At 45.1% G+C, this 125370-nt stretch overlaps 1 pseudogene; it reads right to left on the bottom strand.

Annotated features, from left to right (window-relative positions):
- Window positions 1-57287: 57287 nt before the first annotated feature.
- LOC144822612 (apolipoprotein L6-like) lies at window positions 57288-121521 on the bottom strand (annotated as a pseudogene).
- Between the last annotated feature and the right edge of the window lie 3849 nt (window positions 121522-125370).

A 125370-nucleotide genomic window follows, 5' to 3' on the forward strand; every position in this document is an offset into this window, starting at 1 on the left:
CTCAGCTGGGGTCCACTGGTTGCCTTTCTTTCCCAAGGTCTGCCCTCTGCAGTCTGCCCTTCCTCCGTACTGGCTATGCACCCTTTTCAAATCTAAGCCGACCCTAGATCATTTCGTAACAATGCGGCCCTAAATATGTGACCTGAGGGGGCCCTACTCGGATGTACGTCAGTACAACGCGATCTTTTAGATCGCGGTACTTTAGAACGCTGCCATTACAACAGAAGTCGTTATAACGACTTGCGTTGGTGTGTGCGGATTGAGGATTATTATAATTTTATATTCCAACACCAGCCCATGTAACAGTAGGGAAGGTGTTGGAATATAAAATTACAATATTCCTTATCCAACAGCGCCATCCAGCGCAAGTCGTAGAAACGACTTGCGTTGTAATGGCATCGTTGTAAAGGTAGTGCGGTGTAAACACTGCGTTGTAAACGATGTTTCCCCCCTACTCTACATATTCTAAACCGAGGCAGTGCTGTAATACCGCAAGACGCTACTACACAATTTAATCACCACCGGGACGGGGAGGGGGGGTCATCTTGGGGGGTGGGTGAGAGGGTGTTCGGAGGACAGGATCTAGATTGAAGAACCTCCTCAGGGCTATGTTCTTTCAAAATCAGTCAATTTGCTAGGGGGTTGTGGTATGACCTGGGGGTGTATGAAGCTGGACCCAAAATAGCTGACTGTTTTGTAACCTTGGAGCCTGCGCGCCCTTGGGTAGAACTATGTCAATGTATTTGTTGTGCTTGATGCTTAATAAAAAGAATTTTTGAAAAAAAAATAATAATAAAAAATATAATTCTTTGAGAATTTCTCTCAATTCATTCATGATGCTCTCCGAACTCTGTACAAAACCCAAAGTCACGTGACATCCGTTGAGATCCTGCTGTAACCTTAGCTTCGAAAGAGACATATTTTAGTACTTGGTGAAATGAACCATTTTTGCAGGCAGCAGGCCATCTTCAGTCTGTCATTCTGTCCTGTTGGATGGATTGAATCTGAAAGCATACGTTGCTTTTTAACCCTGCGTGGTACAAAAGCGATACAACCCTTGATAAATATGGCGCTCAGTATGTACAAGGAGCTGGCATTGATGGGGCATAGGCGGATGCCTCTCTTGTCCACGATCTCAACACAGGACAATTTTTGTTAAATGTCCGTAGAATACCCTACACAGCACCTGGTGCTTTGAACAATGCGCTGTCAAAATAATCGATGCGCTGTCCAGTTTATCAAGGCCCGGCCTGATGTGAATTGTAGGGGGGTCGATTGGATCTTGGCTAGCAAGGCTTGTGTAAATTGCTGGTCTTTCATGAGATCCAACCATGATCTGTGGCTTTATTCAATATTCTATTCAATATCTTTTAAAATGATAGCGTTAAATCTCTCCCACAACGGATATATGGGTGTTATTATCCTGAACATGTTCATCAACTTTCGATCTGTAATAGTCTGTGTCCTTAACAGAGTGACCTCAACACTTCTTTGCATGAATCTGCAGCCGCCTGTAATCTTATATTCAAACGTCATATCCTCTCCTGCAATGCAGTCCCTCTTAGCACTGGACTGGCCTGACAGACTCACTGGCCACGCCTGTGCTGTAAACTCACTGTATCTGTAGAGGGGACCACTGTCTGGCCAGATTCACAGTGTTGTGGGGTTGTATAATGAGGGGATGTCCTGTCTGTTGCCTGGTTCTGTCTCATGTGATGCCTGGTCAGACCAGACTGGCCTGAAAACATTCGTAGGCAAACGAGCACATGTAGACATATGCAGGACTGCCACGCCATGTTGCATGAACTGGGATGAATATTACATGGGGCCCTGGGAACCACTGTCTGCAGAGGAATGGGTGGGTGCCCCTCTAGGCATTCTTCAGGCCAGAAGTACTAACACGGCTAGGCACACGCGTCTAGGCACACGTGTCTGGGTGGTGCATATGTCTGGATGGCACACTTGTCTGGGTAGGTAGAATAAGTAGGTGGGAAGATGCACAGCAGTAGATTTGACAGTTTGTTTGATATAAATTTAACTAAGGTAGGTTGCTCTTACAGGTAGCGTGTCCGTCCACAACGCTAACAAGTATAGTATAAATCGTGCATACATACATATGAATGCTTCCCTGTATGAGGCACTCCTTTAGGTTAAAAAAAAGACTCCCACTGAGTATAGGTTAGTATTTCCAAAGTTTATATGTAGAAATCAATTTTGATAAATGTATTCAACATTTCAACTTGTGCGATGTAATCATGATAATCTCATTGATCGTTAAGTTGGTTATATGAACTCCAACTCCAATGCATTTCGGGCGGGTTGGCCCTTTTTCAAGGAGTACTGTGAAGGATGAAGAAGATATAGTGAATAATGCGGAATGTGGTACTAAATTAGTGAGTTACATGCAGGTGATGTGATTAAAAACATGCACCGGCGTGGTATGTCAATGGCTGGTTTGTGCAGAGGTCTCGTGCTAACAGGTACGTGAGGTTAACGGTTGTCGGTAAAGGTGTGATGTGCTTAAAGGTCAACAAAGACTCTGTGTTCAAAAAGTGAAGGAAACACTGTGAAGTGAGATAGACTAACACCGGTTAAAACCCACGTTACACCGCGTATTCTGTTAGGGTGACTAGCAAAAACCGCTTGTGTTCCTCGCAAGGAAAAACACAACGGGCAAAGGTAGAGAGACCACTTACGGTCATTTCAGTAATGAAAATCGGCATCACTGCGGGAAAAAGATAGTGTGACATCAGGTTTCCTACGAGCATAAACAGTACCTCTAATCGGGTTACGCGTTAAAGTGATGTGACTTACATTGGAAGTTTAGTCGAAGTTTACATGCTGGGGATCCGCAAGGAACGGCAACAGGCGTCCGACCTGAACGCGGAAGAGAAACAATGTGTGGTTTAAGTGATAGGTGGAGTTAGTCATGTGACGGTGAATGAGATAAATGACGGACTGATATAGCGGCCATCTTAGATGAGACAAAACAAATGTATTAAAAGTCATAACAAGTCATGGAAAAAGTATATTGGCATTGGGAGAATAAACGCATATAAACACAATAAATCAAAAAGTTACTAGGGACAAAAAATGTGTACATTCAAATAGTGAGGTAACATAGCAAAGTAGATGGATAACAAGCCACTACAAAGTATCAGTATCAGAGAGCCACGAAACGTGGTTAGAAGATAGAAAGGTACTGTTGTAGGTTATAAGTAACAACTGAATTCAGTTCTGTCATTTAATCCAAAGGGCTTCATAGATTGTAAACGATAAATCCATGTCATTTCGCGTTGCAGTAGGAATTTACGATAGTCTCTGCCATCAATTTTGCTGATGGTTTCAAGGACCATGAATTTTACTTGGGTAACTGTGTGTTTGTGTTCATTGAAGTGAACAGCCACTGCAGATTTTTCATTCTTGGTTCTTATATTAGATTTGTGCTCGTTTATCCGCACCTTTGTTTTTCTCTCAGTTTTCCCCACATAGATTTTGCCACATGGACATTTTAATGAATAGATGAGGTTCGAGGAGTCGCAGGTAGCATTTACATAAAGTTTGATATTGTTTCCTTTCATCGGGTGAGTTATGGTATTCCCTCTGATGATATTATTGCAATTGCTGCAGTTCATACAAGGACGTGTGCCTTTGTTTTCTATGTGGGTCACAGGAGGTTTTTCAAGAATTTCTTTGATGTTGTTACTTCTTGAATACGCGAATATAGGTGGTTTTTTAAACATATCTTTGAAGTCGGGTTCAAGTTCCAAGATCGGCCAATGTTTAAGGATGATTTTCTTGTAGATTGGGCTCATAGTCGAAAATTTTGATACAAGAACCATTCTGTTGTCTTGTGGTTTAGTAGATGTCTTTAAGGCTTCTTGTCTACTGGTAGATAGAGCCCGTGTTTTCGCGTTTTCTAGTATGGTTTTGGGGTATCCTCTTTCTGTGAACCGCTTGCTTATTTCGTTAATGCGTTGTTCAGCGAGTTGATCGTCAGATGTGATGCGTCTGACGCGCAGCATTTGCGAGAATGGTAAGTGTTTTTTGAGTGCTCCCTGGTGAAAACTGGAGTAATGGAGAGTGTTATTACGATCTGTGGGTTTACGATACAAGTCAGTTGTAAATCCATTCGGTGTTCTGGTGATAGCCACATCCAGGAAGTGGATGGTTTCATTACTCATTTGCCATGTGAATTGGATTCTTTCGTTTTTGGTGTTCAAATCTGTCAATGCTCGTTGTAGATTAGCTTCAGAGTCTTTCCATAGGATGAACAAATCATCAATGTAACGTATAAATAACTTGATGTTGTCGTTAAGGTTATCGTTTCCATAAATATGTAGCTCCTCGAACTCTTTCATGTATATATTTGCGTATGTGGGAGCCGCACAGTTTCCCATGGACATTCCAGACATTTGGAGGCACCAGTTTTCATCATATTCAAAATAACTGTGGTATAGAGTGAAAACCATGAGTTGCATCAGAAACTCTTGCATAGGTGAATCAATGTTACTGTTTAGAATGTTTTTTTCAATAGCTTCTATACCGCCATCATGGGGGATGGAGGTATATAATGCACTGGCATCAGCAGTGCATAGTATTAAATGTTCATCAGGTAGAACAGAGACTTCCGAAAGTTTTTGTAAAAATTCAGTGGTATCCCTCACGTAACTTTTCATTTTGGTGAATGAAGGTTGAAGGTATTTGTCTAAGAATTTCCCCACGGGTTCATGTAGGGATCCTTTGGTGGAAACAATTAGCCTGAAGGGTGGGTCTACAATGTTCTTGTGAATTTTGGGTGTCATGTGTATTGACGGGCTTCTTGGATATTCTTGAATCAAAAACTTTCTTGTGCGGTCGTCAATGATTTCTGATTCATGTGCTTTGGTGACGATAGTTTGAAGGAATTCGGGACCGCCCGCCATAAGGGCGGGGGTCCCGTGGGGGGTATTATGATGCGCCCGCCACAGTGGCGGGCGCATCCTGCATTTATAACAATGTGGCGGGCGGTGCTCTCTGCACCACCCGCCACAATGCTATAAATGCATGTATGCATTTGCATACACAAAGCGTCAGGCACCGCGCGGTGCCTACCGCATTGAATATGCAAATGTACGGGGCCCCCAAAGTGAAGAGCGCATGCCTTTCCGTGTCGGCATCGCCGCCACGGAAAGGCATCTGTCCTGGCCCATCGTAATATGGCTGTTGGTGTTTAATAGACACCGCCACCATATTAAACCTTTTCCGCCCGGCCGCAAGGCCATACTAATATGGCGGGGGGGATTTAGGAGAGGATGGCGGGCAGATTGCCCCCACCAGGCTGGCGGTGGCTACTGCCAGCCTGGCGGGGGCATCCGCCCGCCATCCTAATGGGCCCCTAAGTCTCCTCCCACCGGTTAACAATAACTATCCGCCAGCACAGCCCGAAATATATATAATCTTTATTGCTTGATTACTTAAAATCATTGCAATCACAGCATCATAATTCACCAAGAAAAACACAGTTACATTTTAAAACAAAAGATCTTCTCTTCACGTGATACACAAAACAATCCCATATATACAGTTTAAAACTTTGTTAATAAGCCCAAATCTAGCCACCTTACATCTTGAGTTACATAATACAGATTAAAGTGACGATGTGCTTTACATACTTTTCCATAGATATCACAAGGAAATATTATCGACCAATAAACATTCATTTCCCATCCTTTCGAATGATCTAATGTGCAAAAAGTGCATCAGTTTGCTGCGAAGGTAACCCCGCTGATATTACATTTCAAATTAATACTATTGTAACAAAAAAAATATTCATTTAATCAAAATTATACATCATTAAGATCAATAGCACCAAAGTCATAAAATTAGAGGGGATCTACCCTATATTAAACATTTATCTACTGCCAATAACATTTTTACCAATTGACATAGTAGTGGAACCGATTCACCAGACAATGACATGATTAATGCCTTACGAGCAGATCTCACACCACTCATCAGAAAATATGGTCTCAGAAAAAAACGTCTAAGATTAGTCAACCTCGGGCATACATACTATATGTACAAGAGTTTCCTGCGGCCAACCGCAGAATCTACAATTAGAGTCTGACCACTGTTTAATCCAAGAACGAGTGCCCTCCTTTGTTGGGTTTATACCCATACGTAGCCTTAGAAATATTTTTTTAAACTTTACAGAAAAGAAGACATTTAAACACGGCTGAACACGAGGGGATTGGTATGAATTGGTCACGTACCATACATAGTTTTTTTCAGCTAGAGCAATTTTGTCCAATTTAAACGATTCCGCTTTGATATGCTTTTTTAAAATTAATTTATAGTTAGGCATTTTTAAAGCTGACAGTTCAATTTCCAGGCCGATATCTTGTAGGGAAGTTAAAATATAAGCTCTCCATTTTGCAGTGTAAGCAGATTTATCAATTTCTTGCTAGCAAATATTCCCTAAAGATGCCGGGGCTGATGTTGATAAAACAGCCATACATTTTAGGAAGGATCCTTTTGATACCAGGCACTGTCTTTGGAGACCGAATTCCAATCTGATTGCTGCTTGACACACTGACCTGTCCATTCCAAAGGTTGCTTTAAAATCCTTAACAATCAGTAAGTCAAGCAACTTCACATCTTTTCCTCTAGTAATCGGAGAACCATGAATGAGGCTAGGTTGTAACTTGGTTGTAATCACTTTTAGAATAAACTCATATGATTGACAGTTCAGTGATTTCTTTAAACATTTAAAAGCAACGGATCAATGTCACAGTCTTGGCCCTTAAATCTTGAAGATGAAATGTAAAAGACATATGATTATCAAATATTACCACTAGGTATCTATATGTCTTAACCATATCAATTGTGCCTTCTGTAACTTTCCAGGAATTAAACTTCTGTTTAACTACATAGATTTTCATCACTTTCGTTATTTTGACGTTCAGTTCAAGGCCATTCTGCTGTACATAATTATCAAAGGCAGTAATAAGTCTTTGTAGGCCGATGTGGGCATGGCTCACAAGAATTGCATCATCAGCATACTGGAGGTAGCCAATTTGCACTCCCCCAATCCTAGGAGCATGCCCATTGACAACATCCATGTGCTGTGGAAGGTCTGCTAAAAATAAATTACATAAGCAGGGGGCAAGAACACAGCCCTGCTTTAGGCCATTATATGTTATGATCCTCCTTGATAGGCAGTTACCCTCCCTAATCTTAACTTGAACCCAAGTGCTAGCATACAGAAGCATAATAGCTTTCAACAATTTCATTGGAATTCCCAGATCTGACATTTTTTTCCCTAACAATAATTTCGAGGCAAGAATCGAAGGCTGCCTTCAGAGCAATAAAAGCAATATATCGATTTTGCTTATTCAAGACAGCCTTCTCCGCAAGCAATGTTAGGGCCAACAAATTGGTGATAGGGGATTGACCTTTCTGAAAACCAGTCTGATTGAATGGAATAATACTCACCTTCGTAGTCCAGTCTTCCAGGTCTATTAGAACACAGGAAGCAAACACTTTTGCATCGACATCAGTCAATGAGATTAAACGATAATTAGCGGGGTTTGAAACTGTACCACTTTTATAAATTGGTTGCACTATGCTACCTTGCCACGACTCTGGAGCAACCCCCAATTTCAGAACATCCCTAAATAGATTATGCAAAAAGCCTACCCACAGATTACTAAACAGAAACAGGGCATTCGGTAACCCATTAGGTCCTGGGGCACCATTTGCTCGCAGCCCTCGTAACAGGGTCAATACTTGAGTATAGCTCGGAATTTCTAAATCAGGTTTTAGATCAGGGCTAGAATCAATAGCATGATCATTAGGGTTCAGATCGGGGCACTCTTCATTGCCCACATAAATTGATGATATATTATTTACCTCACCTGAAACTAACCTATCTGAGTGTTTTCCCACCCCAGCTGATACACCATACAAATTGGATATAAACATTACCCAACTCGGTTCGGGTATATTTACAGAAAAAGCCCCACTACCACCCATTTCGAGGTTATTAATAACCCCCCAACATTTTTTTGCGTTATTTTGCTTAGTGGCAGAAAATAAGCTATTCCAGATCCCTGTTTGATATTTAAGTTTTACGTTCCATATTTCTTGTTTATAGGTCTTCTTAAGTTCCTTCAGGTTTTCTATAAAAAAACGGTGTAGGTCTGAAGAAATCTATGGGCGTATGCCTTACGAACAGCCCTATTGAGTACTTTCTTTAACCGTAATAATTTGGGGGAAAAACATTTTTTATGTATATTCAGATTGGTATTATTTTTCCTGGTCTTACCAGAAGAAAATGTCCCCACGATAGACTCTGTGATAAAATTCCATTTAATAATCATATTCATATCACCATGGGAGCCCTGATCAGTTTCCTTAATCAATGCCTCAGCGGTTTGCATAATATCCTCCTTTTTGGCTAGATTCCAAACCAGCCTCCTCAGGTTGTATGCCGAACATGCCGAATTGAGAAGATCCTTAGATTTTAAAAGACTTTCTACCAAAAAATATAATTTCACAACCTGGGGGTTATGGTCACTTTCTGGCCGGCCGATTACCTTATATTCAGACACATGAAGTCTCATATTGTCCGTAATAAATGTATAATTGATGATTGAACCTTGCTTAGAGTTCTTAAATGTGGAAATGGTCCAGATTTTTCTTTTAACTGGCTGGTTCCAGCCTCTAACATAATATCACAACAATCCTTAGCTAAACTTCCAGACTTAAAGTTATTTTCTGAGAACCGAAATAGTTGCAAATTAAAACCACCCGATACTATTAGATCAGCATTCGGGTATTGAAGTACTAAAACACTCAGTATATTCCGAAGGATATGCAACTGAGCAGACTTATCTTTACTTGCACTCAGATATATGTTAAGAAAAACTAACCTTAAATCCCAGGTATTTACCACAAGGCATTGCAACGAACCTATATTAAAGTCTACTTCTACAGTTAGGTTTAAATTAGCCGCGATATAACATGACAATCCACATTTTGCTCGGCCAAATTTATTGGATTTTACTGCCGGAATACTATATTCACTGAATCCGGACAAAGGGGTCATTTGTTCACACAATGTTTCTTGGAATAATAAAAATTGAAATGAGTTAAAAAAAGATATTGTATCTGGATCAGAAAATAAATGATGCAAACCGTGAACATTCCAGGATCATAGACCAATTTCATTTATTTTATCTTCGATAACACCGGTTGCTCAATTCCTATCTATTTGGGGCACCTTTGCCGGTGATGCTGGCAACCAAGACCAATCCTCCATTCTCATATTGTTTTTGGGTAACCACTCGCAAAGACGACCCCCTAACTGAGGATTGGTAATCAACAAACCAGAACTGCAAGATTGAATATCTGTTGAGCCTACTGCACCTCTAAGCACCGGATTTGACTTAGTACCTTCATTAATTTTACAGCCCATATCCTTCTTAAGGGCCAATACCTTCAAGATCGGGCGATATTGTACACAGTTCCAAATCTCGACCTTGATTCCACAATCCATAAAATTCAACCTGGATCCCAAAATCTTAGTAACAATATCACTTGTTGACCAAGTGGTAATAGTAGACTCACGAGGAGTATTGGGCTCTTTACGCACTAAAGCTCCCTACCCACATACACTGGTTCAATTACGTTAGCGCCAGGACACCTCCGGGTAACAGTGCGCTCTAGAAATGTGAAAAATAAATAAATAAAATAAATAAATAAATAAAATAACCTGTCTAAATTGGACTGACACCAAATCAGAAGATTTAATAAATGCTAAATCAGGCATGGTTGAAATAATTTTCATTAGTAAACCTCGGTTAAGGCTGTCATGGGTTCCCTGAGATTCATACAGCAGGTGCATTACTAGTTTGGTATCCCCATTATTACTACTATGCTTCTGTCTGACACATAAGGGGCTTAGTAAATCTGAGTTAATTTCTTTAGATACGATAGATTCAGGAAACAATTGTGCTGGGGGTTGACACTGGCCAATGATAGGTTCTAGCATTTCTACCTTACTTAACCGATTCCGAATATCCACAGCATCCTCTTTAAGCAAAGGACCTAACCCCTGGGGTTCATTAACCAGTTTTGTCACACATTCTCTACTTTCCAAATCTCTTTTTATTATATCATTTGGTTTAAGAGCATCAATGTTTTTACCATTCATTGGTTCCTGGTCGCAGACCCTTATAGGAAATGGCAGAGCAACTGAAGGATCTCCGTCTACTACTACTATGACCTGTGGTGGGCATTTCTTACCCGCCGGTTTAAATATGGGATAATAATCCCTGGACTTTACTGCAATAGCTGCTAGCGCAACTGCACTTCTGGCCTTATCTCGCTCTTTCCGCAGGCTTTTCCTTGACCGTTTAGATAGCGGAGGACAATTGTTTAAACCATGGCTTATACTCGGGGTTTAGCTACATTTACATCTAGACACTTACTGACCAAGGCCTCCCCATCAACCTCCTTCTTCTTACCCAAATTGTCACACCCCACGTTCACCTCAACATCTTGAGACTTCTTGCTTTCAAAATATAGGCTATTATCCCCTTCCTTTGCACAGACCAGATTTGTATCCAGAACTGATTTCCCTGCTGTTTTTTTAACCTCTTTCATTAGAGTAACTAAGATTTCTGGGAGCTCAGCCATTTTGTCCAACATGTGAGAACATGTACATCTTATCAATTGATCATTAACCTCAGCCTGGGCTTTAACCGCCAAACCTGTCAGGTTTTGTAATTTCGAGTCAATACCGGCCACATAGACTGCTAAAGTGTTTAATAGATCAACCTGAATTTCAAGTTTATTTGAATGAAAGTAAAGTGCACCTGTTATAACATTCATGGTATTGAGCAAACTTTTCCATACACACATGTCAGCAGTATTTTTGTTATTTGTAACAGAACCATCAGCATTAGTTGAGACGTCATATTTATCAAAAAACGAAAGATCCGCAGGGCTCAGTGAGTATTCAAGCTGACTGGGAATAGGATTTACAATATTCAATAAAAAAAAAAACAGCTCGATCTTAGATCTGAATGCCCTGAGGGTTGATCTTGTTATCCATTTTTACCGGAGTTAAAATTGCCCGGTCATCCAATAACTGGACCGGTACCGGATCATCGCCACAATTCTCTTCACCAAATAAACTTAACATATTCTTATCATTTGTTATCCCTAAAATCGGCATTCCTAAGGAATCACCCTTATTATCAGCCCCAAAACACTGGCATCCCAATTGTCAAAAGGTCTTGGCAATCTTTGTTAACCTGCACATCCCCCATATAGATCACAGATGCATCACTAGCATTCAGGGGCATAGTACAGCTTAATACATCCAAAGAAGTAACCGCTGATTGATAAGCCACGTCTTAAAATGAAACTCCTCCTTTATGAACACGTTGGTTGGAACAGCATGGACTTGGGCATTAACTACCATTTTATGCATTTTTTTTGCCACAGATGCATCTTAGCATACTTGAACTTGTTGTGTTGATTGAATAGGGCTAAGTTCTTGGTGCCCACTAACACTCAGCTCCACCAACGGTATATTGCCCTTGAATTCTACTTAGGCTTTATTCACAGTTTCCGGTACGCAGGGTAGATTGAGAGATAAGTTGTGATCACAATTATTCTCATGCTTGGCGAACCTTTCTGCCTAAAGAAATCTTTAATGCTAAGCTGAGAATAGTTAGGCCCTCCTCCTATAGAGGGTGGGGTACTGTTTAGCCCCAGACCCTTCACAGGGACCCCCGGGCTTAAGTTTGCGCTCAGCACTGTTCTTTCTGGAACACTCTCATCTCCTATATTAATCATCTCTTGGGGATTACTTTTTATAGAATGGGTTAGTTTTTTCCTAACCGCTCTTCGCCTTTTTTGTAGCTGTTCTTGAAGGGACGATTGCACTTGACCTCTCACACGCCCAGATCTCGTATTACAATTTCGAAAAGAAAAAAAAAGAACTCACGACTGCTCTGATGCTCCGACCACGTTGAGTGGCAACGCGTGGCTCCAGCCGCAAAGAGAAATGTTTTAGCGGCTCAGGCGCATTGTATGGCAGCGCACGGCTTCAGCTGCTAGGAGAGATATTTGGCGGCTCCGGCCGCGAGAAGAAATGTTTGGAGGCTTTGGCCGCGTTGAGAAACTACTTTGGCGGCTCCGACCGCAAGGAGATATGTTAAGCGGCTCCGGCCGCGTTGTAAAATGTTTAGTGGCTCCGGCTGCAAGAAGAGATGTTTAGCGGCTCCGGCCACGAGGGAAATGTTTGGTGGCCCTGGCCGTGTTGTAAAATGTTTACAGCCCAAAATAGATTCTCAGGACATCCGCCCTAAGCTCGAATCCTTTGCCCTACTCACTGAGGAACTCCTTCCTCCTATCCTCAGTAGGATCAAAAGTGGCTCCCCTGCTGGATCCAGTCCCTTTTAACATCCTAAAAGCCGCCCTGCCTGTCATTATTTCCCCCATTGTCAATCTTGTTTATTCATCCCTAGAATCTGGAAAGGTTCCCCAGGATTGGAAGTTTGCCTTGGTGAAAGCATTACTGAAAAGTCCCATTTGGACCCCGGAGAGCTATCCAACTACCGCCCAATATCTCTTCTTCCAGGTATCAGTAAGGTTGCAGAAAGATATGTGAACCGTCAACTCTCTGCATATCTTGAAACTTCCAAACTGTTTTCATCACTCCCAGACAGGCTTTCGCCCGGGACAGGGCACCGGACTGCACTAGTGGCACTGGTGGAGGAGTCCAGAAAGATCTTGGACTCCGGAGGATCTGTAGCCATCATCCTCCTAGACCTCAGTGCAGCCTTCGACACGGTGAATCACTATACCCTCTTACATCGTCTCAAAATACTGGGAGTGACAGGTAGGGCCCTCTCCTGGTTGGAATCATTCCTTCAAGAAAGATACTTCCAGGTGTTCGAGGCCCATTCACAACCCCTACCTCTACAGTGTGGGGTCCCCCAAGGTTCCTCCCTTAGCCCCACACTTTTCAACGTGTATATGTCCCCACTGGCTGAGATAGTTGCACCATTTGGAATTCAACTGATCAGCTACGCGGACGATACTCAGCTTGTTGTGGCATTCAATCAGGTAGAGCAGGCCCCCACAAACCTGAGCTCCTGTCTTAAAGAAGTCGCCAGCTGGATGAGTCAGTACCATCTCAAACTTAATCGCGACATGACGGAGCTCATGCTGCTAGGTAACCATGCAACCTTCAACCCACATACTCTATGGCCATCATGCATGGGATCCGCCCCAATCCCTAAAAAGGAAATAAAGAGTCTGGGATTCTGGCTTGACTATTAGCTCACTTTTAGAGCCCAACCCAGGAAAACAGCGGCCATCTGTTTTGGTTTGCTTAGATCAATACGGAAAATAATGCCTCTGCTACCTGAGAACTCCAAGAAAACTCTATTCCAAGCCCTCATACTATCGAGGCTGGACTATGGTAACACCCTCTACTTAGGAGCCCCAGTCTCTGTGATCCACAAACTCCAGATGGTCTAGAACTCAGCAGCACAACTCCTCACAGGCACCAACATTCGCTCCTCAGCTAAACCAGCCTTAAAGGCACTCCACTGGCTCCCCATTCAGGAGCGCATACAGTTCAAGGCTCTTTGCGTGGCCCACAAAAATCTACAGGGCCTAGGTCCCCCTATTCTGACCAACCTTATTAAGCCCCACAAAGCAACTAGAAGCCTCGGTTCAAATGCCCTCCTTCTAGATGAAGTTCAGAGAATCAGGAAATCCCGCACAGGAGGCCGCCTCTTCTCCTATAATGCATCCAGGCTGTGGAACTCCCTACCTTTCCATATCCCTCAGGAGACCAATCACCTCGCCTTCCGCTAACAATTGAAGTTTTGGCTTTTCCCATAAACACCAACTGCTCCCTAACGCACGTTCGCAGCGCTGGGATGCTTTCGGGTAGCCATGCGCTATATAAGAGCCTATTCTATTCTATTCTACTCTATTCCTGCGCATGAGCAATCACTGATGGCGATTTGCTACTTCTATGTGTGCTGCAGCATGCAGCACACATTAAAAAAACAAAAACAAGGAGAAATTCAAGTATATCTACTTGTTAACAAATCTAACTCCTGCTTTGCATGGCGTTCGTTTTTGGCGCTGCCTCATATTTACAGATCTTTGTAAATATGGATCAGCGTATAAAAACAATGGTTGTTGTGGGTGAACGCCCATAGCAACACCTATTACACGCCCCTTTCAGGCAGATATCTGTGTGAAAGGGTACCTGTAGGAAGGTTGGATTCTTCTGCATGGTTACCCCCACTTTTTGCCTGGTACTAAGGTGTTTCTGACTAGTCGGGCTGGGATCCTGCTAATCAGGACCCCAGTCTATCTGCTTTCTCCCCTAAATTGGTTATGGTAAGTACTTGAATACACTCCAGATTAGATACTGGTGTACCCTTATAAGTCCCTAGTATATGGTACTCAGGTACCTAGGGCGTAGGTACACCAGGGGTCCCCCATGGGCTGAAGAATGTATTATGCCACCCATGAGAGACCACTCAAACTGTAACTACAGGCCTGCCATTGGAGCCTGTGTAAGCTGGTTCTAGCACCGCTTACGAAAGATGTGGGGCATATTACCAATTTATCGCTAACTAGGCTTAGCAACAAATTTTTTATGGCTAAGCATCGCCGGAAATTATCGCTGAGATAACGTGCTATTAGCAACGTTTATCTCCAAAGTGATACATTTTCCAGCGATAGCGTGAATATCGCTGAGAATACAGCGATATTCCCGCATTAGCGACAAAATGCTCTTAGCCATGTTATCCACCTCCCATTGGATAACATGGCTAAGAACTGATCAGAGCAGGCGTTAGTTTTTGGCGATAGTGGGAATATTTCCATCGCTACGCCTGCCTTGCTAATAGGCGAATGCGACGTTAGCGATTGCTTTCAGTCGCTAACAGGTTGGGTACGCCCACTTTGCATGTCATTAGCGATAAATATCGCTGACATGCAAAGCGGGACCCAAACCTCTCGCTATCGCCTAAAGCTGTCGCTAACTGCTGTTAGCGACAGCTTGCTAATAGAGCGATAGAATTATCGCCGCTTAACGGAAGAAAACGGCCGCTAAAGCGGCGATAATTGCCTATCGCCCTGCTTGGTAATATGCCCCATAGTTTTCCCTATATATGAGGTCACTGAATTTAAAACCTATAAGTCACCACTAAAGCCAGCCTTTCAAACATGAAGGCAGAGTGCTGAGGTTCTAAGTGAGAGGGTGGACCTGAATGAGCCTATGGAGGCCATTCTCCCGGGTTGTAAGTGCATCAGCTATTATGATACATAGAGTGGCCATGCGACATTACGCGATGACCATCTCTAAACTGGCTTTAATTAACCCTGTCATGTTGGCATCAAACATGGTGTAAAGCTCCTCCGGGAGGCCCTCAGTGCTCCCGGTACTAGTCTTGTAGACCCAGACAGCACAACATGGCTGCTGCTGACCAGAGACACTATTTCGCCCTCCAGGTGCTGAGCCAAACTTGAGCAGAGGAAGGCAGAACAATAGGTATCCCGTCACAGGGAGGAGTGACCACCTCCCAGACAGGGTTTAGTGTATTGGGGCTGGGTGGTAGCAATTGCCAGCGCCACTCAGTCTGCTTGAAGGGCACATTTGGTGCCCTCCTTGCATAGTTCAGTTCAAACCAGCTCAGGTAGCTATTGGCGCAAAACTGGAAAAAGGACATAGGAGTATCCTCCGCACTTTCCAACCTCTCCCCGGGAGGAAACCCTGAATCCCTTTCCTTAGGGTACTTAAGGGCTTACCTGTAAGTGGGTCCCTAGATTCGTCGTGGCTAAAGATTCATATCAAGACACCACTTCGTCTACGACTGTCTGGTCACTCTGGACTTCGCTGGACATCGCTCTGGGCAGCAAGACTGCTACTGGGAAGACTTCTGCTGCTCCTGGTCTCATCGCTCTGCTCATCTGCTGCAATCTCCATGCCTGTGCTCCATACAGGAACCTTCCAAGGTCTGTAAACAACCAAGACACCTGAAGGAATCTCCCTTGAAGAGAAGGAGTCACTTTCTTGCATCTTGCAGGCACTGCAATGAAGCGGTAGGAAAACCAGGGTGTTCGTATATCTGGGATTCATGCTATCCTTGTTGTAACCCAATATGAAAATGGTACGTACCTCACAAATGGCTACACTCAAGAGCCATGGTAAAAAGTGAGTTTTAGGTAGAGGGTGGATGTTTGTACCTCTTAGTTCTGAAATAATTGAAAGGTAAGATCCTTATTGTTTAGTTTCTTGCTTTTATTTTTCTTTGTTACACCTTGTAACATTGGGAAAAGGAACGGAAAAGACAGCTAACACGTGTTTCGCCCGGTGGTCAATTGACCAAGGGCTTTTTCTAGGAAAGAGCAGTAGAGGAAGACAGTTGAAGCTGCAACAAGCGATCTGTTTAGATGTGCAACAAGGTCTCTGCCGTCCTGAGAAATCAAGTACTTTTGCCTTGAAAAAGCCGCCTGCCAATTGGCCTCTGGGTAAATCACCTGTTGGCTGTCTTTTCCGTTCCTTTTCCCAATGTAACAAGGTGTAACTAAGAAAAATAAAAGCAACAAACTAAACAATAAGGATCTTACCTTTCAATTATTTCAGAACTAAGGGGTACAAACCTCCACCCTCTACCTAAAACCACAATGAAACTGCCTGGTCTGCTGATCCCGAGCTTCCACGAACTCAGAAAGGCTCAGCAACACAGGTGGTGGTTCTTCACATCCCTCGATCACTCACCAAGTATGAGGCCAGTATTTCTTGTCGGAGCCGCAGGAACCGAACCCCGGTGCACCATATCAACTTCCTGTTGCAAAAGCTTGTTGGCTTCCTTCCTTCAAGATCTTTGGGCTGCAAGTAACCCCTACCTAAAGCATCTCCAGTGACCAAGATCTTTGTCCTCAACGCAACTCTTTAATTGTGTATTTGCATCTTTGGTGAGCTGCTCAAGGTCCTCTCACGACTCCAGTACCTCTGACCTGTGGGTTCTATTGGGGGTCACCTTTGCTTCTCTTGAGCTCCCCTGATTGCTTGGGGCCTTCCTTGACTCCCCTGCTTGTGGTGAGTCACCTGGACCTTACTGGTCCCGACATTGTACCTTCTTCACTTTCCACTTAGGCTGCAGTTGCACAGGCTTGTTGTTGATCTCGATGGACGCCGACCCCTCAATTATCGACAACCGGCATGGGACAGCTTATGCCCAGCTCCTGGTCTTCCACAGCATCGCCTGGTCCGCAGAGCTGCTGTTCCAGGGTCACTGTCAGCTCTCCTGCAATACAACATCAGTGGGCATTTGTCCTTCGTGCCTCCTGGTCACCTCCGAGTGGCCTTGACTCTGTCCCCTCTGCTTGCAGGTACTTCTCATCTTCAACCCACCTTTGGGTTCGACCGGATACTTTTACCTTCTACAGCAGCGGTATCTTCCTGATGTCCTACATTGGGTTCAATGGGGGTTGCCGATGCCACTTCACACCTATGCACCCGGCTCCCTGGGGCAGGTATCCTGGTTCCTAGGGTATGAATGGGTGGGGTGGCCCTCCAACCTTCTGTCTTCCACTGGGTTTCTTCAGAGTCCACTAGGAAGGGAACTTCTTCTTTAAAATTGTCACAGCGACTTACCCATTGACTTGTATTGAGCACACAGTTGTGTTTCCAGCCTCTGTGGGGTTCCTGGTTACTTATCATGGGTGGTTCCTTGGGTACCCATCACTTCTACGTCTCCTGGGTATAGTCTTGACTTGAGTTGTGGTTCACATACAACTATTTTACTATATGGTTTGGTCTCACCCCTGAGATCACTGTGCCTCATCTGCTACTTACCTGTTTTTTATTGCAAAGTATTGTGTGCATTTCGTATATATGTCCGGGTAGGAGATATCTGTATTGTATTGTATTGTAATTTCATTTATATAGAGCTAAGCACCCCTGACAAGGCGTCAAAGCGCTATTTCGGCAAGTAGCATGCTACTCCGGAACCCATAAAAGATCAGTGTTGAATTAGTATAGTGAACTATGACGGTAATTTGAGACGTAGATATTAGTCATCTATTTGGATTGAGAAAGATAGCAGAGTGATAGAAGAGGGAAAACAGGTTTGCATTTATATAGCACTTGTTACCCCTAACGGGGTGTTGAAGCACTTTCTTGGGGAGTAGCATGCTACTCCGGAAATCATAAGGATTAGTGGTGAATTAGTATAGTGAAATATGAAAGTAATTTGAGTGGTGGAAATGTTAGTCAGTTATTTGGATTGAGAAGGATAACGGAGGTGTAGAATAGGGAAAAAAGGTTTGCATTTATATAGTGCTTGTTACCCGTGATGGGGTATTGAATCACTTTTGCAGCAAGTAGCACACTAGTCCGAAACCCATTAAGGATTAGTGGTGAATTAGTATAGTCAAATATGAAAGTAATATGAGTGGTGGATATTAGTCAGTTATTTATATTGAGAAGGATAACTGATGGAAAGAAGAGTGGAAAAGCGGTTTGCATTTATCTAGAGCTTGTTACCTCTGATGGGGTGTTGAAGCGCTTTTTTGGTGAGTAGCACGCTACTCTGTAACCTATTAAAGGATTAGTGTTGAATTAGTATAGTATAGTATAGTATTAGTATAGTGAAATACGAAAGTAATTTGAGTGGTGGATATTAGTTATTTAGATTGAATAGGATAGCGGAGAGATAGAAGAGGGAAACAGATTTTGCATTTATTTGGTGCTTTCTACCTCTAATGAGGTGTTGAAGAGCTTTTTTTGGTGAGTAGCATGCTACTCTGGAACCCATAAAGGATTAGTGGGGAATTCGTATAGTGAAATATGAAAATTGAGCATTAGACATGTTAGTCTGTTATTTTGATTGAAAAGGATAGCGGAAGGAAAGAAGAGTGAAGGGTTTAGACTTTATTTATTTGGAGATCATAACAGTAGGAGGAGGCTTTTGGATGAGTAAAAAGGGATGTGGAGGGGAAGAGTCAGAGGGAAGAGTTTAGAAAGGTTTATATTAGTGAGTGTTTTATAATGAATACATATTTTTTATAAATACACTGTGTGGTTCATTTTCACTTAATTTATACTCATAAGGTTATGGTCTGGTAGAACCAGCTGCTTTATACTCCTTCCGGACTAAGCCAGAAGGCTGCTCTCCACAGCTACCACTTAGAGGACTTTCTCAGGTTGTCTAAGACCTCTTTAATCACCATAAGGGTTGTCTGGATTGGTGCAGGGTGCTACACTTACATAGGTGTGCACCATATACCAAGCCAGCTTCCCACAGTACCATAGTTACAAAGCTGTGTTAAGCCACGCAAAGTGGCTTACCTGCACTTTGTAAATGTGGTGCAGGGGTTTGTGCCACCATAACATCATATAAAGAGACGTTACCGGTTTTTCAGTCTGCTTGTAAAGATATCCCACTGCGATTGGATTTAATGGAAACATTGAGCTGTGCTTACTCTTTCCCTCAAATGTTAGATGCACTATAATAGTGCACACTGCACTAAACACAAGGATAAAGTGCCTTGTTAAGTGTCTCACATGCCCTCCAGGAACACTGTCTGCACAGTGATTTAGAAATCACCAAGCCCTACCCACATGCTTAGTAAAATCGGTGCTTTGATGCCCTTGTGCTGGTGTTGAGAGAGACCCAAAATCCGACAGACACAGCAAAACAGCCCAGAGGTTGAGAGAAATAATGAATAGTTATTGAAAAAGAAAATAAGATGACATGGTACAAAGAAGGGAGTTAGGAGCAGGAAAGCAATGGACAATGTGAACGGAGGAAGGAAGGAAATAAAAACACATTTCTTAGGAAGCAATGGAAAAACAGAACCCATGTGTTTCTGTAAGGAGTAGAAAGGAATAAACACTGATAACCAGTGATTTTTACCTTTTTATGAAAACATTGGAAACCACTGAAAAAAACTCTACCAGATTTCACGTGAAATAAAAACTGAAAACACGAAAGCGTAAACATATTGAACATTTTCAATATTAAATAATTAAAATTGTCCTTTTTTCCAAAAAGTTTATTCTCAATTATTCCTTCAAAGGTTATTAACAAATGAATGCGAAGGAAGATACCTTCTTTTTAGGTTGAGTCTTAGCCAGCGCGCAAGCGCTGCTCTGGTGAAGATCTGTTGTAGTACAGTATGGGAGAGAAGCCCCGCCCACTCCCTGCCCTTATTTTTCATTGGCTGGTGTGTTTGTCCTTTGTAAATGCTGTCTTCTGATTCATTATGAGGCTTGTTAGTCCCTCCTTAGTACAGCCATGTCATCATTTGCATACTCCTATGGCTACTGGTCCCTTTACCGGTTGTTACACTGTACGTGTTCTATTTTCGCAGCAGCCGGGCCAGTGGCAGCCATTTGTTTCCTTTGCCATAGGTCTCCCATTTGAATGCGAGACCTATAGCATTGCAAATATATTTTTTTTTAATGTTTGCTTTTCGACATCGCCGCAGCTCGTTGTTTATTTTTTGGAACAAATATCTACTGCCAGACCCAGTCCTGAACAACAACCAAAACAGGCTAGTTAAGTAAAACGTTGGATCGAGAAACTCCTGTTCACTGCTCATCGCCTGCACTGGGCATGCTCAGATCACTGATGCTGGGCTGTGATGAGGTAAGGTGCCAGTGATTACAGAGCCGAATGCTTAAAACAATTAAATGTCTCAACATCTTACGTACCGCTGTCAGTAGACCCGACCGTGAGGTTGTCTACAGAAATCAAAATTCTGGTAGAGGAAGCTTTGAGTGAAGGCTGGATCACTAGTCAGGAAGCAGGCTTTCTGGTGACTTCCAACCCTACCATACCGTATTTTTACACCTTACCTAAGGTGCACAAACCCCAGAGACCACCTCCTGGGAGACCGATTATATCAGGTCTAGGCTCACTCTTGGAGCCATTGTCCGCTTTTGTGGATCATTTCTTGAAGCCCTTGGTCCAAACTATGCCCACCTACTTGAAAGATACCACTGACGTGCTACGAGCCATACCTGAGATTGACTATAATATTGAAACAGACTTCCTCGTTTCTTTTGACGTAGAGTCTTTATATACGTCAATACCTCAGGATGAGACTCTAGACACTGTTTGTGGTATCCTAAGCCACACCGAGCTGAATTCCATCACACCGGTCTCCTTTATCATGGCCCTGGCCAAGTTGGCCATGAAAGACAACTTTTTCAAATACGAGGACACGGTCTACCTTCAAACGTCAGGGACCAGCATGGGCAGCATTTTCGCCCCGAGCCTGGCGAATTTGTATGTCCATGCTTTTGAGCAACAACATGTCCTGACACCTACCAACCCCTTCCACCCCTACATCAAGTGGTGGAGGAGGTATATAGATGACATCTTGGTAGTGTGGCGAGGGGATCGTGACTCGATCCTCCTGTTTCATCAGTGGCTGAACATGCAAAACCAGTTCTTACTTTTCACTGTAGAGATCAACAAAGACAGGATTTCTTTTTTGGATCTCTCTATCTATGCTACTGACTCAGGGCTACAAAGTGAGCTATTTTGAAAGCCGATGGCTAGGAATTCTTTGTTGTCATATCAGAGCCAACACCCCAAAGCACTCAGAGATAACCTGCCCTTCGGGCAGTTTCTCCGTGTGAGACGTAACTGCTCTGAGAAAGATACCTTCTCTAAACATACCACTGAACTCTGTCAGCAGTTATCGGACAGACAATATCCAAGGAGTCTAATCAAACGCTCCCTCAAACGAGCTACCAACAATAACCGTTTGAGTTTATTGGACCCCCCTGTGCCTAAACCTCCGTCCGAACGTATTACTTTTGTAAGTATATTTAGTACTAAGTCCAATGCTATACAACAAATAGTCAGACGACATTGGAAGCTCTTAAATGCTGGCAACAACAGAATAGAAGCTCCTCTAGTTGCCTTTAAGAGGTCAACTAGCCTACGTGACAAATTGATTCACACGCGACCAAGAGATGTGCCGTGTAGACCCATTGGCACACTGTGGGATCTTCCAGCGGTCACAGGGCATCATCCATGTGGCACGTGTTCCGTGTGTCCCCAGACCACTCGTTTCCAAGAGATAGATATAGGTACGAGCCGCTCGTGGGTTCAAAATAATTTCACCAACTGCAACAGCTCAAACCTTATCTATCTACTGACATGTCCTTGTAGAATGAAGTATGTTGGGATGACGACAAGGAAGATACGCACCAGAATATTGGAGCATAATAGTGTGTTCAGGTGCAAGAAAACTGTATCCAAATTGGCTAAACATTTTTTGGACTGTAATCTACTAGAGACAGAATTTCTCTGGACAGTTTTGGAGAAACCGCATATTCCCCAACACGTGGCTGACATCTCTAGGTTTCTCTTCATGAAGGAACAGAGATGGATTTATAAATTGACCACAGCTAGCAGTGGGTTAAACGATGAAATTCCGTGGACTTTGCTCCACTGAGTTTCAGGATACCACAAATCAGTTATACTGCTCGTGCTGTTAGGTCGCCATTGGGGGACTGAACATGGGTGCAGCAACTCAGTATTCATGACAGTACAATTTGTAATGTCTGTCGATATATTATCTAGTTCACTACTTATTCACACTAACATACCTCCTCGACTAGACAGCATATAATATTTCCTGGAGGTAAGAAAGGGCCCATGACATAAGACGTGTATGATTGCCAGTCTGTCAAAGGAACCACGGTGGGTACCTGTGACGATCCATTCTTTGTTCATTTCCTGTCTAACCTCTTACATAACAGTAACCTTCATAATTTTGATAACATTAACATCTTAGGCGGTACCGCTACTTATCTAGTACAATTATGACTTGTTGTGTAGATAGAAACGAGGTTTGTAACAATGCCTGGTACGCATGACCTAATAATAACTAAAGGTGTCCACCTTAAGCATTATTGCCATGACTTGTGCTTTGTGGCTAAGAAAATACTCTTAGAAACGCTCCGAGCTCTGAATAACTAATAACCAGACAACCACTATGTTTTTGATCGTGGATCCGTCCTTGCTTGACATATGCGAACGCAGCATGATGGAACTACATTTTTCGACGCTCTGACGCGATTTTGTAGTTCTTTGGTCTACCGTCAGCTCACGCGATGTCATTACTAGGAACTACACGTTTTGACGCGATGACGCGTCTTTGTAGTTCTTTGTTTACCGTCGCGCTCGATAGAGAGATCATTCAGAACGCGATTGGGACAGAACTGCTCTAACTTTAAAGACGGCACAAGTAAGTCAAACGTGCCTTCTATCCTTTTTTATGTGGGAGAGGTGGTATTGCAAGATTGCGCGGTCTCTGGAAAACAAACACGACAGAGTAAGCCCCGCCCCCCTACATACTTTCATAAGCACCTAGAACACCGCCCTCGTTGCCTCCCTCAGAGCTCAGATGATAGCGGCGGGGCAACGACGGATAGGTGAGCAGAATACCTGTTGAGATCGTGGGTCGAGGTAGCAGCTCTTAAAAGGCTGGCACAGGCCCCATTAACCGTCTGGGTGTGCCATATACTAAAAGATACAAAAAGACCCCTTCACCCTTGATGGATTAACTAACAAAATTTGCCATGCGTGCCCAAAATAATCTATATAGACCTATGAATAAGTAAAATAGTATAGTATACTTCGTTTTCCGAAAATAGTGATGCAGAGCTAGGTATGGTCCCTCGTCTGCCTTGGGAGGGGTCGGGTCACTCCAGCAGATTAGAGATCTGTTTTTAGCGCTAACAGGCTCTGAAATCACAAGGGTGTCAATCAAGGAATTTGGGAGACAGATTAGGCTACTTTAGCCTGTGTCTTCTCCTGTTCACCCCCTTGTTTCCTTGCCTTTTTTAGAGCGGGCCTCAGTTTTTCCTGAGCAACGGACCAGGAGAGGTGAGGATTGCTCCCTGTACGATGCAGGTCAGTACATACATAAAAAATATAGTTACCTAGGCATGGAACTAATGCCAACCACCAGTCTCTGTTTTGGGACTCAAATAATTTTCGTTTAGTAAGTTTTTGTAACTTTTGCTTTTCTTTTTCTTTGCGAATAGACACAACTTGTACTGCTTGTTACAGAGGACTCAGAACAACATGTCTGACACAGTTGTATCCTTTGATTGATCTAGTTTATTCATTCACTCATTTTGCAGTAGCAAACGTTAAAGACTGTGGCCCTGAAGAAAGCCTGGGATTGTTTCCCTGATAGGCTGAAACATGTTGGCCGTACATATGCAGTTATATGGTTAGACTGCATCTTTGCACTGTTCTTGGTTTTAGTAAGGGAGCGATCAAGTGATATTAAAATTGTGTATTGATCTTCTATCCTTTTTTAACTCACCACATTATATATTTTGCACTGCACATGACTCCATCTTGTTCTCAGCTCATACGGTCTTCACTAAATTTTGAGATGTGATCCAGACACTCATATGGGATTGATTAGTCTCAATGATCATGGGACGACACCATTCCAACGTGGATGACCAAATGAGAATATATGATCTACATCTAACATTGATGGACATCCATTTCTTTTCTGTATGGGTCTGTTCGACATTTGTAGTGAATTCCCTTACATAGGCTATTGGTTGGTAATTTACTGGTTAACTACATAGTACATAGCCTTAGAAAAAACCTCCTCATTTAGTTAGTAAGGTTTTTATCGATAATTTAGAGCACACTAGGCTCTGCTATAGACCCCCAGTGTGTGTTTTTGGTAGTGAATTCCTAAAATTCCTGTCAAAAGAGCTATTGATCCATGTACTCCAGTTACCATAAGCCTCTTCTGGATATTTTGAGTCTGGAGGCATAGAGGACTCCAGGTCGCCGATCCATGCCTCCGGAACTGTCATGGGCCATTTTCTTCCTACTATTGTGTTTTCTTTCTCTTGTTGCTCTATCAAAGGTATCAGGCGATGCAGTGGGATCAGGCCATGGTCAGTCCATGGCATCCATATGGGATCTAGTACCCTCAGTCTCGGGTTATTTGAAAAAATAGGTTAAAGAGGTGTCCTTTCTCATGGGTGGCCGCCAATACCAATTGTTCAACCTGTAAAGCTTCCTTGTCAGCAAAACATCTCCTGGCTGTAGGATCATTGAAGTCATCCAGGTGGATATTAAAGTCGCCTAACCCTGTAATGGCACTCTTGACAGCTTCCCACATTTGTGCAAGTCCATGTCTTTATATTCTTCATTTTTCTTTCATAGTAGAGTGGCTACACAACGCACCTGTCGGCAACAAATTGTAATTAATAATTTAAAATATAGATAGATTGCCTTTGGCTTCTCCTAGTGAAGTGCTACTCTTTTATACCTCATGCTATTGGCTATTTAGTGCATCATCCCGCCTTCTGATGAGTACTTCACTGGGATGCACGTGTTTACACCTCAAAAGTACATACAGTCTTCACACCGTTTATGACATTCAGTTATTTTTTTATGAATACGTTATATTCAGACAGCAGTCTTTTTTTTGTACTTTTCCCTCCGTCCATGCCAGAGCCTTTAGTGCAACCTTTACTGTGATGCCCAGCATTTGTAAAGGATTGTGTTAACGTGCGTTGGCATATGGAAGTTAGATTCTGTGGCTTTGAATTTATGTCAGGAACGCCCACTTTGCATCTCATTAGAGATGCAAAGGTAGGCGTAGTGCAAAAGGGTGCTAACATGCGAATATTCAAGTTAGTACCCTCTTGCTGATAGAGTGATGGTTTTACCTCCGCTTTTCTGGCTTTTAAAGCCAAAAAAGCGGAGATAAAGCCCTTGCTGATATTCCCCAAAGGCCTGCGCACCCCACTGTCAGAAGCAGTTCTTGACTGTGCTCCAAGCTCGCACCTCCACAGCATCCCCTCTTGATTGCTACTTCTTCCTTCAATTAGAAGGAGCCGGTGCACGGTGTTGCACATTGGTGGAGTACAGAAGTGCGTTAGAAGCCATGCGCCAGGTAAGTGTGCCAACCCACTGAGGCTCCAGCATGTATTATTTTTAATAATATAGACACTTCGGAGCCAAAGGACCAGCTGCAGCTGTACTGTTCATCTCTGAGTTCAATCAACTGGTGTAACAGAGTTTGGAAGGTTTACAACACATTTGCACATTTTCAAAGCAGCTTTTTGCAGTGGGTCGAAATGTATTTCGTTTATTTTTTACATTAAAAATAAATACCGTTTTTTTTATTTTGCCTGCAATTCAGGTGCCCTGTTAGAGGTTCCTTTTTTTATTTATTTTTTTAGGTATCGCCTAAGGCAGAGCATGCGCTTTTGCTTGCATGATCTTTTGGTTTTCAACTATAGAGTTAGAGGCTGCCCTTGCTCACCGATGGTTGACTTCATCATCACTCTCGTGTGCTCGCTTGTGGTCAGCGGCCATGCCATAGGATTCATTCCCCTTTGTATGTTTGTTGCACCCCTGGAGTATGTATGCGGCACTCGTGTCCTTCCGCTGATCATTTCTAGGTGCTACTTTTTTCACTGTATTAAAGCTCTCGACGAAAAGGCCTGCTTTTCATCTATCGCCCTTGTGTACTTCTCCCTCCTCCTGCTTCCACCCACCTTCTGCTGTCAGTCTGCTCCCCCCAGCCCCTCCCTCCCTTGTTTTTTTGCTTGCCCCTTCCTCCCATCCTTCGTTGTCCACCTGCTTGCTTCCAGCCCCTCCCTTCAAATCTGTTGTTTCATAGAAATAGGTATCGCAATTCCTAGATGTTGAACTGTTGGCATTGTAAATTGAAAATGCCATTTATTTATGTCTTTAAAAAACAAGTGCAAAAATAAAAGGCATTGTCATGTACAATACCAATAGGTCAAATCTTCTAAAATGCGAGACCTATTGCATTGCAAATGCTTGTTTTCTAAAGTAACTGTTCGTTCTCTGCTCACTGCTCGGTCCATCATGCTCAGGTTGGGTCCGCTCCATGTGGTCAGATGCACCGTCACAGGGGGGTTGTGTCCATCCGCGTCATCAAAATCTTTGGCCCTGGGCCCTCTGAGGCTTATTGCCATATTGCATCACGTGCAACTTTTTTTTTTTTTTTTAAACTTCATCAGGTGCATCATCGAAGACCCCGCCCCCAGGGATGCAGGTGTTGGGGGCGTCCTCTCAGTCCTCCAATTGTGTGCTCTGTTACATTGCGGGCGTTGTTCTCTGCCTCTTTGTAGCACGTTGGAGTCTGTTTGAGCAGCATGGATGGGCGTTAATAGCTACATTCTGATTGGATGTCCAGAATCACCAGCAAGATTCCTGAAGATAAGTGAACACCGAGATTTATTTATAGATGACCGGTTTCTGTGAGTGAGTGGTTTGTCAGCACCCCCCATGGAGCTCTGCCTCATGAGGATGAAGTATCCTTATGGGCCGCACTGATGCTGGCAGGAGGCAGGCGTTGTGCAGGTGTCACAGCAACCATAGGGTGACCAACTGGCATTGGTGCAAATTCAGGACAGTGAGTGTCAAAATTCAGGACAAAAATTCAGGACAGGAGGTCAAAATTCAGGACAAAATTTTAGGACAATTGGATACGTTTTACAGACACATCAGAGGTCGCGCAATGGTATATAAGTAAGCCCAGCCATATCCAAACATATTCAACCATTTGCAAACCTATCCGTCATGTATCCTTCCATCTTTCATTTCACTCACCCATCCCTTCATCCATCCTTTCACTCATCCATCCATTATCCATCCATCCACCCTCTTACCCTATCCATCTGTACACTCATCCATCCACCCAGTCACTCATTCTTCCACCCATCCACCCTTTCAGTCATCCATCATCCTCCCTTTCTCTCTCCATCGACCCTTTCACTTAGCAATCCTTCCTTCCATCCATCCACCCACCCATCCATCTACCCAGTCACTCATGAATCCATCCATTGACCTTATCACTCATCCATCCTTTCTTTCATCCATTTATCCTTTCACTCCTTCACTCATCTATTCATCCTTTAGTCCATCTACACTCCCTTTCACTCATCCATCCTTACATCCACCCTTTCACTCATCTGTCCATCCATTCAGTCTTGCACTTATCAATTCATCAATCCATCCATCATTTCACTCATTCATCCACTCACTCATCCACCGTTTTACTCATCCATCCTTTCACTCATCCATCCACCCAGTCACTCATCCACATTTGTACTCATCCATCCTTTCACTCATCCATCCACCCTTTTACCCATCCAGCTACCCTTCCACCCATACATACAGCCATTTACCTTTTCTGTCTTCCATCCTTCCACTCACTCATCAATCCATCCATCCTCTCTCATTATCCATCTATTCAATCTTTCATTCATTCATTCACCCTTGCACTAATTCATCCACCCATCCCTTCACTTACTCACTCGCCCACCTTTTCATATTAATTTTGAGCTGAGCCTTTTTGAGCTGCAGGAGCCATTCCTGGACTGGGACAGAAGCCACCCAGGGCAGAGACTGGATCCACCACAGGTCGAGAGGGAGGGACAGGAGCCATCACTGGGGAGGGGGGGCAGGAGGGGGACCAGGATCCACCAGGGTGGGCACAGGGGTGGGCATGCGGTATTCTAGTATCATCCTGGTCTCTTCCAGGGTGGGGGAGGGCTCCTCACCCCCTCCTGGACAAGACAATTAGAAGTCAGTCTCTCTTTCCAAACTGTTACTTTTGCCCCCCTCCCCCCACACTGATGTACAATACTTAAAGGAGATACTCTGAGAGAACTTAATTAACTGATTGTCCTCCTTACTTTGTCAATCAGTGTGGGTGCGATTGTGCCAATTTCTTTATTTTATTACATTAAAGACTGCATGTTTGAAGAATTGAGGTTTATAATTTAGTGACAGTAATTAAGCTCCGTGCTGTGAAGAGAGCCACGTGCTGCCTCGGTGTAATCCAGACCAGTTGTAGGATGTTTGGGGCCCTGGGCAGAAAGGGAATGTCTCACACCAATTGCAGATAAAAGACGCATTCAGGGATGTTTGCATCTGAACAGATGCCCCTGCTCCTGAAGCTGCAGCTCCCCCCACCCCCACCTCTCAGTCACCTTCAAGCACCTCTTAACAGCTCATCAAGGGCTGGAGGGTGAGGGGTGGGGGCTGCAGCTTCAAGAGCAGGGGCATCTATTCAGATGCAAACAGCCCTGAATGCGTCATGTCAAGTAAAGAAGCGAAGTGGGTGGAAGCTGTGCCGGCGTTAGGGAAATGCGACCGGTGCCCGGTTAAAATTACGGACAAATGGCGTCCGTTAAAGAATCCTTCACGGACAACGGACAGACGGCCGAAATTACGGACTGTCCGTGAAATTTACGGACGGTTGGTCACCCTAAGCAACCAGGCCACTTAGAGGGCGAACATACCAACTGAACTACCTCTTGGATCACTGTTTGCATTCTTGCCAGGGTGGAGGAAGCATGGATGTTTCTAGATTCATGTTTGTAAACTATCACTTTAAAAATACTTCTCTGTGCACGGATATATATTTCTTTTTATAATTCTGTTTATTGAAAATAAGGCATAAGAAAAAAGAAGACAGTACAGAAGAATCGCATCATAATAACATACAACATCTCCGAGAGGAAGGGGGGGGATCAAGGTACATACTAGTCAAAGAATTTACGGGGATGGGGGCACATCAAACATAGAATCTCTGGGTGGTACACATATCTCTCCCCTATATTTATTCCAAAGTCCACAAACTGATGTCCACTTCCGAGGTCGGCCTCTCGCTATATACACAGACTTCTCCCGAAACATACACCAATCCATATCATTTCTCCAACTCTCGAGGGTAGGAGGCCTCTCCGATCCCCATTGCTGAGCAATGTTCCTTTTTGCGATCATAAAACCTAGTGTGGTCCATTGTGTTTGTGCCAAGTTGAGATGAGTAGGTTCCCATATATTAAGGAGACATCTCCTCGCCTCTGGTAACAGGGCAATCCCCAAAACCACCCGCATAGTATCAGGGATCTTACCCCAATATTCGGTGACATATCGATACTCCCAAAATATATGGAGGAATGTACCCAGAAGACCACATTTTCGTCTACACAACCCTACATCCGATAACCCCATCCGGACAAGGCAGGGGCCTGTGACATAAACTCTGTGTAATATTTTAAACTGAACAAGCCGCAATCGCGCTGGGATCGCGACCACTTTTGGAGAGGACACAGCCAATTGCCAATCCAATCCTCATCATCCAATTCTATGCCATCTCGCGCCCATTTATCCCTCAGCTCCCTAAGTAGGTCCGCCCTATGATTAATCAACTTCTTATAGATCAGGGAAATGTTTTTTTCGGGGAGATGACCGTCCAAAATTCTATCCTCGAGAGGTGAGGCCTCAGGGAGATCCCCATCCTCAGGCAGGGCTGCTTGCAACGCATGGCGGATTTGTGCATAGCGAAAGTACTCAGTTCCCAGCAGCTCGAACTCGACCCGCAGTTCTTCGAATGACTTGATCTTCCCCTTGCCCCAGATATCCTTAATAGTCGAAATCCCTATCAGATCCCACTTATCAAATCCTTTCGTGTTCCAAAGCTTCCCTAGACGTTCCGAGTCAAACAGAGGGGTAGCTAGCGTTAGCCAGTCCCTCCATCCCAAAGAACTCCTGGCAATCCGCACTGCGTGTTTAGTTGGCCCTGTCAAGTTCAGCTTCGTTGACTTAGAATACAGTGCCCTATTGTAACTACCTCCAGGGAGGAGCCACCTGTCCATCGCATATCCGGGATCAGTCACTGACCCATATGTTCCCTGGTTGATTGCAGCCAGTTGGGAAGCCCAGTAACATTGTTTGATGTCCGGGAGGGCAACACCTCCATCATACCACGGAAGCGTCAGTTTAGCTAAAGCAATACGGGGTCTGTCCTCCCACAATAAACTACGCTGCAACCCTTCCACCTCACGAAAATAACCAGCCGGCACTACATCCAAGGTATTCTGAAGAGCATAAAGGAAACGAGGAAGAGACATCATTTTAAAAAGACCTGCTCGATCCAACAACGATAGGGGAAGTTTCCTCCAATTTGCAGTGTTGCTCCTAAGCCTCTGCAAAGGGGGAAGAAGGTTCTTGGCATTCCGGATCGCCGGGTCCAAAGAAATAAAAATCCCTAGATACTTGAACCCGCCCGTGTTAATTTGAATAGGACAATTTCGCGGAGGGACCGGTGTCTCCCCCTTAAGAACAAACAAAAGAGATTTCCCCCAGTTGATGAAGAGCCCGGAGTTTCTACCGAAGGAGGCCAAAATGTCGCACACAACTATGAGGGACTTCCTAGGGGAGATCAGATAAAGTAAAATATCATCCGCGTATAAGGAAATCCGGTCCTCCCAATCAGGGGACCACCGAATGCCTCTAATAGAGGGCTCCTAACGAATCAAAGCCACCAGGGTTTCCAGGGCCAGCGAGGAAAGAAGGGGAGAAAGGGGCCAACCCTGCCGAGTGCCCCGACCAAGAAGAAAGGACACAGAGACACGATTATTAACCACTATCTGGGCGAGCGGCTCAGTGTACAATAAACGCACCCAGCGAATAAATTTGGTGCCAAATCCAAATTTAGCTAGGACTGCCCAAAAATAGGGTCATTCTACGGAATCAAACGCCATTGTTGTATCAAGTGAAGCGATTATGGCCGGTTCCTGCAGGGTGTGAGCCCTGGCCAGCACCCCATGCAACCTACGCAGATTCAGAGCCGTGTTTCTGTGAGGAATAAAGCCCGATTGATCTGGATGTATCAGTTCGCTGATCACTTTAACCAGTCTATTAGAAAAAAGCTTGGCAAGTATCTTGGGTTCCGCGTTCAATAAGGAGATAGACCTATAGGAGTCACAATTCGTCTTCGGTTTACCCTCCTTACGTATTACCACCACCGACGCAATTCTCTGATCGTACGGCAGTACCCCCCTCTCCCGAGCCTCAACAAACATATCTTTAAGATGAGGAGCCAGCTTATCTGCCCTGAGCTTATACAATTCAATTGGGAGCCCATTGGGTCCTAGTGCCTTACCCGAGTTCAAGGAGCGAATAGCCTAAGCTATCTCGTCAGTTGTCAGGGCACTATCCATAAAGCCACGGTCTTCATTGGACAAAGACGGGAGCTGTATGTCGCGAAGCAGCAAATGAGAATCCTCTTCTGGCCGTTCCGAGACTGAGGTATAAACAGTCTGAAAATATGTCGCAAAGCTATCGATAATACTCTGGGGATCAGTGAGCACCTCTCCCTCAGCTGTAACAATTTCTGGAACAACACGCCCCGCCCTGTCCTTTCTATCCAACCATACAAGAGGTTTCCCTGCTTTATCCCCTAGATGGTAAAGCCTACCTTGCTGCTCCCTGCCAAGAGCCCTGGCATTGTCAGCGAGCAGAGATTTATAATCATGCTGCTTAAGGTTCAGAATATGCAATTTAGCCCGAGTTACCTCCCGCTCCAGTTGACCTTCCAAATGACCTATCTCGGTCTCCGCTTCAACAATATCCTTATTCCTTTCCTTTTTCGTACCAGCTATCAATTTAAGAGCCTGACCCCTATTGACCGTTTTAAAGGCTTCCCAGATAGACACAGAGGAGGACACGACCCCCTATTCTTCAGAAAATAATGATCTATCGCATTAATAAGGTCCTTACGAAGTTTGGGATTATGCATATACCAGGGGTTGATAGGGGCCACTCTACCCGCCGAACCCAAAGTGACACGAAACCGGAACCAGAGTGGGGAGTGGTCAGAGATACCCCGGGCCAGATGAACCGCTTCAGTTACGTACGAGGCATGGGCCGCAGGCACCAGACAATAATCTAAGTGGGAGAGACTGCCGTTGGCGCCTGAGTGGAAAGTATATTGTCTCTGGTCTGGGTGAAGTAACCTCCAGCTATCCACTAAACCCATTGCATCAAGGAAATGGGCAGCCATCGCTGGGCACACCACATATCTCACTGGGGATGTCTATCCATGTCTCCAGAAACCACTGCGTTCAAGTCTCCCCCCAAGATAAGTAGTCCTATCGGGAGGTCCAACAGGAGCTTTCCCAAAACTACGAAAGTAGTGGTTTGCATACCCGGGGGGACATACGCCGACAAGAGGGCAATAACATGCCCTTCCCATCGACCCACTACCCCAACATGTCTACCCCTGTCGTCCTCTAACGTGGAGTCAATCACCAATGGGAGCGCCTTTCGAATCAGGATACCCACCCCCCTGGACCCAGACGTGAATCCCGCATGAGCCAACAACTTGTACCCCATTCTATGCATGGCCTTACAAGAATTACCCACTAAGTGTGTTTCCTGAAGCAAAACCACATCCGGTGCTTGACGTTTAAGACATTGAAGAACCACAGTACGCTTAATTTTATCCCCCAACCCATTTACATTCCAACTCAAAACCTTCAATTCCCTACCCCCATCATCATACATATAAAAGGAGCGAAATTCCTCTGTCCGTTGCATGCTATTCAAACATATTGTACTGATGCCATCAAAAACTAAAACCAAAAAAGAAAAAGAAAAACAACAACACACAATAACAAAATCAAAAACTCCACACACACTCAACTCCTCTCCCCCCACCCTGCACCTCTGCACTCGGCTTCCGCCTATCCCCAACTCGCAGTGCGCCTGTCGCCCCATAATATAACTAACCGACTATCTAAAGGTAGAAATAAGGAGGAAGGCAGCTCCGATAGAGTCCTACCCAGCCCCGGTAGCATCTATTTCTGCGCCTAATTCGGATCATTGCCCAAAAGGACTCTGCGCCATCCCGCCCACGGACCCCAGTCGGCTCTTACTACTCCTGGTTCTGATCTCCCCCCTCCTCATTTTCAGGCCTCCAGCCCCTGGTTGGGGCTGAGTCTCTAACCAGTCTGAGGCGATGTCCGGATTGTAAAAAAAACAAGTTTTACCGTTGGCCTCAATCCTCAGCCGGGCCGGAAACAACATGGCGTATTTCAGGCCCCTGTCTCTTAGCTTTTTCTTAATCAACAGGATTCCCTGATGCTGCTTCTGGACCGCTTGCGTAAAATCCGGGAAAAAGGAAAGACTAGTATTCTCAAATCTCAGAGGGCCTCCTGACTTGGAGGCTTGCAGGATAGCGTCTCAATCTCTGAAATTGAGCACCTTCGCAATCATCGGTCGGGGGGAGCTCCAGGCCTTGGCCTCCCGCCCGGGTGTGTGCCCGTTCGATAGTAAAGAAATTACTCAAACCTTTGGGCTGAAGATGTTTGAGAACCAGGTCCTCCACAAACTAATCCGGCACTGGGCCCTCTGCCTTCTCCGGTATACCAACAATTCGGACGTTGCATCTGCGGGCCCTCCCTTCATAATCGTCCAGTTTCCGGCTCGTAAGGTCCCCAGCCCGCTGAAGGTCCCGCACCTCCTGCTGTAGCGACGCCACATCGTCTATCAAGCTGGCTGTTTTAATGTCCAGAGACTTGACCTTTTCACTGGTCTTAGTAAGATCGGCACGGAGAAGGTTGACCTCAATGGTCACCGCATCCAGTTTTTGATCAAGCGATTCCATATTCTGCCCTAAAGATGTTTTCACCCCCTCTATGGCCGCCATCACATCCAGCAAGGTAGGCTCAGGCAGAGCGTCAGCTGAATCTTTTTCCGGGTCCTGCACCTTTCTCGAAGGGCTGCGTGTACCGGTGTACCGGTCCAGGTTATTGGCCTGGACATATCGGGATCCTTTAGTAGACCGAGATTGTGGCCTATCACTTACAGGTTTAGTCGCCATCCTTCACCCACACCAGGACTGCACCCGTGTCAGCAAACCCGGTTCCACTGATCCAAACCACAAAAAGGGGGCCGATTCCCAAAGGGAGACAACTTTGTAACCGTCTGTTGCAACATTGCTGGGCCCGAACACTGCTCGATCCCCGCCTAGTCAGGATTCGTTGGCAGGCGCCCCACATGCACGGATATATTAAGGTGAAATGATTCTTCATGTTTAAGGAATGAACGATTTTTTATAGAGCACGTTTGTAGCAAGATGTCTTTAAAAAATGTGTTCCTAAAGTGAAGTGGTACAGGACACCTTTAGTTCTTTTCTTTTACTTTAGTTAATAAGTTTGTTGGAAATAAATGCTTGCCCCTTTAATTAGCATGTGTCCGAATAGTAGAGCTCTTTCGAGTGCACAGCAGCCCAGCGCTGTTCACCGGGGGCCTGACACTGAATTTCTGTCTCCAAATGCTCTTTGGTTAACATGGTCTATGTAAATATTGTGTTTGATAATTGTCTATGTTGGTATTTCGGCTGAAAGAGCCATTTGCTGCTGCATAATAGACAAGCGTAGGAAAAATACTCGTTGATGGTAAAACATTTAATAATTGTTTCGTAATGTAATGCCCGACTTTAGCAGACTGTAAGGACCTAGCAAAGGTGCAAGCTTCTGCACCCTAGAGGTAAGACATCCGTACCATGGCGCTTCCTCTTCTGTCCGGTACAGAATCCCATGACAGGCACATGCGCAGACAGGGGCACAGACACACAGGCGCAGTCACAGACACACAGGCGCAGACACAGGCACAGAAACACATATAGAGGCATAGACACAGACACAGAGGCACAAAGTAAACATAGAGCTTCCTCTTCTGTCAGGTACAGAATCCCATGACAGGCACAGTTGCAGACACAGGGGCAGACCCACAGGCACAGACTGAACAGAGCCCTTCCTCTTCTGTCCGGTACAGAATCCCATGACAGGCACATGCGTAGACACAGGCACAGACATACAGACACAGACTGAACAGAGCCCTTCCTCTTCTGTCCGGTACAGAATCCCTTGACAGGCACATGCGCAGACACAGGCACAGACACACAGGCACAGACACAAACACACAGGCACAGACACAAACACTGACACAGACGCACAGACCTAGAGGCACTGACGCAGACACATACTAAACATGGTACTTCCTCTTTTGTCAGGTACAGAATCCCATGACAGGCACATGCACAGACAGGGGCACAGACACACAGACACATGAGCAGACACAGACACACAGGCGCAGACACAGGCACAGACACACAGGCACAGACACAGACACAGACACTGACACAGACGCACAGACCTAGAGGCACTGACGCAGACACACACTAAACATGGTACTTCCTCTTCTGTCAGGTACAGAATCCCATGACCGGCACAGGCGCAGACACACAGACAGAGGCAAAGACACAGACTAAACATAATCCTTCCTCTTCTGTCCGGTACAGAATCCCATGACAGGCACATGCGCAGACAAGGGCACAGACACACAGGCACAGACACACATGCACAGACACATGCACAGACACAGGCACTGACACAGGCACTGACACAGGCACAGACACACAGGCACAGACACACAGACACAGACACAGGCACAGACACAGGCACTGACACAGGCACAGATTCACAGACCCACAGGCACTGACACAGACACACACTAAACATGGTACTTTCTCTTCTGTCAGGTACAGAATCCCATGACAGGCACATGCGCAGACAGGGGCACAGACACACAGACACAGGAGCAGACACAGTCACACAGGCGCAGACACAGGCACAGACACAGGCACAGACACAGGCACTGACACAGGCACATACACAGGCACAGACACACAGGCACAGACACACAGACACAGGCACAGACACACAGGCACAGACACACAGGCACAGACACACAGACACAGGCACAGACACAGGCACTGACACACAGGCACAGACACACAGGCACAGACACACAGACACAGGCACAGACACAGGCACTGACACAGGCACAGACCCACAGGCACTGACGCAGACACATACTAAACATGGTACTTCCTCTTCTGTCAGGTACAGAACCCCATGGCCGGCACAGGCGCAGACACACAGACAGAGGCAAAGACACAGACTAAACATAACCCTTCCTCTTCTGTCCGGTACAGAATCCCATGACAGGCACATGCGCAGACAGGGGCACAGACACACAGGCACAGACACACAGGCACAGACACACAGGCACAGACACACAGACACAGGCACTGACACAGGCACAGACACAGGCACTGACACAGGCACAGACACACAGTCACAGACACAGGCACAGACACAGGCACTGACACAGGCACAGATGCACAGACCCACAGGCACTGACACAGACACACACTAAACATGGTACTTCCTCTTCTGTCAGGTACAGAATCCCATGACAGGCACATGCGCAGACAGGGGCACAGACACACAGACACAGGAGCAGACACAGACACACAGGCGCAGACACAGACACACATACACAGGCATAGACACAGGCACAGACACCAAGGCACAAACTAAACATAGAGCTTCCTCTTCTGTCAGGTCCAGAATCCCATGACAGGCAAAGGCTCAGGCGCAGACACAGGCACTGACACAGACTAAACACAGCCCTTCCTCTTCTGTCCGGGACAGATGACAGGTACAGGTGCAGACACACAGACACAGACACAGGCAAAGACACAGACTAAACACAGCCCTTCCACTTCTGTCCGGTACAGAATCCCATGACAGGCACATGCGCAGACATAGGCACAGACACATAGACACAGGCACAGAGACACAGGCACAAACTAAACATAGAGCTTCTTCTCCTGTCAGGTACAGTAACAGAATCCCATGACAGGCACAGATGCAGACACAGAGGCAGACCCACAGGCACAGACAGACTAACTATGGTGCTTCCTCTTCTGTCAGGTACAGAATCCCATGACAGGCACAGGCGCAGACACAGGCACAGCCATACAGACACAGACTGAACAGAGCCCTTCCTCTTCTGTGCGGTACAGAATCCCATGACAGGCACATGCACAGACACAGGCACAGACACACAGGCGCAGACACAGGCACAGAAACACATACACAGGCATAGACACAGGCACAGACACAGAGGCACAAAGTAAACATAGAGATTCCTTTTCTGTCTGGTACAGAATCTCATGTCAGGCAAAGGTGCAGACACAGGGGCAGACCCACAGGCACAGACAGAGACTAAAAAATGTGCTTCCTCTTCTGTCAGGTACAGAATACCATGACAGTCCCAGACACATAGGTACAAACCCAGGCGCAGATACTGGCACAGACACAAGCACAGACATAGGCCCAGGCACAGATGCAGACACAGGCACAAACACAAGCGCAGACACGGGCACAGACACAAGCACACACATCCCTGATCTCAGTACATAACAACAAACAAAGGACTTCTATACTCTTTTCTATCTCTCTAACTTGGCGGCCATCTTGGACTAGTCAATCCTCATCACTTTACCATGCCTGAAGAAGCGGCCATCTTAGGCTAGTCAAAATCCCTACTCCTCCATACCCACTTCTTAACTTTACCACCCACACCTTCCTCACACTCACCATAGCTCTCTTCCTACACCTACCCACACATCCCCCCTCACCTACCTCTTCCCCTACTTCCAACATGGAACCCACGGGCAAACACACATATAAAATTAATTACCCCCCCAGAGCTTTCCAAAAAAAACGCAAAACGTTTTAAACACAACTTCTTAAAATCCCACCCTGAAACCCCCTTTGTAGACACCTACTTCTCTCTTAACAATGGAGCCAAGAGCACCGATATCATCCTATACACTATACGCAGAGCACAATGGAGAAAAGCATTCCTCACCCTACTCACCATCTCGACCACCAGGAAAACTGCCCATGGCGTAACACTTTCCACCACACCATCCCAATTATACCCAGCTAGAGCAACCATCACTATCTACAACAACTGTACTATTTTAATTCAATCCACAGACAGAAACCTTGACCTATTTGACAACTTGTTCCCCACTTTCAAAGAATACATCTCCAACCCTCAGATCCCACACCATCCGGCCTCCAATCCCAACGTCCTTGACTCCACAGCACCTCCTAACACTAACACGCACCTCTTCCCTACCCCCAGTACTCTACTCTATCACCCTCCGGCTACAGACTCTTCACACTCCTCAACCCCAGACTCTGATCCCCCCATCTCTATCAACCACCCCATCCCCACCCCCTCCACCCCACCCCCACATAACCCGCCCCTCACACTTCCGATTAGCTTCTCAGAACACCCCACCTCCCCTAACTGCACCCCACGCCACATGACTTTCTCTCATCCCATCTCCCCCCCACACTTTGCACTCCTGCCACTCCTAGCCTTCACTCCTCCCTCAACCTCTCCCCCCCACTCTCAGTCCCCACTATCCTACCCTCACCCCCGCAACCCCAAGCCTCCACAACTCCCCCAATTGCCCTACCCCTCCTATCACTGATTCCCTGCCCAATAACACCAACACCCTCATGAATCCTTTCACTCCCCTCCCCCAACCCCCCTACCCACCCGAACACCAACCCTCTCACTAACACCTCCAACCCCCTCACTAACACCTCCACTCCACTCCCCCCTACTCCAGTAACCTTTACACCTGCTCACCCCCAATGCCCATCCCCAACTCCTTACCCAACCCCATGCTGGACATGATTATGTCCACCCTCCTCCAAGTGAAAGAGGAACTCCACACCCTCAAACAGTTACTCCTCACACACCCCAGACATCCCCTACCCACCACCACTTCTCCACCTAACAACATATCCCCCTCACATCATACGCACCCTACCACACAACACTCCCCACACTGGACCTCTATCCCCTCTCGCAATACCACCAACCGCTCCCGACGCACTACCAATACACTGTCGGACCACGACATACACACCCTCCTCCACACATACATCCCGGTTTCCCAAAACCACTTAGCCACCACACACCTGTCCATCCCAACGATTCTCTCTAACCCCCTCAGGCACCCCACGCAAAACAACAGAGACTCCGTCCCCAATAACCTCACAAAAGTCCCCCTCACTCTAGAACTCTCCTCCACCCTCTGCACCCCCAGACTCAAATGCACACTTCTCAACTGCAGATCGGCCCAAAGACACTCCTCGGAGGTCGCTGATCTTATCATTACTTTGGACCTTGACCTTGAAACATGGTTAACTGAATCCTCTACACCTATCATGGATATCCTAGTCCCCCCCAACTACTGCATCATTAGACTTGACAGGCCCAGCAAGACAGGCGGTGGAATCGCATGTATTTACAGGAGCAACATTTCAGTTAATAAAGTCACCGCCCCCTCTCTTACCTCCTGTGAATACATCTGCCTTGATGTCATCAGCGAAAGCAAACCTGTATGCTCACTACACATCATCTACCACCCACCGGGGGACAACCTCACCTTCTCCCAACAACTCATGGACACAATCTCAACCAATTTCAGGACGGCAAAACACTCAAATTTTCCTTGGCGACTACAATCTCCATTGGAATGATCGCTGTGACACAGTGGTAAATAGCCTCAAAAACTTCCTCAACGCTCTTGACCTCACCCAAATATGCAACAGTCCGACCCATGACAAAGGCTCTATCCTCGACCTTATCATCTCCAAAGAAGACTCTATTCAACTTGAGTCAATCCAACCCTGTGACTGGTCAGATCATCATATTGTCACATTCTTCATCAATGAAAAAGTTAAACTTAACCCGGTTCAATCCTCCAAGCCCAAAGTTTGGAAAAGAGACCTGAAGAAACTCAACCCAAACTCTTTATCCCCTAACAGCTGCAATCTCCTACTGCCCCCTACCGGCGCTACGGACGTTCAATCCTTGACTGACCCCTATCTCAACGCTATGACCTCAATAATTAATGAGGCTGCACCCATGCAACTGAAAAGAGTCTCCACTAAGATCTCCAAACCATGGTACGATGGGAGTCTCAATAAAAATAGACGGCCAATGCGAATGGCAGAGCACACCTGGAGATCAGCTCCCTCAGCACTGCACCTAAAAACTCTGAAGAAAAAGAGAAACGCCTAATTCAGGAAAATAAAACGCTCAAAATCAGATTTCTTCAGCCTCCAGCTCGACCGTCCAAGAAAACAGTTTGAGCTAATCAGAACACAATCCAAGGAACAACCCCAATCACTCAGCACTATGGGCGATACACCTTCCTGTGAAGACTTCTCTGCTTTCTTTAACCAAAAAACTGACAACATAAGGAGCGATCTCCTCATTGACACAAGCCTTTACTCTAAACCCCACCGCATAGCACCCACTGAACCAAAAAACAATGCTACATGGTCCTCCTTTGGCACCTACTCTGAAGAAGAAATTGGCAGACTGCTCAACACCTTGAAACCATCCAATCACCTCACTGACCCCCTTCCTGCTAACGCTGTAAAAGACTTTACCCCCTTGCTCCTCCCACTCTGGATTAAAATTATTAACAGCTCACTTCAACAAGGAACCATCCCTGACTCCCTCAAAGTAGGACAAGTCACACCTCTACTAAAGAAACCAACAGCCGAACCCCACTGATCTAAACAATTACCGTCCTATTACCAATATCCCCACTCTCGCCAAACTGTTAGAAAAATGCGTACAACTGCAATTGACTAAACACATAGATCAGTTTGATCTCCTCAACCCTCATCAATCAGGCTTCCAAGCAGGACACAGTACCGAAACTGCTATGACTCACATAATTGACGACGCCCTCCAAATCTTAAATCAAAACGATACCTGCCTCCTCATCCTTCTTGATCTCTCTTCATCATTCGACACCGTTAAACATGAGAACTTACTCGAACTATTAAACACAAGAATGGGTCTATCTGGGACTGTTCTCAAGTGGTTCACTTCCTTTCTACACAACCGGTCTCAGAAATTCAAGAGCAACAACTTGATGTCCTCTCCAGTACCTGTATCGTTAGGCATCCCCCAAGGATCCTCCCTATCCCCAACATTGTTCAACCTAGTTATGGAACCTCTCACCACCTTGTTACAAGCATCCAATATACACTTTCACATGTACGCCGATGACACCCAACTATATCTCAAAGTACAATCCCCCAAAGACATTCTGCACCTGAACTCGACGATCAGAAGCACCCAATCATGGCTTGCCGATAATCACCTCAAACTCAATGCTCTGAAAATTGAGTTCCTTCTGATCTCACCTCCCGCGAAAATCTCTACCACTCAAACTTGGCTTAAGCACCTAACTGCACTCAATGTCCAACCTACCATCGTGGACTCAGCAAAATCTTTAGGCATAACACTTGACGCCAATCTCAACATGCAGCAGCATATCAGCAAGGCAACTAAGGGAGCGAACTTCCAAATCAATACCTTAAGGAAACTCAAACCCTTCCTCCCAGCCAAAGACTTCCAAACTGCAGTACAAGCACTAGACATCCCTCGCATAGAATACGGCAGCATCGCCCTCTGCGGACTCCCCCTAACTACAACTGCACCCCTAAGAGCTTCTGTAAACGCTGCAGCGAGACTTATCACTAGATCAAAAAAACACACATATTTCCCCTGGCTTTAAATCCCTGAACTGGTAGCCTTTTGAAGCCAGAATTCATCTGAAAATCGCCTGTATGGCGCACAAGGCTGTACACCTGAACTCACCTGGCTACCTCACTCAGAAGCTGACAATTTCTGGCGGCTCTAGAACCACTAGAAGCACAAACAATCTTCTGCTGAAGCCTCGAAGATTCCGGAAGGAAAAAACTTATAAACGCTCCTTCTCAGGAATGGCACCCAGGATCTGTAACTCACTGCCTCCTGAAACCAGGCTCATCTCCTCCACTACACTTTTTAAGAAAGAAGTAAAAGCTATCCTCATGGCTGAATACACTTTAACTACTATTTTTTTTTTTTTTTTTTTGGCTCTGCACCGATCTGTACTACTTAATTGATCCCTTTGCTTACTTGTTTTACTTGTATTATCGACTTACCTGAATGTCTATGCTCCCTCTTATTTGTACTATTTGAATTATTGACTTACCTGTTTGACTATGCTCCCTCATGTACCTACCCTACCTCACTTTTTACCTACAATTACGCTATGCCCAAATGCCTGTTATGCACTCTCCTGTTCTTACCCCCTGTCTTTGTAAAGCGCTCTGATACCTGCAAAGATCTTGTTCGCGCTATATAAAACTTTCAAAATAAATAAAATAAACATAGGTGCAGGCACTGATCTCGGCCTAAACACTATCAAGGAAGAACTGAGAGCCATCCACCTTATGGTGATGCAACAATGACTGCAATTGACTAAACACATAGATCAGTTTGATCTCCTCAACCCTCATCAATCAGGCTTCCAAGCAGGACACAGTACCGAAACTGCTATGACTCACATAATTGACGACGCCCTCCAAATCTTAAATCAAAACGATACCTGCCTCCTCATCCTTCTTGATCTCTCTTCATCATTCGACACCGTTAAACATGAGAACTTACTCGAACTATTAAACACAAGAATGGGTCTATCTGGGACTGTTCTCAAGTGGTTCACTTCCTTTCTACACAACCGGTCTCAGAAATTCAAGAGCAACAACTTGATGTCCTCTCCAGTACCTGTATCGTTAGGCATCCCCCAAGGATCCTCCCTATCCCCAACATTGTTCAACCTAGTTATGGAACCTCTCACCACCTTGTTACAAGCATCCAATATACACTTTCACATGTACGCCGATGACACCCAACTATATCTCAAAGTACAATCCCCCAAAGACATTCTGCACCTGAACTCGACGATCAGAAGCACCCAATCATGGCTTGCCGATAATCACCTCAAACTCAATGCTCTGAAAATTTAGTTCCTTCTGATCTCACCTCCCGCGAAAATCTCTACCACTCAAACTTGGCTTAAGCACCTAACTGCACTCAATGTCCAACCTACCATCGTGGAATCAGCAAAATCTTTAGGCATAACACTTGACGCCAATCTCAACATGCAGCAGCATATCAGCAAGGCAACTAAGGGAGCGAACTTCCAAATCAATACCTTAAGGAAACTCAAACCCTTCCTCCCAGCCAAAGACTTCCAAACTGCAGTACAAGCACTAGACATCCCTCGCATAGAATACGGCAGCATCGCCCTCTGCGGACTCCCCCTAACTACAACTGCACCCCTAAGAGCTTCTGTAAACGCTGCAGCGAGACTTATCACTGGATCAAAAAAACACTCACATATTTCCCCTGGCTTTAAATCCCTGAACTGGTAGCCTTTTGAAGCCAGAATTCATCTGAAAATCGCCTGTATGGCGCACAAGGCTGTACACCTGAACTCACCTGGCTACCTCACTCAGAAGCTGACAATTTCTGGCGGCTCTAGAACCACTAGAAGCACAAACAATCTTCTGCTGAAGCCTCGAAGATTCCGGAAGGAAAAAACTTATAAACGCTCCTTCTCAGGAATGGCACCCAGGATCTGTAACTCACTGCCTCCTGAAACCAGGCTCATCTCCTCCACTACACTTTTTAAGAAAGAAGTAAAAGCTATCCTCATGGCTGAATACACTTTAACTACTATTTTTTTTTTTTTTTTTTGATTTTTATTTTTTTTGGCTCTGCACCGATCTGTACTACTTAATTGATCCCTTTGCTTACTTGTTTTACTTGTATTATCGACTTACCTGAATGTCTATGCTCCCTCTTATTTGTACTATTTGAATTATTGACTTACCTGTTTGACTATGCTCCCTCATGTACCTACCCTACCTCACTTTTTACCTACAATTACGCTATGCCCAAATGCCTGTTATGCACTCTCCTGTTCTTACCCCCTGTCTTTGTAAAGCGCTCTGATACCTGCAAAGATCTTGTTCGCGCTATATAAAACTTTCAAAATAAATAAAATAAACATAGGTGCAGGCACTGATCTCGGCCTAAACACTATCAAGGAAGAACTGAGAGCCATCCACCTTATGGTGATGCAACAATGGTACGTGTTAGACTTTGTAACCGCGGTGGAGGGTGAGGTGTGTGCTAAGATTGGTGCTTCCTTTTGTACCCTGAGCAGCACTGGTTTCATATTCTTTTTTCCTGAAATCCCTTATGGATGTCCATATTACTCACGCTATTACTTCCAATTTTTATTCTTGTACTACTGTTGTGTGTTTCTTACAAATGGGAGAATCCTGCTATAAAAAACGCAGTCCTAAAATTAGATCGTATGCAAATAGCTAGAGAAAGAATAGAAGACACAATAGCAAGACACAGCATATTGAATAATGTGACGGTCATGGCATATGAGGAAAATGATAAAGTTGAAAATTCAACTAGAGGGACAAATGTTAATATCGGTGAATCCGATGTCAAGGTACCTAGTGATATATGCATGCATAACAGCTGCAATACCAGTAAAAGCAATGTCGATGTACGCCATAAACTATGCACGCACAACAATGTCAGCACCAGTAAATACTATTTATAGTTAACAAGGACCCCCTGAGAACATGGATATAGTGATTCCTAGGCCAGGGATAAACAACTCATTAAATGTAACCACCTAGGCAATTCAAAACTTGGTGCTCATGAGAAAAGTGACAAAGGAGCGAAAATTACTATAAGGCATAAAATTAGTGACTAATATTTTATTAACATAAAAAATAAAACACAATTAAAAAATTGATTCTCAAATGTAACAAATCAACTACAGAAATCAATTAAATCAGCATTACATAATATCACAATACAATTTAAAAATTACAAGTAAAAAAGTTTGTCAAGAAAAAGTGGCATAAAGTAATTCTCGACGCGCGTTTCGGCGACCAGCGCCTTCTTCTGGAGTAGCCACGAATTATCTGATAACAAAAAATATTGAAAAACAACATTAGAAACCTACTTTAACAATTCATTGAAAAGTTTATTAACATATTACTGTTTTATTAAAAATCAGTCACTAAATAAAGTCAGCTGTTTATCAACAAATAACTCTTTATATCACTTAAATAAACATATAGCATATAACTATTACATAAAGTTTGTTTTCACATTCAACATACTTATTGCATTGCTCATTATGTTTCAAAACGTTAAAGGGAATGCTCAAGCATACTGATATGGGAGGGGGTTGGATTAATTTGGACACAAATTAAAATAAGGAAAATGATACAATCACCTATCGAGCCTTCATATTGATAGACTAGCTTTAATGTCTGATATCATTTTAGAAAGTACATTTAGATAAGTTTTCTTATATCTGTTGTTATCTGATATACTTACTGCAATAGCAGTTAATCATAGATGCAAGATAGGATTGTTGTCTGTGAACATAAAGACCATTTTAACTGAAGAAAAGGGAAGGAGAAATGACACAATTATTTTTATTTCCTATGAGGAATGTTCCCATAAATCAAAATAACCAAACTAAGTTAATTATAAGAATACGGTAGTTTAGAAACTTACAATTCCAGGTATTCTGGGTATACAGAATGTATTTCAATTTTGAAATGTAGTGATGTAGCTTCTTGTAGGCAAAGCCTTTTTAGTGGAGGTATTATCTACAAGATCGTTTCTAAAAATGAAGATCGTATTTATTGAATCAAACTGGAAACTGTTCATTATTTGATATATTAGAACAGAAACTTTATGCTATGATGCTATTTTATAGGAACCACTACTTAACGGTTATTGTATTGTAAAAAAGTGCTTAACATCTACTTCTTTTACTATTTATAGTCAAAGCTTAGATTACAACATTCGACAGTTATCGATAGCTCTCTTATCTAATCAATTTTCTGAAGAAGTATAGGCGGTCACTCAACTTTGATTTCAAGTATAATTAGTTGATATATAACCCTGAAAGGAACTAATAATTCCATAAGACATATGATCAATGACGAACAATTCTTATACATTTCTACTAAAGAATGCATCATTACCTTCCTATACACTAGAAGATTTGTAGCCGGTAATCACGATGTTCATTATGGCAGAATGGATAAAGCGAAACTCGCATGTGTCTGAAAGGTGTAGATGAGAAGGATAAAATCTAACTGGGTCCAATAAACATCTTTCAACTGAAAAGTGCAACTAAATATACAAGCAGATGCATAATGTAGAAGTTTACCTTAGTACACATTCAAAGTTTTAAACCTCCTGGTCGCGAGGAAATGAGAAAGATAAATAATGTTCTACAAGAAAAAAAGAAGACATTGTCCACCTAATTTAGTTTGTGAGATATTTCTTTAAAAAGGCAGGCATATAGCCAGAATGATATCACTACGTACCTGTTTAAAATAAAAATAAAAATTCTAAACACGTCGTGATGTAGATAATTCTCTGAATATGAGGTAAGCAATCTGCATTCACGCTAAAGGTAAATGACAGAAACAATGTTTTAATAAAAGAAGTTTATATCTTTAAGATGTTTGTAGTTTATAACAAGCTAAACTTCCAATGGTTAGTCTATAAGGACGCTTACCGATTATATGGATAAAATATGCGCAGACCAAGAGGGAACAAGCCAGCGTTCCCGTGGTGGTGATTCTTTGAAGCCAACGAGAGCTTGGCTATTGAAAACTATTTATGCCCGCCGGCATGAAAGAAATAGGCCTGATTGAATACATAATGATGTGGCTGGCTCCATCAAAACCGGATGATCGGGCTATGGGTTATAGACTCACTGATTCAATCGTAATATCTATTATCTTCGAAAGTTGGCTTCTCATAAATATTAGTACTACTGGTACTCCATAGATTAAATTAAAATTATTTTTAAAGTATTAAGTTTATTTCTCAGATCCAAGTGGACTTCCTGAATCTGAAAACAAAGGCGATAGAGATAGAAAACAGACTCATTAGTTTCAGTATATCTTTCTATTCTAAAAAACCTCAGTCTGCAAATACAATCTGAATTGACCAAACGGGCGATGTCTAGATGTATTAATATATAGCGTTCTCCCCCGGAATATCGCTATTCAGGCCCTTTCTGAAAGTATCAAAAACAAACATCCAGAAAACTTCACGTTTTTTTCTTTTTTGTTGGCCACCTTTAGAGTCTGATATGTGATTTTTTTCTAATATTCGCCATTTGAATTCATCTGGACCGTGATTATGTTCCACAAAATGTTTTACCATTGGGGCCATCATTTTCTTCGTGTTTATTGCTGACCGGTGCTCTGTTAGACGCACTTGGATTGATCTAGACGTTTCCCCTATGTATCCGAGAGAACAGGGGCATTGAATGAAATATACTACGTTAGTAGTTTTACAATTCCACAGTTCTTTTGCTTTAGTAGTGTGTCCATTGTGGCTAAAATGTTCTCCAGCAATTATATTATCACAAGATTTGCACATGGAGCACGGTATTGTACCTTTCATGGGTTGGCTTGTAAGGATAGATTTCTGTATGAATTTTTGTTCGTTTACTTGATTACAAAACCTTGAGTGTACAATACAGTCTTTAATATTTCTGTTGTGACGATGCGCAAACAAGTGTTTGGGCAGTTTTTGATCATTGGAGCAATTGCTGTTAAGAATATGCCAACTTGAGTTAATTATCTGTTTTATTTTGGCATTAACTGTAGAATGTTTAGTGACACAAACTATCTGTTTGTTCTCTTTAGGTGGATTTACTTTCAGTAGGCAATCTCGATCATAGTATCGAGCTCTTTTATATGAATCCCTCACCAGCCGGTGAGGGTATCCCCTTTCTATGAATTTTGATCGCATCACCTTTGCTTGTTTGTCAAAATCTACAAGGGTCGAGCAATTGCGTCTAACACGTAAGAATTGTGAAAAGGGGATGTTATCCTTTTGGTTGCGAGGGTGAAAACTATTATAGTGTAGGAGGGTATTTCTTGCCGTAGGCTTTACAAACAGATCAACTTTCAATCGATTTTGGTCATTAAAAATAATAATATCCAAGAACTCCACCTTATCTTAACTGATATGCGCTGTAAATTTTAAGTTGGTGTCAGCAGCATTTATCCAATTCAAGAATTCAGTCAAGGTCTCTCTCCCATTGGTCCAGATAAAGAAGATGTCATCAATATATCTGGACCAATGGGAGATCGACTCAAAAAATGGTGCCACTTCATTGTAAATGTATCTGTTCTCAAATGCAGCCATATAAATATTGGCCACTGAGGGGGCTACAGACGCCCCCATACTTACCCCCTTTGTTTGACGGTAAATTTGAGCACCAAATTGGAAAATGTTCTCAGTGAGAACAATCCTCAAACAATTAAGGACAAATGCTTTTGGACATAAGATCTCTTGTTTTTCAATAAACCATTCAGTGGTTTTCATTGCCGCTTGAAGGGGAATATTACTATATAGGGACTCTACGTCCAATGTAACTAATAGGTCAGTGTAGGAATTAAAATGAATATCCTCAATCTTAGAAATCATGTGGCCAGTGTCTCTCACGTAGGACCTAATCTTAGAGATATGGGGGCGTAAATAATTGTCCACATATTTTGACAAAGGTTCTGCGCGTATTTTACCCATATAATCGGTAAGCGTCCTTATAGACTAACCATTGGAAGTTTAGCTTGTTATAAACTACAAACATCTTAAAGATATAAACTTCCTTTATTAAAACATTGTTTCTGTCATTTACCTTTAGCGTGAATGCAGATTGCTTACCTCATATTCAGAGAATTATCTACATCACGACGTGTTTAGAATTTTATTTTTATTTTAAACAGGTACGTAGTGATATCATTCTGGCTATATGCCTGCCTTTTTAAAGAAATATCTCACAAGCTAAATTAGGTGGACAATGTAATCTTTTTTTCTTGTAGAACATTATTTATCTTTCTCATTTCCTCGCGACCAGGAGGTTTAAAACTTTGAATGTGTACTAAGGTAAACTTCTGCATTATGCATCTGCTTGTATATTTAGTTTAACTTTTCAGTTGAAAGATGTTTATTGGACTCAGTTAGATTTTGTCCTTCTTATCTACACCTTTCAGACACATGCGAGTTTCGCTTTATCCATTCTGCCATAATCAACATCGTGATTACCGGCTACAAATCTTCTAGTGTATAGGAAGGTAATGATGCATTCTTTAGTAGAAATTTATAAGAAATGTTCGTCATTGGTCATATGTCTTATGGAATTATTAGTTCCTTTCAGGGTTTTATATGAACTAATTATACTTGAAATCAAAGTTGAGTGACCGCCTATACTTCTTCAGAAAATTGATTAGATAAGAGAGCTATCGATAACTGTCGAATGTTGTAATCTAAGCTTTGACTATAAATAGTAAAAGAAGTAGATGTTAAGCACTCTTTTACAATACAATAACCGTTAAGTAGTGGTTCTTATAAAATAGCATCATGGCATAAATTTCTGTTCTAATATATCAAATAATGAACAGTTTCCAGTTTGATTCAATAAATACGATCTTCATTTTTAGAAACGATCTTGCAGATAGTACCTCCACTAAAAAGGCTTTGCCTACAAGAAGCTACATCACTACATTTCAAAATTGAAATACATTCTGTATACCCAGAATACCTGGATTTGTAAGTTTCTAAACTACCGTATTCTTATAATTAACTTAGTTTGGTTATTTTGATTTATGGGAACATTCCTCATAGGGAATTAAAATAATTGAGTCATTTCTCCTTCCCTTTTCTTCAGTTAAAATCGTCTTTATGTTCACAGACAACAATCCTATCTTGCATCTATGATTAACTGCTATTGCAGTAAGTATATCAGATAACAACAAATATAAGAAAACTTATCTAAATGTACTTTCTAAAATGATATCAGACATTAAAGCTAGTCTATCAATATGAAGGCTCGATAGGTGATTGTATCATTTTCCTTATTTTAATTTGTGTCCAAATTAATCCAACCCCCACCCATATCAGTATGCTTGAGCATTCCCTTTAACCTTTTGAAACATAATGAGCAATGCAAAAAGTATGTTGAATGTGAAAACGTCACTGTACACCATGACAACTGTATGTATACTAATGAGAATGTCAGTAAATATGATAGCAATGACTGCCAAGTTCTATGTACAAGCAATAAAAAACTTCTATTGTTGCTGTCGCATTCACCTAAGATGACCTCCCCATCAACCCCAAGTCAGAGATACGTGGTAAGGCCGGCCCTGTGACCCAAACCCAGGCCTGTGGATTGATAGGTAACAGGTGGGGTAACAGCCCAAAAATAAACATGCAACCAGGAAAAACCCTGATCGATCCCACAGATAGTTGCACCACAAACCGGTCAGAGGAAATTTGCCCCAATAAAACACTTTTAGCTAAAGGTGCGCATTCCTCAAAAAAACTGCAGCGCTAGATATCTCATGTAGTTAGGAACACCAGCCAATCAGGACACAGCATGCACTCCACACGTAGTGATCACACGTTCCCATGCCAGACAGCTGGGCACATACAGGCTCTTCCTGAAGTCGAGAGCCATCAGGGTCCGCCTTAACAGATGGTTGTATTTGAGATTTATGACTAGGCCCAGATCCACATGCACTGTACTAGGGACTTATAAGTACATTATAATGTCAATTAGGGATGAGACAATATCACCTTGATAAGGGGAGAGCGCACAAGCAACTTAGCATTGGTTAGTTTGGGGGGGATGCTGTCAGGTTTAACAGTAGCACACTGCATTACATTATTATTAATACAATTATATTCATGAATAGGCACACAAGAAATGAAACACTGATGAAATGTATGTGAAGATGATATTTATTAAAACAAATGCATATTGAACGTGTTTCCATATATAGATAAGTGATATTTACAATTGGAATGTGTTTTGTGAGAATGAGTGATAGACATATAGTTCATGGGCATAGTTGTTATTGTCCATTCCCATCTTGGGTGGGAGTTGTTCATGTGTCTGTAGTTGGAGCGAGTGTGTTTCTAGGTGGTGCGAGTGTGTTTCTGGTAGGGGTTGTGGAAAAGATGGGCCTTGGAGTTTGCTTTTTTCCACATTTGATTGTAGCAATCTTAACTATGTATCTTATTATGCTTGTATGATTTGTATGTACAAATCGAATAAAAGCTTCTGAAATTGAAATTGATTGTAGCATACTCACCCTATTGCCCAACAGATTTACACAGATACCTTTGAGATGTGCCCTGTATCGTCTGCATGTCCAGGGCATGTCACTTTGCACCCTCAGCAAACAAAGATGTTCCCAATGCAGCTTTGCAATGTCTTGAAGAAATATTTTTAAACTCTTTCAAGACAAGGATATATCTCTCCATCAGCCTAGGTACCACTTCCTGGTGATAGTAGATGTTGCAGAGGGTGTTTCCAATTTGCCAAATATCATCTGGTCATATGACTTTGTCCGGACACACTGATCATCACAGAGGATAACATTTACCCATGCCATCTGCTCCCCCCTCCCCCCACATGAGTGGCTGTCTAAAAAAGCCAGCAGATTGCCCATTACACAGAGGTTTGGCATCTGGGTGGTGTGGGAGAGAGACTGTTGAATGACAGAGAATCCCTCCTCTGCAGTGGTTTCTTCTCCATTGCAAGATAAAGAGAAGACTGGACGTGCCCACCATGGGAGGGTGGACCAGGAGTGTCTACTGGGTCACTGTAGAGTGATGTGTGACTTGAGGAGAGTCCTGTTTAGCTGGTACAAACAACTAGGGATTAGTAGCTGCTGGTTAGGGACTTACAATCTATAATGGTTTTCTAGGAGAGGGACTGCTAGCCACCCTTGAGGTCGTTCTACAGATGTAATCCTGGGTGAAATAACATTCTCCTCTTTTTTTCTTCTTTTTTGAACTATGAATGCTGCAGACCTGGCAGCTTGGAGGAGACTGTTTTCTCCCTGGGTTTTTATTGGTAAAGCACCATTATGAGTCTTTGTCCCCAGAATTTAAAGCAAAAAGGCATTATAATTATTAAAATTCACATTATAGATTGTGAATATTCCTAAATCTGAGTGATTTTACATGATTGACTCATTATTTTATACATTACAATGTTATGTATTGCTACAAGTTATTGTATGGACAAGTAAATAATCTAAAATAACATTTCACAGTTCTTTCATCTGATGCTTCATTTGAGGATAGACTCTTAGCTATCAGCTGCTGAGCAATGGTGGATATGCGTCCCTAGAGCTAGTTGTTGTTAAAAAAAAATGTAAAACCCATCTGATTACAGTTAGCGTAAATGAGGTGACTTGTGATTGTTTACACTAATAGTCCCAAGGCTCAATATGAGTTTCAATTTTATAATAAATATAAGAAATTGGTCTGTCAACAGACAATTGAAAAAGTGTAAAAAGAAGTTAGAAATGACTATACCTAGCACTACATGCATTGATGTAATAAACATACTTGACCAACGAATGGCTGGGGCCGGATTGCTGCCTGCCAGGACACATAATTATATCTATCAATAAATCTGATCAATTGAAAGAGGCATTATGTTATATAAGGTGAACAAGATTAAATATATAAGCTCATGCTTTACATTTTTTTTTAGTTTTTTTTTTAGAACCTTTATTGTCACTTCAAGTAAATACAAGTATGGGCCTACAACCACCCCGGCCGGCCGCTAGTCAAGTCGTAAGTACAGAAAATCAATGTAGAAAAATACAGCAGCCCGAAAATCGGGGTCTAATAAGTGTCCAGGATATAACTTGTATTCAAGCGTACTGTGCAAGATTCAGGATTTGAGAAGGTTCATTTTACAATAAAGAAAAACTCAGAATCAATGCCATACGGTCATACATGGTCCTACAATAGCAAGCATGAAGCAAGAAATCCGCAAATAGTGCAAATACGTTTGAAGTATTGGGGGTAAGGCACACGAGTCAGGATAAATGTAAAAACAAACACGTTTCGTAGCAAAGCTGCACCCCACCCCTCAAAACGAAACATACTGTAGGAAACATGAAAAACGACGACACCAAAAAGGAAGAAAGACAAAGGGCCATAGAAACAAAGAAAGGACAAATTAACAAACTCCATCCCCCTACCCCCCACCCTGCATCCCTGCAGAAGGCTACGGCCTATCCCCCCCCCCCAGCAGCGTGCCTGTCGCCCTAAATAAGAGACCCGAAATATAGAAAAAGAGAAAAAGAAGAAAAAGAGGAAAAATGTGGTGAAGGGCCATCAATCTGGCCACCCGCCCGCCCCCCACCACCGCGCACAGTAAACATCCTAAAAGCAAGATCAGAATAGCCATGGAAAACATTAATCACTGATAGCACAATCAATAACATCCCCGCTGAGTGTCCTCCAAATCACCGTCAGCCAACAATAAGTTCCACTATGTCCTAGACGGTCTCACCCCTGGCCTTTTCTATCAGTAGTACCAACATACGTCCACTTATCAATCGGCATACAGAGCAGCGTGGAGGGTCCAAGTGATCCGGGCGGACCGGGCAGTGTTGTTACTCCATGAGACTTCAGCCACCAAAACCCAGCCGAATATGTATGGCGGAAATCCGTCTGTGTCAGTGTCGATCCCGAAAACATCCTCCAGTCCGAACACAGTCTCACCAGCCAGGGAAAGAGAGTCACACCATCCGGTAAGCGCTGAAACGCCGCCGGGGCAGCCCAAACCATAGATCGACGTTGTTTCCCCAGCCGCCGCATAGATAAGTGCCCCGACGACTCACTCACATGTACAACAGATCTGTCCAAAGCGATCTCATGAACCGGGTCTTCCAGCGTCTCCATGAACATAGGCGTAGCTGGAGCACTCATCACTGACGCAGAGGCGGGCACATCGCGCTTCCTTGAGATCGAACTATGCCCGTGTGGAACGGTGGGACAACAATGGCGGCCATCCTTCTTCCCAGATCCCGGGCGTCCCGGATCAGGGTCGTATGCAGGGTTGTTAGCGCAGCCAGTATATCTCTGGACGTGGGCTCTGTCTCGTGTCGCCAGACCCCAGGACTCTCCCGCACAGCAGCTTCTCTGCCTGGATGTGGTCTGCGTAAGAGGGTGCCATCCGCCATCTTAGCTGATCCGGCCTCGTCCTTCTCCACCTCACCTCGGGACCGGGCCCCACACCAGGGCGCAACAGGAGTCACCACGAGGACCCTGAAAGTCAAGGCAGGCTTCCCAGCGAAGGGTCACCAAAAGGCTAAACAAAATCTCCGCCGCTCCCTGGGAGCCGCCCGCCGATTCCGGGAGAAGTCATTAGACATGTCCGGACACAACACTGGAAAGGGGGCCAAGTATCGTGCACTCCCCTCGACCCTGCTTTACCGCACATCCCACAAAGCACTCCACTAGATGGACTGGGTCGGCACTGTCGCCATCGGCCCATCAGATCTCCGGTGCCCTCCGGCCGACTCCTCACCTCCACCAGAGGCCGCTGTTGTCGCAGTCGCGGCCGGCTACTCTCCTCACTCGACACCCCGGTCCTGGCTCCGTGAAGGCCACAAAACAGTCGGGGACATTTCCACGGGTCTGCCGCACGTAAAAGCCTCAGGAGCAAAAGGTCAGTGAAAGTTGTCCTTGTGCCTACTTAAATATGCCGTTACGGCTCAGGATAGTTGCCAGGATGTATGCGCAGGGTGAGAAGGCTCACGGAGCCGAGCGTCTATGCAGCCATCTCGGTCGCCAGCTTGGCTCCTCCCAATGCTTTACATTTTTTACTGAATATGTGAAGAATGAGATGTTTCTATTAATTATACAGAGTACATAACATATATACATAATATATCCAGACAACTTATGTAGAGAGCTTTTTGGTTATATATACGGAAAATGATTTTCCTTTAGAGTGACCAACCTCTACCATCCATCTACTATCTGTGGCAAGCCCACATCTCGGTGCATTGGTAGAAGCAAGAGAGGAGGTGGTGCCGTTGGTAGATGGGCAGACACCACAGAACCTTCTCATATTAGTATGGCATGATATGAAAGAGCACATGACATGGCTATTCTAGGAGGGTGGCTTAGTATATATATCTAAGGAGTGATGCACCTTGCACTAATTCAGGCAACCCTTATGGTGATTGTAGTGGTATTTTATAACAATAGAAACCTCTTAAAGTGATAGCTGTGGAGAGTAGCCTTCGGGCTTATCTTGAAGGAATGTAAAGCAGCTTGTGTTACCAACTTTGGAATGCCAACTAAAAGGGAGAATGGGACTTGGACCAGAAGACTCAGAGGAGCTGGGGACACAAGGAACCACCCATGGTAAGTACCCACGAAGGCTGTGTGCAGAGTGGAAACACAGCTGCGTGCCCAATGGAAGCCAATGGGGAAGTCGCTGTAGCAGTTTTAAACTAAAATGACTCAAAACACCTTGGAGGTTGGAAGGTTGGAGAGCCATCCCACCCATGGATGACCCAGGAAGCAGATTACCTGCAGAAGGAAAGTTGGGTTCATAGAGTTGAAGAGACATCAGAACCTGCTGTTGACGACAATGGGACATTAAAAAAAAAAGGCCTCTGGAGGAGTTCTTGAAAAAGTCTGGTGGAATCCAAGAGTGGATTCCGGAAGTGAAGAACCTGCAAGCAGAGGGGACAGAGTCCATTCCACTCAGAGGTGACCAGGAGGCACACAAGCACAATGCCTACCGGCGTCTAAAGGTTCCGAAGTGAAGACACTGACATTGTCACTACAACTGTGAGGACCAGGTGGTGCTGAGTAAGATCAGGAGCTGTGCACAAGCTGTCCCACATCGGATGTCGGTGATTAGGTGGTCAGTGTCTGGCAGGAGCACCAGCAAGCCTTCGTAGCCACAACTGGCGTGGTAAGCGAAAAGGAGCACATTTTGGGACCAGCAAGTTCCAAGGGACTCACCAAATACAGGAGAGTTGGAGTAGGCACCGAGCAAGCAGGGGAATTCCCTGAAGTGAAGGAAGACCCCCCAAGAGAACCCACAAGCCAAAGGACAGAGGAGTAGTAAGAGGCTCTTGGGCACCCAAGATGGAGGCCCATGATGCAAGAACTGCAGGGAGGATGCTGTTCTTTCGAGGATAAGGTGCTGGAGGCAGGAGCTTCTTGCACCCCCAAGATCTCTGGAGTGCTGAGCCAACAGGCCTTGGCAACTGCAACTGCAAGTCGACACTGTGCACAGGAGTTTGGTCCCAGCATCTCCAAAGAGGGATGCTGTCCACAAAATTCTGGAGAAGACTGGTCAGGCCTCTAGGGAGAAGCAGAACCACCACCTGTGTTGCTGGGCCTCAAGAAGTCCATGGGACGACAGGAGCAGCAAACCGGTCAACACGTTGCAGTGCACGCTTATATGCCTGTGTGTATTGGCCTCAAAACATAAAAAATGTGACTAAAATTTAAATATTCTTTCACAGTAGAAATAGGAAGGACTGAGTTCTCGGTGCCCTTTTACTAACAGAGTTGGATGTTCAACGACTTGTCAGAGTCGCCCTGTAGTACCACTTCTCTTACTCATAAGTCCTTCTGTCAATTGTTCTGAAATGGAGTGCCATGGGGGGATGGGGAGGGAACAGATGCCCTAGTTGTTTATTGGGTTAGACTTGCTCTTAGCTCTGGCACACTCTGTTCAAGAACAGCTAACTGTAGCTCTGTGAGCACAGCCCGCAGCTCAGCCTCTGCCCCGCGGATGGCCCCTGCCAGTTCACTCGGGGCCCCCCGGCTGAGGCTAAGTAGATCGAACACTACGAAGAAAGCACTGAACACTACGGTTGCTATTCTGGCAAAAAGGCGGCCACTCTCCAATACCTGGTAGGTTTTCAATAATTTGGTGACATGGAGGCCGGCTTGGCCAGATCCGACCCCTGTGCCCCCAATACACCAGGGCACATCTATGTCTATACCAAAAGATGCAACTGTTAGTTTCTCTGCCAGGTGGCTGGCGACCTCCTTATTTTGTTTGATTTTCTTCAGACGTGTTTGACACTCCTTCAAGAGCGCCTCCACTTTGTCTTTGTCCATTTTGCTGTTGATCGCATCCACCACAGTTGCCCCAACAGAGGTGACTCCCCCTAATGTGGAGACGCCGAGTCCTGAACCAGCTGCCACGAGGGATGCCCCCCCTGTAACAGGTACCAGGAGCAGCCCCCCCAATGCCAGCAGTCCCCCACAAATACCCGCGGTGCTCTCGACAGTGTTCACTATTGTTGTATTACGATGAAATCAGTCCAGGTCATCTGCAATTCTTCGCAGTGTGTCTGCGGCGTCTCTCAGCTTCTTTGCCTCTAAGAGCACTTGCTCCAGGTTCAAGATCAGACTTTCTGTGTGTTCCCGAATCTCCGCCCTGTTGGAAGAAGGAACAAAAAGTGTTTAGTAGGAGCTCCATGTTTGTTCCCTGTTACCACTGCCATCACCTGCTTAAAATACTTATTCAGTCACATGACTTAAGAACTACCATATTCAAGCACCTCCGTGACGCTGGGGGAGCGTAGACCCATATGAAACCCCATGGCTGTCAATACAGCACTGTTTGCTGGTGGAATGTGAAAGTGGTGGGCGTTAAAGCAATAAACGAATGAAAGCGCGAGTGGAGCTAGCAAGCCCTATGTTTATGAGGAGGGTTTCGTGGGGGTTCTCCCCCTCAGAACAATAAAAAAAAACTGGTATCTTTTGGTGCAATTTTTAGCAGTATTTCTGAGATAAACGTGCCAAAAATACAGTTCTTATACTGGCTTCAGCCTGCCACCCTCCCTCTACCCAGGATGTGGTGGTCTGTCAACTTTGCAACTGGGGAACCAGCTTCAATTCTTGGCTTTGGCGGAATATCCTGTCATTCTGGGCCAATCGCTTACTCTCCCCTGTGCCTATATAAAACATGAATGTTTCCTTCTGTAACGTAACTGCTGATCATGTAAAGCTCTTTATCACATTTGGGTTGAGTTTGGTCTTAAAAAGAAATGCACAAAGATGTACAAAGCAAATCCTGTACGAAAGGAAAGACAAAGAGATACTTACTCAGTGGCTGGTTTGTTCAAAGTGAAACCAGAAAATCTGGATAAATCACAACTTCCCCACATAAATTGTGATCTGAGGCAAATATTTTATTTCACCAAAACACAATTATTTTAATTTTCATGTATGAAAGCATTTTCAAATATGTTAGTTCAGAATAACAGTTTCACATAAGCTATTGTGTATGATTTATTAAACTATTATGTTGCTCTATAATTATCTGGATAAACATATTGGGGTTGGATTGCACACCTCCGTTTACGTAAAGTTTCTCCGTTTTTATCTGAAAACATGATAGTTGCGTGCTCATTGGTAACGTGCTTAGCCCAAACTGCACGTTGAAAACTGAACCACATTTTGTGAGGAGGGGGAAGAGAGAGAGGTGGGGAGGTGATCTGTAGTCATTATGGATGAATGTAGGAGGGAGGAAACGGAAGGAACTGATCCACATTAAACAGCAAAGTGTTCTAAGGGTGCCAGATAAAGTAGGGGGATTATTTTCTACAGCTCATTTAATTTAATTGCATAGAATGACTTCACAGATGTGCATGTGTTAATCAAGGTGAAACTAAGTATAATCTGCAAGAAGCTATTTTATTATCTGAATGAGAGTATTATCGCACATTATGGGAATGATTTCTAAATGTATGTTTTATTGATAATTTCAGTTGCCCCTGACGAAGGGCCAATCTGGGCCCGAAATGCATTGGGATGTAATAAACTGCTTCTAAAGAATACAGCACTTGTACGTGTTCTGAATTAGAGGTTCGGATGGCCCATTTTGAACACGAGAAGCCTAAGGAAATTGCTTCTCTTGCATGAAAGTTTGGAATTTGTGAATAGTAAAAAAACTGAGTACGAATTGAGTAAACAGGAGTAAAATGGCTTGAACAAGGAAGTAAACATATTGCAAATGCAACTTTGGCTGTGCCAGCGGTTTGGGGTGAAAGGTCGCCCCTACAAAATGTGGTTCTATAATTATCTGGGCAACGTACAGGTTTACATGGCTTTTGTCCTCCCCTCAGTTCACTAATGGGTCATGTTTAAAAACCATCACTTTTAATTAAGCCTGGCCGTAGTTTGTGGAGTTTTGCTATGCAGACGTCCGCGAAGATACAAAAAAAACTCTGCAAAGTTCCACAAGTGCTGTTCTAGCTGGTCTCCCGGCTGCTCTGGTAGAAATTCTACCCTAGCGGCATCTCGCGCTCGTGAACGATAACGAGCGGGTAAATAAACTCCGCTGCACTAGGTGAAGTGGACTGTTCTGCACTCTGCGAGCTCCGCGGAGCGTGGAGTGCAGAGAACTCTGCAAACTCCGTGAACGGAGAGGAGTCCACCACCCAGGCCTACTTTTAATAAGTGCTTCTCAGTACAGTGTTATAATGTGACATATTAGTGTCAAAGCTTCACATCTATAGTCTTAGTGAGAGACACCGCCCAGACACCTTGAGCCCCACTGGATAGCCAAGCGAGCACCACATGCTCCAGGTCAGCTATCCACTGTTCGCCGCAAGAGAGAGAGAGGGACCGATATCCCCAGCAAAGACTCATCAAGAAGCATAGATACCTCAGCGAAGAGAAGCAGCAAGAGGACAAGCAAGGTCCAGTGAAGGTGATAGGACCAAGAAGCATGGCCCATGAAGGCACAAGGAGAACATGTACTGTGCACACACCCCAGTGGCTGTCTGACGTCACCGCCAGCAAGGACAATGTGTCACACGCGCCGAGTGGCAAACAGCCACCACTACAAGTAAACCCAAACACAAGCAGCAACGCCAACTGTTGGACTTTGGCCCTTAGGGCAGGTTCACCCCTAGACTTTTTGCTTGAAATGGTGACCTGGAGATGGTGATTTTTGGATTCTGCGCACTTTCACTGTGTCCCAGGGGAAAGTGCGTGCGCACTCTGAGTGCATGTGCTGAGCTAGGCCTGCCCGCCCATAGGAATGCATGAGGAATGTATGTGTCCCTGGTAATTCCTGATGCGTGGGGTGTACAGGCTTGAGTCTGGTATGTGTGAACTCGTGAGAGTGAATGCTGCGAGATGGTGTATGCAGCTTGTATGTGTCTAGTAGCGAAGCGCCATTTATAGACATGGCTGTACGTGTGCTGTGAGGGTGCTGGCGTGTGATTGGCTGGAGCTGGCTGGCATGCCAGGCTCCAGGAAGTCTGGGTGGGTCTGCCCGGTGGTGAGTGGGAGATTAGCATGAGTGATGTGTGGGAGGAGTGTACCTGTGTCCTGGATGGGCTGGGTGTTCCCCACACAATGCTGGCTCCGCCCCCCTGTGGTGTGTCTAATGACCCAAGCCCTGCCAGTGAATAGAGAGGGTGGTTGAGGTAAACAGAGTACTCAAGAACCAGCTGCGACTGGTTCCGCCCCCACTCTGCACCCTTGAACAAAGGGAAATGGTGTATAAAAATGGGGCTGTGTCCCCACAAATGTTGTTCTCTTCCAGGATCCTGAGGGGGCTGCTGCTGCTGCTGCTGCTGGGCCAGAGGACCGCCACTTGGGGTGTCTCCCTGCCTGGAGACCCAGTGAGCTGGCTCTGGGCCCAGCCTTGCCCCCCTGCCTGCCCAAGGACTTGCTGGAACTCTGCCCTGCTTGCTGAGGGCACCTGGGAGCGCTTTATCCTGTTTGTAGCGCTAGGAGCGCGCTTTATGCCCTCTAGCGCTTGGAAGCGCTTTGTTTTTGATTATAGCGCTGGGAGCGCTGTGATTGCCCGCCTAGCGCCTGGGAGCGCTGTGGTTGCAGAGGCCGGTGCCCACCCGGCATTGTCCACCCCAAGCGAGTGCCACCTCGCTTATTTTCGAGGGTTTTTGTCGCCTGGCAGGTGCCCACCCTGCCAGGGACCTTGCCGCCAGTTTTTCACTTTTTCTTCGAGGGTGCCGACCCCTCGGTAACTTCAGCCCCCGCCTAAAAGTGCCTGGAACGGGTCGCCGCGCTGCCCGCGACGACCCGGAAGTGGTTCGTCAGGCCGGCCAATCAGAGCGCGGCCCGACGGAAGTCCCGCCCCCGCAGCCGCGACCCGGAAGTCAGGCAGGCCGGGGGAAGGACAGAGAGGCAGGCGGAAGCTGCTGCCTGCCGGGGCTCCCATGTGAAGGGAGAGCCCCGGGGAGAGGAAGAGCCCCGCCGAGAAGGACCCCAACGCCTGCAGAGTCCCCCGAGGATAGCCCGGTGAGTGGAGAAGGGCTGGGGGACTCCTGCGGGGTATTTTGCTGTCTCGAGTCCGGGAGGGACTCCAAACAAGGCGGCATTTGTTGTGGGGGCCACGAGGCTCCGAGGCCATTGCTGGATGTTCTGAGCCCAGAGAGGCTCCAACGTCGTGGGGGCATTCTGGCTGCAGAGCCCTGAGAGGCTCTGGGAGGGCCATTGTTGCTTTGAGCCCGGAGAGGCTCGGGGGCATTTTCTGGTTGCGAGCCCTGAGGCTCAAAGGGGGCAATTATTTCACGAGCCCTGAGAGGCTCAAGGCGCCCCAGTGTTAAGGAGCCCAGAGAGGCTCAGGGGCAGTCCATTTGTTCTTAGAGCCCAGTGAGGCTCTGGAGGGCCACAGTCATTTCTTAGGGCCCGGAGAGAGGCTCCAGGCGCCAAAGTTGTGTTGAAGAGCCCAGAGAGGCTCCCCCATTGGCCCCACTGTTGTGCTTGAGCCCACAAGGCTCCATCGTGTTGCCCCATCTTCATCCAGCTGCCCAGCACTTTGTGGGCAACTGCCACGTTTAGGACCCTGACATTGGGACACAGGGCGTCCTAGCCCCAACAAGGCCAGAGGGCCTAGGGACAGTCACAGGTGGTGACTTACGTGAGTTTGGCGCAACTGTGTTTTATTGCTACACCTCTGAATGTATTGTGATGCATCATGTGTTTTCCTCCCTTACACCTCTGAATGAATGTTATGCATTGCATCATGTGTTATGTGCTTCCACCCCCACAGGTATTGTGATGTGTAGGTGGTTGTTTTCTCCCTAGTACAGGTGGTGCTAGTGAGGTCCTGGTTACCAGTGATTACTGGTTGTGTGCTATTTTGTGCTATATTCGATATACTAAGTGCTATTTCTGAAAGTGCTACTTCTGATTCCTGACAGTGGTCCAGGTGGCCCTGTCTTGTAAATAATCCCTTGTAAATTCTGCCCGTGCCTCTGCACATTGTAAAGTGTGTGTTTTATCTAATGTGTTTTGGTGTAATACAAAGGCTATTTTTATATAACCTTGTGTGGAGTTTCCTTTGTGGTGGGCCCTGGGAGTTGTTGCTGGGGTGCGTGCGCAAATACTTAACTTACATCGCCTCCAAGTTTAGCCTTGCTGCTCGCGCCACGTTACCTAGAGGGTGAGTAGGGGTTATCTTGGCGTGTAACTCCCTTGCCCTGACTTGGGTGTGGTGGTCTTTGACTGACTTTGGCGAAAGCCCTGGCCAGCCGGGGATCCCATTTCCAACATTGGCGGCAAGCGGTGAGGATAAGGATTTGTGTTTGCCTTGTACCTTAGTAGCAGCTGGCTGCACCACAAAACTCTGCATTTTAGATGACCACATTTTTGGGGATTATTGTTTTTGGTGAAATTCCATTGTTTCTTCTCCTTAAGAGTGTCATTTGATTGTGTTCAGTACATTTGTCCCCCGCCCTGCTTCCAGAGTTTGGTACCTGTGTCGCTTTTGGTCAGGTTGAGAAGTCAGGGGTGGTAGAAACTGCCTTACCGATCCGAGGGGAGGGTGTGTGTGGATGAATGGTGTGTTTTCCTGGACGCATGAGTATGAGTTCTCTTTGATAAGGAGATTGTTGAAGTTTTGGAATTGTGTACTCTTACTTCAGATTGTTAAGTCCCCTGTGTTGCACGTGTCTGTGATCATCCTGCCAAGATGGAGTCTGCTTTTAATGTCTGGGGTCTGTTTTTGCATGAACTGAGAGAGTTTTGCGAAGAGAGAGACATTGCAGTGAATGAGTCAGACACCCAGTCCCAACTTAGGGGTAACCTGATCCAATGGCAGAAGGATGACTGGGAGCGTGAGCACAGTGCGGAGAGGGCCCGGGTCTCACACCATGAGGGTGGTGGGTCAGAGGGGAGCCCTGAAGAGTCTGAGGAGGAGGAGGAAGAAAATGATAGCACAGGGACGCCAGCAGATAGTGAGGACCCCATAGAAAGGGAGTCCCTTGCTGGGTCCAGCGTAGGAGGCAGCGCCTCATCCCTTTTCCTGTCCCCAGAGGAGCTGGAAGATAGGAGGAGAGAAAGGGAGCACCAGCTGGCTTTAGAAAAGCTCAGGTTGGAGCATGCCCAGGCTATGGCACAGCTGGGCGTTAGAAAGCAACAGCTGGAGGTTAAGAAGCAACAGCTAGAGACCGAGAGGGTCTTAGCGCAGGAAAGGATAGAGGAGGCTGAGAGGGCCGCCACCAGAGACAAAGTAGCTCTGGAGGGTAGACTATCCCCTGCGCGCAGTGTTGAGTTTCTGGATCCCCCAGGGAGGGTCGAGTCCAGTGGTGGCAGCTATTTAGATTTCAGTCTAGAAATTCCCAGTTCCCAGAGTATGGTTCCTGTTTCCCCAGAGGAGGAGAATAGGTTGAGGTTTAGGAACCTTAGGAAACCGTCTCACCAGTCTTGGGTAGACTTTGAGGATGACTGTTGTGGAGCCCTGTGTGATTGGGTACGGGAGCCCACGAAATGTGATTGGGACATATTGTTCGATATGTTTCTCAGAGAGCAGTTGCTCAGTTGTTGTTCACCAGGGTTGCGCCAACACCTGATAGGGTGTGGATTGTCTGAACCATGTGACCTTGCAGAGGAAGCAGACCGCTGGGAAGGTACCAGGGGTTCTGTAGAGTCATTAGGGAGTGACTCCAAAAGTAGTGGGTCAGGGATCTTCCAGCCCAGCGTGGTGGAAGAGGCTCAGTGTAGCCCAGCTAGGTCCCTGGTTAGTGAGAAGGGTGTAGGGGCTGACTGCCTGGCTCAGTGGAGCAGGAGTCAGTGGGTGGCTGAGAGCCCCCAGAGGCCCGAAGCCCTGTCTCAGAACCTGGGTGGTTTCTTGAGGGAACACCAGGTTGGGGACCTAGGCTGTCCTGTTAACCCAGTTGAGGAGGATCTCCTAGTGAGTAGAGGACCTGGAGCGTCTGTAACCAGAGCTCCTGTGGTTCTAGAGTCTGGCAGTACCGCTCCGGTAGGGAGGGTACAGGAGTCCAGAGTGAGGAGTGATTGGGGGAGTTCCCCAGTGGCTGGACCAGTGGGTCAGGGACTACCCAGTTGGGCTAGGTTCCCGTGTAGTGACCCGGGTGGCGCCACTTCTGGTCTGGGGGATCGTCACGCACTGTCAGGTGGACAGAGGGCAGGAGATCTGCGCCAGACAGACAATCACACAACAGATGTGTCATTTGTCAGCCTCAGGGGGATTGTGTGTGAGTCCCCAGAAGTCCTGGAGTGCCAGGCAATTGTTCCACCGAAGGTTTTAGACCAGAGGTTGGAAGGCCAGGTTCAGGATCAGCCTGACCTGAAGGGTAGGACGACTGTAACCAGTGTCCTGACCGGTTCTTCTTCCAGAGGAACTTCTCCAGGTGGGAGAGGGCAGACCTCTGGAAGGGGGTGCAGAGGGTGGGAGAGCCCACCTCTGACCCCGGTGCAACCTGAGTGGATAAGCCCTGGGTTGGAATGGCGTTCTAGGTGTACCCCTCGCCGGAGGAGGAGGAACCCTAGGAGAAGAGGTAAGGGGAGGAGAGCCTTCCCTGAGACTCCTGGTCCGCCTGAGGTTGTAGGCCCTAGGCTGGAGAACCAGTGGCAGTCTAGTCCTGTCTTGCAGACAGGAAGAGTGGAGAATGGCTCCTATGTGCCAGGGGTTACTACCCCCCGCTCTGCGAATTGGCATGGACCAGTGGCACCTGGGTGGCCCAGGGCCTGGTCCTGGCCGCGGACAACTTGGGAGTACCAGTGGGGTAGCCCAGTTGGTCCAGACAGTGTGTTTAGAAGGAATCCCATGGGTTCACCGTGGCGTAGAACAGGAGGGTGTCCCTGCAGTTGCGGGCCTGCGTCCGTGTTCTATCGCCCCAAGCAGGGAAGTCCATCACGGTGGTGATTGGTCTCCCCTGCGTTTTGGCTGGAAGGGGGTTATGTTGGACTTTGGCCCTTAGGGCAGGTTCACCCCTAGACTTTTTGCTTGAAATGGTGACCTGGAGATGGTGATTTTTGGATTCTGCGCACTTTCACTGTGTCCCAGGGGAAAGTGCGTGCGCACTCTGAGTGCATGTGCTGAGCTAGGCCTGCCCGCCCATAGGAATGCATGGGGAATGTATGTGTCCCTGGTAGTTCCTGATGCGTGGGGTGTACAGGCTTGAGTCTGGTATGTGTGAACTCGTGAGAGTGAATGCTGCGAGATGGTGTATGCAGCATGTATGTGTCTAGTAGCGAAGTGCCATTTCTAGACATGGCTGTACGTGTGCTGTGAGGGTGCTGGCGTGTGATTGGCTGGAGCTGGCTGGCATGCCAGGCTCCAGGAAGTCTGGGTGGGTCTGCCCGGTGGTGAGTGGGAGATTAGCATGAGTGATGTGTGGGAGGAGTGTACCTGTGTCCTGGATGGGCTCGGTTTTCCCCACACAATGCTGGCTCCGCCCCCCTGTGGTGTGTCTAATGACCCAAGCCCTGCCAGTGAATAGAGAGGGTGGTTGAGGTAAACAGAGTACTCAAGAACCAGCTGCGACTGGTTCCGCCCCCACTCTGCACCCTTGAACAAAGGGAAATGGTGTATAAAAATGGGGCTGTGTCCCCACAAATGTTGTTCTCTTCCAGGATCCTGAGGGGGCTGCTGCTGCTGCTGGGCCAGAGGACCGCCACTTGGGGTGTCTCCCTGCCTGGAGACTCAGTGAGCTGGCTCTGGGCCCAGCCTTGCCCCCCTGCCTGCCCAAGGACTTGCTGGAACTCTGCCCTGCTTGCTGAGGGCACCTGGGAGCGCTTTATCCTGTTTGTAGCGCTAGGAGCGCGCTTTATGCCCTCTAGCGCTTGGAAGCGCTTTGTTTTTGATTATAGCGCTGGGATCGCTGTGATTGCCCGCCTAGCGCCTGGGAGCGCTGTGGTTGCAGAGGCCGGTGCCCACCCGGCATTGTCCGCCCCAAGCGAGTGCCACCTCGCTTATTTTCGAGGGTTTTTGTCGCCTGGCAGGTGCCCACCCTGCCAGGGACCTTGCCGCCAGTTTTTCACTTTTTCTTCGAGGGTGCCGACCCCTCGGTAACTTCAGCCCCCGCCTAAAAGTGCCTGGAACGGGTCGCCGCGCTGCCCGCGACGACCCGGAAGTGGTTCGTCAGGCCGGCCAATCAGAGCGCGGCCCGACGGAAGTCCCGCCCCCACAGCCGCGACCCGGAAGTCAGGCAGGCCGGGGGCAGGACAGAGAGGCAGGCGGAAGCTGCTGCCTGCCGGGGCTCCCATGTGAAGGGAGAGCCCCGGGGAGAGGAAGAGCCCCGCCGAGAAGGACCCCAACGCCTGCAGAGTCCCCCGAGGATAGCCCGGTGAGTGGGGAAGGGCTGGGGGACTCCCGCGGGGTATTTTGCTGTCTCGAGTCCGGGAGGGACTCCAAACAAGGCGGCATTTGTTGTGGGGGCCACGAGGCTCCGAGGCCATTGCTGGATGTTCTGAGCCCAGAGAGGCTCCAACGTCGTGGGGGCATTCTGGCTGCAGAGCCCTGAGAGGCTCTGGGAGGGCCATTGTTGCTTTGAGCCCGGAGAGGCTCGGGGGCATTTTCTGGTTGCGAGCCCTGAGGCTCAAAGGGGGCAATTATTTCACGAGCCCTGAGAGGCTCAAGGCGCCCCAGTGTTAAGGAGCCCAGAGAGGCTCAGGGGCAGTCCATTTGTTCTTAGAGCCCAGTGAGGCTCTGGAGGGCCACAGTCATTTCTTAGGGCCCGGAGAGAGGCTCCAGGCGCCAAAGTTGTGTTGAAGAGCCCAGAGAGGCTCCCCCATTGGCCCCACTGTTGTGCTTGAGCCCACAAGGCTCCATCGTGTTGCCCCATCTTCACCCAGCTGCCCAGCACTTAGTGGGCAACTGCCACGTTTAGGACCCTGACATTGGGACACAGGGCGTCCTAGCCCCAACAAGGCCAGAGGGCCTACGGACAGTCACAGGTGGTGACTTACGTGAGTTTGGCGCAACTGTGTTTTATTGCTACACCTCTGAATGTATTGTGATGCATCATGTGTTTTCCTCCCTTACACCTCTGAATGATTGGTATGCATTGCATCATGTGTTATGTGCTTCCACCCCCACAGGTATTGTGATGTGTAGGTGGTTGTTTTCTCCCTAGTACAGGTGGTGCTAGTGAGGTCCTGGTTACCAGTGATTACTGGTTGTGTGCTATTTTGTGCTATATTCGATATACTAAGTGCTATTTCTGAAAGTGCTACTTCTGATTCCTGACAGTGGTCCAGGTGGCCCTGTCTTGTAAATAATCCCTTGTAAATTCTGCCCGTGCCTCTGCACATTGTAAAGTGTGTGTTTTATCTAATGTGTTTTGGTGTAATACAAAGGCTATTTTTATATAACCTTGTGTGGAGTTTCCTTTGTGGTGGGCCCTGGGAGTTGTTGCTGGGGTGCGTGCGCAAATACTTAACTTACATCGCCTCCAAGTTTAGCCTTGCTGCTCGCGCCACGTTACCTAGAGGGTGAGTAGGGGTTATCTTGGCGTGTAACTCCCTTGCCCTGACTTGGGTGTGGTGGTCTCTGACTGACTTTGGCGAAAGCCCTGGCCAGCCGGGGATCCCATTTCCAACACCAACAAACCACTACCACCAGCAAGGATAGAAGATGTACAAGGCACCAACATCTCAAGGTGGCTATCCCTACAAAAGGGAAAAGAAAAGACCGGTGCAGAGCACGCACCACACGTGGCTGCCCAACACCAGCACCGGAGAAGAGATCGCACTACTCGCTCTGACTGGTGAACAGGCAGAACCGCAGGCAGCACCACAGGCACCCCAAGTGCCAGAAAGAAAGCGTCCAGCATAAGATGGAGCGCACTGCTCCAGATGCGTGCAGAAGGCAGCGCCAGTGGACCTGGCGCATGATCGAGCGCCCAGGGGATAAACCTCTCCACAAAGAAGCACTGATGAACGCAGGTAGGAGAGCATCCACTTCTCCACCGCCGCAGCGAAACACCGCAGTGGGCCAAAGGCATCCCAGAGTGTCCTCCCTCACACAGCCTCAAGACGGAGTCAGCGGTGACCCACGACAGGCAAGAGAGGAGTCACACACCTCATGTGGCAGGCCGCCACAGCAACAGATGCTCCGATAGCACAGTGACATGTGACCGGACGTTACAGCAACAAGCACAGCAACAAAGGAACCCGTCACACAAAGTGACCAGTCTGGACAAGCGCATCGGAAAAAAGAAAGAAGCAGCCGCCATGACGGCGCAGCCTCGAGGTGCAAGCACAATGCCCTCGAGTGAAAAGAAGAGGGACACCGTGAAATCCCTGAGGAGGAGATGGTGCCACTGGAAGTCCCCAAGAGGTACATGCAAGTCCTACTGACAGGACGGACCTGCAACAGGTCCGCAAAAGAAAAGGAAGACTGTCACAAGAGTGGCACGACCAGTGAGATGTCAAGTCAAGTCAAGTCAAGTCATGAAATTTGTATAGCGCACTACATACCCAGAGGGTTTCAAGGCGCTTAGGAAGGGGAGGAAGATTATTTGTCAAATATCCATGTTTTAAGCTGCTTTCTGAACGCTAGGTGGAGCCAACGTGGGACAGGTGGCAGGACGCCACATCCACTCGAAAGCCTAGTCGGAAGAAGAAGAAGAGCGTGGAACGACGCCAAGAGGGAAGACAACCAAATAAGGCGCGCAAGATGGAACAGAGAAGAGCAACAGGACCAAGGACTCGCACCAGCACGGAGGAAGTTGTTCATCCACACAAGCCAGCCACCGGGGTGCAGAGACATCACTGGAGACAGCTCCACGGGAGGACCTACCGTAAGCCGCTAGCAGGGCAGTCTGCGTCCTGGCCCCATGCTTCGCAGTTCGACCGTCCTCTAACCTGTCACCGGCTGCTTGGTATTGATAGCATCACAACTCACAGTGCACCTGTCTGCAGACAATGGAGCAGTGCCACGAAGTCCCTCAAGTCCTCCTCTCTCCCTAAGGTCATCCCGACAGAAGATCACCGCCTGTCTGCCCACTGAAGAAAATGAAAATCCTGTTACCACCTTCCAGGTGCTTCATCACCAAGGAGCATCGCACCACCTGAGTGAATCCACACACACCCCGAACAACCGGAGTTCAAGGAGGCGAATCACCCAGGAACAGTCTGTGCACCCACGTCAACCTACAGCCTGCCAAAGTCGAGCACACCCGGCCATTGGAAGATCCGCCCTTGGGGACTACACAAGTCTTGGCCTTGGCCCTGTTAGGAGTTCCGCAGGGACCCCTAAGCATGGCCTAGGCAACCTCCCACACAACCCACGCAATCACGTGGCAGTCCAGGGGACAAGGGCCTCGACGGAGTTCCCGTGTGAAGGGAGTCCGAGTAGGAGAGATGTGTCGGCCACAGCTCCAGTTCAGGCGCAGGAAACATGAAGGTCATAGCCGAAGACTGGTCACACACAAGATCGCCAGAGGAAGGCGCCTAACCTTGTGAAGTAGTGTGGCTCACTGGTTAGAGGCGGCAGACCCGAGAGCAGAGGACGGCCCGGGACCAGGGTTCGATTCCCGGCGCGGCAGGTTTCTGGACCAGGGTCAGCGGACTCGATAATTCTCTCGCCTCGGTGCCCACTCTGATCAGCGTTCACACTCGGCAACTCTGGGCATTAGCTTGCCTCATCTTCACTAACGGCCCCACCAGACCGCCGGGGATGCCTGGTCTCACCCTGGAGATACCCATTAAGGGACCATCTCTCAGGGAAGCCAGGAAGGGTTTCGCAGCGGTCGAAGCGCCTTGGGACCCTACGGGTAAGTAGTGCGCTATATAAATGCCTATACATACATATACATACATACATACATACAACCTGTTTCCAGATGGCGGGCCCGCCCCGACGGAGACACCATCATCAGAGGCTACATGAGCGACTTGGCTGTGAGTACGTTGGCAGTTCCTCAGCGACGCCTTTAAGCGGCTCCCGCGAAGCCCTGCACGGTCCACACGGTCCTATCGCAGCCAGCAGGAAAAGCCTACAAGAGACTCCAGTGGCAGTGTAGTCCAGGCGAGAAAGGCAAGTGGAACGTCGCTCAGACGTCAGGAGTTAGGAGAGTCACCAAGCACGACCTCCCCACAGGAAGTCCTCACTTACAGAGATCGTCTCCAACACCAACGTGGAATTCACCATAGCTCCAGATGGATCGACACTGAACTTTGTATACAATGACTTCCTACACAGCAAGACCAAGCCGGTCGAAAGAACATCGCCAAGGAGACTGAAAGCATCCCAACCATGCGGTCCGAGGCTCCAGCGCTGCCTGGGTGACGGGCTGCAAAGACACATTTGGTGCTATGTGTTACTCATGTGTTTTGTTACAGTTTGATCTCTTGTTTGTTCTTTTCATCAAAGTTTGGGAGGGATGTAGTATCCGGCTGGATACATTCTAGTCTTTCACTGTTGATGCAAGACACTGTACACCCACCCACCACAGGCGTCACCAGTCAGATGACCCTGTTAATAAAAGTGGCTGGGCGCCAGTTAGCAGCACCCCACTACTGTGTCAGCGTGTGTTATTTTCAAGCATGTAGGCCTAGCGCCCAGCAACTTTATACTACCCAGAGGTTAATTGATGGGCTGTGCTCTAGAAGTGCTTTCTCTGACAATATAAAGATGTAATCTTCATCACTGCTGCCTGTGGAGGTGCTGGACCGTGAGGATTTAGGCATTTGTGACGCTGAACGTCTTCCCTGGGCTTTTGACACTATAGGTCCTCCTTCTCCCTTGACCTTCATGTGTTTCTGGTATTGCCAGTTGCTTTCCATGCTCTTCATTGGATTGTCAGACCATTTTGAACTAGTTTTCATTGCCACATCCCTTGCATGTGTGTCCCTTTGTGGGGGTTTAATAATCCAGAATGATAATGTGTCGCTGGGGTTCTGCCTTTCTGATGTCTCTTCAGCAGGTCTGTTTTGTCTTGCTTCAAGATCTTGCATTTTATGACCATGATGTATTTGTTGGAGTGTCTCCTGGCCTCCATCACAGCTGCCTTTTCTTTGACTCTTCCTTCCAATCTTGGTGTCGTGAGCATCTTTTCTAGGGTGTGTGTCTCTGAGCGTTGCTCTGCTGAGTGACTCTGACTGGCACCCTTCAATGATTCTCAGCTTCATGACTCTCGCATTATCAACATCCTTAATATCAACAGTGCTTAGGTACCTTTTCTTCATCCATGGTTTATTCAGGTATTTGTGTCAGTTGTTTAACATATATTGTGTGGTTGAGGCAAACTTTTTTGCTATGGTGTGTAAGGTGAGGTCAAGTCACGAATTAGGGAGGTTGTCTTATTTTCTTTGGTGCCTGATATAAAATTCTGCACCATAAATGACCGTAGTTGTAGTTAGCCGGTAGCAACTTATCAAGCAAGTCATAGCACGGGTACGTTGGTCTGGTACAGGGGGACCATGAATGGCCCCCTCCTCCCCCTTGGGTTAGGGTGAGAACAGGATAACTAGCTTCCTAGCAGTTTTAAGACCAGCTGCGTATGTCGGGTCTCAGCACGCATGATGGGGCTTATCAGCAGAAATCAAGCACCAATGGTGAAAGATCCACCTTCAGCGGCTGGGTACAGTCTCAGAGCTTGCAATGGCAGGACTCGATCAGACCCCAGTAGATCACCGACATTCGAAAGAGGTCTCTATAACAGTGTAATAGATTATGTCTTCCTTAAGGTAAGCATTTGGCCATTGATATGTTATATTGTAATCATACTCTGCTTTGACAGTGACCATCATCCACTGCTTCTAACTTTAAGTGGAGACAAACTCAACAAAAAGTTGTCAGTGTTACACTACAGTCCTGGAAACCATTCTAGCCAACTTCTCTAGAAGGTCTTGGCCTCAGTTACTGACTAATGCTAAGTTGCACTCTGAGATCTAAAACTGGTATGTGAATTTGTTTCTCCCTTTAAAGAAATTTCTTCAACTCCAGTCCCAATGTTAGATATCCATAAGATTTTTTACCAAGAACTACAGCATGTATTTTACAAAGAAACAAAACAAAATAGGCCCTTATGTAGGAATGATCATAAATGGTACAACAAACAGAGTGCAAACTCCTAAAAAATAGCTGTAAATAGCCCACAAATGAGTGCAGATCATCTCCGGTAGCAAGCAGCATTAGACAAGGCCAAGAGGGAGTTGGATGATAGGAACTGGGAGGACCTGCTGTTGGCTGGTAGAACTAATGACAGCAAGTCATTCTGGCCCATGATCTCCTGTGGGAGCTCGGCTACTGTTAAAAACATCTCTATCACATCGAGGCAGAGAAATGGGCCACCATTTCACAGCACTTTATGCAGAAGTAAAACAATTCTTCCCAGTGGTATTCCCATAGTCAGATTGCCTGCTCCACTGATAGTCGATGCTCCAAAAACAACACTGATCTAGTATTTAGCTTGGTGACACCTCCTCTGCCCCTACCTGTTTAAAAGCAGCGAAGGCTCCCAGCCCTGACCACATACCAGGTGACTTGTATAAATCTGAATCTTTAGTTTGATCCAATAATGTAAATCTTTTAACCAATGCAATAGCGGCTGGAGGCACAATTCCAGAAACCTGGAGTGGGGCAGAGATAATACCTGTCTTTAAAAAAGGAGATGCTACTAGCCCATCCAAATGTAGGCTAATTAACCTTATTGACATTCTGCAACAACTCTTTGCCAAACAATTGCTTACACGAGTGGATGGACACTAACCAGATCTTATCCCCCCTTTAAGCGGATTCCTCTCTAAATCTAGCACCTCAGATCAAGTTTTTAGATTTACTCTATTCTATTGGAAGTATCCGCTGATTGGCAATCAAAAACGTTATGTGGCATTCATAGCTCTACGTGCAGCGTTCAGCTTAGTTCCTCAAAGGTGCCTGTGGAAGGTGCTAATTGAGATGGGCGCCCCAGCTAACTTGATCGATTTAATTGCAAGTCTGTATGAAAACAATTATGCCTCAGTGCGTTGGGGCAATCAGGGGCAACTCACAGAGCAAATTCCTATTCTACATGGGGTGCCTCAAGGGTGCGTTCTTGCACCAACCTTCTTTACCCTACATATTAATCATGTTATCAAGGAATTCATGCATTGCAATAATGATTCACCCATTCTGAATGATAGGAAAATATTGCTTTTTGTGAATGACTCGTTCCTCATCTCAAAGACTCCAGTTGGCCTGCAAAATTTAATTAACAAGGGAGACGAGGTTCATATGTTTTTGTTTATTAATAAAAAACTGTGTGATTACTTAAAATCTTTACAGTGTAAAATACAACGAACTACAATAAAATACAAAGAAATACCCCCCCCCCCATCGCAAGACTGAAAGTGCAGCTATATAGTTACAAAGACTGACTATGTGAGCTGCTTTAGTCCAGTCAGGGTACTATTAAAAGAATAAGGATTTTTATTTCTCCATGAGTCCACGCCTACTAGAGTCTCAGAGACGCGTAAAAGTTCGACGTATCAGACACGCTGCGGAGCCAATTGGCAGTGGGTAGGTTCTGCACCAGGCCCTTAGCTGACCCAGATTGAATGCCTCGGTCCGAAGGTTCCAATAACTTTATGACGTCTTCCTGATTTAACTGTAGGCTAACGATTATGGGGCGGCATTGAAAGTGCTAAGCCCACTGTCAAGTCCCTACGGATCTGTTGCCTTTGATTGGGAATCGAGGGCCATTTTAACTTGGTAGATGAACTTCCCGACCCTAGCTAACATGCTGGTCGTAGTTTCTGAGAAACACCAGTCCGAGGCCTCTCTGAATGTTCTGTGGCCCAGGTTCCGTAATGCCTGGCGCAGCAATCGCTGTCGATCGCTGGCCAACTTTGTGCAGCAACATAGCAGATGTAGCCAGGATTCTCTGTGATAGTTGCAAAGTCGGCAAGCGATGGCTCCGTCCATTCGTGCCCAATTTGGGTTGAAGTCCGTGATCCTGAGGGCCAAAAGGCGCAGAAACAGAATTTTCTGTCTTACATGGATTGTTAAAGAATCTTGCAGATATGGTTGGGGTTTGCCGGGAATGTAGGAGTTGTCCAGGGCCAGAGTTAGAGGGTTGTGCCGGAGCGAAGAAAGGTCAAGCTCAAATGAGATGGACTGGACTTGGCGCTTAACTGCTTGGGCCCAGATAGAGTGTGGAATATCGTGCAGATACAGACTCCTTCCCTCGATTTTCAGAACATCAATAGCTAGTTCCACCTTGGAGTGCCAAGGCGAGCCTTCATCACGAAAAATGGTTTTTAGGAAGTGCTTTAGTGTGTTTTCGGGCGATTTTAGTACTCTAATATAGTATTTTAGCAAATCCCCCAGTAGTGCCAACTCTGGTCGTTTCAGGCCTATTTCTAGTCTTAGCCTGTTGTTCCGTGCGTGTCTAGGGGCCCGTAGCACCATCTTATATGCTTTCGCCTGAGCCGCGTGGACCACTTTCTCGAATGCCCCTGGGTAGGCTATATGGCCGAACGTGATTGCGGGGATCAGTATAGCCCTGAGTACTGTCAGCATCGGTTCTGCTGAGGGACTGGCCAGGCCATGACTTAAGCGTCTTAAAGATGATATTATTTTATCTATTTTTGGTTTAAGCTCCTTCAGATGTTTGACTGCGGAGGCCATCTCAGATACCCATATGCCCAGATAGTTGTAAGATGTGGCCCTGGTGATTCGGTGCTCCCCCAGGGACCAAGAAACTTTTTTTTGTGATGGTATTTGCCAAAAATTACTATCTTGGTCTTGCTCACGTTGATACATAGATTGTTCTCCTTGTTGTGAGACGAGTTGGCCTAACGGCTATGGCGGTCGACCTCGGATCTGGGGAACTGGGTTCAAGTCACGGCAATGACGCTGAACATCCTGTGATTCTGGGCAAATCACTTAATCTCCCCGTGCCTAACAACAAAATAAATATGTCCTCGTGTAACGCAACTGGTGCTATGTAAAGGGCTCTGATACCCTATGCCTTCGGGTCAAGTTCGCACTATATAAAACTCCGTAAAATAAAAGTTCTCTAAATTCTGAGTCTCTAGGGGGTTACAAATAAATACAACAAAAATCAAATATGTGATCTTTGGGAAAGGCATCATGAACAATAGTACTGTGAGAGTTGCGTACAAACCCCTAGAAAGACTTTATTGTTTTGATTATCTAGGCAGTAAATTGACCGATAAGCTCAGCTGGAAACCTCAAATTTACCCAGCTTTTGACACAAAATCTAAAGCCATATTGCAGTTACATAAGCAGATCCATTTCCACAGCGCTGGAGATATACCGCGTCAAACCATTCCATGCTGCCCTCTTTGGCGCAGAAGTCTGGGGATATACTATCACTCAGAAATCGACTGCAGAAGAGAATACATTTGCAACGTCTCTTATTGATGTGCCTACCAGCACCCCTCTTATACCTCTGGTTTAAGGCATGGGCAGCAGACGTATTTCAGATATAGCACACTTAAAACCTTTGATGTTCTTGGTACGTATCTGGTCCCCTCCAGAAATACTAGAATATAGAGGTGCTCTGAGGAATGTGATGAAACTCATGGTGCTACTGAAACCCCTTGACTGCAATACATTTCGACCTATTATAGGAAACTGGGGCTGAGTAGACTATGGGGCAGTCCTGAAAATATTGGAAGGATTGAGGCCTTCGTCCTCAAAACGAGCTATTGGGCTTTTGTAAATGACCAGTATCTGAATATGACTTCTTCAGGCCGTTTGACTAACCAGTTCTTTGGGTTTAAGCTCAGACCAAAGTTTGACGTTCTTCTTGACACAATCACACCACCCCTAGCTAAATGTCTGTACATGTGATTCCGGCTAAGTAGCCTTCCGCTAAAAACTTTTACAAGCAAATGGGTAAAAGAGAGTAATTCTGACAATTTTCCCACCTGCGGGCCGCACTTGTGATAGAGGAATATGCTTTGTTCTTCTGCCTGGGTTACTGCAGCCCCCACAGGAATTGGATATAGTCAGTCTATTTGAACCAGAAGATTACCAGCTATCAAATTACACACAGAGGGGCATATTATCAAGGGGGTTTATCTCTGCTTTTTTGGCTTTAAAAGCCAAGAAAGCGGAGATAAAATGATCTCCCTATTACCTAGCTGTCGCTAACACCAGTTAGCGACAGCTAGTAGGAGATAGCGACCATCTTGGGCCCCGCTTTGCATGTCAGTGAAATTTATCACTAATGACATGCAAATTGGGTGTGCCAAGATGTTAGCGACTGGAAACAGTCGCTAACATCGCTATCTCCTATTACCAACTTTTGGAGATATTCGCGCTAAGCGCGAATATCTCCAAAAGCTAACGCCTGCCCTGAGCAGTTCTTAGCCATGTTATCCAACGGGAGGTGGATAACATGGCTAAGAGCATTAGCTCGGTAATGCATGAATATCGCTGACTTTTCAGCGATATTCATGCATTTCGGCCGATTTTTATCGCTTAGGAGATAAACCTTGATAATAGCAAGGTTCCTAAGCGATAAAAATCGCCGCAGCTCGGCGATAAAAATATTGCCGCTAAGCCAACATAGCGATAATTATCGCTAGTTGTTGGTAATATGCCCCAGAGTTTTAAAAAGGGTGGCTTCTGAAGTAATCGTTTTTTGCATGTGTCGTTTTTTAGCTAAAGGTTTGCTCAAGCAATTGAAGATTCTGTTTTAGTTGGAAGATCATCTCCTAGCTGAGACGAAGAACATACTGTCCTCCCTTCACGTTACTGTTTGAGACTCAAGTCCGTACATATTACAAAGCAGCCTTCTTGGATTTAGCAGCCCGTTTACTTGACCGCAAGGACTCTATTGACGATTTCTTTTTAGGCAAGAGGGTGCAAGAGGCGGCTTCGCAGGTCCCGGTATTCTTCAAAACAGCTAAACTCCCTAAACGAAAACGAGATATAAGACTTTGCAGGAGTACACCTACAGACTCCAGATATTTTATTCAAACAGGCCTGCTCCACAGGATTTTATTTTTTTAGAATTAACTGAATGCAAGAGCTTGGGTCTTCAAATACAGACCAGCCATGTCTAATTTGGGATTAAACAAGCCAGGGCACTTTTTAGTGGCTGGCAGAGGTTTTACCTGGAAAGAAGTCCTTGCGAAGTGTGGCACTTCGAATAAGCCTCCTTTTTATTAAAAATATATCCAGATCTTACAACTGCTAAAAAAGTACAGTCTTTTACCTGGCTCATGGTCTCAAGGGGAACCTACTATGGTTAATAAGCATTTAGAAAAAGTGGCACTGGAGACGCAATGTAGGTTCTCAAATCAGGATTGGCAAGCCATTGCAAAGCTAGGCAGTAAGACCCTACGTGTAGCTAATTTTAAAGAATGGCATTTCTGCCACGCTGGATGGTGTATTATACTCCCTGTTAGATTTGGGAGTCCCTAGTTGGCAGAGGTAGGTACCTTTGACCAAATAGGGACCCTCGAGTCTAGTCAGGGTAAGGGGGTACATTTCTAAAATAACCCCTGCTCACCCCCTTGGGAGCTTGGCATGAGCAGACAGACTTATCTCAGAGCAGTGTGTAAAGCATTTCTGAACACATACAGTAATCCAGTGACTACACTACAGATGGACACCACACCAGTTGTATATTATAAATAAGAGTTATTTTTATAGATTTAACACAAGACCACAAACGACAAAAATCCACTCTACTGTACTTAAAAATGGTAGAAATAGCTCAGTTCTCTTAAGATGTAAAATGCGACACTTTGAGTTCAATGTACCTTTGGATGCGTAATGCTATACAACAAAAGTGATGCTGGGATAGGTGATGCGTCGGTTCCTTACACGCAAAAATGGTGATGCGTTGGGTCCCTACTAATGCGTAGGGGATGCGTTGGTTCTTCTCAGCACGGGGGGGAGGTGCGTCGGTTTCTTACTGCGCTTCCATGGCGATGCGACCAGCAGCGCGGTGGTACGATGAAGATCAGGTACAACGAAACAAAGATTGCGTCTTCTTCTTAATGCGACACAATGCATGCACGCCCAATGACCATGCGGCAACTCAATGATTCTTCTGAGCCGCGACAGGCCCTGCGACAAGCTTCTCCGGTGATACGGCGGCGTCTGTTGCGATATTGATCCTCTTCTCCGGCAATGGGAGGCACTTTGGCAATGCAATGCAACAGCTGCAGCGCCGACACCCTTCTTCAGTGATCAGACGTCAGCGGCGGCGACATGCTTCTCCGATGATGCAATGGCGTCTGATGCAACGTCGGCACTCTTCTCCGGCAATGCGAGGCGCTTCTGCAATGCGATGTGGCAGCAGTGACACCCTTCTTCAGTGATGTGATGACAGCGGCTGCGGCGGCGACACGCTTCTCCTTCGTGAGTCGCGTTTCCAGCTCCTTGCGACACACAGTCCGTCAGAAGGCCCAACACAAAAGCAGGCACTTCCTAAGATCTCTTGGGGAGCTGGTGGGTGAAGTCTGTTCTCCCTGAGACTTCAGCAGGAGTCAAGCTCTATTTCAAGCCCTTGAGGATCCTTTACAAGTTGAATGAAAGTAGCACAAAAGTCCTTTCTCCTTTCTTTGGCAGTCAACCACTGCAGGCCAATCCCCCAAACAGCACTCAGCTTAGAGATAGTCTCCTCCTCAGTCTCTCTGGCTCCTTTCCTCAGCAAATGTTTCTTCTTGTTTCCCAAAAGTGATCTAAGGTTCTGGGGTCTGGGTCCCCCGTTTTATACTAATTTTCTCTTTGTTCTCTGAAGGCAGAGAGGCCTTGGCCTAGTCTAACCCGGTTCTGGTTAGTCCTGGAGCAGTTTGTTAACAAGACTCCTTCTTTCCTTTCACAGTGTAGGCCAGGGACATCCCAGGAGGTGGAGCCAGCATTGTGGAGGGAAGGCACAGCCTTATTCAGGTCCCAGGTGCAACTTCTCCCACCCATCAACATGCAGATCTCTCTATTCAGGTCTGTGCTGACTCACCCTGTCTCCTGGAATCTCCCAGCCACTGTCACTCAAACTCCAGACAAGGGATACATAACCTAGTAGAGGCAAGCTTGGATAGTTAGGCAAGAAAATGCCTACTTTCTAAAAGTGGTATTTGCAAACACAGAATGTTAAAACCAACTTCACTAAAAGATGTATTTTATCATTCTGAGTTCAGGCTTACTAAACTCGAATTTCTACCTAGTTCACTGAGTCAGTTAGGATTATAAGATGTTAAAATCAAACTGCCCATTCTGGCCTATGGGGAACATATAGCCTTGCACTAGTGAAAAACGAAAATGGCTGTAATTCACTATTAGGATATGCCACCCACATCAGTGCATGTCCTACCTTTTACTTACAATGCACCCTGCCCTTGGGCCTACCATAGGGGTGACTAATATGCAGAAAAGGGAAGGTTTAGGGACTGGCAAGGGGGTACAATTGTCTAGTCAACATGACAGTACCAGACTGCACCAGGCTCTGCAATGGCAGACCTGAGCCACACTTTACAGGCTGCTTCTGTGGGTGGCACAACCAGTGCTGCAAACCCACCAGCAGCATTTGATTATTTACAAGCCATGGGCACACTCAGTGCACTGTACTAGGGTCTGACAAGTAAACCAGATCAGCCAATTATGTAGTCACTAATCCATGTTATTGCCAGGACATAAACCTCAGAGAGACCTACTCCCCTTACTGGACACTGCGCTTAAGTGTTGGAAAGCAGCATTACGATAGACAAATGCACCCCCTGCATATGCAGATAACATTCCACTCTTAGGTATCCCATTAACAAGTGGCAAACTCATACATCGCAAGTTAGCACCCTGGTCTGAAGCAGGCATCAACACGGTAGCAGATCTATTTGATAATGAGATGCTGCTTGATCACGGCACCTTCGTTAATGAGATGGGAGCCCCAGCTCACCTGTACCTAACACACACTGCCCTGTTGCAATACATTAAAAAGTACTGGGCACCACAGAGGAGAGAACCTCCCAACAACGAGATGTTGAAGATGGTATACTACATGGGCAGAGGTAGACATTTGATTCACTGGCTATACACTGGTATTAGCGCCCACACAAGGGTCTCTTTAGATGCACTAAGGGTTGTATGGGCAGGGGATATGGGTAAAGATGTGACAGATAAAGAATGGACGGCAGTAATTGAGCATCCCAGAAAAGTGTTGAGAAATTCAAAATTCAAATTTATCCAGACAATGGTATTGCATCGTGCTTATTTGACCCCGTGCAGATTAGATAAAATGTTCCCGCAAACGCAGCATTCATGGCCGAGGTGTAGGATAGAGGTAGCGGACTTGATACACATGCTGTGGACGTGCCCATTTATAAGGGGATACTGGGACACGATTAGAAGACTAATTGGGATGGCAGCACATCACGAGATTCATTACACTGTGGAGGAGTGCATTTTGGGTCTACACAAACATTTGTCCAAACACAAGATACAATACCGATTCATAGACCTAGCGTTAATACTAGCTATTAGAACCATTACTATGCGCTGGAGGTCGAGGAAACCCCCTGCTGTGTCGAGATGGTGGGCGGAAATGTTACGCTGGAGCTATGCGGAGGGTGCAACACTGCGCAGGGAAGTAATAAGGGGTCTGCAAATGAGACCAATAGCCCTAGAATGGGAATCTATGTTGGAGGAGATGAAACTAACTGAGATAGATCATGATGATTAAATAGTTTGCGTACCAATTACTATGTGGTGCCCATGCCTCGACACATTGTGTATTAATGAAAAGTTGCATGTTTAAATATGCACAGTGTTGGATTGTGTAAAGATAAAGGTGGTTCAAAATACACTATAGCCAAAGAACTGTGACCGGGGAGAATCGGGGTGAGGGGTACTGTTTGGGATAGTTTTAAGTTTAAGATGACTTAATGTTCCATGTACTGTTCAAACGCAAACAAAGTGTACAGTCAGACATAATACTGTCACAATTGTAAATCAATAGACTTAACGGGAAAGTACTGATGCATAAAAATTAGATGCTGAAATAATGTTGTAGGAAACATAAATATTATGTGGAATGCACGATGCAATGATGTAAGGCATAAATCAAAAACGTAATAAAATATGTTTAAAAATTTTTTTTTGTCACTAATCCATACATCAATTTACCATAGAGAGCACTTGCACTATGGCACTGGACAGCAGTGACACAGTGCCCAAAGCATCTATAACCAACAAAATCACATAAGGCAACAGCAAAAAAATGGAAAGAGACCCATGCCAAGATGCCAGGTCTAACACTCCCTATGCTTGCTATAAGATATATCCTGAAATAGAGAACAAATGCTTTCGCTGTCAGATTCTAGGCGATGGAGGCTGGCTCCATACCTTTTTTACCTGCCCTAAGCTAGGACAGTTCTGGGGAAAGTTCTTCCTGGCTATAAGCCGGGGAGTCCAGAAGATTTTCGGTCCTGACACCGAGATTGCACTTTTCGGTTTGGCAAGCCCGATACGAAATCTTGGAATGTTGAGAGGGGAGAGACATTGGTATCAATTGCCTCCCTCGTGGCATGTTCACTGATATTCCGGCATTGGAGATCCCACAAAATACCCACTTATTTGGAATGGCTTAATAAACTAATTCGCACTAGGAAATTTGAAGAAGCATACGCTAATAGAATAGGCGAAAATGAAAAAAATAATATTGTATGGTGATTTATGGAGAGGTTGGAGCTCTGTTTAGAGATGTAGGGTCGGATCCAAGAAAAAAAGGGGCATTGTTTTTTTGGCACTTTAGCACTTCTGCACTTTATGTACTGCATTAGTTGTTAATTCTAGCTTGGAAAATACTGTGGCCGACTGTACTATTGAGCTAGGTTTTGAAGAGGAAAATGAACGTTTTTCTTTTTCTCTTTCTCTCTCCCTATTAAAGTTTGTTTAGATGGCAAATTATCATATTGCATTTTAGATGGAGTTATGCCCGGAAGAAGGCATTTATTAATATCTCATTTTTATGGTAATTAGCCCACTGCATTTTTGTAAAAATATTACTGATAGGAATCAGTCTGAATTTGTAGGAGTAGAATATATTTGTGAAATACAGCATCTTGCACTTTATATATATATATATTTTTTTTAGAGTTTTTTATATAGCGCGAACTTGAACCGAACTGAATCAGGTATCAGAGCGCTTTACATAGCACCAGTTACGTTAGATGAGGACACACATTCATTTTAGGCACGGGGAGATTAAGTGATTTGCCCAGAATCACAGGGGGTTTTTGGCGTCGTTACCGAGACTCGAACCGAGTTCCCCGAGACTCGAACCGAGTTCACCGAGTTATATATGTCTGTTAATTTTGTATTACATTTGCACTTGGCGCAGCATATATCTGTAAGTATTTTTTTTTTTTTTTTTTTTTTTTATCCTCATTTGCCTGGCCACCTCTTATTTAGCCTCCAACTGCCAACCACTCTATCCAGGTGCAGAGTTTCCTCTGCATCCTATGCTCTATTAGGTGGAATTCGGCAATAGATGGCCCGAAGAGAGTCGTGGGAAAAGACTCCAAACTTGAAGTTTTATTCAGTTGAACTAGCCATTCTGAGCCGACTGGGGGGGGCCTAGTTCTTGGAGTTTCAAGGCATAATCATAGGACCGGGGAAAAAAAAAAAAAAAAAAAACCCCGGTTATTGTCTCCAACGAACCAGAACGTCCCAAAAGATACGGCTACGCTCGCCGCCTGATCTCCTCAGATCAGTTTTAGAGGTTGCGTAGAGAGACGACAGCCAGTTTGCGTGGGATGGTGCTGAATTTTCAATCCAAACCTTGCATATCTCTCTTCTTGCAAGCAGTATGGCAAAAAACAGAAATGTCCTAGCGTGGCCCTTTATGTTGTTGTCCCATCCAAATATGATCAAGGAAAGTGTGATGGAGATCGAAGTATTAAGAATGGAGTCCAGAGTTGCTTTAACTTCATTCCAAAATTGTAATATGTTGGGGCATTCTTTGAACATGTGGACGTCTGAGGCTGCGATATGGCCACATTTATTGCATTTCTTCCCTGGGATGAATTTGGAAAGTTTTAGCGGTGTAAAATATGCACGGTGAATTGTAAAAAAATGATTGCGTCTTAGCCATGCGGGTTTGACACATTTATATAATAGGGTACAGGAGTTCTGCCAGGTTTCGATGCTCTGGGCCCCCAGATCTGAGCCCCATAGTTGTTCCGGGAGGGTGAAATCTCCGTCTATCTCTTCTAGCAGGCACCAGTACCATTTCGAGACCTCTTTACCCCCTGCAGGTTGCGCTACCAATTTCTCTTCGGTGATGCTATGCTTCCCTAATGATGCCCCAGACCTGTTTGTTGCCTTAGCCCAGCTATCTAATTGTAGATACTTAAACCTCGCGTTAGAGAAATGCCAGAGAGAGCTTAACTCCTTCGTTTGGGGATACAAGTCAGCAAGAATATCTTGGAAAAAGCTGAGGAGGAGGAGGGAAAAGGGGGGCCTATCCCTACCCGACCTACAATACTATGCGTGGGCATTCCAACTATCCCATTCGAGAATGCTCTTAAAAGTACCATCTAACACATCAATAGGCCTCATGTTCATGGCAATGCTGATTGGTGCTGGCTTACCAACTAACGGCTACATGTTCAAGTTTGGAGAACAGAAATACTTCAAGAAAGTTAAATTAAAAACTCTTATGTCCCAAGCGAAGCTATGGTCACATATAAGGAGGAACCTGGGTTTGTCATACTACTCCAACCTTGCGCCCATCTGGGAATCCCCAGGGCTCCCTTCCTGCTGGGATGATAGGCTTACTATCCCGTTGAGATCAGGAGGGATACTAACATGGGGAGATGTGTTGACAGGTGACTCTCTGAGGCCCTGGGAGGATTTGCGGGAGCAGCGGGGGATAGAGCTATCTGTAAGTATTGTATTGCATTTGCATTTTGGCCAGTGTTTGTACTGTAATTGGTAAGGAGCTGCTAACGTTAATTTATTAAGAATGACATATTCGGGGGGCCACATCCTCGATCCGCTTTTTACTAACCTCCCGGAAGCCTGCATCTCCAGCTATACACCATTGGCGTGGACTGATCATTATTTGATCCAGATCCATTGCCCTACATCGGCTATACAATCCAAGCCTGTGGTGTGTTCTATCCCGAGGCGACGATGGAACAAATTAAAGCTGGATGAGTTCTTCCATCTTTTATCGATCGACCCATTCGACATCATTGGGTCAGCTGATCAGGTCTACGATAGGTTCTGTAACTGGGTCACCAGGGCTTTAGACACCCTTATTCCAATGGTACGCTGTAAGGTGGGAACTGGTAAATCCAGTCCTTGGTATGATGACTCGCTGCGGGTTTTAAAGGTTTCTTGCAGGCGTGTAGAGCGGGCCTGGCGAAAAGCCTATGATAGCGGGAAGAAAATCTTGTACCTGACTACGGTGAAATTGTATCACCGGGCAGTGTGCAGAACCCGCGCCGCCTTTTATGCCGATCAATTCAGGACAAGCTCCAATCCATCTAAGGCTATTTTTAAGGTGTTGAAAGATCTTACCACCAAAAAGGCAACGACGAGCCACCAGAGCTCTGTTGAGCACTGTGAAAATCTAGCTGGTTTCTTTCTGGAGAAGGTTAACGCCATTTATCGAGCCTTTCCTTTGGTGACTCCCTCGGCTACTCCATCTCTTAAGCCATTAACATCTGAGGGGTTACATTCTTTTCCCATGTTAACATCTGAAAGCCTCGGCAAACTGGCTCATCAAGTGAAGTCGGGGTCCCCTGTGGATCCGCTTTGCTCAGCGGTGTTTAAAGATCTAGCGGTATGTAACATCTCACCGCTATGTTCTGTGATTAATACGTCGCTCTCCTCCAGTGTAGTTCCACTAAAGTGGAAACAAGCTGTGGTTCGTCCCATCCTTAAAAAGCCTAATTTGGATGGCAGCAAGCCTGAGAGTTATCGGCCAATCTCGCTCCTACCGTGGCCTGCTAAGGTGACTGAGGCGCATGTCAACGCGGTCCTCTCGGAACATCTTCGTCATGCCGACATTCTCGATGTGACGCAGAATGGATTTAGGGCTGGTCACAGCACGGAGACGGCTCTGCTGTATATGGTGGAGCATCTTCGCTCCGTGCTCGATGCGGGTCAAACGGCGGCGCTGGTGCTACTAGATCTGAGCGCCGCCTTCGATACCGTATCGCACCCGATCCTTCTGCGTCGCTTAGAGGAAGTCGGTGTCACCGGCATTGCCCTCCAGTGGTTCCGGTCTTTTTTAGCCAATCGGGCCTTTAGCGTGACCGTCCCGCCGCACCAGTCCAAATACCATCCTTTGGATCTGGGGGTTCCACAAGGATCCTCGCTGAGCCCTACGTTGTTTAATCTTTACGTAAGGCCGCTAGCTGAGGTTGTCAGGCAATGGGGTTTGACAATGGTGTCATACGCCGATGACACCCAGCTGGCGGTCACGATCAGCAGGGATGCCGACGTTGACGCCCCCAGATTCCAACAAGGACTGCGGGCGGTCGCTAGCTGGATGACGTCCAACTGTCTCCAGTTGAACGCTAGCAAGACCGAGGTCATGATTTTTGGCAAACAACCGGAACACTGGGGAGAGAGATGGTGGCCAGGGGAGTTGGGTCCGGTTCCCATCCCAGTCGCCGAGCTTAAAAACCTCGGGGTCTGGTTGGACCCGTCCCTTACGTTCGCTTGTCATACCAAGCGCACGGCGGCCTGTTGTTTTGGTATCCTGCGCGGGCTGCGTCCAGTGCTCAAGTTCTTTGACGCCTCCACTAGGCAGCTCATGATCCAAGCCACTGTCATCTCTAGGCTGGATTATGCGAGCTCCCTGTTGGTAGGTTTGAACCAAGCTGAGATTGGACGTCTGCAACGGATTCAGAACGCCGCTGCAAGATTGGTGGTAGGACTAACTAGATCTTGCCCTACCTCCAGCACGTTGCGCTCATTGCACTGACTCCCGGTGGCCCAGCGGATTCAGTTCAAGGTCCTCTGTGTCGCCTTTAAGATTCTGAAGGGGTCCCCGGCGGAGATTCTGTTGACACTCTTGGCCCACTATATTCCAGCCCGAGCGCTAAGATCCGCGGATCTGGAATTGGCTGTGGTCCCGCGTTTTAAGCGGAGTAGAGCTGGGGGGCGCTCCTTTAGAGTTCGGGCTGCGGTGCTCTGGAATTCCCCCCGGCGATTCGCGCCCTTGGGGATTTGTTGTCTTTTCGCCGTGCGGTGAAAACCTTTTTATTTCCTTAGTTTAATTCTGTCTGTTTATTCTTTCGTTGTGTTGTGCAGCTGCCTTGTCGGGCGCCAGGACGCTCCTTGGCTGGAGCATCTGTGCGCCTAATAAAAACGCATAACATAACATAACATAACATAACATATCCGAGATCAATGTGACACATTGCACATTATACTTGTTTATACTCTTTATAGTCCGAAATTCTTATGTATATTAAGATGCTACTGTCTAATTCGTTTTGCAGTTTCCTCCTCTTTATGTATCTTCTGTGTTTCTGCTCAATAAAAAAAAAGTTACTGTTTGAGAATTGAGAAAATGCTTGGATCAATAATAGATTATTCTACACTGGCTATGCATTTATGAATCCTTTTCACTTGATTTTAGTACCTTCCTTATTGTATCGACTCTAATATGTACTGTTAACTCGAGGACTGGCCTTTTATAAAATGTGCACTGTTGTAGCTTAAAAGATCAAAGATGTAATATTAGATGAGATTTTTATCCTCATTTCTCATATATGTGCTTGAAATTTTTTAGAACAGTCTATTGTACATTGTATAAATTGCATTTTATTTTCTTCTCTTTTTAATGATGCGCCGGGAAACCCTTTGTGGATAGCTGTTGCGCTCTAGAAATGTAATGAATAATAATAATAATAATAATGATTGCAATTGTTTAGCTCTTTTAATGTATGCTTTGATGGTTTATGACAAATTGAGTGAAGCTTATTTGATGAGGATGATCCAGCTTTGGAGGCCAGCGAGGCACAACCAGCAGCAGCCACCCTAGGTTGGCACCGAGCATGGCGCTCCTTGACATGCTCTAGTATCCGGGCGAGCAGGGGCCCTGTGATCCAGTCAGCCTCGGCAATCCAGACTCCGGGTCTGCACGGTCAGGGTACCCCCTCCACCCCATGAATCCAACCTTGACTAGCTGCGCCTGTCAGGCAGCACGCTTCTGCGCCTCCCGCAGGGCTGAAGTAGGAGTACACAACATTATTGTTGTGGATAAATAGTTACAATTCCATGTTGCAAGGTTGAAACTGAATACAGGAACAGGAAGAATGTTTCACGTTTTAAGACGGTAAACACAAAAATTGCGTTTAAGGATTCCATTGTGGCGGGGGCGTGGCTAAGGTGCCGAACAAGATGGTCGCCTAAGGGATCCGTTCAGCCTCATCGGGACGCACTTTTGACTTACTGATGCGTTTCCCGTCCAGCTCTTTGATGAAGACCACCCGCATCTTGAATCGGAGTGTTTGGAGTCTCCGGTGAGGTGATTTGACTTCAGCACCTTGTGCTTAGTTGCTTTCTCACTGCTGCATCCGCTCCCAGAAGATGCGTGCCATTTTAGGTGCGCGTCTCACCATTCAGGATCTCAGCGCACTGACGAGAATGCTATCTGCACACTGGCCCCTTGACAACCTCATGAGTCTCACTGACTTTTACTGACTTTACCGCTATATGCTCTTTTCCCTATAAATAAAGAGGATTATTTTTGGTTTAAGCGCGTCATTCTTAATCGTATTTTTACTGCTGCATTCGTCCTCTCAAGACTCCTGCCATTTTAGGTGCGCGTCTCGTCATTCAGGATCTCAGAGCACTGATGAGAATGCTATCTACACACCGGCCCCTCGACAACCTCATGAGTCTCACTGACTTTTACTGATTTACTGCTATATACTCTTTTCCCTATAAATGAAGAGGACAATTTTTGGTTTAAGCGCATCATGCTTAATCGTAGTTTTACTGCCGCATCTGTCCTTTCAAGACGCCTGCCATTTTAGGCGTGAACCTCGTCAACCAGGATTTTAGTGCGCTGACAAAAATGTTGCCTACGCTTCGCCCCCGTCTATACTCTCATGAGACTAACTGACTTTATTTCTGTCTGCTCTATTTCCTATAAGTGAGGATACTTTGGACATTTGCAGTGCGACACTTGAGTACAATCCTCATTTCTATATCCTACACAGGATATCTATCATTGACTGTGAGTAATACACTTCCTTATGTGCCTGAAATTGCTGTTGCCTTCTTTCAAGGAACGCGTGGTTTTCTGAGTTTACCCTTTTTAGAATTCTCCTCATATGGTCAAACACAGATCTTTATCAGCCACCGTACATAGTTTTTCTTGGAGAACTTCTGTTTTACCTGCCTCCATCACAAATGTGCATCACCCAACCTACGCTCTGAAGGTCACTTATTTATGGGAAAGTTGCGCAAACCAAAGTTTGTTTTTGTTCCAACGAAACATACTTCTTTGGTAACACCTTCCCTTTCCTCAGCATCAGAATCCTCTTCTAACACAAGTTAAATGGCTGGAGTCACCTCTAACTGCTCTTCTTCGATGCAACCTACTTCAAGCAAATCTTCTCCACCCACCACCTCATCTAAATGCTTAAAACATGATCCTCCGTCTCCTGACAAAACATCATCTCCCATTTCTATGGAGTTACTTTTAGAGGAGATACGCACATTGCACCCGTTGTGGAGGAAACCAACGGCAAAATGCAATTTCTCGAGGAGAATTGGTCTACTATGGAAAACAGAGTAGCTTCGGTGGAGCAGCAAGTTTCAGAGATACAGGTTAATTCTCAACGAATTTCCTCTTTGGAAAAGTCGGTTCTCACCCTTCAACAACACACTGAAGACTTAGAAAATAGGAATAGGAGTAATAACCTACGTATATATGGTTTTCTGAATTTACCCTTTTTAGAATTCTCCTCATATGGTTAAAGATAGTTCTTTATCAGCCACCGTACATAGTTTTTCTTGGAGAACTTCTGTTTTACCTGCCTCCCTCACAACTGTGCATCACCTAACCTACGCTCTGAAGGTCAGATATTTATGGCAAAGTTGCACAAACCAAAGTTTGTTTTTGTTCCATTGAAACATACTTCTTTGGCAACACCTTCACTTTCCTCAGCATCAGAATCCTCTTCTAACACAGGTCAAATGGCTGGAGTCGCCTCTAACTGCTATTCCTCAATGCAACCTACTTCAAGCAAATCTTCTCCACCCACCACATCATCTAAATGCTTGAAACATGATCCTCCGTCTCCTGACAAAACATAATCTCCCATTTCTATGGAGTTACTTTTAGAGGAGATACGCACATTGCACCCGTTGTGGAGGAAACCAAGAAGAAAAGAGTTCCTGAATCTTTGTGCTCCTCTTCAAACTCTTGGTGCTAGATATGGTTTATTTCATCCATGTATCTTCAAAGTTACATATCAAAACCAAATATGGACTTTTCAAGACCTGGCGGAACTTAAAAGCTTTATCCACATTCATACTACCAACGGCGTGGATACTACTAATTCTCCTAGTGGCTGATCATTTAACGTTCCTTTTTCCCTTTACAGGATTCCTGTTAATATCTCCACAATTTCATTTGTATCTGTTATTAAAAAGTTTTGCCTTTTGATGTTCCTTAAATAGATTTAGCATAGTTCTTTTGAATGTTTACTTCTTTTTATATATACTCTTCTTAAACAACATAGGTTCTTTTAGATTTATTATCTTTTCTTGTTGCATGTTAATCTGGTCGTACTTTTCCTTATGTATTATCCTGACTTTTTTTTGCTTATTGATATAGATTGGTTTATTTCCCCTCATACCAAATGGCTTCCTTCCGATATTCTTCCCGTCCTGGTGCGGACCGAACTCCCAACTTCGGGTGGCTCGTCTTGTTGAGTTTCGACCTCTCCCCATTGTCCTATTTTTGTCCCCCTCGGGTATGTTATTCTCAGTCATCCTTTTTCGATATGCACTGTCTCTTCTTGTACTTTCCCTTTCTTTCCCTCTCCCTCTTTTCCATTTCTTTCCCCTTTACCTATTGGATATACTCCTTTTTCTTCTGCTTCTGTCCATTCTCTTCTTTCTTCTGCCTATATCTATTTCCTCTTGTTCTACATATGCAGCCTTGATCTTTCTTTTCTCATACTTCTTCAGCTCCTTTTCTAGGTTTCCCCTTTTTCATCATCCTTTTTTTCTTTTACTTATTGGCATTCTCTTACCTCTCTTTATTATTGTAGTTTTTGTTTCCTTTAAATTTTTGTTGTTTGTACATTCAAAGTTATCTCCAGGAATGTAAAAGATTTTATTCATCCTATTAAAAGACAGAGAATCCTTTCCCACCTGGCTTCATATAACCCTGACATAGTTCTTTTACAAGAGACCCATCTTACAGAAGCCGATTTACTTAAATTAAAAAGAAGCTGGGTGGGTACGATTTTATTCCCACCATCTACCAATAAAAAAATGGTGTTGCCATCTTATGTCACAAGAAATTAAAATGTAAAGTCTATCGCAAGAAAATGATACTGATGGTAGATGGATACCAGCCGAGCTATTAATTAATTCTGTGCCTTTCACTGTTTTTAATGTTCATGGTCCTACACAACCTGATTGTTCTTTTTGGCCTTTAATCACACAAAAATGTATTCAATATCATGATGACATGTTTGTTCTAGGTGGTGATTGTAACCAGATTGCAGACCCATTTCTTGTCCACAAGTCAACAGTTCATTTTATACCCCATAAGACCCACAAACAATTCCTTAACACCATTTCTCAAGCACATCTCATTGACTCTTGGAGAATCTCTCATCCTGATACTCTTGACTATTCCTTTTTCTCTCCTCCTCATGCATCTCTTTCTCGTCTAGATTATATCTTTCTTTCTCAATCCTTATCTCAAAATCTATTATCTTCTTCTATTGAACCCATAGTCATCTCGGACCATGCCCCAATTGTAACAGACCTTGATCTCCTCCCCCCATGTCCCAAGTCTTCCCGATGGTGCTTTAATAACTCCCTTCTTACTGACCCTCTTTTCTCCTCCTCTTTTCGCTCCTTCGCTAATGAATTCTTTCTGCTTAACTGCGATTCCAGTACTTCCCCCCCATCTTCTTTGGGATTCCTTTAAAGCAACAGCAAGAGGGTTCCTTATTGATTTTGTCTCTAAGAAAAAGAAACACTTTCTTCAGAAACGGAAAACTATATTGGCCCATATAAAATTTTTGGAACATGAATTTTACACCTCTTCAAATACTTCCATTTCATCAGAACTCAAAAGAGCTGACCTTGATTTTAATAAAACTACTACTGAGAACGCATCGTCAATACTCCTTCGTAGTTGTGCTCATTATTATGGCGGTCGTAATAAGACAGGAAAACTTCTGGCTAATTAACTTAAAATGAGTAAGGAGCGTACTTTTATTGATTCTATTTACTCTTCTGATAACTTTCTCCTACATAAAGATCTGAAATACTTGATAAATGTCATCTTTTCTATCAAAACCTTTACACTCCAGAATCTCCTCCTACTCCTTCTCGCATTCAGACTTATCTTGAGAAACTTCCTGCTCCCTCTAATTCTCATCTTAATTTTCTTGATATTGAGAATGATCTTTCCCTTAATGAACTTTCCAAAGCTTTGAGTACCCTCACTAAAGGAAAATCACCTGGACCAGACAGTTTTTCTGTTGAATTTTACATGCATTTTACATGCATTTTTCTGATCTCTTACTCCCTAAACTTTTAACGCTTTTCCAATCATTTTATTCATCTGGTAAGACAGATGGTACTTTTCAGGGGGCCACCATTTGCCTCATTCCTAAAGATGGCCATGACCCCCAATTTATAGCTAAATTGCTTGCTTTACGCTTAAATCCCCTTATGCCCCATCTTATTGGTAAAGAGCAATGTGGCTTTGTCAAGGGTAGACTTACCTCTGATAACTCTTGTCTCTTTCTCAATGTTTTAAATAAAGTTTCCTCTCTTTCTATTCCTCTAGTTGCTATTTCCATTGATGCAGAGAAAGCTTTTGACAGAGTTGATTGGTTTTTTTTTCCTCATCATCACGCTGGCATGGTTTTGGTCCTAAATTAATTTCCCTTATCTACTTGCTGTATTCTGCTCTTAAAGCTTCGGTCCTCGTTAATGGTCATGTCTCATCTTATTTTCCCCTTCAACGTGGTGTTTGTCAAGGCTGTCCTTTATCCCCACTTTTTTTTGTTCTAGCCCTTGAACCCTTTTTGACTTCTATTCGTAGCAACAACTCCATCTCTGGTTTTCCTTATGGTGATTGCCAATTGAAACTATCTGCAAATGCAGATGATATTCTCTTATTAATTTCTGCTCCCAAAACATCTATTCCCCCTTTATTATTTGAATTTAATTCTTATTCACAGGTTTCCGGATATAAAATTAACTAGGACAAAACTGAAATTCTCCCTCTTACAAAATTCTGTCTTCCCCATTTCTTCTCCTGGGTTTGCTTGGAGTAGTTAAAAAATTAAATACTTAGGTATTTGGTTTTCTAATTCCATTGCCTCTTCAAATAAATGAAATATGTCTTCGGCCCTATTTTGAATTGAAAAACCATTCTCCACTTGGAATCCTCTCTTTCTTTCTTAGTGGGGGCGATTAGATTCGATCAAGATGATGATAGCCCCAATCTTAATATATATTTTCTCCATGTTCCCCGTTCACATTCCCGCTATTTACTTTAAACGTAGTGACTCGGGTCTTTCAAGATTTCTCTGGAAAAATAAAAAAATCCAGAATTGTCTTAGCATCTCTTCGGAATCCAAAATCTAATGGTGGAGTTAATTTCCCGGATTTTTGTCTTTATCATAAATCCTTCTCACTACTCCAGGCCTCAAGATGGTTTACATCAGACCCTTCTCCCTTTACTCCCCTTTGGTCCTCCATTGAACAAATATTACTGTTACCCTTCTCCTTCAATGAAGTTATGTGTTTCTCCGCCAAAATGTCTTATACTTCCCTCCTCTTATTTAGACACACTTGTTCTCTCCTGAAACGCTTGGTCCTCCCCACTGCTATTTCCCGTGAATCTTTCTTAAATTCCCCTATCTGGCATAATTTGCTTATTCTTATCAATAACAGACCTATATTTTGGAATGCTTGGAGATTGAAAGGTATCCTATGGGTTAATCAGTTTTTTGTTGGAGTTTTACCTTGTTCCTTTCCCCAATTTCAGCTCTTATTTCATTGTCTGCAATCCTTTTTACAGAAATTCACCACTCTTATGGCAATTATTCTTGACGTTTATTACTCCCTTCCTTCTTCATCTTCATCTATTACCCAAAATCGTCTCATCAAAATTCTTCTTACCCTTTCTAAAGCTTCTCTTATTTATAAATTCTTCTCATCCCCTAATCCAGCTCGTGTTAAATCTATACTAGAACTTTCTTGGGAATCGGAATTGGGATGTGATTGGTCTGTCGTTCTCTGGGATAAACTTTGGTCCAGTTCCTTAAAAATTTCTTGTTCTGCTTCTCTTACCCAATCTCTGTTCTTCTTTTATCATAGACTTTACCTTTCCCCGGCTTATTTATCACGCTTCTCTGCTTCTTCTGATTCTAACTGCTGGACTTGTGCTTCTTCTAATGCTGACCTTCTTCATCTCTTCTTTCTCTGTCCTTCAGTTTCTGAATTTTGGGAGAAGGTTTGGTCATATATCTCTCATCTATTTTCAATTTCCGCTCCTTATTCTATACCTCTCCTCTTTGCTGGTAGCCTTTCTGACTCTTTAGTTCTTGCTCCACATTCCCATGGTCTTTTTGACCTCATGCTTGCTCTTGCCTTTCAGCACACCTCCTTTAACTGGAAAACTCTCAAAAATCTTTCCATACAATGTTGGTGGAATACTCTCTTGCCTCCTCTTGCAAGACAACTTTGAATAGAGACCTCTTCTGGTTACCCCTTACCACCTATTTGGACCGCATGGCCTTAGGAAACCTTCACGTATCACCTCTGAAAATTTTAAACCTCCTTGAAGGATATCATCTCTGTCCATCACTTCTTTCTGTACCCGGTGTTATATGAACTTCTATGCTAGATAATATGTGTTGATGTATTTACAATATTTTACCAAAATACCTTATTCTTATTACAGTGTTAATCTCCCCTCTCCTCCCCCTTTATTCCTTTTCTGCTTCTCTTCCTTCTCCCTCCCCTCTCTCCATTTATAAAATTCCACAAACTGCTTAAACTTTTTTTCTGCCTGATATGAGCCAAGACTTTGTTATAATGCTATATTTGAAATGATTTCTTCTATTTGCTGGTATCTTTATGTATAAACAAAATTATCAAATAAAGCTGTTCGAACACGAAAAGGATTCCATTGTGGCACAATCAGTGCTTTAAATGGAAAAATAGAAGTGCAGGTAATCTGTAGCAGAGTACCTGCTTGTTTCAGAGAAGTGCCGGTATCCTCCAATTAAAAGTATTAGGCCTCTCTTGAAAAGTGCCGGTACTCTCCCTCTCAAGATAAAAAAGTGCTGATACTCCGTACCGGGCAGTACCGGCCCATTTAAAACACTGGGCACAATGGAATTGTAGCAGCAAGTGGTCTTCCAAGCGCTGTATCGCTGTCGGAACACGTGGGGACCTGTCGCGCACCACGTGGCCACCTCTGCACTCTTTGTCTACACTTATGCCGCTCGTCGGCGGACAGTAATGCACCCAGGTGATTCAAAGGTAGGCTCTGGATAATTGACTAGCTTTCAGCATCGGGTTAGTGCATTGCCAATGCATTCTAACTAGGGACCGAACGCACTGGGGTTCAAATCTGACCGGGTCTAGACGACAAGAATGTATGCTTAGTATTCATTTGAGACCTTTTATAGCTCAGCTGGTGGCATGGAGGACTACACTGGAATAGTTGGTACCTGTAGGTGGCTGGTACAAATCCAGCTCGGAGGACATTTCTTTTAAACAACCAACCGGTGCAATGTCTACTCGCAGCCCATCAGGTGCAGTTTGTAACTCTGACACAGAGCTCGAGTCAGGGGCACATGCAGGTACCACGGAGTCCCCCACTCTTTTCGCAGAGTGGACACCGTCCCCCCTGCCAAGAAGTTGGGCCCCACAGAAATAAGCTGAACCTGTCCCGGTGTAACCGGGACACATTCAGCACATGACGTCATGAGGTCATTTGCATATTATTAGTCCCCCCCCCACTTCTTTTTATAGGACATGTGCCCTGGTCCGGGGCGCATGGTACCTGCGACTCAGCATTCGTGTGGTTGGACTGGCTTAGGGCGCAGTTAGACTAATTACTCCGGTCACGGGTGTGACCACTGTACTAGCCATATCATTTCACTTTATGGACTGTACTGATAGTCTGATTAATTTAACCACGAACAGGGAACCTCGGAGTACCTGCCGAGGAACGGTGGTTTAGAAGTCTCGGTAGAAGTCTCATTCGAAGGCGTGTTTCGAAGCCCCGCTGCCGCCTCTGGTATCAATAGCTTTGATAGCAATGACCTCACTGCCAGGCATTGGCATCTCTGGCAAGGTATGAAACCTTTTTAATGATCTGTAGCTGTGTACAGATTTGGCTGACGGCAGAGATAGTATTGTCTGCTGTCTGAGATCATTGATTGGCAGAGTACTTAGGCAGGCAATATTACGTGTGTATGGACAGAGATATCTCAGCACTCGGTCAGTGTTCCAATAATTCAATTCAGCCCAATAAATCAAGATCACAGTAAATTCAATCTGAATCTTGTTTATTGCGTGTGACTTGAAATCTTCCGTCATAAAGTAACATCAAAAGGTACAGCCAACACGTGTTTTGTCACCCATGTTACTTCTTCAAGGCTGCAAAAATTGTACAACAAAATGAAAGGTAATCAGAACCTTCACATTCTTGTATGCAAAATATATGTCAGTAGGCTGGGACTGACAAGCTTGGTAGAAGTGGAAACATTATGTAAAGAAAGTATAAGGTCCGAGTTGTCCTTGAAAAATACCCTGAGGTGAGGCACCCTTCTATGTGATTGTGTTAGAAAGAAAGTAAGTAGTACAGATTGAAAGAAGGTAGACTTCAACAGACTTTCCAGTATGCAGCGAGACAAAAAGAGCAACTCATTAAAGTCTGTGGGGCGCGGTTCATTTGTGAAGTTGTCAGTGTTTAAGACACCCGTCACCCAAAACTGAACATGCGGAATCCAAATCAAAAGAAGAAATCAAACCTCTTGATTTAGTAGAAACTACCAAAATGCTGAAAAGCTATTAAAAGTCTATTGAAAGCAATTCCCTGATCATGTCTCAAGGTACTGAATGGGAAAAGGAACAGAAATGAGTATTGGCTATATTTAAGCGAGTGATTGTGGTAAATAGGACGGTCTCCTTAGGGAGGAAACCAACCTGGCTGGTTAGTGGTGTCTTCTGTCTGAGAACTAGTCTAGCAGACTAATTTCCTGTTGTTTAGCTGGCATGTCCCTGATTTTGTCCAAAAAGGCTATACGGAAAAAGAGGTGGGCTTAATAATCTCATGAATATAAGCAGTGCTTGAAATGAAAAATAGAAGTGCAGGTACTCTGTGCCAGAGTACCTGTTTGTTTCTGAGAAGTGCCGGTACTCTCCTTCTCAAAATAAAAAAGTGCTGTTACTCCGTAACGGACAGTACCGGGCAATTTAAAGCACTGAGTATAAGTAATTCTAACAAGTATCGCTGCATATACAAAGTCCCAGTGGAAATGAACTTTAGCATACCCTGCCCACCTCTGAGGCTAATATGCTGGCTTTGTAAGGAAGAAGAGGAATATGTTCACAGTGTCAGCTAGGTACCTTGGAATTAATGGCTGGGAGCACCCAGTTCTATGTTCATCTGTAAAGAAAGATGTATATTTCAGGTCACATAACAGTTCAAGAATAGACAGTTCTTATCCATCACAGGGTATCATTAATGTCTCAAACAGGACAGAAATCCCTCTGCCAGAGCATGAATCTGACAAGTTGATATAAATATATATATATTGATAAATTGTGTTTAGATGGCGTAGAAGCATTCTTCCTGCAGCACACACCCTACCTTTTTCTGTTTGCATCCTCAGAGTCCTCTATGGGGGATTGACCACCTTCCCTGACAACGGGTGTTAGGTTCTTGCTGCTCATTTTCTCCGACCTCTTTGCTTGTGCGATTCAAGTTCCTGGGAGACAAGCCACACGGTTTGCACCTGAAAGAAGCAACGAAAAGTTTACCGCTAGTCATTTAAAGTAATGTAACAGTTTAATATTTGTTGGGAGCAGGCTGACAAGCCTTTGTAAAGCTAAAGGTTCTGTGTAGGTGCATATTTAGAGGTAGACAGACCATCACATAGGCAGAGTTTTTTGGTATTCAGAAGCATGATTGAAAGTGTCAACAGGTTAGATAAAAGCAACTCAAGAGCCTGATCAGAGGTGTTTATCGCCATGCTTTGATGTATTCACGAGAGGCATTAGAGGTACCTAACCTGATCAGAGGTGCTTATCGCCATGCTTTGAGGTATTCACGAGCGGCATCAGAGGTACCTAACCTGATCAGAGGAGTTTATCCCCATGCTTTGAGGTACTCACAAGTGGCACTAGAGATACCTTACCTGATCAGAAGCGTTTATCGCCATGCTTTGAGGTATTCACGAGCGGCATTAGAGGTACGTAACCTGATCAGTGGTGTTTATTGCCATGCTTTGAGGTATTCACAAGCGGCATTAGAGGTACCTAACCTAATCAGAGGGATTTATCGCCATACTTTGAGGTATTCACAAGCGGCTCTAGAGGTACCTAACCTGATCAGAGGTGTTTATCGCCATGCTTTGAGGCATTCACGAGCGGCATTAGAGGCATCTAACCAGATCAGAGGAGTTTATTGCCATGCTTTGAGGTATTGACCAGTGCCATTAGAGGTACCTAACCTGATCAGAGGGGTTTATAGCCATGCTTTGATTTATTCACCAGCGGCATTAGAGGTACCTAACCTGATCAGAGGGGTTTATCTCCATGCTTTGATTTATTCACCAGCAGCATTAGAGGTACCTCACCTGATCATAGGTGTTTATCTCCATGCTTTGAGGTATTCACGAGCAGCTTTAGAGGTACCTCACCTGATCAGAGGTGTTTATCGCCATGCTTCGAGGTATTCACGAGCGGCATTAGAGGTACCTCACCTGATCAGAGGTGTTTATCGCCATGTGGTATTTGGGGGTATTGCCTTTGCAAAGAGGTGAGGAAGGCGTAATTAGAACACTTAAGAATAGCTAGCTGGCCTCAATCAAATGCTGGCCGATAGTTTCCTAATTAGTGTCTAGTGGTAGTGCTGTGGGCGAATCGAGTGGGTAAAGGGGCCTGATAACCGTCATCTTTGTAAAGCTTTAAACTAGAAGGGCAAAGCCTTCCCCATGTCCTGTGGTCTGCCGTTACCATTAAATTAAAATTTAGTCTTTGCTTAAAACTACTCCAAACTCAGTAGTTTGAGAACAGAATTATTTTCAAGTCAAAATGCTCCCATGGGAGCGATCACTAGGTCACTAGGTTTCAAACACATGGCCCCATTATGATAAGAAACTTTTTGCGACCAACGTAAATCAGAAGAGCCCGTCCAAGTGGGCCATCTAAAAAAGAGAAAACTATACATCACAAAGTGCTCTTTCCCAATGGCAGGGAACCGTTTAGCATAAACGGTGATTGCGGCCAATGGGAAAGATGGGTGGGGCTTAAAGCCCAATACCGAAGCTCATCCAAAAACATAAAATCTCGCCAGCGAGACTGCGCATGTGCGCAGGCGATACCTAAAAATAAAAAGTTACTGTTTGAGAAATGGGAAAATGCTTGGATCAATAATAGATTATTCTACACTGGCTATGCTTTTATGTATCCTTTTCACTTGCTTTTAGTACCCTCCTTATTGTATTGACTCTAATATGTACTGTTAACTCGAGGACTGGCATTTTATAAAATGTGCACTGTTGTAGCTTAAAAGATCAAAGATGTAATATTTTTTTATTAGTTGAGATTTCTCAGATATGTGCTTGAAATTTTAAGAACAGTCTATTGTACATTGTATAAATTGCCATTTTATTTTCTTCTCTTTTTAATGTTTGCTATTGTTTAGCTCTTTTAATGTATGCTTTGATGGTTTATGACAAACCGAGTAAAGCTTATTTGATGATGATGATCAAGCTTCGGAGGCCGACAAGGCACAACCAGCAGAGGTGTTAATCGCCATGCTTTGAGGTATTCACAAACAGCATTAGAGGTACCTCACCTGATCAGAAGACTTTATCGCTATGCTTTGAGGTATTCACGAGCTGCATTAAAGGTACCTCACCTGATCAGAGGTGTTTATCACGAAGCTTTGAGGTATTCACGAGCGGCATTAGAGGTACCTAACCTGATCAGAGAAGTTCATCGCCATGCTTTGAGGTATTCACGAGCGGCATTAGAGGTATCAAACCTGATCAGAGATGTTTATCGCCATGCTTCGAGGTATTCACGAGCGGCATTAGAGGTAACTCACCTGATCAGAGGTGTTTATTGCCATGTGGTATTTGGGGGTATTGCCTCTGCAAAGAGGTGAGGAAGGCATAATTAGACCACTTAAGAAGAGCTGGCTGGCCTCAATCAAATGCTGGCCGATAGTTTCCTAATCAGTGTTTAGTGATAGTACTGTGGGCGAGTGGAGTGGGTAAAGGGGCCTGACAACTGTCATCTTTGTAGAGCTTTAAACAAGAAGGGCAAAGCCTTCCCCATGTCCTGTGGTCTGCCGTTACCATTAAATTAAAATCTAGTCTTTGCTTGAAACTACTCCAAACTCAGTAGTTTGAGAACAGAATTATTTTTAAGTCAAAATGCTCCCATGGGAGCAATCACTAGGTTACCCGGCTACTTTAAAACAGGGAAATGTAAAGAATCCTTACTGCCCAGCACAACGAAATCCCACTCCAGGGGGTAGGAGTACAGGACATCGTGAACCACCACCCACTCCATTATCTTCCTTAAAAAAACCTTTGTAAGCTCTCTGGTGGCCTTCAAAGCGCTAGCCCATCGGTATCCTCAGTTATATACCTCAGCTGCAGTCCAAGAGCCACCGATGTGAGACCTCCATTCATACTTGCAGCTCGAACCAAATATATGTAAAACATAGCTTGTTCCCTAGCTTTATTAAGTCTTGTGGCGCTTGATAAGTCTCAGCATCTTTGAGGCGCTTGGGAACAATAGTTACACGCGTCCTTTTAACAGCATATACAGAATGTGACCATGAATGCACTGCTCTAAAATGTGGCATTCGTGCAGCGGGAAAAAAGATCAAGAAAAGCTAAGCATATGGACGGATTAATTTAAGTCACATGAGGAGGGTCAAGTACCGTACAAGCCGGAGCACCAGGGTACAGAAGAAAAGAGCAAACACGGATGTTTGGGCAAGGATCTCACTGTGACATTCCCACACACAAAAAGCATTTAACGGCTGCACGAAAACGCGCACGCCTTGCAAGCAAAAATAATAGCAGAGGCCCACACTTACCTCATGATACACCTCCCTAAAACACCTTCAGAGAGAGCTCGGGCCCGCACGCTTGAGTACTGAAGATGACGAGAAGCACTTCAGCGCCTTAACAGGATCCACTAACAAGCATCGTGGCACAGATGTTTTACTTTTAATGTTAAAAGTAAAGCGCGGGTGCCGCGATTATACCAAAAGTAAAGAAATAGATGTGTTTTTCTGTTAAAAGTAAAGCATGAGTGCCGAGATTATAGCAAAAGTAAAGAAAAAAAAAGCACGGTCCGCAGATTTCTTGTCTCTATGGGGCCATGTTTTTCAAACACATGGCCCCATTATGATAAGAAACTTTTTGCGACCAATGTAAATCAGACGAGCCCGTCCAAGTGGCCCATTAAAAAAGAGAAAACTATACATCACAAAGTGTTCTTTCCCAATGGCTGGGCACCGTTTAGCATAAACGGTGACACCGGCCAATGGGAAAGAGGGGTGGGGCTTAAAGCCCGATACCGGAGCTCATCCAAAAACATAAAATCTCGCCAGCGAGACTGCGCATGTGCGCAGCCTACGCAAGCGAGACCTAAGAATAAAAAGTTACTGTTTGAGAAATGGTTAAATGCTTGGATCAATAATAGATTATTCTACACTAGCAATGCTTTTATGTATCCTTTTCACTTGATTTTAGTACCCTCCTTATTGTATTGACTCCAATATGTACTGTTAACTCGAGGACTGGCCTTTTATAAAATGTGCACTATTGTAGCTTAAAAGATCAAAGATGTAACCTTTGTTTTATTAGTTGAGATTTTTATCCTCATTTCTCAAATATGTGCTTGAAATTTTAAGAACAGTCTATTGTACATTGTATAAATTGTTTGCAATTGTTTAGCTCTTTTAATGTATGCTTTGATGGTTTATGACAAACCGAGTAAAGCGTATTTGATGATGATGATCAAGCTTCGGAGGCCGGCGAGGCACAACCAGCAGAGGTGTTGATCTCCATGCTTTGAGGTATTCACGAACGGCATTAGAGGTACCTCACCTGATCAGAAGAGTTTTGCCATGCTTTGAGGCATTCACGAGCTGCATTAGAGGTACCTCACCTGATAAGAGGTGTTCATCGCCAAGCTTTGAGGTATGCATGAGCGGCATTAGAGGTACCTAACCTGATCAGAAGAGTTTATCGCCATGCTTTGAGGTATTCACGAGCGGTATTAGAGGTGCCTCACCTGATAAGAGGTGTTTATTGCCATGCTTTGAAGTACTCACAAGTGGTATTAGAGGTACTTCCCCTGATCAGAGGTTTTGATCTCCATGCTTTGAGGTATTCACAAGCGGCATTAGAGGTACCTCACCTGATCAGAGGTGTTTATCGCCATGCTTTGAGGTATTCACGAGCGGCACTAGAGGTACCTAACCTGATCAGAGGGGTGTATCGCCATGCTTTGAGGTATTCACGAGTGGCATAAAAGGTACCTCACCTAATCAGAGGTGTTGATCGCCATGCTTTGAGGTATTCACAAGCGGCATTAGAGGTACCTCACCTGATCAGAGGTGTTTATCGCCATGCTTTGAGGTATTCACGAGCGGCACTAGAGGTACCTAACCTGATCAGAGGGGTGTATCGCCATGCTTTGAGGTATTCACGAGCGGCTCTAGTTGTACTTAACCTGATCAGAGTGGTTTATCGCCATGCTTTGAGGTATTCACGAGCAGTACCAGAGGTACCTAACCTGATCAGAGGGGTTTATCTGCATGATTTGAGGTATTCACGAGCAGCACTAGAGGTACCTAACCTGATCAGAGCTGTTTATCGCCATGCTTTGAGGTATTCACGAGCAGTATTAGAGGTACCTAACCCCATCAGAGCTGTTAATTGCCATGCTTTGAGGTATTCACGACTGGTATTAGAGGTACCTAACCAATCATAGCTGTTTATCGCCATGCTTTGAGGTATTCACGAGCGGTATTAGAGGTACCTAAACTTATCAGAAGTGTTTATTGCCATTGTTTGAGGTATTCACAAGGGGTATTAAAGATACCTCACCTTATCAGAGGTGTTTATTGCCATGCTTTGAGGTATTCACGAGCGGTACTAGAGGTACCTAACCTGATCAGAGGTGTTTATTTTGCATGCTTTGAGGTATTCACGAGCGGTATTAGATGTACCTCACCTGATGAGCGGTGTTTATGGCCATGCTTTGAGATATTCATGAACGGTATTAGAGGTACCTCTCCTGATCAGAGGTGTTTATCGCCATGCTTTGAGGTATTCACAAGTGGTATTAGAGGTACCTAACCTGTTCAGTGGTTTTTATCGCCATGCTTGGAGGCATTCACAAGCCGTATTTCAGGTACCTAACCCGATCAGAGCTGTTTATCGCCATGCTGTAAGGTATTCACAAGTGGTATTAGAGGTAACTCACCTGATCAGAGGTGTTTATCACCATGCTTTGTGGTATTCACAAGTGGTATTTGAGGTACCAAACCTGCTCAGAGGTGTTTAGAGGTACCTAACCCTGATCAGAGCTGTTTATTGCTATGCTTTGAGGTATTCATGAGCGGTATTAGAGGTACCTAACCCGATCAGAGGTGTTTATCGCCATGCTTTGAAGTATTCATGAGCGATATTAGAGGTACCTCACCTGATCAGAGGTGTTTATCACTATGCTTTGAGGTCTTCATAGGCCGTATTGGAGGTATCTTACCTGATCAGAGGTGTTTATCGCCATGTTTTGAGGTATTCATGAGCGGTATTAGAGGTACCTAACCTGATCAGAGGTGTTTATCGCCACGCTATGAGGTATTTACGAGCGGTATTAGAGTTACCTAACCTGATCATAGGTGTTTACCGCCATGCATTGAGTTGTTCACGAGCAGTGTTAGAGGTACCTAACCTGATCAGAAGTGTTTACTGCCATGCATTGAGTTGTTCACGAGCAGTGTTAGAGGTACCTAACCTGGTCAGAGGTGTTTATCACCATGCTATGAGGTATTCACGAGCGGAGTTAGAGGTACCTCACCTAGAGGTGTTTTTCGCCATGCTTTGCGGTATTCACAAGCAGTATTAGAGGTGCCTAACCTGATCAGAGGTGTTTACCAGCATGCTTTGAGGTATTCACGAGCGGTATTAGAGGTGCCTAACCTGATCACAGGTGTTTATCGCCATGCTTTAAGGTTTTATTGAGCGGTATTAGAGGTACCTAACCCGATCAGAGCTGTTTATTGCCATGCTTTGAGGTATTCACGAGCGGTATTAGAGGTACCTAATCTGATCAGAGGTGTTCATATCCATGCTTTGAGGTATTCATGAGCGGTATTGGAGGTACCTAACCTGACCAGAGGTGTTTATCGCCATGCTTTGAGGTATTCATGAGCGGTATTGGAGGTACCTAACCTGATCAGAGGGGTTTATCGCCATGCTTTGAGGTATTCACGAGCGGCTCTAGAGGTACCTAACCTGATCAGAGGTGTTTATTGGCATGCTTTGAGGTATTCATGAGCGGTACGAGAGGTACCTAACCTGATCGGAGGGGTTTATCGCCATGCTTTGAGGTATTCACGAGCGGCTCTAGAGGTACCTAACCTGATCAGAGGTGTTTATTGGCATGCTTTGAGGTATTCATGAGCGGTACGAGAGGTACCTAACCTGATCAGAGGGGTTTATCGCCATGCTTTGAGGTATTCACGAGCGGCTCTAGAGGTACCTAACCTGATCAGAGGTGTTTATTGGCATGCTTTGAGGTATTCATGAGCGGTACGAGAGGTACCTAACCTGATCGGAGGGGTTTATCGCCATGCTTTGAGGTATTCACGAGCGGCTCTAGAGGTACCTAACCTGATCAGAGGTGTTTATTGGCATGCTTTGAGGTATTCATGAGCGGTACGAGAGGTACCTAACCTGATCGGAGGGGTTTATCGCCATGCTTTGAGGTATTCACGAGCGGCTCTAGAGGTACCTAACCTGATCAGAGGTGTTTATTGGCATGCTTTGAGGTATTCATGAGCGGTACGAGAGGTACCTAACCTGATCAGAGGGGTTTATCGCCATGCTTTGAGGTATTCACGAGCGGCTCTAGAGGTACCTAACCTGATCAGAGGTGTTTATTGGCATGCTTTGAGGTATTCATGAGCAGTATTAGAGGTACCTAACCTGATCAGAGTTGTTTATAGGCATGCTTTGAGGTATTCACGAGCGGTATTAGAGGTATCAGAGGTACCTAATCTGATTAGAGATAGGTATCGGAATGCTTTGAGTACCTTTGTGTCGCAACAGATGTGGCCGATTTATAAGAAACTGAAGCATCTGTACAAATGGATCAGTTTCCATGCGCCAGCCTGAGATACCCTTGCACCACCATGGATGCACCGAATTTACAATATGTGTATGGAGACACAAGGGACACCCTACTCACAAGGAACCAGGGTATTTACAGTTCAACACAAAAAACGGTGTTCCTGTGGATGCTCAATGATTAATATTGATACACATGTATGCACAATCGCAATGAAAGTGGAGGTAAGGGCGATGTCAGGGAGAAAAAAGACATATAACAGAGAGTATGCAGAGAAACAAGATATTTTATACAGTGTGTTCACATTGTTATGTTATGTTATGTTATGTTAAAAGTCTCTTCTATAGCGCACGGCTGCCCCAAGGGGCGTCCCGGCGCTTTGGCAAAGAGACATACAGCTAAGAGACACAACACAACAGCCCCGGAGGTCCCGACAGAGAAATTATACCGAAAAGAGCCAGGTCTTCAGCTCCTTTCTGAAGGAGCTTATTATTGCATTGAATGTGAAGTGTCCTAAGTGAAAGTGAAACCTAACACAATTAATTGTGATTTTTTGTGACGTAAAAACATGGTTTCAATATTTGTACAGAAATGACTATTCAATTGACACAAAATAAATGTCAACAGTATCCTTGTATAATAGTGGGAACTGGCAATTTGGTTAGCTTCAAATTGTCAACGTTTCGACCCAGCTATCAATACGATTTACAATAATTGAAAATACGGCACACCATGGCGCAAGGATTGACAGATGCATCAGAAATTCTTACGCATCAGTTGGCGCAGGCTTTCCTGCGTGAGAATGCCCACCCTGCATACATTATACCTGACTCAGGTTTAATGTGATGCAGGGCTTTGCAACTTGACGCATTTCCCTTGATGCCTCACGCTGGAAATTTGCTGCATTGTTTACGCCCCACTGTGTCACAAAAGTGACGCAACTGTGGCGCAAAAGGGTTGCAAGGGGTTTGTCAATCTGCCCCAGATGTATCTATGAGGTAGCTGAACATCTCAAGAGCCTGATCAGAGGTGTTTATCGCCATGATTTGAGGTATTCGTGAGCAGTGTTAGAGGTACCTAACCTGATCAGATGTGTTTATCGCCATGCTTTGAGGTAGTCATGAGTGGTATTAGAGGTACCTAACCTGATCAGAAATGTTTACTGCCATGCATTGAGGTGTTCACGAGCGGCATTAGAGGAACCTCACCTGATCAGGGGTGTTTGTCGCCATTCTTTGAGGTATTCACGAGCACTGTTAGAGGTACCTAACCTGATCAGAGGTGTTTATCACCATGCTTTGAGATATTCACGAGCGGCATTAGAGGTACCTAACCTGATCAGAGGTGTTTATCGCCAAGTTTTGAGATATTCACAAGCGGCATTACAGGTATCTCACCTGATCAGAGGTGTTTATCGCCATGCAATCAGGTATTCACGAGAGGAGTTAGAGGTACCTAACCTGATCAGAGGTGTTTATCGCCATGCTATGAGGTATTCACGAGCGGAGTTAGAGGTACCTCACCTGATTAGAGGTGTTGATCGGCATGATTTGAGTACCTTTGCTTAGGAGCAAAGGTATCTATGAGCTGTAGTTGATCATCTCAAGAGACTGTTTGAGGTATGTTTTAGCAAGCTTTGAGGTACCAAAGAGCAAGAATAAAGGAATTCAATGTTGCTTTAAGAGATCACAACATCCATCTCTCGAGACGAAATGCCTGCAACTAGCCAGGGATGCACTGACAACAGGAGAGTGGGGCCAACTCAGAACACCAGAGGTCCAGCGAACCCTGGAAGCCCTCCACAATGTCTGACATGAGCTAGCCTGCCTGCCTAATGGCCGCCACATGGTGGTCATGGTCGACGACTACTCGAGATACCCTGAGATAAAGAGGCGACGACCACCACAGTCAGTGAAGTCATACCGAAAATTGAGAAAGTTATGGCATCATTCAGGAGCTGAGAACTGACAATGAATCCCACTTCCAGACACAAGACCTAGCAGAATATCTGCAGTCAATGGGAATACACCCCACAATGATTGAATAGAACAATGACCAGGTTAACTTGATTATAAAAAGGTTTATATTATAATAATAATAAAATAATATAAACTTTTTTTGATAATCAAGTTAACCTGGTCATTGTTCCATTCAATAATTGTGGGGTGTCCTCCAATTTTGTTTTTCCCTCGAAATATTTAACCGGTCAGTTGGACCACCTGTTGTACGTACCATTATTGGCCCAGGTCCAGCTGGGTATATCCTATTGTTACCTAACAGTCAATGGGAATACAGCACAAGAAAGTAACACCTCATTGGCCGCTAGCAAATGGAGAATTAGAGTGATTCATGCATTTAATGAACAAAGTGATCCTAATTGACATCTCGGGAGAACACCAAAAGAGTGGGCCATCTGCGCAGTCTTGCGAGAATATCGCCTGAAGCCAGAACACGGCGCAAGGGACTCGCCCATTAAAGTGGACAAAAAAGTGCTGATCAAAGACCGGTGGCTCGGCAGCACATTTCGGTTGCCTTTTGAGCTGGAACAATAAATAGTAGTGCAGGGAAAAGGCACAATGGTCATTGCCGGATGAGGAGTTCACCAGAAAAGTATCATTTTTCAAACGATACGCGATACACCGATCTTCAAAAGAGCAGGTTGCCCAAGCATACGGACGATGAAGAAGAGCACAGTGGCATGGAAGTTGCATGATTCTCATCCAGGCCTGTGAGCTATTTGAGCTTGCCATCCCAAGAAGATCCAGACGTGCCAGGGTCGGACAAGCTGATACCTGCCAGCAGCCAAGAAGATATCATGGGGGGTGCTCCATGAGTGAGGATTGTTTGGGAGCATAACACCAGGGTTTACCCTCAATGGTATGTTTGGGATGTAACATACCATGGTTAATAAATAAGCCTTCCTGGTTCCTGGGCTGGTCATTCTTCACAACCTGTCACTGGTGTCAAGCGTTCTTATTTCTGCAGCTACACTCCTACCCTCCGGTCCACCAAATATCACGGGTTTTCTATCTTTTCTGTAAGTGAATCCAAGTACTTAAAATACATCACATAACAAGTACATGTGCCTAAAACAAGATGGACCTTTAGATTCTAGCAATGTTTGTCAGCACTCATTTTTCTTCAAGATCAGTTAAGTAGCAACCGCTATGCTTACATTCACAATGCTTTCCTCTACATTCCTGTTTCCATGTTCGTCACTTATGCAGGGACATCTTAAGGTTTTAGGGGGCCCTGGACCAAACATATTTTGGGGGCCCTATACAGACCAGCTTTGAATTTATGATCCAATTTCAGCTTTGTATTGTTCTCTTGCCCAGGTCACTGGTCCAAATTCTAAATGTGTTTCCATCTAATATCCAGGGATAGTGAGGAGCGTTTTCAATATTGTATGATAGCAGCAGCTTACTAATATTATTGCAAATAATTTCTGCAACGCACTGCCTTTTCTGATATGTGAGGTTCTGTTCTGATCTAAAATAATTTTTTTCATTGATCTTCACCTGGGAAGGAGTAGCATTTTGATGCATTCCCAGGTCTAACACACATGGTAATTCAGGGAATGTACCAAAATCCATATGTGGATGTGTCCACTCATGGAACACCGCCCTGTGGCAGAGTAATGTAAGGCAGTGACTGTCGCTGCTCTGTATTACTCCAGATTTACCAAGCCACATAGAGCCGGGCAAGGTGGTCTTGAATGACTTGGTTAATCTCATTCTAGGTTTGCATCACCCTGCTTTTCCTTGCATGATCAAAAGCTGATGCAAAACCTTTGATAAATATGACCTCAGGTCTGTTATCATGTATTATGGTAATATTTAAGATATTACTCAATTTAAAGCATGCGTGTGAGAGGCTGGCTTGGTATGTGATGCACACTTATGTAAGTGTGCACCCTGCACCAAACCAGATAACCCTTATGGGGATTTAAGAGGTCTTATACAACCGTAGAAAGCTCTCTAAGTGGTAGCTGCGGAGAGCAGCCTTCAGGCTTAGTCCGGAAGGAGTGTAAAGGAGCTTGTTTCACCAGAAAATAGTCTTATTGGTATATATTAAGTAAAAAAGAACCACACAGTGAATTTATTAAAAAAATATATTTATTATAAGACACTCACTAACACATATAGATATCTCCTAGCCGGAGATATACACATGCACACAATACTTTTCAATAGAAACAGGTAAGTAGCACGAAATACACAGTGGTCACCAGGGGGAGACCAAACCATATACTATAATAGTGGTATGCGAACCACAACTCAAGTCAAGACTATACCCAGAAGATGTAGAAGTGCTGGGGTCCAAGGAACCACCCAAGGTAAGTAACCAGGAGCCTCACTGAGGCCGTGTGCAGAGTGGGAACACAACCGTGGGTTCAATGCAAGTCAATGAGTAAGTTGACTTAAATTTAAAGAAGAAAGACCCTTTCCAGTGGACTCTGAAAAGACCCAGTAGAAGACAGAAGGTTGGAGAGCCACCCCACCAGTGGATAACCTAGGAACCAGGATACCTGCCCTAAGGATGCCGGGTGCATAGGTGTGAAGTGGTGTCAGAAACCACTATTAAACTCAGTGGAGGACTGCAGGAAGATACAGCTCCTGGAAAAGGTGAATGTGTAAGGAGGAACCCAAAGGTGTATTCAAGTTGGAAAGTACCTGCAAGCAGAGGGGACAGAGTCTATGCCACTCAGGCGTGACCAGGAGGCACAGGAGACGAATGCCCACCAATGTCAAATGTTGCAGGAGTGATGACGGTGACCTTGGAGAAGCAGCTATGAGGACCAGGTGACCCTGTGGAAAACCAGGAGTTGCCCCAGGTTGGATATCGAGAGTTGAGGGGTCGGTATCTGTCGGGAGCACCAACAAGCCTTGGCAACTGCAACCAATGTGGAAAGCAAAAAAGGTGCAATGTCGGGACCAGCAAGGTCCAGGTGACTCATCACAAGCAGAGAAGTCATGGCAAGCCCTGAGCAATCAGGGGAGCCCTCAGAATTCAAAGATGACTCTCAAAAGGACCCACATGCTGGAGGCACTGGACCCGCAAGAGGACCTCGAACAGCTAATCCAAGAAGCAAGCCCACTTTGCGAGTGATGCAGGGAGGACAAAGATCTTGGTCACTGGAGGTGGGGGCTACTTGGAGCCTGAAGATTTTGATGGAAGGAAGCCAACAACCCTTGGCAACAGCAAGTCAACTGGGTGCACAAGGGTTCTGTTCATGCGGGTCCGATGAGGGATACTGGCCTCAAACTTGGCGAGAGGACAGGGCAGTCCTCAAGGGATGTGGAAAACCACCACCTGTGTTGCTGAACCTTTCGGAGTCCGTGGGAGCCAGGATCAGCATACCGGTCAGCTTAGATGCGGTGCATGCACTTCAAGGGAGATTCCTTCAGGTGTCTTCGATGCCCACAGGCTTTGGAAGTTCCTGCATGGTGCACAGGCATGGATTTTTCAGCAGACAAGCAGGGCGATGAGATCAGGAGCAGCAGGAGTCTTACAGTTGTAGACTTGATGCCCAGATCAAAGTCCAGCGAAGGCCTGAGTGCTCAGACGGTCAAAGTAGAAGTTGTGTCTTGAAATTAATCTTGTACCACAACGAATCTCAGGACCCACCCTCAGGTAAGCCCTTAAGTACCCCAAGGAAAGGTTTGGGATGATTCAGGGTTCCCTCCCAGGGGAGATGTTGGACAGTGGGGAGGATGCTCCCATGTCCTTTGTCCAGTTTCACGCAAGCGCGGGAGCCAACGCTCCCTGAGCTGGTTAGCACTGGGCTATGCAAGGAGGGCACCAAACGTGCCCTTCAAGCAGACTGAGTGGCACTGGCAAGCTCTCCCACCCAGCCCCAATACACTAAACCCTGTCTGGGAGGTGATCACCCCTCCTTGTGACAGGATACCCATTGTTGTGTCTTTCCCTGCTCGAGCTTGGCCCAGCAGCAGGAGGACAGAATCGTGTCTTTGGTCAGCAGCAGACATTTTTTGCCGGGTCCAGAAGACTGGTACCGGGAGACCCGGGGGCCTCCCAGAGGAGCTTTACAGTACATGATTCCAACATGTTTGATACCAAACATGATAAGGTTGGTTCCAGCCAGTTTCAAGATGGTCATCGCTGCGCCCCTCTATATGTTATATGGCTGTCGAAATTACAACCAAGGAGAATAAACTCCTTAGGCTGTAGGGGTGTCCTGCTCATGCAGGGGAATCCTCACACTTAGAACCGAGCATCCTACCTTCAGGATTTGAAAGGCCTGCTTTAGGGGTGACTTATAGGTTCTATTTGTAGTGCCCTTAGATATGGGAAAATCTATATCTTTCATAAGTGGTGCTAGCACCAGCTTACACAGGCTGCAATGGCCGGTATGTAGGTACAGTTTAAGTGGTCCCTCATGGGTGATATAATAATAGCTTCAGCCCATTGGGGGACCTCTGGTGTACTATGCCCTGGGTACCTAGGTACCATATACTAGAGACTGCTAAGGGTACACCAGCCAGTCAAGCACCATTTTTATCGGGAGACCTGGAGGAATGTTGTGTCATCCCAGTGATCCCACAACCTTCCCACTCAGAGATAAATGTGATTTATTTCAGCTAAATTTGAGGTTTGCAGGGGATTCTGTGTAGGAAAACGTTGGGGGATCCACGCAAGCCGTAGCTCTGAGGACTTCCCCGGGTGTCTAATTTTCTAAAATGTGTGGGTTTGGTAGGTTTCCCGAGATGATCGATGAGCCCGGGGCCAAAAACCAAGGTGACCCCCCCCCTTGCAAAAACAGGTAGTTTTGTGATAGGTAATTTTGATGTCTCCACAATACATTTGTTTGCCCTTGCCTATTGTGGGTACTTGGCCCACCCATTAGAGTGAGGTACAATTTTTATCGGGAGACCTAGGGGAACGCTGGGTGGTAAGAAATTTGTGTCAGCCCCACAACTTTCCCACACAGATGGCCCGATTCACAGAACTAACTTAAGACAAAATCCTAAACTTACTACCATTTTGGTATTCACAGAAGGCACTTACTCATTTCGGTATTAACAGAAGGTAGGAGTCCTAACTTACTTCTCCCAAACTGAGAAAAATCCGAACTTTAAGACTTTCGGTATTCACTGAAGGCATTTAGGAGTCCTAAAGTTAGGACTCCTAACTTCTGTGAATACCGAAATGAGTAAGTGCCTTCTGTGAATACCAAAATGAGTAAGTGCCTTCTGTGAATACCAAAATGGTAGTAAGTTTAGGATTTTGTCTTAAGTTAGTTCTGTGAACCGGGCCCAGAAATTTGAGAAAACATTGGAGGATAGATACAAGCCATACCTCACGGAACTCCCCAGGGTGTCTAGTTTTCAGAAATATGTGGGTTTGGTAGGTTTCCCTGAATGGCTGTTGAGCACGAAGCTAAATAATCAGGTGACACCCCCCTGCAAAAACAGGTCATTTTGTGATTGGTAATTTTGATGTCTGCACAATACGTTTCGGGCCCTTGCCTGTCGCTGGTACATTGCCCACCCACACGAGTGAGGTACTATTTGTATCACAAGACTTGGGGGAACGCTGGCTGGTATGAAAACGGTGTCAGGCCGGTGATTCCATAACTTTCCCACACAGACATGTGAGAAAAATTCGATTTTTTTCAGCTACATTTGAGGTTTGCAGGGGATTCTGGGTAGGAAAACTTTGGGGGATCCATGCAAGCCATACCTCCCTGGACTCCCCCGGGGCTCTAATTTTCAGAATTGTGTGAGTTTGGTAGCTTTCCCCAAATGGCCGAGAGCACGGGGTCAAAAACCCAGGTGACCTTCGTGCAAAACAGGTCATTTTAGGATAGGTAATTTTGATGTCTCCTCAATACGTTTTGGGCCTTTAGTTTACAACACAGTTCCGGAAAGAATACCGAAAGGAGAAGGGCTCCGACATAGGAGATAGTACACTGTGCCCTAATCGGCACGGTATAGCGATACGGCTAAATTTGAAGTTTTCACCTCGTCCTCCGAAACAAGGAGATGGATAGCATACAAAGGGAGACAATATCTAAGTTAATTAAAGCGTGGTCTCAGGAAGTGGGACATATTCGCCAGTCTTTGGACCCACATTAATGGAAATACCCAGTTTTGGAGCCTTTGTAGTACCGAGATATGATATCAAGCCCTGAAGAAGCCCGTGTTGGGCGAAACGCGTAGGCTGTGGATTTTGGCTGTGGATTTTATGACACACAATAAAAGCATTTGAAAATCACGTCACCGTTTGGAAAACTATTACTCCTGTCATCTATGTTGATTTATATGTATGGCATTTAAAGCTACAAATAAGTACTGATACGCTTTGCCTCTCCAGTGTTGTGCTAAATACGTTTTGGGCCTTTGCCTGTCGCGGGTACTTGGCCCACCCACGCAAGTGAGGTACCATTTTTATCGGGAGTACTGGGGGAACGCTGGGTGGTGCGAAATTCTTATCCGTCTAGTGATCCCACAACTTTCCCACACAGAAATTTGAGATTTATTTATTTATTCAGCTAAATTTGAGGTTTACAGGGGATTCTGGTTAGGAAAACATTGGAGGATCAATGCAAGCTATACGTTCCTGGACTCCCCTGGAGCTCCATTTTTCAGAAATGTGTGAGTTTGGTCGGTTTTTACTAGATGGCCGCCCAGCCCTGGGCCAAATACCCAGGTGACCCACCTTGCGAAACCAAGTAGTTTTGTGATAGGTCATTTTGATGTCTCCACAATATGTTTTTTTGCCCTTGCCTATCGAAGGTACTTGGCCCACGCATGCGAGTGAGGTACCATTTGTATTTGGAGACCTGGGGGAATGCTGGGTTGTGGGAATTTTGGGGCATCCCAGTGATTCCACAACTTTCCCACACAGATATTTGAGAGAAATGTGACTTATTTCAGCTAAATTAGAGGTTTGCAGGTGATTCTGGGTAGGAAAGCGTTAGGGGTTCTACGCAAGCCATACCTCCCTGGACTCCCCCTGGTCTCTATTTTTCAGAAATGTGTGTGTTTGGTAGCTTTCCCTAAATGACTGTGAGCCCGGGGTCAAAAATCCAGGTGACCTTCTTGCAAAAACAGGTAGTTTTGTGATAGGTAATTTTGATGTCTCCTCAATACGTTTTGGGCCCTTGCCTGTACGGTGTTGTGTAGCGTTTTAGAACCTGTATTGAAATTTCCTGATTCATGCCCTTATATAGGTACAATTCTCATCCTTATATAGGCATAGAAATCATACCCATATTTAGACACAGCCCATGCAGTCCAAATACAGGCATGGCTACTTCCACCGGTTCCAAAAAGCCACAACGATTTCTTGGGAAATCGACCTAAGCTGCTAGGGAACCTCCCCTTGCTTGAATATTGATTTGTCCAAGAACTCATGGAGTTTTCAAAGAAATACAATTCCCTTGGGCTTCTTTGATGCCGTTATTATGTCCGACTTTCCGTCAAACCAAGCACCTTCAAGGTATAAATATACCTTCACTTGCTCTAGCAAGACACAGTGGTTTGGAGCAGTTCGATTATCTACTTGTCCAACGCAGCTCGCTACAGCAAGTGCCGAAGGACACCGACCCTCCAGCTGATGCACTGACAGAGAGGCTGCCTTTCTCTCGGTGAGAATCCAGCTCCAGTGTTTCCAAGCTCCCCTTGCGGGGTGTTGGGAAATCGAGTCTGAGACAGAGAAATACCAGACCGCCTTCATTCTAAAACCAAGGTACGGAGCTGATTAGACCCTAAGAGAAATCTTGGATAGATTCTTGGCAAAGATTTAGGTTAGGTAAATTGGGGTAGGCGTATTTTAGAAGCACCAGTTGAGTACTTTTAGTTTTGTTATTTATGTATGTTATTTTATATGGCTTAGAAACCATACAATGCTCTTAAAGTATTATTTCATGTTACTGTTTACGCTGTACGCATTATACTTTGCAGTCTGCATAACGATTGTAGCAGTTCACTTCTCTTGTATGAGAAAGAAGACTGTTCAATAAATCTTTTATTGAAAATGCCCATCTCTCTATTTCTCTACAACTCTGTATAAACGAAGCATGCACGATTGACTGAATGAAATACTTATCTATTGTTTCCGCGACGCTAGAGATACGTTTATTCTTGGGAAACAAAGTTGTCATGTTTATGCGGTTGTCAGAAACTAATCCCTTCTTGTGAATTCAATAGAGTTTCTAGTGACCTCTAAGCTAGCTGGCACTCACTATTAAGTTTAGTATATTCGATAGAGACCTAGTCGACCTCAGTCCTATGTCACATCTATAGTATATACTATTCCAATGCGCGGAGCCTATTGGGAATATAGGAACTACACTACATGGCGCCCAACGATTGGTAAGGCACTAATTTAACGTTAGATACTAAAGTAACTCAGTTGTGCTTTTCACAGAGACACCCTTTTCCCGTAAAATACTCCAATAGACGTCTGGAGTGGGTGAAAGGATAATATCCGCCATAACTGAGTAGGACGAAAATCCTATGTATTAGTTTTTTGGTTTGTTTAACATTGAAGGATACAGTGTTCCAAAAAATTGTGCACCTTATCTTTGTTTCATTTAAACTTGCTCTGCAAACTTTTAGTCAACAAAATGGCTGACGAGGCTAATCCCGCACCACATTTTGACATTACAGGCTTTAATGAAGCCGATGATGATGGTATAATCATCCCAGAAAATCTAAGCAAAACCATCACTATAAAGCTTATAGCGAATGGCCTATCATGAAGAGGTGGTAGTGTAATTTTTGTCATAGATGCACATTAATATCGGCAGACAGAGGTATTCTATTCATGGATTATCTTCCCGAAAGTAAATCCAAACACAAATGTGTTTCACTTCTACAAAGAAGAGGAACCTCCAACGGAATACACTCCTTTCGAGGATGTTGAAATTCCATTAACATACAAAGAGCATGCGCTCTGGTTTAACGGCGCCCTACAACATCAAAATCACATTACCAGGCTCGGTCCACTAGGTAGACCAGGAGCAACATGCTATACACCACATCCTGACATTGCAAGAATGACAGATGCAGAACTATTAGTTCAATTGAAGCAACTAATCAAAATCCATAGACATTTGGTTCAATATGTCATGCGGACTTTAACAGTCCAACCTCCTATAAGGATTCCACAACACACCCCTCAACATGGGAACACAAACAAAATTACACCACAGACTCTACAATCAGTCATTGGTAAATTGACCGCAAAACGGGAACAAATTCCATTCTGGATAGCTCAAAAGATTACTCAAAGCTATTTCCTGATAGTACACCTCATGAGAAAGGCAGAATCTTAACGATCTGTTTACCAATGGGGGTCGCACTATAGCTAGAGGAATGCGACACTTGGGGTACAGGCTTCGCTGTAATTTACATAAAAACTCATGGTGTTCCGTCCATGGCGTTAATACCAGACGTCCTGAAACAGATTCAAAATGAATACGAGGCAGAACCTTCTTTGAATCTAGGTATGAAATTACTGAAGGATTTCAAACAGGTCTCAGCAATATTATTAGCTAATATTAAAGGTGAAGCAGCATCCGTGGCGATCCGCCAAAAACTAAAAGAACTTGATGTTACTGAGCAACCATATGAACTGGCCAGAATATTGAAAAATCCTATGAAGAACTAGGTAGAGACAGTTTGGGTGGCAAACCAGTGAAACCCCAACTGACTGAAAGTCCGGAAAAGAAAGTTCTTTATTAAAAATACTCTCACTACTCGTAAAAAGATGTGGGAGAACACTAAACAGACACTTTCTAAAGAGAAGCGTTCTCAATCCAGAGATAGGTGTCCTCAAAAGGAGCCCTCCGAAAAGAAGTATAACCTCAAGGGATAATTTGATACACATTCCTCTCGTACCTTTCAGACTTCATCACAGAAATCCAAAAGAAGAGGACGGTCAGAACAAAAGGAAGAACGCGTGAAGTCCAAAGACGATCAACACGTTTCAAAAAATAAGAAAACTCAATTCACCAAAAAGAAGGTAGCAGGTCTAAAAATCAGACATGCCGAGGATCTTGAGGACACAACTCAAGAACCGGTTGTGGGCTCAAACAATGCTGGACAGCGCAGCAGAAGTCACCATAGCTTGCAAGATCCTGAAAGATCATCTGGAGACAGTGGACTTGAATGAGTACATTCAAGTTGAAACTGCAGATAGCAGGGTTAGTGTACCCCACAAGTTACATGAAGTAACACTCTGGATGGAGGGGGACATGACTAGAAAAATAAGAGCACTCTTTTGGGAGAAGCTCTCTCAGGGTTATGACATTCTTTAAGCTGAACAAGACTGGCCACCTGAATTTGTCACGGAGTGCCCACATGGCGAAGTGATCATTATGCCAGCCTTCTCAAATCATATTCCAATTCATAAAAAATACAACTATGCCAGAAAATGGGCTGTAGCCCAGGCTCCAGCATTATATAAAAATCATGTAGGGTGGCAAGAGAATTCTTCTCTCCATAAAATCCAGTTAAAAACTCAACCAACTATGCAAAGACAGTATCCAGTTAAGCAAGAAGCTAAAAACAGGTCACAGAGATATTAGATTAACTTGAATACCGAGGGGTGATAGATAGATGCACCTCGTCCATGAACAATCCTTTGTTTCCTGTCTCCAAACCAGAAAATACATATCGTCTAGTTTTGGACTACAGACATTTAAACTCTTGTTGCAAAACTTTTACAGTACAAAATGCACACAGTGCAGCACTGATGAATAACATCGTGCATACAAAATATAAAACCACATTAGATATTTCTAACGGTTTCTTCTGTCAAAACATCACACCAGAAAGCAGGTATTGGACCGCTTTCTCAATTATGGGGATACAGTTCATTTTTGTCGTCTCCCCCAAGGATTCAAGAATAGTCCAGGGTTATTTTCAGCCAGAGTAAGAGTTACTACAAACGTATGATGATGAGGCATTATCTTATGTCGATGACATATATCTTACAGGTGATGACTTGGATAGGCACTTGAACAGAGTGAATACTATAATACTTGTCTTCGCCTCTGAAGGGTATACATTCAATTTCAAGAAATCCAGAATTGCCCATCTCAATTTCCTATTCTTAGGATACAAACTATCAAGTGAAGGCAAAAGCCTGGCAGCAAAGGTTCGAGAGAAATGTGCACTGCTCCAACCTCCAAAAACGCGTAAAAACTTACAGTCGATTCTAGGTTTCCTAAATTTCAGAAGAACTTACATTCTAAATTACGCAGAAAGGGTTAAACCTCTCTACGAATTAATCAAACCTGATTTCAATCAAATTAATTGAACTCAAAAACACACAGAAATGTTGCATTCTGTACAAACAGACATGTTGGCAACAACACACTTACAAACACGCGTAAACGTACGCAATCTTGTAATCCGAATAAACCCAGGAAGATGGGTATTTACATTCTTAACCTTTAATGAAGGAGAAAAAGTACCAATAGCTTATAAATCTCACTTGTACACACAAGCTGAAATGAAGTTCACTTCTACAGAAAAAATTCTGACAGCGGTTCAAACTGCAGTAGCCAAAGTGAGAGCCCTCGCACAGGGTAGGCGTATAATTGTCGTTACACCTGTACCGGCCTTAGAGGCAGTGACAAAAGCGAGCATTCAAAAGGCAAAGGCTTTATATCCGAGAGGGATACAATGGGTTAATTCTCTTGCTGCAACAGACGTTGAATACGTTTTTGACCCTCATTTGAAAACACAAAAATGTTCACAATACGAACAAGAATGTCCTTTGCCTACTGAGATTCTGCCGCTAGAACAGTATGAATGTATAATTTATACAGACGGATCAGTACAGCCCGTTACGGGGGGTAAACAAGCATATAGTGCTGCATGCGTGATTGTTAAAGGTCGCTGGCACAATGGTAAATTTCGACCTATGGTCACTAAGACTCAATCTCTTGGAGATTGTACAGCTCAGCGAGCTGAACTTCAGGCATTCAAGATGGCCCTTGAAAATACTGATCGTGAATTCCCCACACTCATAGTGTGCGATTCCTATTATTACGTCCAATCTTACAATGAATACTTGCAGAACTGTGTTCAAAATGGTTTCAAAGATGCAAATGGTGGCACAATCAAGCATAAATTGCATTGGGAACAAGTAGTTCTATTACAGAAAGTACTACCAAAGACTCATGTGATCCATACACTGAGTCATCAGTGTGATGGCGTTCACGTTGCAGGGAAATCATTGGCTGATGAAGCCACGAAGGCAGCTGTGCAAATGGCTTCCGTAGCTGCAATCACTCATTCAAAAATGAAAATAGACGGCGAAATAATGCTAGCTGTCAACACTACAAGCAAAGACAGCGGTCCAGCGTTACCTCAAAATTATCCACTCAAATACAGATACATAATTGACACAAACTCTGTGCCTTTTGCTCGAATCCCTGTAGTGGGGGAAAGAGTCATTTCAAACAGGAAACGTAGAGTAGCTTTGATACACGAAGCACATATGGGAGAGGGTCTGATACATCGAGGGATCTCCGAATATATACTAGAATTAAAGGAGAAGTACTAGTGGCCAGGGATTAATGGTCACATTCACACATTTGCATTGAATTGCCATAACTGCAATAGAGATGGCAGCAAAGAACACCCCAGATACCTGACTACAGTGTATCCAGCCCAATACAGACACCATCGTTAGACAGCATTAGACTATCTACATGCAGACGTCCCTATGGACAGATGCAGTCCCACACCTACTAGGACAAGATTCATTTGGATGTGGCCTCAGCGCTTGGCTGACGCTTGAACTGTTATAAAAGATTTGCGAGTCTTTATCGGCACATACGCAATCGGCTCGCTACATTCTGACCAGGGTCCTGCGTTTAGCTCCAAAGCTTACAAGGAGGCCATGACCAGTCTGGGAGTTGCATTGCGGTACTCAAGTCCATTCCATCCTGAGGGAAATTCAGTATTGGAAAGAAAAAACCGGGACATAAAGCAATCTATAACAGCTAGGGTATTAGGCTCGGCTGACGGGTGGGTCAAACATCTAATAAGTGTCCAACGTAGTCTAAACAATCTGCTAAGCAGTTCTCTGGGTGGAATCACTCCATATAAAATCCTTTTTGGTACTAGAATGATTGTCGAAGACCTTGATTGTCACACTTCAGTGGTAGAACAAAAACCCTTTGATATCAAAGACCGTTCGGCTGTTTTGCAGGACTTAAATGAAACAAGAAGAAGTCTAAGCAACACTATACAGAAGCAAATGACCACTGGAGGGGAACCACCTGTCCCAGCAAGGCCTGCCTGGATTCCAAAGATTTGGGATCTAGACAGAGAAAAGATCACGGACAAGAAGGAATTTGGGCTTCTTACAGACAACCAGTACCTGTCTTAGCAATCCACATATCAAGAACAGTACTACTGCCGCCCCTTGCTGAAAGAAAGGAGAACAGGTTCGTATCCATCGACCTGGTAAAACCACATCATGTGGCCGATCATAAGTAGTAGGCCAAGTGGACTCCAAAGAAGTAGCGGATGAGCAAATCTGGCTACAATCCAAGAGGTTCAAACTGAGAGACTCATCACCTTTGAAGATTCTGCAGTGCGAAAAGAAGGACTATGTAACAAAGCCATGGAACTTGTGCCTCTTAAAACCCAAATAACAATTCATCAAGAATCACCTGTCTACGATCAGAAGGCAAGATGGCCGCTGACAGACCATAGGGGAGCAGCCGCGCTGTCTCTCCTCTCCTCGGTATATAGAAGATGATGCTGAAGCAAGCCGACTATGCTGATTATTTTAGATTGGCTGCTGCAATTACTGTTCAGACTGAGTAGACTGAAGCAACCACAGGTCCAAATTGAAGAGGCTTCGCAAAGGATCTTTGTGGGGAAACTTCTGAAGGCTCGCCTCTTTCAGAGCGTAAGCCATTTGATGCCCAGAATGGCGCAGAGAGGAGCTAAACCCAAAGAGCAAAAGGAGACGAAAGAACCCTTCTGGTAACACCCGCGTTGGCAGCTGTACCGATCCTAAGCGGGGCAGCCTTGGTGAAGAAATTAGCAGCAGCTAAAAACACTGGGCTGATGGAAGAGCAGGCCAGACATTACACTGGAGAAAAAGAGACACCCACCGATGCAGCGAAGAAGAGTACCAAGAGTCGGCAGGTTGGAGGCGCGAAAGGCAAAGACGATGCGCTACTGCAACCTACCTTGTATGAGGCTTTCCCCACGGTGGCAGCCTTGGCCGGGCAGGAGACGAACACGGACGGAGCCGGACGACCTTCGGCCCAAGTGCAGACTCCTCGCAGCACTGATCCACCGATAAGGCAGCGCAAGCAGAACACGGAGAAGGCGGTTGAGCCTGAGGGACCTGGATACCGACGTTGAGGCTAGAAGAAGGGGCGAGCAGAAAAGGAATCCCTGCGCCAGCTGTACATATTTTAACATCATTGTATTAGATCTAATGTCATTTGTACCTTTTATGGCACATGTTGCCGAAATAAAGATGATGATGAATCCCCGTGCCAGCATCAGAGGATGTATCCACACAGGTCTGCGGAGGTAACCAGCAGAAGGAGACACAAACCACAGAAGCGGGTGCAGAGGATGTTGCAGATATTGAAATATATGGGAGATATGAATAAGGCAACCTCGGCACCAGTAGCTGCGGCGGGGCCTGTCATACCTAAACAATCACAGAAGGCAGCTATTCCAGACTTAATGCCAGGCTCCCCCAGCGATGATTGCTTTTTTTCTCTCAACGAGGACACAGGTTCCTCACCATCAAGTGGGGAAAGCCTGACAGGTAATTCTGATTCGGACTCCAACTCTGACCCCTCTACTGAGGATGGCATCTCAGTTCAAAGGGCGCCTGGTACCACAGGGGTAAGGCAACAGAGGGAAAGAACCCAGGTCAAGCAAAAATCGAGAGGTAGTCCATCACAGGGGGAGGTAGCCAAAAAGCTCGACTGGGACTACTCCGCAACATCCCAACTGTATCAAGAAAGCGGAGGCTCAGACGCACAACAGCATACCGCAACTGCACTGCAACCCCCTACTATAGACCTCTTGTTCAGCACTCTTAAGCAAATGCAGAGGGAGGCCAGGACAGAGACAAGAAGGGTCAGACAAGCGTCTAAAAAAATACAAGGATCGCTAAGAAAAATGAACAAAATGTACTCGGACATGGTAGGTAGAGTCACTCAGGTGGAAGAACGGATTGGGAAACTTGAGGATGATGTTTCTAAATGGCAGGAATTCAAGGAGACGCATGGAAAACTGGCGGAAGATCTGCAATGGAAGCTCGAAGACTTCGAGAACCGCCAAATACACAACAATGTTAGACTTTTGGGGGTTGCCGAGGGGGCAAGATATCCGCTCTTTTGTTGTCTCCTTATTAAAGGGCGCCTTTCCTGAGTTATCGGAATGGAACTGGGAGAGCGAGGTCCAACGGGCGAATAGATATGCTTTGACCCAGAGGAAGGGGTATGTAGCAGCAGCAAATACTAAACTGAGAGCTATTCTGGTCTACATTGGGAACTACCTCCTTAGGCAGGAGATTATGGACAGGGCAAGGCCAGAGACAAAGAGGTCGGCTGAGGATACAACATTCTTTGCCCGCCCAGACTTCTGCCACACTACCGTGGAGAGAAGGTGGCGATTAGTGCAAATGATCCCGGCTTTCCAATCTTTGGGGCATGAGGTTTTCTTGTTATTTCAAAGTGTTGGTGAATGGGCAAGCAAGGATGTTTTTTTAAGAGATAAAGGCCCAGGCCTATCTGACAGAGTTAAAAGAATAAAAGGCTCTAAAGGGTGCTACTGATGGAATGCAGTAATTGACCTGAAGTATTATCTAATTAAGGCCAGGAGTTTAGCTCTTAATTCCAGCATAGTACTATATTAATCATGTGGTTAGGGCATCAGCATAGAGGCATGAAATGGAATATAAATAGGAGTGGGGGGAGGTTGGCGCGACATCCTGCGGGCATACAGCTGCCGCACATAGGTCATGGCTGACCTATTTGCCCGTAAGTGGGGGGGGTTTCTGAGGGAGAGGGGATAGGGGGGTTGGCGGGAGAGGGTGGCAGGGCACAGCACAGCACGGCATTTTTTGGTACACAGACATGACACACTAAGGAACATACAGACCAAGGAGGTAGCAGGGGATACTGTAGGCCTTGAAGGCATTAGTAGAAATCTGTTCAAAGCTGGATGGGATGACTGGTTAGGACAAACACCAGATGCAGCCTGATGTATACTCGAATAATTACTATTAACGTGTGTGGATTGAACAAACGGCTTAAAAGGCAGTGAGTTGCAGCGATGTTGAGAGCCTCGAGGGCTGACTTTATTTGTCTCCAGGAGACCCACATTGAAGGAAACAAGGGGTTTTTGCTGTAGCAATTAGGTGATCACATGCTGGCTCATTCAAAGCAGGGGACCAAAACTAGAGGAGTGACAAAACTCTCTAAAGACAAGCATGTCCCAATTAGGAAGAAACTTGAGGACCTGTGGGGAAGGTGGGTCTTAATAGAATGCATGATTAATGGTGGCTGGGTCACGCTAGGATCGATCTACGGCTCTACAGAGGACGACCCAGAGATCTTTTCCTTGTTAGATTTAGAGTTATCAGCGGGGCCCCCTTTGTGATTCTCGGTGGCGATTTTAACATTAACGGTGTAGGAGGACTTGGCCTGGAGCCAACAGACAAATACCAGTGGCGTAAGAAAAAGGTGTGTTGGGCAATTTTAAGCCTGGCAATAAATAATGCATTATTAGATGCATGGTCTAAACTTAAGCCACGAGATGATGGGACAACATACTATTCGGCTCCCCATAAAATTTGCGCTAGGTTAGAATATTTTTTGGTTTCTAGTAGGTTGGCAGCAAACTCCCAGATTGAAAAACTGCCCCGTATTAAATCAGATCACAATCCCCCAATAAGAGCTAGGCCTACACGCAAGTGGACCTTTGAGTGTGAACTACTAAAAGACAGAAGCTATGTCCTCCACATGAAAAAATGGATCAAAGGTTACTGGGATATTAATAGGGGCAGTACCGCGTCAGGTTTTACCTGGGATGCCTTTAAGGCAGGAGTCCGTGGGGAAACTTTGAGTTTTAGCCTATTTAGGAAAAGGCAGGAGCAGGCAAGGTCAATAAAGTTGACTAAACTTTAGTGGAGCTTGAGGAGGAGCTGGTGGCACCCTCTTCTGCAGATGAAATTCTGATCAAGGTGTCAAGGGCGAAGGCGGCTGCAGAGGAAAATATTGCTAGCAAGGCAGCAGCAGCGTTCGTAGCAAGGAAGGAGCACTGTCATAATTGTAGTGAACGGGTGGGTCACACCTTAGCTTTTTGAACAATGTAAAAGGCTGCTCTTGGTGAGATCAAGGGAATTTTGGATAGCACTGGACACATGATAATGGACTCAAATGGGATTTGCGAGGTATTCAGACAATTTTACACCAAATTATACAGTGAAGAACAATCAAGGGATCCCTTGGAAATCCAAGCTTACCTGGCGGATATACCTCCCCCATCTCTCACGCAGGAGTGCAGAGAAGAGCTTGACTCACCTATGGTGAAGGAAGAAATCATGGCCGCCCTGGCGGGCTTGCCAGCAGGTAAAGCCACAGGACCGGACCAGATCCCCATTGAGTTCTATAAAACTTTTCAGGCAGAAATCTCAAAGGATCTGATTGAAACATTGAAACAGGCACAAAGGGGCTGCTCTACTCCAAAGTCTTGGGCGGGAGCTGAAATCGTTATCATTCTAAAAAAAGGA

This window comes from Lissotriton helveticus, chromosome 3_1 (assembly GCF_964261635.1).
Source record: "Lissotriton helveticus chromosome 3_1, aLisHel1.1, whole genome shotgun sequence".
Classification (NCBI taxonomy): Eukaryota; Metazoa; Chordata; class Amphibia; order Caudata; family Salamandridae; genus Lissotriton; species Lissotriton helveticus.